A 144179-nucleotide genomic window follows, 5' to 3' on the forward strand; every position below is an offset into this window, starting at 1 on the left:
TAATGAAGTATTCTGGTTTCTTTATTCAAGAGTGTTTTCAAGGTGAGAAGTGGCCACTAGGTTATAAATTAATTGTGAAGAATGTCACATCTTACACTTGAAGCATGCTTTTGATCGGTGTTTGTTTGTTGAATTTGAATGTAAGAGCAGATTGTCTTTCACTTCCCAGGACCGTCTCACTTCTGAATTTTCTCCAGTAGACAGGTACTGTTTAATCAGCTACTTTTGCTCTGAGCTGCACTGTCTAGTTTAAACTTTGGTTCCTGTTATGTTTTATCCTCTAGCTTAAAGAGCCTATTAATACCTTCTTACCTTTTACCTTCTACCTTTTAGCCCTGTGATGGTACTTCCACAATATAATCACATCACCTCTTTTCTTGAAAAGCTGAATAAATTGGGCACCTGAAGATTCTCCCTGGAGAGGAACTACTTCAAATTATTTTTATGGTTCATTTTTTAACTTTCTCTTTTTAAAATGCAGATACCAAAACTGGACAGTTTTCAACATTTGTCTCACTGGTGTTTCAAGCAGAGCAAAAATCTACTATTTCCTACTTGTTTGCTCCTCTGAAACATCTAGGGATAGCTGTATTCTCTTTAGGCCCCTTTTCCCTAGGAATATAGGACAATTCTTCCCAACTCTGACACCCACACCCTTCCCTTATGTGCAGAGTAAAGGCTGGCACTTTGTCACCTGGAGATGTGTTTTTACATTAAGCTCCATTAAAGCACATTCTGTTTCAGCTAAGTTCATCTTATCTGGTCCCCAATAGGTTACAGTGTCATCAGAATGTCATGTATCATTGAATAGCACACTTGTCAAAAACCCGTTATGGATGTGGCTGTGTAACTTCACTAACCACACTGTTAACTTCCTCACAAAAACATGAATCATATTTGCTTGGCAGGCCACTTCCCATAAAAACTCTTTGTCCATACATTGGATTTTTTTTCTCTCTTGTTTTTCTTCAAGTTGGTTAATGTCAGCCTAATCAGTCTATAACTAACTGGTCACCGTAATTAGTTTTTCTGGACCTTATCAGGAAACTGAACACAAAATCTTTCAAGATTTTCCTGTTATGCCAATATTTACTTGAAGTGTTAGAAATATAGTTACTCTCTCAGTTCTGTCCATTCTTTTGGTATTTTATTGGTACATAGGTGCCATTTTTCCGGGTCTGCTGTTTTTCATATGTTCTTAGAAGATACTTCTTATTTTGTGACTCCATAATCTAGCAAACATGTCCTCTCATTCTTTCCAAATACAATCCTGAAGTATATATATTTTAAATATATATATATATTTTTAGCCTTCTCTTCTAATAATACTCCTTACATTTCTAAATATACAAATGCTTTGTAGCCCATAGCCCCTCCAGGCATGGATTTTCCCCTTAGGGCTTTTGCTTCCCTGATGAAATCTCAACACTTTGTAACTAATGTTGATTGCCATCTACTTTTGCATTTCAATGTTAGTTCTATGCAGTAATTTTTTCTTCTCATTTGCTGACTTTGCTTCTTCAAGAATGGGCTTTCAAGGAAAATTTTCCTCTTGCTAATGGTAGACTTCTTGGTAAATTACCATATTTCCCTGTAAACGTCTCTATTTCCCTATTCACATTTTCCTCCCAAATGCACTTTTTTCAGCTTTAGGAAATTAACTTTTTCAAAGTAGCATGTGTGTGTATAAAACATGGTTAAGGCTTGTTTGTTTGGATCATGGCCAGCTATGAACATAATCTGGAAAGAGGCAAATATTGACACGAGTGAGATACTCAGGCACTCATTGAATGAAAGTGAACGGTATTTCCAGCAGCAGGTTTTACTAACAGGGGCTACAATAGGTACTACCTATAAATCATGTAAGACATTCTTTTGTTACTGAATCCAGTGATAGAAAAGTGGAATTTTGGCACACATTTGCACTAGTATAGACAGACATAGAGTCCAGCTGTGTTTTGATCCTTTTGAAAGGTGTCAGTCATGGCCAAAATTCTTTTGGAGTGTTTCATACACTGAAAATCCCCAAGTCTGGGCTTTCACCGAACCAAAATTAAGCACATCGTTTAACTGCCTCTAGAGAGCAGCTCCATCATTCTTTGAGGCTTTCTGTGCTCCTGCCAGCCACATTTAATTTTAGTAAACTCTCCTGTCCTTCCCAAGCCGGAAACGTATTCGGTGCGTACTTAAAAACCTCTGTACAAGCCACCACCCATCTGAGCTGCGCGCCATCGTTACACTGTAACACTGACATACGCAAAGTTCTTAGCGTCTCCCGCAGCAGCCAGGAAAAGTGGAATAGCCAGAGCAAAACTGAAGTTGAAGCGGGCGCTCGGAGGTGCCGAGCTGCGCTCCCGGGAGATGCCCGGATCCCGGCACGGGCGGCCCCGGGATCGGCCCCCCCGCTCCCACGCCGCCGCCAGGTGGCACCGCCGCGCCGCTCCCGCCGCCGGCGCTTCCCCCTCCGGAGGGAGCCCCTCTGCCAGGAGCCCCCTCCGCTGGGAACCCCTTTGCCAGGAGCCCCTCCGCCAGCAGCCTCCTCCGCCGGGAACCCCTCTGGCTGGAACCCCTCTGGCAGAAGCCCATCCGCCGGGAACCCCTCTGGCAGAAGCCCCCTCCGCTAGAAGCCCCTTCGGCAGGAGACCCCTCCGCCGGGAACCCTTTTGCCAGGAGCCCCTCCAGCGGGAGCCCTCTCCGCCGGGAACCACTCCGCGGGGCCGTGCGGCGCTGCCCCTCTGCCTGGAGCCCCCACCGCCGGCAGCCCCTCCACCGGGAGCCCCTCCACAGGGCCGGGGAGCGCGGACCCTCCGCCAGCAGTCCCTCCTCCAGGAACCCCCTCCGCCGGCAGCGCGTCCGTGGGGCCGGGCCCGGCCGAGGCGGCACTGGGAACTGCGCCGCCGTGTGCGCGTCTGGAACTCCCCCCGCGCCGCGCCGCCCCCTTCGCGCTCTTCCCCGGCCGCGCTGCCAGCAGCGGGGGAAGCAGCTGTGCGAGCCGGGCGAGGGAGGGGAGGAAGGGGCAGGAGGGAGGAGGAAGAGGGGAAGGCAGAGACGGGGCCAGCCGGAGGAAATCAAACGGCCCCGACATGAATTAGGCAGCGGCTGCAAAGGGGAGGGCCCCCTCCCCCGCTCGCTGGTCCTGCTCGGCTCCGGCGGGAGCAGCGCCGCCCTGCTCGGAGCGGCGGCTCGGGGCGCGCACGCACACACGGACCGGCGGCGGCCGGGCGGGAGGGTGGGGGGGCCGGCAGATGAAGATGGCAATGTCTGTGATCCAAGCGTGCCGCAGCCTGGCGCTCTCAACATGGCTGCTGTCCTTTTGTTTCGTGCATCTGCTGTGCCTGGACTTCACCGTGGCCGAGAAGGAGGAGTGGTACACGGCCTTCGTCAACATCACCTACGCCGACCCGGCAGCCGGCAGCGCCGAGCTCCGCAGCGAGAAGAGCGAGTGCGGACGCTACGGCGAGCAGTCGCCCAAGCAGGACGCCCGCGGGCAGGTGGCACTCTCCGCCTCGCCCGCCGACCGCTACGCCTGCGACCCCGGCACCCGCTTCAACGCCCCGGCGCCGGGCAAGAGCTGGGTGGCCCTGATCCCGCGGGGAAACTGCACCTACAAGGACAAGATCCGCCACGCCGCCGCCCAGAACGCCTCCGCCGTCGTCATCTATAACGTGGGTTCCAGCAACGCCAACGAGACCATCACCATGCCCCACGCAGGTGAGCCACGCCACCCCCAGAGGTGTGCTGAGGGGGCAGGCGGATGGACCCCCTTTTCCCCGCTCTCCCTTCCCTCATCCTTGAGGTGGGAGCTACTGCGGGAAGGTGTCCTCGCACCTCCTGACAGGGAGCAGGATGGGCTGTGGGCATCGCTGGGTGGTGGGTGCCCATCGTGAGGTCCATGGAGCTCCTCTCCATGCTGCCATGGCAAAGGATGGGTGTGCTGCTAATATAGCCATAGCAATGCACGCCTGTGCTCCAGGAGGGATGAAAAGTTTGGGATATGCAAAGTTTGGGTCTAGTCAGAGGAATGGGACGCTGATCCCACTGTGGGGCACCATTGTTTCGTTGTGTCCTGAGAGTCCTCTGGCAGGTGTTGTGTGGGATCGAGTGTGATTGAGAGCTTCGGAAGAGGAAAAGTTGCAGTGTTGTGGTGCAGGCTTGTCAGGAGGTGCAATAAAGTAGAGAACACGGTGTCCACAGTCTTGGCTGCAATGATGTAAAAGCTGTGATATCAAGTAGGAATGTTGAGTATCTGATTTGGTGAGAACATGAGATATGTTGTCCAGGAGTGGGATGAGGGGAGTGTTTCACTCTCCCAGGTGAATGTTCTGGTGGAGTTTGTGCTTGCAGTGTCAGCACATGGGTAGTCGGGTCCCAACATATGCTTGTCAACTAGAACCCAGTCTAAATCCAGTCATTCAAAATAACCTAAACCCTGGCTTATGCTCACAAAACAAAAAACAAACAAAAAAAAAACCTCACTGTTTTTGTACCAGTGCTTGATCTGAAATGTCTTAGAAACAGTTCACCAGATTTATATTTAGGGACAATGTTTTCTGCCAAGGGTAACTTGTCTTTTATACCAGCTGCCTATGCCATGGAGATAAGATGCCACCTATTGCAAAATCTCAGTTTGGTTTCCATCCAGTAACTAATCATGCCCAGTTGTTTCATGCCAGTTGAATCTTAGTAGAGTTGGGGTAAATTGAAATGCTGGTAAATTTCTGTTATTTCAATGAATTGAAATAACAGAAATGCTGCAAAACAGGATGTTATTCTAATGACATGTTACATTTCCACAGTAAACTAGCTAGCTTGGATGTGCTGAAAAGCAATTTGTTGCCTAAGCATACTGCTAAAATACTGCTGATGCAAAAGCAGTGATTTTGGAGCCTCTTGTGTCCAGCCTGTTTCAGAGATTAAATACTAATTTGTATTGGGCAAATTAGTGTTTCTTTGGTAGGGTTGGTGGAAGATGGGGCTTTTTTTAGTGTTTTCCGTTGGTTTTGTGAGACAAGTAACTCCTAACCTCTTGAGCTTCCTAAAACTAACTATGTTTTATAACCTGCCCATGGTTTAGCAGCTGTTCAGATGATACTTCTTGCTACTTTAAGTATCACAGATTATATACTAAGAAGTTTAAAGTAGTAGGAGCTTGGCATACTTATGCACCCTCAAAGTAAAGCTCAAGCTGTTGTAAAACTTAACATGCAGCATAGTTTATTCTTCTCTAGTAAGTTTCTCTAAAACTGCCAACATGCTGGATTAATTAATGGTTTGCCTGTTTTTAAAGTATGCACTAAGCTGTTTTCCCACACAAATGGTGTTTTATTAAGACACGGTGGGAGTAAAAAATGTGTCTAACCTTTTAAAATGTTAGAGCTTTGCTTTGTTTTAAAGTCTAAGATGAAGTAGGGAAGGAAACTTTTTTACTGCAAGTGGCCTCAGATTTAAAGAACATGATCATAGTATCAATTGTCCTGGGAGCAGCTTCTTCTATGTCATATGATTCCACAGGACTTGTTCTGAGAATCCTTTCTAAGTACTGAATTGATACCCAGCAGTGGGTTTGTACAGCACCAGCGGCTGAAATGAAAAGAAATTTTCAGAAATTAATCTGGACTTGTGGAATAGGATCAGTGAGACTGAAGGACTTTGCTCTTAGATTTGATGAAGTTGTCTTCCTTCTAAGGATTTTCGTTCAGTGAAGTTGAATGATGGTTGTTGGGCTTACATTAGAGAAAACCTATCCTCTGTGCATGGTCAAAACTAAAAGGAGTTTTAGACCACAAGTCTGAAGGAACAGAAGAAAAAAATAATTATTCTTAGGAATTTAGCAATCTAGCAGGGATTCAGAACTTTACTCTCCCTCCGGTATGCTGTTACTCTGGGACAAAGTCAATGGTCAGGCTGTGTAAAATTGTGGCTGCAAGTTTCTAACTTGGAGCCTTTGACATTTGTTTGCTCCCAGTCTAAATGATAGCACAAGATTCAAGGGAAAAATGAATCAGTTTCTTGGTTTCTGAGTTCAGCAGCATCTGCAGTGCTCTGCCCACACGAAATCCTGGAGTGAGAAGAAAATTCCATCCTGGAAAATACTTGGAGGTTGAGAAGGAAGGGTGAAATATGACCTAAAAAGCAATTTTAAAGTCAAAAGAAATATGATGTTACTTCCTTATTATTTTCTATTTTTTTGAGGTTTCATAGAAGCTTACGATCCCTTCCTATTCAGAAAAGTGTATCCTGTTGCATAACAAAGTGGCTTCTGCCCTTACTAAATAACTTTTAAGAGTAATACTACACCTAAGAGTTTTTTCCCCCTATGTACATTCTTCTCTTCTGTATGCTTTGCCTTCTTTCTCTTATTGTCACTTTCCCTCTTTGTGCTTCTTTTTCTGCTCCTCTCACCCTCACTTCTTCATCTCTACCCCCGTGCTTCATTCCCTGCCTCAACCAGCTTACTTTGCCATTTCAGAGTGCTTTGCCCTTGCCACTTTCTTCCCAAGGCACTCTTTCTCTTGCCAAAGAACTTACCTCATGGCTCTATGTTTAATTATATTTCCTGTTTTCTGCTACAGTGCATGCCAATGTCCCATTGCTCATGTAGTGCCTCCTGATTTTGAAATCTATAGGCAACTGTAGCAAGATACTGTGTGTGAAGTTGAAGGAGGCTTCATAGACCTCCCTCCCACCACCCCCAGTCAAAACCAGGGTAGTATTATATCAAAGCTTGTTGTGGAAATCTTAAAATACGACTCTTCAGGATTTATTTATAGAGCATACAGCACAAAGTGTGCAATTTGAACCAGTTCCGTCACCCCATCGAAAGACTTTGCTTTCAGGGAGCTTGTACTGAGGTCACTGCTAGCACACCCAGAAGGATGAGGTGGAGTTATGACATCTAAATTCACAGGGAATGTGTGTCGGAACTCAGAATGTCCCACAGGCATTCTCGGATGTTCCAGACCCAGGTCAAAAGCATCTGAGACCCTGGCATGCAGCCAAAGACACACGTGGGGTTTTGATCTTAGCCCGTGGAGCAAATTACCAACTCTGCATGAAGAATTACAAGCCACACACAAAAGTTTAGATAGCATAGTAGAAGTAATCACGAAGTGAAAGGAAGGATTTCTGAGTGCTGTACAGGGGGGTTTTAAGCCTTGTACGCAGGGGTCCCAGTTTTGTACATGGGGGTCAGGGATTCTAAGATGGAGGGATTTGGGTGTGCCCTGTCCTCTTTCTTTCTCCTTCCTAGCCTCCATGTCTTTGGTGGTGTTGGCACTCACAGATTGGTTTAGAGTAGAAAGTCACTATTCCATATAGATAGTAGGCATTGGGGAAAAGGTATAAACATGTAGTATGTAATATATGATATAAAAGATGGCACCAGCCTCCTGGGAGGGCAGAGTGCCTTTGTCTGAGCTGCTGAACGGGCCACAGCAGTTCAGGAGAAGAATCTTTTAGATAACCAACAATAAACAACCTTGAGAACAGACAACAGAAGACTACTGAGTCTTTCTTCGAAGGCACGGGTTGGAGGAGGGACTTTTCCATCTTTTGGGGTCACCTCAATCCGGGGCTGGAAACCCCACATCTGGCGTCCCTGGGTGGGCAGGAGACCCGACAAATGTGGAGCTTTGGGATTCTCCTGCTAGGATGTCCTTATTTTGTATATCATCTGCTATAGGCTGTGCAAACTGGCATCCTTATTTTTATTGGCTTGAAGGATGGCATGTGAGTATGACTTTGTTTGCATTTTGACTAAGTAGGCTCCAACCAGAGAAGGAAAAAAAGCATCTAGAATTTCTATTTCAGGTGCTTTGCATTTCTTCTAGATCAACTTTCCTAGCAGAAAAGTACTCTAATAATATAGAGGATGTTCTTTTTTCTCCAGAAGAAATCCATGGTGTTGGCTGGGGTTTCTCACTGAAGTTTTTTCTTACTCAGACCAAATTAGCCATTATATAGGTTTGGAAAGGCCCCAGCCACTGTGTCTACATTTAATAATTTAGTACTAATTTGCAGTAGTCTTACTGCCTGTTGTAGCTTATATCCTAACATTTCCTCTGAGCTCTGAATAGAGACAGTAAGAGAGCCTTCCAGAAGGTAATTCAAGGTGAGAACTTTCTTCTCTACAGTTCATATTTGAGGGAACCTACATGGGCCATTTCTGACTTGGGAACCTGTCAGGTGCTTGAGGCAAGGAATGTTAACTGTGACTGTACACGATTCATATGTGGGTAAAAATCAAATCTATAATATTCTACACAGTTTCTAAGATTCAGTTGGAATTCTGAGGTGCATCAGATTATCTCACAGAATGGATATTGTTGACATGTGAAGTACATTGCATCCTACGTATTTTGCAGCAGGAACATATGTCAGGCAGTGTTGCATTCTCCATATTCTGCTTTTCCAGTGCATTCCATCACAAATTTTAAATCACATGCCTCTCCTATGACGTACCCTTTGCAGTAATGGGCAGATGCCTCATTTTTTTTGTAGTGGCTTGTACACACAAGGGTCTCATAAGTGGTCTAAGATGTTTCTGACTTCTCCCCTCCCTCTCTGGCCCTCAAGTGCAGTGAGTGTATGTGCCAGACTGCATGAGGAGGGTATGGCCATCCCATTGCAAATTCAAATGTGTCCCTTCACACATGCTGCGAAGGGGGCCAGACTCAACCTGGAATCATTCAGCTCAATAACAGTCTCTTCCTTTGTACTCAGCTTTTTGTTCCTTGATCAATGACTAGTCTTACCTTTTACATATTTTAAGATGTGTTGGTAATAGGCTGGGCTTTGGCCTGCCCTGTAGATTTGTACTGATGTGCAAATTAAAAACCAAAGTTGAAGATTTCTCTCTTTACAAACTTAATTCAGTACTGTAGCTGCACTTGTTTCATTATTAAAACAATTGTTTTCCTAAACTTTTTTGGAATTTGGAATTCTAGTGAGGAAAATGTGCTGAGAGCCTTCTCACTGAATTTACGTATGGAAAAGTGTGAATTAACAGAGTGCTGGAGATTTCAGCCTTCCAAAGTCTGCCATAATTTTTTTCTTTTCTGGGCACCCAAGACTGATTCTTAATAGAAGCTCAGTGGGAAAGGGGGATGGAAATTAGTGCATCTTTGAGCCCTGTCCATTGAGGCATTGCTGGGAAATACTGCTCTCCTTAAGAACTCAGAAGAGCTGCTGGATCCATCATGTAGGCCTGGCTTTCTGCAGTGTTTGAAAATCTAGTTATCTGTGTTTATCAAAATTCAGGATTTCTAGCTGACAGGCTGTCCCACTGCATTCCCTCGTGAGTCATGCTTCTGCTGCTAGTTCTGCTCTGAAGAGGTCTAGACTGCTTTACTGCCCATGTGTTCAGCTGTGCCAGGTGGAGGGGGCACTTGTGCTGTTAGGTAACTAGTTCAGGTTAAACTGAATTGAAAGGAATTGATTTGATCCCCAAGGACTAGAACAACAAAATAATACTAGTCCCTGGCACTGCTTGGGACAGCCACTTCAGCTGGGGCACTGAGTTTTGTCATTAATGAGACATTTTTTATCTTGTTGAGCCCTGCATCTCTCAGCCTCACAGCTGGGTCCTGTGTCTCCTTCAGAGCCCACTGCAGACAGTGGGAAGTCGGATACTGGAAGGAGAGAGTCCACTGAGCTTTGGATCAAGTAACAAGGTATAGCTTTCCCTACAAAGTGGTGAAACATTGATTCATTGAAGATTTCATTGATCCTTCAAGGTTATTGATTGCAAAAGCAGTTAGATTTCTGCTTTGGTTATCTGCAACATTTATATACAGTGACATTCATACAAGTGCTGTCTTCAGATCTCTGCAGTAGGAAGTGACACAGCAAGAAGAAAATCTTCCTCAGGAACAAAACTGTATCCACATCCACACTAACTGCTGACTGGTAATCTGGAGCAACTCCTTTTGGTATTTAGTCCTTAGGAGAAAGGCTTGCTTTTGAGAAAGCAGTGGTTTGTCTTAGTCCCATTCATATTTTGTCTTTAAAATGGTATATCTTAGCTTGGGTTATTAGAATATTGTGGCAGTCTATGGCTTAGTGTAGCTCACTAATTGATGAAGATACATTTCTGTGCTACCTCCCTTCACATGACAGAGAATGGGAACATTTTCAGCAAAAAGGGAGAGAAAACTAACTAGTTCAGTGTTGGCACTCTTAAGAGTCTTTTGCTGGTGAGAGAAGAGGACACTTTCTACTTTTCTCATGTAAGCAAGGGCCTAAAAGAACCCATTATTGTGCAGCACTTGTTTGATGGAGCTCATGGTGCTCTGTCATGTGAGATGGCTGAGTTTCAAGTGATGTCTGCCTCTGTACGCCACAAGCCAGGCTGATGAAGAGTTAAATCTTTATGAAGGGATAGCCCTACAGCTTGTCCACTTCCCAATAATTTCTGCATAGCTAACCTGCACAGAAACAGCAATAATTTCAAGACAAGTCCCACTTCTGCCCTTTCAGCTACATTTGAGTAACAGTCACTTGATGACTCCTTTGGTGCAGAAGGGAGTGAACAATACAATCATTGACTCACAGAAATCAGATATGGAAAAGACTGAGTAGTCCATGAAATCTGCCACCTTACTAATGCAGGGCTGCTTCCTACAGTGTTTCCATCCTCTACCATCACAGTGCTTTTTGCTTAGCATCTTGCAAAAGAGAGAATTTTGTGGTGCTTCAGAAACAAATGCAGTCTGTGTGAGGAGAATGGTTCTGAGGCAAGAGATATAAAATGTACGAAGATGTTAATTAGAATACTATACCTTGCAGTAATATTAAATTCACATAACTTCCACAGAGGCACAGCAACTGAAGGATAAGGTTAAAAGCCAACTGTATCCATTGTATGTCACAGGGGAGTTACATGGCAATTGTGGAAGAAAGAAGTGGCAAAATATTTCACAACTGGTTGTCTGCAAACAGGCTTTACTGTGCTATGTCTTTATTCTGCAGTGGGATGTGATCCTGGACTTTGTTTATGACCACTGCTCTCCTCATTTCACTCCTTACTGTTTTGGTTTCTCTGGAAAAGAAATCTGGATGGTTCAGCCTCAGGTCAGGCACTGCACGGTTTGACTGGATCCTGAATGTGGATGAGCAGGGGTCAAGGACCCCTCAGAGTATCCTACTTTTCATGAGTGCATTTGGATGTAACTCATAATGTAATTCTCTTGAGAACTACAATTTCTCTTACCTGGAAAAGAAAACCCAACCATCTAAGGTTGTCTTAGATGCAACCTTAACTTTAAAAAGACACTGTATTAAATCTACCAGCTGTATCTCTACTGTCTGATGCACTGGCCACATTAGTATAAGTAATTCTTCAGACCGATGAAAATTACTGAATTGGTTTCTTACCAACTGCTGGAAAAAAATGTTTTTTTAGTTCAAAAATGGATGGAAGAAACACCTCTTCATTCACCAGTTCTAATAGATAGGTTGTAAATATTGTTTGCTTATGAAACATCAATACTATGCATCTGTGTTTTACAGGAGAGGCTTATCAAGGGCATTCTTTACTTTCTGTCTTCTCTTCAATAAATTATTTGAAATACACCTAAGAAAACTGAACTGAGGAGAAGTGAAGGAAACTACGAAAAAATTAAACTGTTTTATTGCTATTCCACACTGAAATATGAAAAGCTAGCATACTCTATTCTGTGCTACTTGAAGATAATAGCTTTTAAAAATAATTGTTCATTTCTTTTCCCTATCAAGAGTGGCCAATAAATAGTGTCAATAAACTGAAGTGCCTGTTCATTTGCCTCTGACAGTATAATCATAGTGATATTCAATTATACTGCTAGACCTGAGAGTCTATCAGAGTTTTGGTCTTGAATTTGATGTGTTTAACTGTGTTTATGTACAGGATAGTCCTGCTGGAAATTGGAAAGGTATTTCCAGTTTGAGGCAAAATTAGAAGGAAAAAAAAAATTATCTTTTTAGTTCCCAAACCCCAGAAACAAAAATTGTTGCCATGTAACTCCACAGAGTCCTGGCTTGAGTATGTCTTGTATACTTCTTAAACATAGATGGAAACATTACATCTGCACAGGAATGCAGTTCCTCAAGGGACACATGGAATAAGGACTGGCAAGTGCTCCTTTGTGCTGCACACTTAATGAGTCATAGCTTTTTAAAAATAATTTGTATTCCGTGGTGTTGTAAGCCTTTATCATGAGAGAGGACCTCAGCAGTGGGGTGCTCCCTAACAAAGCAAGTTTTTTGGTATGGTTTTCTGCCAAGACAGCCCCTTACTACTGACATATTTGTCTATGAACCATCATCATTTGTCACTAAAATGGGTTTAATGATTCCTCATATTCTTCCTCATAATTTCTTCCAAATCTTAGCCTTCCTCCCTTCTTAAATGCTCATTGGTTTGCTTCTTACTGTTCTAGTCTATCCTTACAAGCCCTCTCTTTTTTGCTAGTCACTGTAAGAATATCTCACCACATGTGTGTATTATATTATTAAGGGAATTATACATCACATTAATCTCTGGCTTCCAGCTTTATAAATCTCACATCACTAAATTGTGCTTCTCTATTTGTTGTTTCATTTTGCAGTCCTTGTCCAAAATTTTTTTTTTTTTAGCATGATCACTGCTATTTTTCATTGAATGTGCCATTACACAGCCAGAGTGTTCAGAATAGATTCGAGACCCTAGTGGGTAGTTTAATCTTTAATTAACATATATGCCTAATCTTAAGATTGCTGTAAAATATGTCAGCATTAGTTGAATATGTGTTGTGGGTTGCCTGGGTTCAGACCCAGCACAATAAGCTCTACGTTTTTATTGTTTTGGTTAAATTGATTTGTGGAGCACTTGAAAAGCTTTTGCACCTAATTGTTATTCTCATAGTGGCAGAGCATTTCCAGATCCTCAGGATCAAATCTCTGGGTGTCTAACAAGTTTCACTATAAAAGATTTCTTGCATTTTCCAATCATGCAACGGTTCTCTATCAGTAAAAATCTCTTTGGTTTTACATCCTGTGATGCTAGCTAAAATGTTCCTATTCTTCCTTTTCCATTTCAGTAGCTTCTATTAGAAGACAGAAATTATTTCTGCTTTTCCTTTGCCCTTTCAAAAACCTCTGTGTCAGAGACTCTTAAATCTCAGCCATATTTCTAGTACATGTCTATGTTTGTACTCAAAAATACATCAGTCTTTAAAACAGGACAGTCTGATGCTGCAGACACGTACATGATTGCTTCTTATATTTGCACAGAGTGCTTTCCCCTCTTGTGCCTTTTTAAGCTTTTATTATATGCTTATTGTCTCCTATTTTTACCAAACATTATTATGTTCCTTGATAGAGGCAGCTCTTGCAAGACTCTGTAATCTTTATGCCTGGTCTCTTCTTGCTCTTTATGTGTCCATGTGTTTGAAGTACCATCTGCTTGTCCATCAAATCCATACCTTTACTAAACACTTTATCAAAATTTCTTATGCTGGAAAATGAGGAGCTGTCTGAGTAAAATGCATTATGTCTTTTTATAATGCTGTCTTTGATGTATTTGCCTTACCTATATTTCCTTCAATCCTATACCCTCTTTATTTTCTACCTAATTTTTTCTCTCCTTGGGTTTGTTGGGGTTTTTTTAAATTATTATCCCAGCTTCCAGTGAATCTTTTCCTTGGACTTCTCACCCTTTTTTTTTTTCTTGCCTTCTTCCCTTTCCCTTTATGCATTTTGCACCTGCTTTTCATCTCTACTATTTTGATTTTTTGTCCTTTCTGCCCGCTCCTTACCAGGTTGACAGAAGGAGCCAAAGGCTATTTGCTTTGTATAAGCATTGACTGTAAGAGGAAGTAGAGCAGGATTATGCTCTTTTGGTGGCTTTTCCTTTGCAACTGACTCTGGGTTTAATGGGCATCTGCTGTCTGCTGCTCAGGGTGGGCTTAGAGGAGTGGGACACCAGCAATTGGGAAGTCCTCAGAAGAGTGATAGGCATAGCACTTTTGCTGTGTATAAAGGGGTTTATGCTGAACACTCATTTTCATTAATTCTTAAAAGACTAAATTATGGTCTCCTCTCTTTCATGCTTTTATGGAAGAAGATGAAGTTTCCCTGCACACTGGATGCTAGAAAAACTGATGGGAAATATTTTTTATCAGAACTGTTTTTCTTAGGTAGTGAAATGGATTTTCAACAGAAAACTGTTTTGGAAAGTTTTTGCTCTCTGGAAAAGTCTTGCAGGTCTGTTTTGAATAAAAATTTTCTTTTAGTAAATATTTTATGTGGCTGAATTTCATTTTCAGAAGCAGTTTGGTTTTTCTTTTCCTTTTTTTGATGATATATGACATTTTAACCAGCTTCTACCAGCTTTAGATACCACCTCCCTTCCAGAGCACAGACCTGACTTTTTCCCGACTCACTTTCCTCTGGGAATCTATGCATACATCTCATCATCATCAGGATTATTTAAAGGTACTGACCTGAGGTTTGCAGTGACAGCAGCTTTCTGTCTTCCGACAGTGCAGTCCCTAAGCTGTGTAGGGTCTTTAGCCCTTACTGCTTGTCTTTACTAGCAGATTTCAGCACTGTGTCTTGATACACATGGGAATGATACTCAGTGTGAGGTAAAGATTGCTCTCACAGACAAGGGCGTAACAGGGATCAGTAGCTGTCAATGCAAGTGAAATAAATTCAGGCTTGTAGTGTGATGCAGTTTCCTAAATTATTGCCCATACCTTACTGTTATTTGCATGGGACTGGATAGCTCTCTAAATGCCAAATCCTGGTAAAAATACCCCATTCTCTGGGGAAATGATGGTGGTATTTTTACAAGGAAGGTTAGAGAAGGTGTTCATAGTAATTCTTATGGTTTTAGGATACTTCTCTGGAACTACCACCCAGCTCTTTTCCACACTTGGAGATGCAAAACTGCTCTCGCAGAAGCACTGTATGATGGGCAGAGATAAACCCTATGGAGTGAAGGATCAGCTTTTCACAACAGAATCTCTGCAAAGCCCTTAGCTGGGTAACAGTGATGAACCAATGTCAGCTTGGTATTTCTTTGTGGCTGTTGCTGATAGGGAGGAAACTGCAAGAAAAGAGACTTCCAATAAAAACAGTCTGAGCCACTTCTATTTTTTGTGTCTGAAGACAGCTAGCAAATGCAGAGAGGTGTCTATAAGCCTCCAGCAACCAACCATTTGCTGAAGTTTGTCTTGCAGCGTGAGAGATGTGAAAGCCTTTTTCTTCTAAAACTTTAATTTAACTGTTGAATGCCAGCACAAGGAGATATTGTGATGGAACGCAACCTAGAGCAGCAAAGCTATCTACAGGTGAGGATGAAATAGTTCAAAACATAGTTGAAAACATGATGGTACCGTCATTCACTTTGTCAGAGAAACAGCTGGAATAGCCATTAGATGAAAGTCACATGGATGAACCTGAATCCTGGAGAGGTCAATTCATGTTGATGAGAAAGTAAAAGCCATCATATTAGGTGGTGACCCCTGTGGTCTCCCCATCATGTGGGAAGTCTTCCTCTCAGAGACTGTGAAATGTCTTTGACTAGTCCATATATCTTAAACCTCATTTTGGTTCTGCACTGACTCCCATTTCTCACTGGCACCCAGTGTCATGATATTTGGCATTTTCTTGTTTGCTGCCTCACTGCTGTTTGTCCCAGTCCTTCCTTGCTGCCTTTACAGGTGATGAGATCATTCCTTGAGATGATGAGGTTCTTGGTCGGCTCCAGTTTGAGCTTGTATGTTTTTCTCTCTTTGCATTTAGCAGTTTTGCATGTTTGGGAATGGTGGGTTGCATTGCTCCCAGAGTGCTGCCCAGCTGGATCCACAGGTGAATTAGACAGGGAAAGTCACCAAACAGCTTAACTGCCGGTGAAAGCCATGAGCTCTGTCTAAGGCAGCTGGGATCCCCTAGGGCACAGTGCTTCTTCAGGAAGCTCATCTGTCATCTTGACTCTGCTGACTTACTGACCCCTGCTTAAGAAGATACACAGGAGAATTATTTTTTCAATGTTAGTGGGGGTTTGTGTATTTTTTTCCATCTAGAAACAGTCTCTTTTCTTTACTGTATACCCGTACAGCCTTTTTTTTTCTCACTTTTTTTTTCTATCCTGGTCTAATGACCAGAACTTATTGAGATGCAAGGTATAAGAGCTCACAGACAATTTTTAAAACAAAAATATGACTGCATAACTGTTTCTAAAATATGGCTTCTAATGGTTGGTAGTGCAAATAAATTTTTGGTGCCAGAGAATTGGTGTTATCTGGTTTCTAAATATGCATGACATCACTTCTTTCTGCAATAATTAAGAGCTTCATTCCCATTAACTAATTTATGTAACCATCATTCTGCTGTTAGACTTACAGAAAATAACAAAGCAAGCACTGAATTTTTTGTGGAAATTATTTCCTGTTGAGTACCTTGTACACTTGAAGTGTAGCATCTGTTCTTAGTTCTTAACCAATGCTGTGTTGAATTAGCACAATTATTACTGTTGTCTTTCCATATTCTGGCCACTAACCAGGAATATTTTTTGCCAATGCAAAGACAACTCTGCAAATTCTATCACAAAGCTGTTATCTTTGGCTCTCAGTACCAAATGGGTTGTGGATTAGCCCACAAAACAGGAGCTACTGTGCATATGTAAAGCAATAGTCTCCTTGGTAGTAATGATAGCAGGGGGGCAATTTTAATGGGATCTTATCTGGACTAATACAGCAACTCCTAAAATCTCTTCCTTGCAAATGAGACCAATACTTAAAAACCACTGTGTTCTCACATTAGTAAGCTAGTGATTTGGCTATCATAAAACTCAGTAGAGGGTATTTTTAAATTATTTCTAATTTGGAGAACACTTCACGGCCCGGTTGAGGAAAATGTTTGCACAAATAGTTATAGTTAAGCTCACATTTAGTTCTTGCTGAGAACGGACTAGAAGTTGAGCACCTTGACTAAATGTCACTGAAAGTGGTTCTGTGAGGAAATGCCATCTGTGAAAGATGTAGAAGTGTCTAGCATAGCCCAGAGGCTTATTACTAAGAATATTAGTGTGGTCTTCTCAGGTGAAGCTTATGCCCTCCTATAGCACTGTGAATACTCGATATCCGTACAGTAAGCACTTTTATTTGAAATTGTAAAAATAAGATACATATACTTTATATATGTCATTAAGATGGTGCTTATTGAATACCAATTAAAAGAGATTATTTAATTATTTTTCCTTTGTTCATGTAGTTTGGCTTCTGCTTTCCGGGTTATCAGCCATGTCTGCATCACAATACGAAGCAAAGGTGTCTCTCAGCTTCCACTGAACACTGTGCCCCTTCCATCCCTTCCATCCAACCCAGCTCCTGTCTGTTCTCCACTGTGTTTTATTTGGTATTTATCACCAGTGCAAGCAGAGGAGCAATCACAGCTGTGGGAAACATGTACAGCTGCTTAGTTATTTGCAGATGGCTTAAAGATGTGTATCAACCAGTCGTTTGTACTTGCTAGGTGACTAGAGGAGTTAATGTTACTCAGAATAGCCACACAGCATTTCTTTGCTAATCAGGGAGTTGCCTAAATTGGAAATACAAGTATATCTCAGGCAAATCACACAGCACCAGCTCCTTACTTTACACCCATTCCAGTTTGGGAAAAATTATTGTAATGTTTTGCAGTTTTGGTTCAATAGATAAAATTTTGCATCTCTTCCCTGTGGCCTTATCAGTCTGTCAACTTCATTTTGCTTTGAGAAATTCCTTAATGGTTTCCTTAATGTTCCCAGTGGTACATATCAGTTTTGGATAGAACTTTTAGCCATTTAGACAGTTGTTTGGGTTATGTTGAGATGATGGGAAACTGTAACCAAGGAGGAGGGAAGTGTAAAATTAACAGATGTTCCTCCTTTAGACATTCCTAAAAAGCTAACTGCCATATATAGTTAAAGGACTCTTCCTGGAAATAATCCAATTATTACTTCTAATAACCTTTAAATACATATGGGTGCCCCACAACAACTGTGTTAACTTCACAGAAAGACTTGCTAGAGGCAAATGTTAATGTAGGATACACAAGTGCTAATGAATACCTGAGGTGGCTCCTTAGTGTCTTGAGTGCTTTGCAAATCTGTATTTATCACCACAAGCCTCAAAGATGTTACATAATCCATAATGTGAATGGCCTGCCTTGCAAGTGGAGATGATGAGTATCTGTATTCACAGGCCTGGGCTGTACTTTGCCTTCTCCTGTATCTTCTTGTTTAATAAAACAGAATTGGAATTCATCCATCAGTGAATTATTGCAGGTTTGATTAATTTATAAATAAACCTGATGATTATGCTGTTATCCAGCAGTTATCTCCATTGGTTGGCAAGAGTTTCAGGATCTGAGAATGCATTAAGTCTTTATTCATAAAGTGCACAATATTAAGTCAGCATATTGGTTTCCATCTTTAATAAAGGCAATGTACCTATCACTGAAATGGATAATACTGACAGAATGTAAGCACCTCCAGGCTCTAGCAGTGAAGAGATTGTACCTTTTTTTTTTTTTGAGAAAGGGTACTGCCCTGTGCAGACTTGGTAGCATGAAGACTAAAAGAATGTATGAGGTTTTAATTAGGTGGGTGAATTTTAGGTCCACTTTTATAGCTACTTTGAAGAAGCACATGAATGACTGGAAAAGTCACAAGAAGTTCATAGGAAAAACATCTCCAGCAGCAGTATTCTAATCTCAGTTGCTCATACATGGAGCACTGGGATTAGACAGGGCTCTTGGCTGACTTTTCACAGGCCGTACTTGCCATATGCACTCTGCTGTCAGACCAGCTCAGGTGCTGATTTCTGAACTTTCAGGTCAGTCACTATTTAAGGGTCTCCAAAGTTCCCATTTAATTTAATTATGCTTTTGCATGTTATGAAAAGAATTCCAGTAACTGTCCTGTAAATTCCAACTCCCAAATCTTTCCTTTAGAAAAAGCATTCTGAAATTGCTGATTTCCAGAAATGCTCTTACCTATGCCACTGATTTGTAACCTTACTTCTGAAATCCTAACCATGCTGAAGTCAATGGCAAATCAACCTAAGGATTTCATTGCCAAATAGTTAAATCAGGAAAATGAATACCTGAACTCATTTGTATCTTCTGCTACCCTCGTAGTATTTAACACTTTGTCAAGTACAGAAGAGCCACCAAGAAACCTAATACCAGGCTTTCACCAGCATTGGCAATGAAGTATCAGCAGTCAGCATTTCATATGAATTGTACACATATGTTGGATTCAAGCAAAACATCAGACGACACCAGAACTTCATTAAGATAATTCTGTAATTGCATGAAATGATGGGTGAGTGCCTTGGGCCTGTAAATGTTAACTGGCATTGAGTTCTCCAGCACATTCAACAAAGGGTCCATCTGGCCTCAAGTGAATGTATAAAATGTGTAGTCATTGTTACATTTATGATATAGGGAGAAGTTAATTTTCTTGCCTTTTGAAGAGCTTGAGAATAATAGGTCCTATCTTACATGTATTTCTTACAGTGGGCTTCAAAACTTTTTTTTTTTTTTCTGAAATCTCCTGACAGCTAAAATTTGGTTCCTGCAAGGCTTACGGCTTTTGTGTGAAATGAAAGGAATTGGGTGTTGTGGTACTGTTAGAGCTGTGTTAGGAAGGGGCTGAGAAGCTTGGTGTGAAAGATGCACATCCCTGCTAGCTTGTCTCCAAGGCCAGGGAGTGAGGGTGCTGGCTGACAAAAGTCATAGTCGAGATAACATCTCCAGAATCTCCAGCAGGTACTGGCTGGATGCACTGCAAAAATACCTGCTCTAAATTTTGAGAGAGAGAGAGAGCAATATGGCTTTCACACCTTTCTTCACTAACTGGTATACTAAGAAGGAATGGCAGTGATGACAGCCTCATCACGAGGGAAGTGCTTCCGTGGTGGTTGTTAAGAGAATGCTCAAAATTAGCATTCGCTGTCTCCAGTGAAGGAGTGGAATCTGTGTGATATGCCATCCATCTACATACCAAATAAATGTGGACAGTTGTCATAGAAATAGTTACAGAGACAACATCTACCCACATTAAGCCTAGCAGAGGTCATTTCTAAACTGCTCCCTGTCTGACCAAGATGGCATTTAATGTGGGCTGAATTTGTTCCATACAGAGGTTTGTTAGTTATTAGATCTTGAAATACATGGCCGGTTGGTGATCTTTTTTTTTCTCTTTTTTTCCATAAGTTTTCTAGAAATACCATTGAGCTGAAGAGACTGCAGTGTAGGCAATATCACATGGTGATTTCAGTGCCTTCATCCTGACATGCATATTGTGTTTTGGGTGATGCCATTCTGTTTCGAGAGCTTGTGGGATTTTCAAAACCACTGCTACGTTAATCTCGTTTGGGCTCTCTAACATACTTCAGATCGCTCTCTCTTTTGCAGAGGCTGATTACAAGTTACTGAATGATGTTTTGTAGTGCAAACAGGCTGTTTTCAGATTTTCACTACACCATCATTTTGGAAATCTTTAACTGTTTAACCTCTCTGTAAGCCTTCAGCGTGCCATATTACAATGAAATTCTCTGCTAATCAAGGTTGTTGCTAATGAATCACTGTCTCTCACTCACTAGAGGCACTGCTGTATCCTGAAGACATCTTGCCTTTTGATCTCCTTGATCCAGATTAATTTTAAGAGGCTAAATTCAGACAGAAATATCAAATGCACAGCATGGCTTAACAGAAATGTTACAATTACATACAAGTATGAGAAATCAAAGGAGGGATTCAGATAGGTGATTGAGCATGGAAATAACAAGGGTAGCTGAAGTTCATGATTTCAGCTTGTAGTTTTGATCTGCTCATAAACAGACACTGAGTCATCAGGCAGAAAAGTAAACGAGGAGAGAGAACATAAGCTGTCATACAAGAACCAAGGTAAATAGAATTACCTGCCTTTCATGTCCTCTCTCTATGGGCTGAATTTGTCTCTGATGCTATCCAAATACAAAAATACATGAGCAACGCTAATATTACCAGCAGAAGAAAATTTTCAGTAGTTATGACTGGCATTCCTCCCTGGGAATGTGCGTTTTGTTTGTTGTTGGGTTTTGTTAGGTGTTTTGGTTTTGGTGGTTTTTTGTTGGTTTTTTTTGTTTGTTTGTTTGGTTGGTTTGGGTTTTTTTTGGTTTTTTGGGTTTTTTTTGGTTTGATTTGTCATTTTTGGGGGGGGGGGGGTTTGTTGGTTTGGTTTGGGGTTTTTTAAGGGGAGAGGAAACAGGCATGTGAAATAGCATGTAAGTATCTGAAACTGCATGATGCAAGATGTGAGTTCAATATTCAGGGAATAACTAGAAGCTACCATTGAAAATTGGCCTAAACCAAACCTTGCTTTGGAATCAACTGTGCCACTTAAGTACATCCCTTGACATCTTCAGCTCTTTCTTGTGTACTAAAACTTGCTACGTTTGGGGCAAGATTTAATTTCTGAAGATCTTAAATCTGAAATGTTTCATATAAAATTCTTTTTTCAAGAATTTCAAGTCATTTAAATAGTTATGAAATTCCCATTCAAACTCTGAATCTTCTGGCTGCAGTACATGTTCAGATAATGAGATTTCAGTAGGGAAATATAGCCTTTGCCTTATCTATTGCAGATAGATCCAGCATGGAAAACTCTTATAATCAGCAGGTACTGTAAAAAGATCTGCATGGGTATTCATTTGTGATTTAAAACGAAAGAATCTAATTAGCAGTGTATTGTGGTATCAGCATTATGTTGAGTGCTTTTGTTTTCATCATCCTCAAAGCATGCCTAAATCTCAGAGAGAAATGAGGAATACCATATAATCAACCATACAAAATCAGTCACAGCTGTACAAAATGTAGTATGGGCAAAAATGTTCCCTTCGGTGGAGCCTGAAAATATCGACAGGTAACTCTGACAAAAGCTTTGTTGTATATATTTGAACACGTGCAACACGCACTAAGCGTCAGCAGAGCATTATGAATTTGCCTGAGAAGCATGTGCTAAGAGGAATGTATTTCTGACTGAAGAGGAATTTAGTTCTGAATTTATTTCTGCATTGCCGTGTTCTTGTAAAAGTAGAGGAAGGACTCTGCCTGTTTAAAGCAGATTTGGACCCATTTATGCATATCACTCCCACGTAGGCGTAAATATCTTTATTTAGGGGTAGATAGCATGAATCCTTTGCCTGTGTGTCCTTATTCACATACATGTATCTAAAAAAATGGTAACCTACTCCAGGGAGAGCAGCTACAGCAGGTAACCCACACCTAGTATCAAACTCACAAAAGAGCCAAGGATGTAGAGATCCCATATCATTATTTGGCCAGGAATGATCTATGGTGACAAAAACAGCCCTATTTTTGATCTGTACATGCATGGTGGTAGTACTTTTGCTGGTTTGCTTTGTGATTCAATTGCAGTTCTGCCAGATGTGGGAAAAAAAAGAAAAAATAGAGCTTTTAAAAAAGTTTAGATAGTTCCAAGAAACCCCTCTTCTGTATGCTTCTCTGATTTGGGGGAGATTCAGGAGAGAGGTAGGGAAAACAAATTGTCTCAGCCAATACCAAGTCCTTTCAGGTATTATAATGCAAATAAAATTTGTTGTTCTGAAATGTAAATAAAATATGCTGTTTTGAAATGTATTATATGTTTGATACAGACAATTCATAATGCAATCCTGCAACTTGTACGTGCATAGGTGTAACAGAGTGGGGACAGGAATTTGCCTTCTATTTGTCAGCTTTTTATAATACTAAAAGCAAGAGATTCCATCTGGAGAAGAGTTTCTATGTTTCTAATAACAAAAACAAGATTAATGTTCCTATATTGTTCCAACTGTTTAATTAGAAATGAGTCAGAGAGTGATCTCTGTGTTCTTCTCCGTCTGGGTATGTGGACTCCCTGGTAAGCTCAGATATGAAATTAAAAATCCTGTTAGAAGTGGATTTTTAACACTTCGAACAAGAAGTGTTAAAAAGACAAGGTTCCTTGTAGGAAAAGGAGAGATTAGTTTTACGTGTAGGCCCTCATGCTGAAAATACTCAAGCAAGCATGTACCATGGATGCAATGAACTTGCTTGATCTATTTATAGCTTTACTCGGTGTGTGTTTTTACCCAGATGGTGCTCCTTAAATTTCACTGGACTGTGTGTATGAGCAGCAGTTCACACTAAAGATCACAGTGCAAAACAAGAGTCCAGGTAGCAAACAAATATACTTAATTAAGTAGACATTCACAATTAATTATTACAGTACTTATGACCTTTTTATGGTGTCTCTCTGCAAGAAGGGTTTGTAACTTTCAAAATTGCTAGTAATTACTATCTTGTTTTTGTTTTGAATTATTTTCTTTCCAAGGATAAATAAATAACATTCAATTTTAAGAATGGAGAAACACTCAAAAAGGGTGGAGTAGCCAAACCTTACAGTATGCTAGGAGTGGATTCCAACTTTCCAGGATCTTCTTCACTCTGTACTACTAGATCATTCCCATCCCTACAGCACCTTGCTTCTCCTAGCTTCCTATTTGATAGTTTTGGTTCCATATGTTTACTCTTATCATATGCTTGAGCTCCCACCAAGACTGGTTTGCTTTTCTTTTCTAGTAAGACTGAAATTTTCCTCCATTTTCACCTGAAATCTATTTGTAGTCATTCCTTTCATAAGTTATCCTTGTAATTTGATTTTTTAAATGTTTTCTTTTTCATACACATTCTCAAATTCTGCTTTAATCGACCAATTTGTAGTTTTGTAAATTAAAAAAAAAAAAAAAAAAGAAAGAAAATCATGCTTGTAAAGGGGGAAAATAATCCAGGCAATTACATTAAACATGCTTACATCAAACTATAGTTGGACCAAATGTCTTTCCCCATCTTCCTCCCCTCCTACTAAAATAATAGATTTAATCTTGAATACAGTACTTGAATAAAACACATTTTTGGTTTTTTTTTAACATCCCCAGCCACTGAAAGGTGTTTCATCTGCTGATACCCTGATACTTATACAATGTATCTGGTACATATGAACTTATCCGGGATGGCTAATTTTAAGGCTTTCTGGGACAGAGATCCTGTCTGGGTGTGGTGATGCCTGTAGCTCTCCTTGGGAAGGTTATAAATGAAAACTCAATGGGTCCAGGTTAAAAGTACAGGAGGTTTTTTGTTTGGTTTTGTTTTGTTTTTCTCTGCAGCATGTGTCAGGAAGCTTGCTTCCCTTGTTCTGTTTGTTACTTTAAAAGCATTTGAAAATACAAATGCAATGATTTAATTGAGCTCAATGATTGCCAAGTATTTTCTGTGACTTTTAACAGGTTCAATTACTAGATTGGGATCACATCAAAGGAACTGCAGGATTATTAGCATTACAAATCTGCTTCCTGATCAGAACTACTTAGCACATTGAGTTTAAGGAGGGGAGATTAATATATTTCTGTAAAATGAATGAAACCACCTCAGGTTCTAAAACAGCCTCTTGGGTACTCCATAAAACTTCCCTGTGTAAGGAGCCAGGTGCTGTGAGGTACTGATTGTCAATTTTAAGTTAGTGGTTCTAACTTCGGAGGTTCTACAGAAAAGCAATGAATAAGGGAATAGTGCCCCATTCTCTCTAGTTCTCTTCCTTCCTTGTCCTTCTTTGAGCTGTCTGGTTCCCACTCCCATATTGTTGTTTGCTTCCCTTTTAGCTCTTCCAAAATGAGTTTGGCTTCTAAGAGACTTTTTTAAGATTAAAGAAGAAACTAATACTGTTTTTTTTTTCTGGACCCTATCAGACCTGATTCACCCTGCAGTCCTTTAGTTCCATGCAGGCCTCACTGAAGGCTTGGTGAGTGGCAGTGCTGTGGCAGGAGTGGCAGCCCGTGGTGAAGAGGACCATAACTCTGTAAAATGGCCTTGTTCCCAAAAAAAGCGGAGAGTGGAACTGCATGGATTAAGTCATATGTTGAGCATCAAGCGCAGCTGGTTTTATTACACTTTCTGCAAAACAGAGCAAGTAATGTGCAGGCAAAGCTCAAAAGCCCCTTAGCAGCTTCCTAATCTGAGGTCAGTTGAGAAAGGATTCTCATTCCTGGATTCAACTTCGAGTTTAGGGGAAAGCCCTGTACCTAAATCCTTTGTGCACTGATATGTTGTTTGAAATTGTTTGGGCTACAGAAAACCATCTGATGCCTTTGTTAGATGACCAAGGGTCTGGAATTCATGTAAATAACTTACATGTGGGGATGGGACTGTCAGTGTGATGTGTGTGCCCAAGCTTTCCAGCCTCAGACTGTTGACACAGTCCTTTCCTGCCGTACATCCTTAGGCTGTTCATACTGGTTTTTGACAGCATTTCTGTCACATCAGCTGCAGCTTCCCACTCTCTAGGTCTTGGCATGCCCTGTGGGTTGGCTGGCTCCATGATATTCCCTGTTCCCACAGAGCCATCTCTTCCTGTAGAAAAGCTACCATATCCTTGATGACCTCCTATCTCGTTAGCAGTTCACCCTCACTTCGCCTCTTTCCTCTCTCTTTTGACTGTGATTTCAAATCATATCACAGCCACACTGTTCCAGGACATGCATTTTCTCTTTCTTAGCCATGTGCTTGCCTGATCATGTTTAATTAGTGGTTTTCCTGAGGGTGATGTCTGGTGTTCTTGCACAGTTTCAGTAACCGCATCTTCTTGAAACAGCTCTAATAATCTGACATGTAGTGCAACTGAATGTAGAATGTCCATCTTCCTGTCCAAAATGTTGTAAGGGGCAGGGGAAGATTCTCAAAGAAAGACAGCTGACGTCAGGGAAGAGCAATTACTTACGCTGGAAAATCTGTGAATGCATGTTGGGTAATGCCTGTGGCTTCTTTGTGGTGATGAGGATGTTCATAAGTCCCAAGAGCACATACAAAGTTCATGCCCCTTCTTCATGTGACTGCTGAATGACTGGTCATCTCATGTCAAATGTGAATGAGCTAGAAGTGCAACTCTTCTCAAGGAAGTTTTTCTCATCAAGGCTAAGAGCAGCATCTCCCTTCTCTATGCATCTCCCTTCTGTCCTTTATGACTTCAATGAAAAATTAGAAGCTGGCTTTTTCAACATTTCTTTTGTGTACATAATGACCTACTTGGCCACTGTAGCTTCAAAGAACTATTATGCTTTCCTGCTTTACCCTCCTATAGTCACAAGCCTCTCAGATCATCAGATGCTCTTCAAACCTAATAGCAGAAACTGAACAATGCAAATCATGTCAAGATTGTGAAGAGCCTGAAACTCAAAGGCCAGATTAGTTGTAACCTGGAGTTGTTGGCTTTCTCTTCTGCAAAGACCCAAACAGGTATAATCAAGGTAGATCTTGTTTTATAGAGTTGTATCTGATCACTCTAGTTCATGAGTACCCAGCTGCACATCTCTAAATGACAATGAATTAGTTAATTAATTTTTTATCTGTATTACACTGTCTAGGCTGTGGACAGCATCTTCTCCTTATTATTTTTCACATCTCTGTGTTTTCTTTTGACTTGACAGAACTGAAATTAAATCATTGCAAACAAATAAGATCTCAAACCTAAAGTAGTTATGCAACTTTTAATATGACTTCTTTGAATAAGACTTGGTGAATAAACCTGTCTGTGGTTAGGATTTTGGACTTTTTAAATCCTGTGCTGTCTCCTTATCACAGATATATTTTAATTCATTAATAGTTAATTACTTGTAGCAGACTTGGCAAAGGTAGAGATAGTAGCATTTGAGAGATAAAATTGAAGGTATTCATTGGTTGCAGTAAGAATGGGAAAGCATTTTTCTCAGCACATGAAAAGGTTTTTATTTTGTTTTGTAGATGGAGATTTTGGAGTTGGAATATGCTAAAAATGGAACTTAGTATACTTCCACATCTCATTTGAATAGTCATCAAGCAAAGCAGGCCTGTGTAGCTTCAGAGTATTTGGTCATAATACTGTGTAAACATGGATTTCTTTGGCTGTTTGGGTCTCCCAGAGTTCAGTACATACTTCACATTTAAAATATGTACTCACCTTTGCATTTAAGATACTCACCTTTGCATTTAAGAAGGGGCCTTTTATATTAGGAAGACTTACACAAAGATCTGTGATGGACAATGGAGAATAGCAGCCACCTTCAATAAATACTGTATTTAATACATTGCTTTTAATACATGTTACAGAGTGAGATCAGATGCTTCTTAGGTCAGTGAAGATGGATGAGGAGTAAAAGAACTGGTACTAGAGTCTAATATCAGTATAGGCTTATTGTGAGGCTCTCCATCACCAGCTGAAAAGCAATGTTAGTAAAAAAAACCTTATTATCACAGAATCTTGTTAGGAAGCACATAGTCTGCAATTATTTTATCTTAATGAAAGAAAAATGCATTCTTTATGTCTCTTGAAGAAAAACAATTAGTTACCACATTAATATCAAAGAGACAAGCATAATTAAATGGCTTTCTGTGTTCTTATTCTGCTTTCAGCATTAGTTTTCTGAGTGCCATATGTATCAAAGTTATCATTTAGAGCTCTGGTATCTGCTTGTCGGAGAGCAGTTTATGGCTCAGGGCAGTTGTTTATTTTGTTTGTTTAAACTTAATGAGGAGTGCAATTGACTGTCCAGTATACATCCCTTGGCTTGGGACATCTTTCTCTGGCACAGTATTGAAATGGTCCTGCCTCAAGTCAAAGACAACTTGTTTCTAAGGCTGGACATAAGACAAGTCAAGCTGGTCACTGATGCAAGTGCACTGCTCTATGAGGGCCTTTGACAAGAGGTCTTCTGAAGGAGTCTAATAACAAGTTTCCAGGTTTCTTCGTTGTGTAGCACATTGTCTCAGAATTACATGTCCTGTGCCATCGTTTCACACAGTTTCATTGACTTGTCAGAGGCTGGTTGCCAACATTGTGCTTCATCTGTTAATGCTGGGAGAGCAATCTCCTGGAAAGGCAGGCGTGCATGTTCTGGAGCTATTCAGAGCTCCAAACAGGATGAGTGCTGCAAAAGAGGAAATAGAAATGGCAAAAACCTACAGGTGTTTGGAGAGCCAGAAGACTAGTGCAGGAGCTGCCAAAGAAAGAGCACATACCAGGAAAAAGAAGTGGATGAGAAATACAGGAATGTGAGATGTGGTAGAAAACCTTATGAAGGGAAAAACTTGAAATGTTTGTCAAGGCAAGAATTGTCACCACACCAGGAGTAGAGTATGGTATTTCCTAAGGTCTTTTCTGTTTCACCATAGTTCGATGATTTGATTTTATAAGATAGGGGGATTTTACTTCTGTTCATTCTCATTTTGCTTGTGATCTAGCAGAAATATCATAGGTTTATGGCCTCATATAGGACTATCTCATTGTAATGTTTGATAATGCTCAGTAGAAACGGAAAGATGATGGTCGAGAGAAGCCATTTTCTAGTAGAAATAAAATTTGTGGTAGGTATTTGCTACAAGTATTTTAAGTGGTATTTTTATCAATATTTTGAAAAGAAGTACCTATTCATTCTCTAGACCTGTGGAATGAAGTTCTCTGTGTGTGCAGATGTTAACTTTGCTGTGATCAATACACAGTGACCAATCAGTGCCATGCTTCCTCCCACAAGCCAGCTTAAGGAATACTCACCCAGAAAACAGAGGTGCAACACAAGTAATGCAAGTCATGCCTCAGGAGAATCTTGCCTAGCTCCAACTGAATTCTTCACTGAGGATTACGGTGCAGTCAGGTCCTCACAAAGAAAGCTTTGGAAGGCAGACAAGGAATAAAATGCTGCAAGTTGCATTTCCATTAAGTGAAAGCAGAATCCTAAATAGCAGCTCCTCTGTGCTAAATATCAGAGTAGGGTAATATCAAAAGCCTTATTTTCTGCAATGCTTGTAAATATAACATCACACACTTATTAGTAAGAGGAAAATGAGATTGAATTTCCATGTGAAATATGAAAAGATGGCAATGACACAATAGTGCAGAGGTGGAGGGCTCTGAATGTGTTCTGACATTACAGCTGTCAGCCTGCCTGTACATGCAGATGTCATACTGTCAGAATTCAATAGGTGAAATAGGTTTTCATTTTAAATGAACAAGAACTCCAATTATAAGCTCTTACAATTCCAGTTTCTGTACTCTGTGACTGTATTTAGCATCAGTTCAGCCTGTGGCACAAAAGTCTTTTGCATGTTGCCTGGAATGACAGTGCTAGTTGCAACACTCTGCTGTCTGTCCAGTAGGGTGGAAAAGGAACTTCCCTTAATCCCCTTGTATTTGGGTTTTGTAACTTTTTTAAATGAGTCTCTCAAGCTTCAAGTTGTCACTCTTACTGTCAGTCAAGGACTTAATTTCTCATGATAATGTGTGAAAGTCCCATGTGGCCAATTGAGAGCTCTATGGCTGTTTAGGAACGATGGTTTCTGATTAGCTAAAGAAAACAGTCTTGTTCCATGTATTAACATTTCTGAAATATATGAGATCAGAGTACTGAGTATCATGGAGGAATTGTGGTAGCCCTAATTGTGGGAATAAAATTTTAGTTGGCATTTTTCTTGTCTTTCTGAAGGCAATTAGTTTGCTGAAAAAATTATGTAACTGGTGGCAAAGTCATTAAACTTTTCTACATTGTATATGTGAAAAAAATCTGTTTTGCAAATAGGTCCTCACAAGAGAATGTTCATGCATTGAAATTAAAAAAATATACTGCCAGGTCTTATGTATCTGTTTTAATATTGAGATAAAAATGCAGCTAAAATATTTTAAACAATATAGTTTCTAAAAAGAAAGTGTTTCCATTTTAATTCTGTGTTGTAATAGCTTGGAATCACAATTGAGTTCCATTATCTTTTTATATTTATGACCTCATGCAACTTCCTGTATTACTTATGCAAAAACATTGCTTTTTCAGCCAGATGGGATAATTTGTTACACTCAAATGAAGAAATTTTTAAGATCTAAAGTTTTTATCTTGAGAGCTCTGTATTTAAATACACTAAGTTTCTATCTCCATTTAATCATAGTCCTGAGTAGTAAGTTCACTTGTGGTTGCCTGTGTGCTTAAGCCCATGTCTATTATTGTGGCAGTGAACAGTTGTCCTTTGAAGCCTTGTGTGAAGATAACAGAATACTGAAGGTACACCAAGACTTAACAGCTAGAACAGAGCTCACCTCATCCATTTGCTTGTTTGATAAATGTGACATCACAGAATTTTGCTTACAGATTTAGAAAATTTGACGTGCAAGTTATTGAAAAGAACTAGTTAAAGCTTCATCTGTCTCTCTTGTCTGAAATTCCTTGCAGAATAAAAAAGTCAGTAAAAAAAAACTTTGTCACTGCAGCTGGAAATGTTAGTATTAGCGTTAGGATATATTTCAACTGTAATAGCCAGAAAAAGCAATTTGTTTTGAAATCTCATCTCCCTGCTATGGCATATACTTTTCTATAGCCTTGCGGCCTTGTTGTGTTCATGCAAGTATATGGTCTGCTGAGGATTTTGTAATTTAAAACATTTAAAAATATGTAGATTAAATCAATATAATAGATAGTTATAAAATATATTAAATCAAAATAATAGATGAAATCAACAGAATTTAGTCCATGTATCTCCATCTTTTGATTTATTATCTTTTTAAAAAATACATGAGATGTAAAAGCTACGAAATAATACATGGCTCTAACAGATTAAAGTATGTAAGAGTATTATTTATCAGACATTTTGTTAAATCCAGACCTGAAAAAATAATCCATATCTGGGCTCTGTGATAAAAATAACTGTCGGATATATTTTGATCATGAACTAAAATGAAATTCAGCTGTCTGACAGCACTGTTGATCTTTTCCTGTGTGCCATTTAATCTGGTAATGAAAGACGTTCTATCTCCCTCCCCCATATGTTTAACTGGAACGATTTTTTCAGGTGCTAAGCACCTGTGCCTCCAAACCAAACTAAGTGCTTTTTGTAGCACAAATCGAGAATTCTGTTTCAACACAAAATGCTCTTCAACAAGTCCTTCTTATTGCTGAGATGACTGTCTGCCCTTGTAAGCTCTTGACAGTGCTATTTTGGGATTGTTTCACTAGTTAGCTCTGGAATGACTGGAACACATCTTAGCAGCAGCAAAAAAACTGATGCAAAACAAGTGTACTTAACTCTAGCTCTGACATGCTGGTAGATGATTTAAAATCATATTGTATTTGCTTCAGAGGAAAAACCTTTAGAGAAAATAAAGTGAATGAGCAGTGGAAGTGGCATTTAAGGCATGCTCGCAGAGTTTAATTCCAGATTAAGCTTTGCTGTCTGAATGCCAGTGTACTCACTCCCTTGCCATAAAAAGATCCTGTCTATATCTTCACTTCAGTTGATTGCTAGAATGCAGAGAAAATGCTCCCTGATGGAGTGAAATACAAAAATAAGTGCTTCAGATTAGTACAGTCATAATTTGGAGTGCATGGTGACTTGTGTCTCTGAGAAATGTTCCTTTCAGGCATTTAAAACAGGGCTTGAGGCAGAGAAGCTGTTTTTTTCATTTTGTTTACTTAATGAAAAATAGTATCTTATTGATAAAGAAATCAATTTGAGAGCCAGATATGTTTTTCACAAAATGAGTGTTTGACATATCCCATAGTAATCGGTGCCTGGCTTGACTGCGTTATCTCACTGGCACCCAGTCTAAAATTACTGGGAAAAATGCAAGTGAAGTTGAGGGCAGAACCTGCTGCAGATTTACCATCCTTCTTCCACCCCCAACTGGGGCTCTCAAGAAATTAATATACTTGAAGAATTTGAACAAAAAATAATAAAGAAAGAGGCAGTCAAATGCAGAATGTGTCACAGAAAGTAACTGATGATGTCTTTTAGGAAAAGCTAAAATAACAGTGAGTTATGTCAGCACAGAGAGCTTCAGGAGACAAAAAACCCTCCCAAACCTGTATCATATACTTCATGACATAAATGTGTATTTTCTAGTTACACTGTAGATTCTTGTATGTGCTGTTCCTCACCAAAACCCATGGAAGCAATAATTTATTCTTGAATCTTCTGGAGAGAATGGGCATAGTTGGACGAGGCATGCTGTTCCCAATGGACACTGCAGCACTCCTTGGTGATCCCTTAGAAGGGGAAGTAAGATGCATGTAGTACATGCTATCACCACAGGTGATGAAATAGTACATTTTGGGGGCTGAACATGCTTGTGCTAATAATAAATGTTATTTTTGGTCCGTGCTGAACTGAATCATCAAAAACACTCTGTTTTGCTGAACTGCTCTGTGCTATGGAACTGGAATCAAGTAATGGGGTGTCAGAATTACTTTGGTTTTGCCGTGGCCAAGTTCAGCTAAAAGTTTGGTAGTTTTCTCTGGTTGTTCAATGCTGGTTTAAAAGAAAAACAAAAATGCCACACACAACATTTTAAGCACATGTCCTTTTGTATAGGTGGAAATCTTCATTTGCTTAGTTTAACCATGTTGTAAATTTGTTTTGTTGCATATCGCTGCTCCAGGTTGTGTCCCTTTTAGTGAGATTTACTTTATTATGTAAACTTTAATCCTATATGAAAAGTTGCAAATAGTTAATGGCTATGGCCTTCAAGGATTTAACTTTGGTCTTTTTTGAGGGATGCTAAGCACCTGCAACTCCTCTATTAGCGAAAGCAGTGACTGCTCAGGGCCTTTGAAAAGCACATCCCAAATCTACCTATTTGAGAATAGCCCTGATCCTCAGAAGGCCATTTCTTGTTATTTCAGAGCTATTGACTAAGGTGCTTATCTCTGGGCAAATTAATTGTATAATTAAAGGCATAGTTTTGGGTGTTTCAACAGTCAGAATTATTTTGACCCTGAAATATGCTATAGCATATCCCCAGGCTGCCTTCTTCTGGAAAGCATCACCTGAAGTTTATTAAAATCAAACCTTAAGCAACAAAAGCATTTTAAATTTGAAGTTTTTCTAGCAGGTCCTTTGCACAGTTTGGATTGAATGTCACCTTTTCCCCATCCCTGTGTGTGTTTTTCCTTAGCACTACTTGCCTATAGAGATGTGCTCACTGATTCAGGCCTATTAAGCAGGTTATTACAGCAATGGAATCATTTTCACTTGAACCTGCTGTCATGATTTGAAATAGACGTGCCTGCCAAGGAAGGCAGGAACGGAAGTTGAAATGGGAAATATTATCCCCTTCCTTTCAAATTATTAAAACTTTGAAATTACAGGGCTTTCAGGCAAAGACAAAATAAATAACAGTTATCTACTAGAATATATATATATATATATATATAAAGGCAAGCAAACAGGCACAGCAGCAGCCCAGCAGGGCAGAAGCAGAAACCCACCCGCAGCCTTCTCTCGGCCGTCGGGCGCTTTCCCCTTCGGTGCAGTTCCGGTCACGGCCAGCAGGGGCGCTGGGGGCTCCCGGCCGGGCAGGGCGGGTGCGATGATTGCCCCGCGCCTGCAGGGGGCGCTGTGGCGCGAGCTCGGCCGCCTCTCCACACGGTGGTGGCGGCTCAGGCGGCGGGAGGGAGAGAGGAGAGAAGGGGCTTTCCTTTGCAAACCCACAGGAAGGAGCCGCTCTCAGTGCCCCTCTGGGTCTGTAATAGACTGCGGCAGGAACCTCAGAGCAGCAGACTGGAGCAGCAGAGGCGAGCACGCCCAGGGTGGCAAACAAAGTGTAGTGAAAACTCCGAAGCCGTGCCAGGAGCCGTGGGGATGGAGCGGACAGGGGATGTCGGGTTAAAGTGTAGCAAAAAGCCCAAAGCAGCGGCAGCACACAGCCGGGCTGGGCAGTAGCTGCCAGCAGCTCCCACAAGCAGTCAGGAGACGCTCCCCCTGGTAAGGGTCGAGAGTCAGGGTCCCGGGTTGTCCCCGAGGCACCCAAGCAGATGGTGAGGGGCTTCCCAGTGAGACCGGGATCAAGTGTTGAAAAGGTCCCAGTTCAGTGGCCGCTCTTGCGAGCAAAGGCTCACCCACGGTAATGAGAAGCAGTGAAGGATCTGTCCTTCCATGGTAGCACTGAATTCTCCCCATAGCAGCAGCAGCCCAACCATGTCACCTCCGATCCTGAGAACAAGAAAAGAGATAAGCTGAGCCGAGTCCCTCACCCTGCAGCTGAAATCTCGAGGTATCTCAGCCTTTCCCAAGAGGAAGTCCCCCTGTTAAGGAACTGCAGCTCGCTGCACCACCACCCCTGATATTGGCCACATCCTGTGTCTCTCTTAAGCATCCATTATTCAGGTCTCTTAGGCAACAAATGGGTGAAAAATTCCCAAAGAGAGAGAAAATAAAAAAAGGAACAAATCCTAACCTCCAGCACCTACTAAGAAGTGAATGCAGATACCTATAAATACGCAAAACTTATTTCTTTCTCTGTTGTTGCAGAAATGTCTTAAAAAATATGAACAAGAGTTGATGATAGCAGATAAAAGATGGTTATATTTACTTTAGTATAAAAAAACAAGTGAGTGCAGTTAACAGTAGACCAGAATGAGGATAAAAATCTGGAAAAGAAACTTGACTATGTGCATGTCATTATTGGAAAAGTTTCTGTAATCACCAAGTCCTGGATTCATTGAGCCCTTGGGTTGTCCCTTTCTCTTTAATATTGACCAAATATGCTTCAGCAGGTCCATGGAATGTGCAGTACCTATTGTGTCTGTGAGAGCTGTTATTTAAGCTGCAGCAAGGCTTGTTTGTATGGAGGCCTGGGTACCAAGAACACTTGTCAGATCACAGCAGTTGTAATGAATTGACTTGCATTCCCTTCCCAGTGGGGTGTATACCAAGAGCTTCCCAATACTTACTGATCTCTTTTTGGAGAGTTTCCAGTGGAATAACTTCATTCCATTTTCAGAGTACTTTCTGTTGCACACTGAGGATTTGAGTAACATGTAAAGTGCCTGAGTGGTTGCAAGCTCCCAGAGGTATAAAATTAGGGCTAAGCTTCCTTGTGAGATATCCCATACTTTTTAATATTAAGGATGAATATGGAAAAGATTATCAACAAGACAGGACATGAGATGAAAACTTGGACAAGAGATGTACAATATACTGATGGTCAGGAGTAATTGGTTTTGGCGTATTAATAATCTGGTTTTGTAACACTCTTTAAACATTATTAAACTGGATATATAGAAGTAAGTGATTTACCCTGCTCCTCTGTAAACTTGGAAGACGTGCTGTCAGGTTTTACCTGGTGGGTAATTTGTGGATGCTCAATATGCTCAGTGTGTTAATTTTGCACTTCAGTAATTTTTCTGAAGAGTTATTGCAGTGCAGCAGCAACCTATAACAAGAAGCTCATAGAGCAACAAAAATCAAGGAGATGTGTTCTCAGGATAGCCAGTGTTCCCCACTTGGAGCGGTACTCCACACACTCCCCAGTTGCCAGTAGTGAGTGTACAGTTGCCAGTCATGATGACTGGGTGGAAAATCAGATATATACTTGTATTTATTAACACTCAAAAAAAAATATCTCCATTTATTGGGAAGTGTACTGCATATGGATCAATTGGGAGTCCTGAGTGCTGCGTAGCTCATGGGAACTAAGTACTTCAGGAGGCTGCACAGAGAGCGAGACAATTCAGTCTATAATTCTGGTGACTACACAGATTTTCAGTCCAAAAATCCAATTTAGACAATGTTGACTATCTTAAGTTGCAAATGCAAGATGTGGCCAGGGGTGTGTATCTTACTGCCATCTGTTGGAACCTGGTGGGGCAGTTATCTTCTGGTAATTGAGCCACATGTTAAAACCAGGGTGGGGCAATTTGCTTTTATCTCTTCCACAACCAAACTTCCCTCCGGGAAATATCTTCTGTTAATGGGCCATTGAGTGTCACTGCATGACTGATCAAATTACATCATCCATTGTGAGATGCTTCACTCAGGGGGAGGAGCCAAGCATTCCTACCTGGAGGTAATCTGAGATTTGGAACACCACAGGCAGCCTTTTCCCACTGGATTCCCAGAGGAGCAGCTTTATTTTCCACTGGGTTGCCAGAGGAAGACCAGGCCCATCTACACCACCACCAAACCTTCCTAGGAAAACTACAACCTTCTACAGGCTCACTGCTTCAACAGAACCACATCTGTCACTGCAGGAGGGCTGCAGCCACCATTTAATGGGACTGCTACCAACACCCTGACCCACAGGGTGTCAGGTTGTAATCTGACTCTGTCAGTGGTTTTCTTGTATTATTGCATTTATATTTGAATTTTCCTAGTAAGGAGCTGTTATTCCTATTCCCATATCTTTGCCTTTATTTCAAAATTATAATAATTCGGACGGAAGGAGTTTACATTTTCCATTTCAAGGAAGGCTCCTGCCTTCCTTAGCAGACACCTATCTTTTCAAAGCAAGACATTGATAAAGTGGTGTCTCTCATCCTGGACCTCTGTTTTCATGTCAGGGCTCACAGACTTCCACAAAGCTCCTGGTGCAATCAGAAGGCTTTCCTGACAAATTGTCATAAGCAACTGTGACAATAGACTCGGATGCTGGCTGTGGTTTGTCTCTGTGTTTACACTGTTGGGAAATGTTTGAATTTCATTGTCTATTCAGCAATTCAAAAGTAGAGTTATTCAAATGTTTCATTAGGTATCCTTTGGCATATTTTATTTTGTCTTCTGTTCTGAAAGTAGAAAAAGTATTTCTAACCAAGTCTGAATTCTAAATTCTCATGAAGATGATTTTGGTCTAAAAAGATGTTGCATATTCCTTGGAAAGGCATTCACGTGGGGTGAAGGTTTAATCTAAATTGATGGAATTAAAGAGAGATTAATTGGTACTGCTTAACACGCAAAGATTGATTGGTCAGGTATAACAATACTCTTTCTTTCTCTGAAAGCCTGTTTCAGATTGAATTCCTATTTCAGTGTCAAAGATAACTTGATCAGCTTGTAGCGAGCTGTAGTTGAATTGTACATAATGAGACAGATTTGTGTGATGAGAGCATCTGTATGTGTATGAGCAAGAGGGGGAAAAGGGAGGGATTTTGTCTTGTTTAGAAAATAAAATGCATCATTAATCTAAATATCACAGTAGCATAAGCAGTGAGGACTGTCTCCCAAACAGCATGCTATGAGTCTGCGTTTTCCACTGCTCTGCCAGCTGCACTCACGTTTTTGCTAACTGCTGGTTTGTTTTCCTGACGTTTGGATGAACTGACTGCTGCCTCTGCCAGAAAAAAGCATTCTGGGGAAAGACTGCCTGAAAAACAGCCTCTGAAAGAATGATCTGCTCAGATGCAGTGTAGTGGGAATGAAGGGGCAGAGAAGAGAGGTGCCAGTTCGTCACTGTTCCCTAAATCTGAACACCAGTGAGAGGTGTCATGTCGTCTGCCTGGAGTCTTCGAGATGCGTGCGTTTGGGAGGGATGTGTCAAAGCTAGTGGAAGAAAATTATTTGATGAGAAAAGTCTTGTCTACAAAAGCTGGGTTCGTTTCATTTTTATTTCTTGTTGGGAGTGATCTTTAGAATGATCACCTTTCTATTTTGCTTCCCTTCTTCAAAAGCTAAATACAAAGGGAGCTATAGGAAAGAATATGAATACCTAATAATTGCATGTGTTTGTCACCACACTGCTCTGCATATGTGGTAGTTTTCTCTCTTCCTTGAATAGATGTTTCTCCTTTAAACACTTTGCAAGTGTTTCTTTTTGTGAGGTTTATTGCTTCTTGTTTTTGTTTAAATAGCAGAAAGCTCACGGGCAAGTGAGTGCAACATAAAGTAAACAGCAATTATGAATAAGAAATGGATGGAAAAATAAGCATGTGTGTACTGAAAGTTTTTACATAAACTGAATATAAATACAGTGGAAGCAGAAGAGGCTGAACTGCTGCCAGCAGGATAATTATATAATTATATAATTGATGTGCTTGTCTATGAAACTGCTTTTTCTGTGCTTTGATATATAGCTCCACTAATTAGGTGGGTCTCAGTCCCAAAATTTGGTCTCTGTTCCTTGCGTAATATTCTTCACATATACAGCTGTATGAGGAATATGCCTGCAGCCCTTTGGAAATGAAACACAGTCCTTCTAGGTAATACTCCTTGCATCTGACTGGTTTCTGGGTCACATTTTTTGCCATTTCCCATCTACGGGAAGATGGTGCTGAGAGTTGGAACAAACAGAAAATTAGAATCATGTAGCACACACAGCAATTCACCTCTCCTTTCCCACAGCAGTCATGTTTATTTAGATGTATTTTCCTGATTGCTTTTGTGACTGAGTTCTCCTTGACACTTTCTTTGCTAATTAAAATCATACTCTTGTGCTTAAGCAGAAACTGATCTTGTGGCAGATTGATGTACTGATGAATTCCGTGAAGGTCAGGAAAAAGGATGAGGCTGATGGATGTGTGACTGGAAGAATCAGGTTGTCATGCTGTTGTTTCATACTAAAGTACTGGTGTTTTGAAAAATAACTGAGTCTAAGTTGAATATTGCATTACCTGGGACCAGGGAGATGATTCTGGGTGAAAATTTATTTTACTGTTTTGTTTCATTTGAAGATTATCAGACTTTCTTTTTTCCTTGCTCTCTTTTAGTTTTCTGTCTGAATTCTCATTTCTTTGAGCTGTCCTTGTAACTTTGCTCCCTCCTTATGCATGCACATGCATGTTGAGAAATAAGTTTCGGAGCTCCATTGTTTTCTTTCAGTAGGGCAAAAAGATGAGAGAACCTCAGGCTTTCTGTCTCCTCCTTTGCCTCTCTTTCCATCTTTCTGTTTCTTGTCCCCTAAAAATAATCCCACAGACCAGTATTTCTTTTCTTGGAGTTGCTACTTTTGCTGAAGACATTGGTATTGGAGGAGCCTGCTGATAAGTGACTGTCTCTGACCCCTATTCCATGTGTCTCCACCACAGTCCCAGGGCTTAATGCAGATGGGCATGTTTTGATGAGGTTTTTTCCATACTCCTTAAGAGAGTGATAATTAATAGCAAGACTCCAGCATACTCCTCTTTCCTAGCGTTCTGAAGAGACAGTCCCTGTATATTTGTGTGGTAATATGTTCTCGAGTGAAAATGAGGAGGCTTCAAATCTGGAAACACTGTATTTTAATAGGTAAGTTTCGAATAATTAAAAGTGTTTTGCTATTGGTATGCTCCAGATAAAAGCATGGAGACTAAAGATATGGTCCAGAAGTTCCAGATGTGTATCACAGAGTCACACATAATTGTGCAATATGTACCCAGAAAAAGATTCCAGTCAGATGGGACAGTATCTCTTCACTGAACCAAGAGGACCTGCTTTTCTGCTCTGCCCAGTTTGGCTTTGCTATTTATGCATCAAAGTTGGCATTTAAATGTTTACCTTTTGAAAGGTAAAGGTTTGAAAAGGCACAGATCTTGAAAGAACAGGTGACAAATCATTTAAAGGACATCATATTGCCAGAATACATGGGATTTATGCACACAGCCTCAAATGGGAAGCATGCCGCCAGGGTGTCATATGTGTCTGCCGTCCAGAGCAAAAAAACCTGGCTTTGGGAGTGGGATTTATTCACTTAAACAGAGATTTCCAGTACCCTGGGAGGCATTGTAACTGCCATCCCTGGGCAGCTTCCTCACATACCCTAAGGAGCAGAAAGTGGCACAGCACACCTCTTTTAAGGTCATGGAATTTGGTGGCAGGAGGAAGTGTCTGAGGGGACTACTGGAAATAATGCCAGGAACATTGGACAGCAGGGGAAGAGCAGCTAGAGCACATGATAAGGGAGATGTGAATGAGGCATATAAAAAGTGTAGGTTCTTTGTAGCAGGCAGATAATTAAAGAAACTTAAAATATAAGAGCCTGGTTTTTATACACTGGCATGTGTTTCTTGACAGAAAATCACATTAGTGACTTCCCCCTGCTGTAGCAGAAAAATAGTTCAGGCTGGATTTGTCTTTCCATACATCTTTTAATGTATAAAATACATCATGTTCTGGAGGTTGGAGAGGAATTTTGTCAAGTTTAAAGGGTTCACATTCTGCAAATTCACTTATTTGTCAATACTGTAGGTGACTTATATGAACCCAAATTGATGGTTCACAATTGTTTTGAAGTAGATTGGTCTTGGTGTGAGGAGATATTTTCAAGGAAATAGGAAGCCCAAAAATAGGAATAAAGAAAATATATGTAGCACAGCCATGACTGGAGAGTCATTAGCAATATATCACTAACTAGGCCAGACTTAAAATCTAAATGGGAAGACATGTGGATTATGCAGTGGGAAGCAGTATCTGAATAAGCCACAGAGGATTGCCAGATTTATGAATTCAAACAAAAAGTACATGCATTTAAAAATCTGGCTGTACACAGACTGATTTGGGAATGAGTCAGCCTGGTGGCCAGGAGCTGGCTGGATGTGCTGCTCAGGATGGAGCTGAGCCAAGCCACCACTACTCGGCAAACCTGCCCTCTGTGGCAGCCCAGCCTGGGCACGGGTCCTCCAAAGAAAGAAGGGAGGAGGGAGCAGGGGAAACCCAAGAGGTGGAAGCCTGGAGAGAATGGTTTGCAGTGCTGTAATGTGCATTTATATTTTGTAATACTTTGTAATCGCATGGTTTTATATTCCCTTATTGTTCCCAAATGGTTTACCCCAGAGTGTGCCCCTTCCCTTTTGCCTATGTAGGCGTTTCCTTTTGCTGAGATCATCCCCAAACCCCTCTCCCTGGTTTCCTTGTCAGTCACTTGGTATCCGTCCCCTATATCCAGAACTTTTGGACAAAGTTGTTGGGTGATTTGCCAAAGGCCAGGGGTCAGCCCCCCCCAAGTACTGTCCTACATGTTATCTCAAATGTCCATTCCCCATGGCCTCATGCCTGGGGGATCTTTATTGGTCAAGCAATGTGTATACCTTCCGTTCCCTCCCATCTTTAAATGTAGCCTCCGCATTCCTTTCCTGCGCTCTGAGCTCTGAGCTAGAGGCCCCCCCTGAGGCAACAGGGGTCCCCCTGGGGGCTCTGAATAAACCTTGGATTGGCCTCCTGTTGAGAGTCGGCCTTTCCTCTTCCACCACTGTCTCCAGCGTGTCTCTCTGCTGCAGAGGCAAATAGCCTAACAACCATGCACAAGAGAGTGTCGTCGTCGTCGTCCCCTCCGCTGTCGGTCTGCTTTGGGGGTTGCCCCCCTCCGCTGTGTGCCGGCCGGGGCTAGCCGGGGTTTGCTGAGAAGGCTCCCAGATAGAGACGGAGACATGGCAGGACTGTGCCTCTACAGTGACTCCGGAGCCACGTGCTCCGAGTCCTGGCACAGCACCGGCAGCTGGCCGGGCTCTGTCCTGTCCTGACCTAAAGCTGTCTCCGGCATCTGCCTGATCTTTCTAAGCCTGGAGCTGGCTCCAAGTTAGCCGGTGAAGTACTCACTGTTATTCTTAATGAGTTATCAAGAGCTCAGATCTTAGCCAGCAACATGTGGTCAGTACGTTTGGATTGTTATTTTTAACTCTGTGAAGAAAGAAAACAGTTGATTATATTGTTTAAGCTGTGTTTCTTCTAAACAGGAATTTCCTTTTTAGCACTGCCATATCCCTTAGCATCTCCTTTAGCTCTTTCATAGTTTTTAGATGTGGTATCAACTACAAAATAAAGTCTTCAAGTCAAAAATATCAGACATTTTAGCTGACAATGCAGTACATGCTTGTACAAGGTCCTGGGGTAGTTTTCTTTCTTTTCCTAGCTCTGAATGGCTAAGTAGATGGGACACAATTACATACTTGGAACAGGTGTGACAAAGGCTGGTATTGGCAAAGTACCATGGCTGAAGGATAATTAGGATTTTGCCATAAAAAAGATGGAATAAAACTTCTACAATTAATAAAATATATTGCTTAACGCATTAAATATGCATCCAGTCATGGTCCATAAATAGCTATATCACAAAACCTACCAAGATCACAGGAAAAAAAACAATATTTTTTTATTATTTATTATTAAATAATATATGCCTGGGCATATAAAAGTGCTATGACTGAATTTTTTATCTTCCTTTCAAGGATAACTTTAATATTGTTAAGCGTTGTTATTTCTTGACCAAAAGGTATATTAGATGGTGTCTAATATTTGTGCGTCAGTGGCATATGTGATATAAAAGCTAGATCTGCTTAAGGTAATAACTTTTGAAAAAGAAAACTATTTCCTTAAAGTTGTTATAATTTAAGGTTATTGTTATAATTTTATAATTATTATTATTATAATTTTAAGTTATTCTTTCATTTACCAACACATCCTATGTACTAAGAGTTTTTTCACATGAATCTTTTACCAACATTGTTCTGGTCTAGAAGGAAGAGGAAGCAATCCACCTGCCAGAAAAAAAGACATGCCTGGTTCATGTTGTAGTTAAATGTAGGAAAGAAAAAAACCCAAACCTAACAATGAAAACAAATGGTATGCAGATATGCAAGTGGGTTAATTACATGTTGAGCTCTGCACTTCCAGTGGCAGGGGCATACATTTTGGTTTTGTCTTTTTTTTTCCCCATAGTTAATGTGTTGGGGGTTTTGTTCAGTTTTCTAAAATATGCTCTTTTCTTATTGTTTTGAACTTTCCATTTCAGTGCTTTATAGTAGCCTTTTTTTCACCGTCAGCGCTGCTAAGGGAAGCTGGAAAATCAGGGGACTTTTTAAGAAACTACTATCAATGTTACAGAGGTCAGAATTGTCCTCTGAATTTTTCAGTGTTGAATAATCTCCCAAAAGGGAAGAAGTAGTGATGCTAATTAATCCTCCTTATATTGTATTGAGCTCTGATTCCTGTGTAGTTACATTTCTTTAAATAAAGAAAAAAATACAAGAGATATAATATTAATTAAATATCAGTAGGATTTTTATTCTTAATGACTCTTTTTATGTAGCATTATTTATGCCTAGAGAATGACTGCAAGTGTGTTAGAAAGTAAAAGGAGAAAAGTTGAAAATCATATTTTTTATGTTATTCTCCCTTCCTTACCCACCATGAATATTGCAGTCCCCAGCTATGAATTTTATTGTATTTCAAGGTAATTTTTACCTCCAATGATTTAGTTCATCATCACATATTTCATTGCAGGCCTCCAACCCTCATCGTTCAAATTTTCGTCAGTTAAGTTCCTCTTTCTAACCTGTTTTTCCAACCTGTCAGTTTTTCAAAATGAGACCATAAATTTCTGTAGATTTCTTCTTTGTCACTTTCTATGGGAGACTTGAAAGTGTAGTCATTGTTACTTTCCACTTTTTTTTTCATTAAGGCTTTTTTGTTTTCTTTTTATTCTGCAAAAATCTATGAGGTCCAGAAACAAACAAAAAAAAAAAAAAAGAAAAAAAAAAAAAGAAAAAAAAGGAGGCTCATGCAGAACTACTTATTTTTTCCTTTCTCCTCTCATTTCTTTGGTACTTCTGCTTGACATTCAGATCATTTTTATCTGAGGACTTCTTTCTGGAAAAAAGAGGGATATCTTCCCCTCAACCTCATCATTGTCTTTGGGCAAGCCCATCACCCCCACTCTTTTAGAGGTTGCTGGAGCTTTCCACACTGAGAACATCCTATAGTTGTTGAGTGCTTTATGGCTACTCAGAGCTTCAGCAAGGTATGAGGAAATGCAGCTTCTGCAGCAGGATCCTAAACAGGTGGGGGTTTATTTCAGGAAAGGCTTGGAGAGCTGTGTGTTCTCCAGTCTGCTTCGTAGTGACATTTGCAGGTAGGAGGGACAGGCACATAGCAAAGTCACTAGGGAGTAAGCACAGCCACCAACTTTCTAAGTGCTGCCATGAATTTTCCAGCTCCCATCACAGAGCTCCCATCACAGTCAAGTTTTTCAGTTATGTTAGAAGTTAATCGAGCCCAATACATTAATTTCTGGGTACATTTAAGACTTTCATTACATTTTCACACTATGATTTCAGGTTTTAAGATTAACTCTGCTTGTTACAGAATCCCCACAGAAATGTAAGATACGAACTGTACTGTTTCTTGTCTTTTCTGTCTGTGCTATTATGAATATGCATGTACTTGGAAAGAGGAGCTGGTTTTGTTCTGAAAACTTACTCTTCTACACTTTGTACATGATAGGAGACAGTTCTTATACCTTTTCCCTTCTATTTTTTTTTTTTGCTCGCCCGTTAATGAATTATTCATAAAAAGGTCTCAAAAGACAAAGCATGAAAAAGTAGAGTACCTGAATTCCCTGAGATTTTCATTTTGTGCTGTTTTTCAGTAAAAAAGTCCTGAAGTGATACCTACAGCCAAGTCTGTGAAAGGCACTGTGGAATATATAATATGTGATCCTGGGAACATCCAAATGTGTTTAAGTGCAGGAGCCTCTGACTTCAAAAACACTTTTACAGCTACTCATAATAAGCATTCCAGCTGAAGCCTCATTTTTTGAATGCAAAAGAGACAATTCTGTGAGAAGAAGCTGGGCTCTTCACCTTTGCCAACTTATAGTTTTCTTTTCCCTTGATTTATTCCCTTTTCTTTTTTTTTCATTATTCCTTGCTTTGTGATGGTTGCTTGTAGAAACCTGTAATATGTAATGAGGTAATGGATAGAGAGTAAAGACAACCGCTCTACATACTTAAATCTCTACGGTCCTGCTGGTACCAACATTTCTCATATAGCATCAATTTCAGAAGAGCTTGTTTGATGATGGAGAAGTCTTTTACAGACTTCATGCTTGGTTGTGTTACAGATTATACTAATGGTTCTAAGACCTTGTTTAAACAGGGAGATTAGGAAATCTGGAGAAAAAAATTAAAATAATTTACAGATTTTCTCCTCTTGTTTTAAAATGTCTGATGGTAGCATGACTTCTCCAAGTCTATAGAGCTATTGTGGCAGAAAAGTCCTAAATAAAAATAAAAGAAATCATAAAATTTTTGTCTTGATGCAAGATTCAAATGTGTTGTTTTGGCAATTGTCAGCACTTGAACTGCCTTGATTTATTTATTTTTTTTTTCTTTAATGTGCTTCAGAAATTAAAATAAAGGCATGGAGAAATTTATTTCTAACACACAGAACCTGTGAAATCCTCTCAGCTCATAAATGATACATTTGACCTCTTCAGTTTTGTGACGCTTAACTATTATTCAAGGTGATCATGAAGAAAATTTCTAGTATCTGAGGTGGAGTCCTGTTGCTTTTTAATCCCACTGCAAATGAGTATTCTCCGTCTTTCCTGAGTATTCTCTGTCTTTTCTGAGTATTCATCCATCATGAATTCTCCATCTTTTCTGAGTCTTTCAGTTAGTACGCTCAAGATTCAGGAGAGATCTTCTGTCATTAGAGCATAATGTGATGAAGCATTCAGATATTACTTTGTATGTTTAATAGTGTTTGTAATATATGCCCATTGCGCTTAGTGATCTTTGTCATTAGAATCATAGTACAGTTCCCATGGTGGTTTTCTTTGGATCCTCTCTTTCTTTGTGTGTCCTGCGCTCTGAAAAGCCCCATCTAAGCTGGTGTTAAAAGGCCATGTTGTGCTGCGTCTTGTATTGAAGGCTGAATGATTTAGAAGAGGTGAATCAATGTTCTTTTAATCTCGAACATAGAAAAAATTTGGATTTCTGACTTTTTACATTTAAAAAAAAAAGCAGTATACATTGAATTAGGATAGGAAGATGTATGGAAATGGCAAGACATTTCATAGAACTTTTTTCAGAAAGTTTAATTTTACATTCTCCACCAATGCTGTATTAATATTTTTAATAGAAATGAAATGTTGATTTTTGTTTTCATTTTATACTCACATGGATGACTCATTCTACAGGAAGTAATTTTTTAGTTGTCTGGTCTGTCATCAGGTCAATAAATCCTCACACCAGTCATTTCTGCTCCTATATTTTAACCACTTTTTAGTTAGAGAAGAAAGAAGAATACTCTTCTGAGCAAAAACACTACAATGATGATGATGGTAAAATTTCTAAGCAATGTTATGAGATGAGCTAACAGAGTTACTCATATCTAAATGCAGAATGAGAACAGACATCAAAGGGAAGTAAATATACTAATACTTGAAATCTGCTTAGGATAAAAAAAATATTTGTTTTACTAATATATACCTATATTTTACAGTACTACAGGATAGGATTCTAATATAAATTAAGCTGATCTAATGTAATTTGGTGTACTGTTTCATTGTACCTTGCCTGTAGTTTGTGTGTGGCAAAGAACCAAAATATCCAGAGGAAGCTGTATGTTTGTTTGTCTTTTTATTAATAAGCTGTTGCCTAAATAAATTTCCATTGTTAAGAGACTGAGCCAGTCAAATATTTATGATGCAGACACGGGGCAGTTTCTTTTAAAGGCTGTGTAAGAAACATCTGGCCAAATGACTGAATATCTTTGGAAAATTGAAATTTCTGAGATTGATGGTCAAGGATTTTCGTTGCAGGCACTAACTCTTAATGGGTGCCAAACATGTACCTGTTCTCTCCTCTCCAGAAATGTGTTGCATGGATGACGTTGTGATGGCTGTTTGTTTGTACTGTAACTCGAAAATCACTCTTCCTGCAGCTCCATTTTCTTTTATACATCAGGGCACATCATGCTCACAACAGGATGTCAGTGCTGGCTGTTACTCAGCTGTGATCCAGTGGCCCTACCCGTTTGCACTAAATTGGTCCCTTAGGCTGCACTTAAAAGTTCTTCTTGTACTTATTGCTCTGTATTAAACAACATAGTCAACTCTTTTGTCAGTATTTGTCAGTTCTTCAGAATTTCAGTTATTCTGAGATGCCTTCCATGCCCTCCAGCATATAACATTGCAGCCTCAACAAAGAAGGTAGCAGAGTTTACACTGACTGTGTAGTGTCTGGATTGCTAGGGTTTTTTATCTTTGGATGGATTTAATGCCTCTGCAGTGAAGTGAGCTCAAGGAGGAGGTGCTCTACAAATCGCAGTCCGTGTCCGGAAAATAAATTTGCAGAAGATAGGCCTCAGATACCCCTTCCCAGCCCAGGCATAGCAGATCTTGCTCCTATAATCTCCCACAGTGTAGTGATTTATGAGGTACCTGTGCTAAGCCATGCCTTTGCCCTCAAGATACTAAACAGGCTTACAGAGTGAAAATCCCTTGTCTACACAGTCCCTAAGGACCAGGTTAGTCCAAGGCTGTCCTGGATGTTTGGGAAAGTTCCAGCAAGTATTATGGCCGGGCTATGACTTTCAGAACCAGGTACCTCAGAACTATCTATGTGCACATCTCCTTTCCTCTTTGCAGTGAGCAATGTACTTATCTTACTGTAGTGTATAATACTTGCAAAATACTTAATGTCGCACAGAATAATGGCTGGATTTTGGAGCCTGGACAAAATAAATTCTTAGAACCTGTGTAAATGTGAAAAAATTAAGCAGAGAATACACAGGTCCTAATTTTGAAAAAATCCTCCAAGTGTTGCTCTGATTTTGTCAGCTTGTTGTTGTCCAGCTGCTCAAAAAAAGCAGCAGCTGCTGTATCTCACTGCCTGCTTCTTTCCTGGTAGGTGCTTTATGATTTAAATCACTTCTTTGGGTGGAGAAAAGCAGATCCCTCTAATTCAGCAACAACCATTTACATTGACTTGACAGCAAGAAATAAAACCATTTGAAAAAGGATCTCTGCAAGGATAGAGGAGAATAGGCCTGACTAATAAAAAGCTGCTGGAAGCAAAAGGAAAGGAAGACATGCTACTGGGGTTTAGCTCTCTACCTAGGAACATAAAAAAACATACATGCAATTTTATGCACGTAGAAATAAACTGTTGTTAGATGAGGTTTATTTGTCATTTTAAAGGCAGATTTTCATAATATGCATTGCTTATAATTCTAGAATAATATCTTAACTGAGCAGCTTTCATGTTCTATGCAGGCATTTTAAGCAAAGAGTAGGCTGTCTCCTCATTAAATCATTTTGCCATTTTTGACTGGAGAAGAAATGCTTCCAAACTGTGCAAAGACAAGAGAAAGACCAGACTGTGCTGCTTAATATTTGTGACTCATTATGCCCTGTGCTTTTAGCAGAGTGTGGTATGGCTAGTGGGGAGCTTCCCCCCTCAAATCAGATTATCTAACAGTTAATCTGTTTTGTTGATGTTCTGAACAACAGCAGCTCATTCAGGAGCAGACTCAAAGAAGGAGGGGGGAGCTCTTCTGAGAGTAAGCTGTTTCAACCAAACATGTTCCTTTTAGTGATTCATAGGATTAAATTTCAGGCTGTTGCCTATAGAGCCTGGCATTAACAGCCAACACATTCATCACATTGGCTTTTCTCTTCAACTTCCCTTATGGAAAAAAAATAGAGCCATAATTTCACCATCAGTCTCCCTTGATCACCCCCTAAGGCTGTGATTACATTTTTCATCACTTTTTAATACTGACCAGACCCTGTGTGGTTAAATTCACAATCCCATAATCTTTTTTTTCTTTTCAGCACGTACAGAATAGTCCTGAAATGAGCTGAAATCGATCTATGCTAATGTTAGCCTCCTTCCTTTATAGACAGACTATTAATATTTCTCAGCATATGTGTGGGAACTATCCAAATGTAGCAAGACTATTTCCTTTTCACCTAGAGGACAGATGGGGATTGGGATATGTTTATTGCACTGTCTTTTTCTTGTTTTGATTAAGTCCAGTAGATCTTGCTATGGCTGCTGAGTTCCAGTTTATATCGTGCTTGGTAGTTTGTGGGTCTGAGTGGCGAAGCCTCTTGTGTTCATCTTCCTCACTTTTCCTGATATACAGGGGGGCAGGGAGGACATAAGTCTAATTAGAGTGAATGAATCTGTGTCTTGTACGTGCTGCTCAGAGGCTTTGCTGTCTCTTATCCATATTACTGCTGCAGCCAAAGAGCGCACCTCAAGGGCACCCTGGTGCAGACCCCGAGTGCTTTATCTGTATAGATTACTGCAGTGTGCTCGTGCAGGGTGAATCTGGACTCTGCAGCTCCAGCTTTCACAAAGCTTCTTTACAGGGGAAAACAAATTATGCTGGCTAGCACGCAGCATTTGCTAGGAGGTGAAAGCTTAATTAAATAAAGAAAATGCGCAGTTCTAACAGGTTACAGTGAGTGCTATGGGGATGTTGAGAAACAGTCAAAGCCTGATAACAGGGACTAAAACTGCAGATCACCTTGCCTTTTCAGGACTGCATTTTGCTTTACTCCTTGAAAATGATGTAAGACCATGTTTTGACATCACAGAGATGAGACTTCAACCAGTACAGACAGAGCTGAACTAACAATAGCCATGGGGACAAGACAAAAACTACACGACACTGTGCCTTCAGCTTAAACAGGCTGAATGATGTAGGGAAACTCACTTTTTGATTCTGTGTCTTAATGCAATATGTGTTTTTTACCTGTTTCTGTAAGCTCAGGTGTGAGTATCTCTGGTGTATGTCTAGTTGTCATGCAATGAGGGTAGGAATAAGAGATTTTAAAAGTCTGTATTTTCCCTGGAGATATTTAGAGGATGTCTAGATATGGCACTTACAGCCATGTTTTAGTCTTGGACTTGGCAGTGCTGGGTAAATGGTTGGACTCAAAATCCTTTTCCAACCTAAACAATTCTATGGGTAACTATTATCAGTGTGGAGTCACAGGGTCATAGTCTGTGTCCATCCTTTGGAATGTTGTGTTTGCTTAGCTGGACTTGCTAAACTTGAACTAACAACTGCAGGGAAGCATCCTGTCTCATTATATACCCATGCTATTGCTACCTGGATATTTCTGTCCATGGAGAGTGTATAAATGTCATGGCAGGGCTTTGGGAAATCTGGAAGATGCCGTAGTCAGAAGAAAGTCTCCTTTGGCTACTGGATCAATACAGGTGGATTTTTAGCTTCTAGACAAGTAGCTAGAAGGGTTGTGGATAAACCTGAGGAGTGGTCCTCTCCATTCCATTTCCAAAGCTTGGAAAGCAGCCATGTCTGGGGCAGCCCAGGTTCTTGGATCATCTCTTTGTCTGTTTACTCTGAGTTTGCTCTTTTCCCATGTTATTTTTTGGGCCTGCCCTATGTACGACTTAAGACTCCTGTCCCTTAGTCGTTGTTGTAAGGGTAACCTTTTCACTCTTCTTTGATTATCATAGTCAATCAGTCTAAGTCTGCATTCCATTCCTCCCTCATCCCATTCTGGGGGATTTGATGGGAAGAGACACCTTGTCCAGTGCCAAAGGGTGTTCAGTTCCAGCCTTCCTATTCAGCAAGCAGCTCTGAAACACCACCAAAACAAAGCACTCCTTTGGCCCCATGTAGTCCAGGCACCATTTTTATTTAATTTTGTAGCCCAGGGTCAATCTGCCTTGTCCCAAGACACGATACAGAAGTCTTTCTTTACAGTTCCAGGTTTGGGTCTGTTTCTCCAGTAGCTTCTAAGTAGGGTTGTAAAACTCCAATAAAACCAACAAGATTTTACCATCAGAGCATTTGACTAATATTGTATGCCAAACAAAAACATTTTGAAGATTAACTCTATGCCTGTCATCAGTATGTACTATTTGCTTATGTAATAGGTTTGTTTATTTGGTGACTTTTGACAGCTACAGTTTAATTTTACCAACTCTTTCTTTCTAAAAATGGGGAAACAGTTGTATTTGATGATCTTAGAGGCTTTTTCCAACCTTAATAATTCTGTGATTCTCTGAAAATATAGAATAGCAAGAGCAAAAATGGATTTTGTGAAAATACAGGATAGCAAGAGCAGAAATTATACTTTTTAATGTAAACAACTTGGTTGTAGGGAGTTAATGAATGAAACAACTACTGAAAGACAAAAAGCATTGTATTATTGACTAGAAATGTGAAGTGTCATGTATAATTCAAAACTTAAGTCCCCCAGGAAGAGTTCACGTAATGCACATGAACTGCTGAGCAGTTTAATAACAAAGGGAACCAAAAAGGGCAGCGTTTGCTGTAATCCAGACACCTATGTAATGCATACAGGTATTTGCAGCCAAGTAAAAAACAACATGGGTTTTAACACTGAAGTGTTTCTTAGTGAGAAGAATTGATAATATCACTGTGGTTAAGCAGATTAGAGCAATACATCTGTCTTCTTCTCTTAAAACGCAAGAAAATTTTATCAAACCTTTGAAACTCTTGGGGATTTACTTTTCCAGTCAGGGGTAGTGATACAGGAATTTCTAAACTGAACATCTGTGCTTGCTACACTCTAGCAGTCTTATGGGTTGGTAACTAATGAAGTCATTACCAATATACAACCTGGCAGCATTTGCCTCATTTTCAACCAGCGTTGTAGATAACTCAGTGATATGAGAGCTTCAGTTCCTTCTATGGTTACCTTTTTCATGAGAACTTGATACTATGGTGATTTCTAAAAACTTGACATTGTAGTGAAAGCTTGGGTGAACCAGTCTTTTCTCAAAGTTGATAAGAGTGTTACCATTGATCCATGAAAGTCACTTTGCATCATTTAGCCCAGATGCTACTTTTGTTTTTTTACAGCTAAATCTGAAATGGGAATTGCCATCCCAGCAAAACCCACGGATGTCTGTCTTCAATGGGATAGCTGAACTGCTTTCTTTACTTGAAGGGTCCTACTGCCCTTTAGCATTTTGGGTAGCACTTTTGGTCAAACTAGCACCAGCTTGCATAGGCTGCACGTTCCAGTCAGCAGCAGGACTCCCTGCCTTGGAATGACTGCAGTTTCTCTGAGGCTAGAGGGAAGTCAGCTTTTGTTTGTCTTTGTGTGCTCTGTTTGATTCTGTCTAATCTGCCTGACATGTGATAACTGATTTGAAAGCTGCAAACAGTATTTCCTACTAAAATGAAATGTGAAGAAATCAGACTGAAGAGAACCTTTTATTTTTGCATGCTATTTTTTTTTTTCATGTGTTTCTGGATGGCTCATTCCCTCATGGGGAATGAGAATATCATGAAGTGACAGATTTCAAACTTCTAGGTCAGTGCAGCCCGCTGTACTAATTGCCTAGTGACCTGTCTTTTGGATCCTTGGCAAAGCCTGTCCTTTTAACACCATGTGCTTCTGCTATGACCTCTGATTATGGACATTAAAGAAGAATTCCTTGACTTTTCTCTCGCTTCTTGTAAAGAAATAGGTATTGGTTTGCTTATTGGCCATTATTGCCTGTGGGCTTACTCCAACCACTTTTCAACTGAGATTAAACTGAGATGAACAGATTTGTGGTTTGAGGCAGCCTTCAGAGTTTGGAATAGAGTTTTTTGGTCTCCGGCAGATGTTATCAAATGGCAGTTGGTGGATTGCCTTGGAAGGCATTCATCCTGGATTTTTTTTAACCAGAGTTATCCTAAAGTGGCAGCACTAGTCTGAATGAGGCAGGTAAGGTCCATTTATTGTTGTAAAGAGCAAGGCATCTGCAGAGGATGAATATCTCATCTTTTTTGACTGTAGAAAGAGCCTTAGGCATCCCATGTTCAAAGTGTTAGGTTTAATTTGTCTGGTTTTTTTTCTTCTCTTTCTTGTAACATTTAGATTGCCATATTTTGAGGTGAAGCTGATGAACAACTGATCCACCGCAATGTCTCAAACATTGTTTCAATGGGGCTTTTCTTGACCTCCTTTTTTTTCTTTTTTCTTGCATGTAATTTCTATCAAACATTTTTAGGAACCACCGTGATGTAGCATGTAAGTGCTGCAAACTAGAAACGGAGAGAATCATGTCAAAATAGCATTAGAAGGGACCTTTAAAAGTAATTTAGGCCAGCGTTCTACTCTTCACGGTAAAAACAACTGTTGCTACGGGGCACAAAGTTTTGGTTTGTATCTTTATTAACCTGAGTGCTCTTGCTCACTCCGCTCTTTCTGTACTGACTTAAATGTTTTCCACAATGCTCCAGGATTCTTTAAAAGGCCCACCTTTTATTAAGCTAGGTGCATTTTGTTTGTAGATGGGATAAATACTGTCTGAAATATATGTGCCATTTGCATGGCACTGAGTCTTGCATTGTTAATAACCAGACAGTACTTTGTAGACCAAAGTACTTGTCCTCTGCAAGAGGGAAAAAATATCTAAAAGAATGCACTAACAAACTTGAAATCATTCTCAATATATACTTTGTCTGCATCTTTGTAGAAAGAGCATTAAAAAATCACCACCAAAATCCTGGACAAGAGAAGAATTTCGTTCAGTTTTAGGTCCTTTCTTTTGTTCTTTCTGATTTGCCCCCTGGAAGTGACTGTCCAGGTTTAGGTGTCAGAAAGAATATTTTTGGTATAGAAGTCCTCTATGTGTTGACTTTTAATGTACCAATATTTGAGATTACTGCCAGGCTCACCTTCCGGGGAAATATTACATAATTGAAGTGTCACATAAAGTGTATTGCTTTTTGACTAAATTCCTTTAAAGTCTTTGGTCTTTTATTTCTGAAGTTCCTTAATTTCATATCATAAACACTGACCTTGCTGAACCCTTGCCTATGAATTACTTTGAGACTGGGTGACCACAAACACAAAAGGAAGTGAGAGATTTATTCAAACTTGGCATTAATGCAAGAAAGTGGTATTTAGAGCTTTGACCTTAATAATAGGAACCCCAAAACATCTACAAGAATCAGGAAATTGATGTTTAATGGCTTTAAAGCTAGAATCAGAAAAATTAGCAAGGAAGACCAAAGGTCATGGCAAAGAGATTTACACACCCAAGCACACAGACAGCAGCATTATCATTGTTAAATGTGTACATAATACAGTAACTTTGCCTTAAAAACAAAATCCATATTCTTAGTTCTGGTTGGAAAGATAGATGATTGCCAAGGAAGGTGTGAACCTCCCTTGAAATGGAAAATAGGACCCCATTCCCTCCAAATTATTGTAACTTGGAAATTAGGTGGTGTTCAGGCAAAGATATGGGGAAAGGAATAACAGTTATTTACTGGTATATATCTATATATCTATAGATAGATAGATAGATAGATAGATAGATAGATAGATGTGTGTGTATATATATATATAACAAGGCAAGCAAACAGTCGCAGCAGCAGCCCAGCAGGGCAGCAGCAGAAACCCACCCGCAGCCTTCTCTCGGCCGTCGGGCGCTTTCCCCTTCGGTGCAGTTCCGGTCACGGCCAGCAGGGGCGCTGGGGGCTCCCGGCCGGGCAGGGCGGGTGCGATGATTGCCCCGCGCCTGCAGGGGGCGCTGTGGCGCGAGCTCGGCCGCCTCTCCACACGGTCGTGGCGGCTCGGGCGGCGGGAGGGAGAGAGGAGAGAAGGGGCTTTCCTTTGCAAACCCACAGGAAGGAGCCGGTCTCAGTGCCCCTCTGGGTCTGCAACGGACTGCAGCAGGAACCTCAGAGCAGCAGACTGGAACAGCAGAGGCAAGCATACCTGGGGTGGCAAACAAACTGAAGTGAGTGAAAACCCGAAGCCGTAGCAGGAGCTGTGTGGATCAAGTGGATGTGGGATGTCAGGTTAAAGTGTAGCAAAAAGCCCAAAGCAGCGGCAGCAAACAGCCGGGCTGGGTAGCTGCAGATAGTCTCTGCAAGCAGCTTCTGCAGGCAGGTGGGAGATGCTCCCTCTGGGAAGGGGGAGGGAGCGAGGGTGGGGATCCCCTGCCCAGTGAGGTTTGGTGTTGGAAATGTCCCAGTTCAACAGTTGCTCTTACAATCAAAAGCTCACCCACAGTAGGAGAAGCAGTGGGAGGACAAAATCTCTGTAGTGGCAGCAAATTCTCTGGGCAGCAGCAGCCCGGCACCAAACCCCACCTGTCTCCACTCCAGTCCTGAGAGCAAGAGAGCGAAGAGGGCGGACCCTAGCCCCTCACCCCCAGCGAAACTCTTACAGTATCTATGCAGTTCCCAACAGAAAGCCCCCCAGCTAAGAGACTGCAGCCAGCTGCACTCTTTTCCCATCTGCGCCACTTCCTTTGTTCCTCTTATGTATCCCCATTACCGTCTCTTAGGCAACAAATGGAAGAAAATTCCCGGAGAAAAAAGAAAAAAAAGGAAAAGTCCTAACCTCCAACAATCCTTGTATTGTCAAATTTGTCATCTTTTGAGAATGTCAGGAAATCCATGAGTTTTGGCACTTTGCACAGGTACAGCTTTGATGGAAAGAGACCACATGCTCCAGGGTTGCTGCTGCCCTTGCCTTGAGCCACTGCTCAAGTACCTGCTCAGTCCAGCTTCTTGGCAGAACTGTGCTCCCATGCTTTCTGTGGGTGCAGAATTATGCCAGAAGAGCCACAGAACCATATTTTTGAGCCTTCTGCATTAACTGCCAGAATAATAGAAGGTTTTTTTGCAGTGCACTATTGCAAACTTTGTTTTATATTTCCAGGTGAAGAATAAATGAAACAGCTATATTCTTGGAGGATCTGGTATCTCTTCAAGTTCTGCAGGACTCTGTGTCGTAGTGACTGTTCCCATGAAACCAGGCTAATCTCTGGGTAATAGATAGGAGTGATGCAGTAATTGCTCATTGAGCAGAGAACCTCCCACAGGGCTGTCTTAGTTCTTGATTTAATTTCCAGCCTTTGCTTAGTAAATGTCTCAAGACCCTGTGAATAAAGGTAATTCCAGGAGAAATGGACTGGAAGTGTTTGCAAAGAAAAATGCCTGAAATAAAATTTTTAGCTGATACTTTTCACTGAAGGAGATCAGTCTGGTGTTCCAAAGAGTGGTTTTACGAAACATGTTTTTTGCCCAAAGTAGCATATATCAACAGAAACATGGAGTGGTGTGTATATCCTGCATATCCTGCATTTCCTAATGTGGTCGGAGATATCGCAGCTTGATTTGAATTGTGTTTTTTCTTAAGTCATTTCCCATGCGAACACTTTAAAGGCTAGGAAGCAGTAAATGGAAGAATAAAGAAGATTTGTCCCTGTATCATTCAAGTATGAAGTATATAGCTCTCTCAAATTTGATAATAGTGATGTAAAAATAATGGCATCTTTAAAGAAATACAGACATTACATCTGAAAGACACATCAGAGCTACAACCCTTTTCTTATCATGCCCACATGCTTTTGACAGTGGGAAAAGGGTTTGCTGAGCAGATGAAGAGGGATTTGTTGATCTGCAGGGGAATGTTCTTCAATAATTATAACTTGTTTTACTTAACTATTTGGAAACAGCATCTCTGAAATGAAATTGTGTAATTGTTTTAGCTAAAGCATACACCTGGCATTTATTCATTCAGATGCTGTGTAAAGGGGTGTTTCATGAAGTCTGCACTTCTCTTTTGCTGAAAATGACAAGCTGTACAATGCTGGGACATACTTCAGGATTTTAAGAATACATTTAGCTCTTGCACCTGCCAGGATATTTAGGGCCCTGTTTCCTTTCTCTAGGATGTCTGTAACTTCCATACAGAATCAGTAAGAATTGCTCATATCCTATACTGGGAAAGCAAGGCCTGTGAGTCAGTGTATTAAAACCTGTTGTCTAAAGACCGGTGTATAAATAAAAACAGACAGCTTTTTCAGTGGTGGTAGATGTTTCCCTTCCCTTCAGTAACCCTTCCACAGCTGACTTTACATCCAAAATGTCCAGTTCTGCATTGTTTTATCCAGTAGGGGGGTTTCACTTTCATTTCATTGTGGGGAGAATCAGCTTTAAGGAGAAAAGGTGTGTGACTTCTAACTGGAAGTACAGACCTTTCCTTCCTGATTAAGGTGAGAAAATAAGGTTTATGTGGCATTTGCTTTTCATATAATATAAATGCACCTTTGAGGTGTTTATACTGCTGTCATAACAAGATGTGCATTAAAAAGATTTTTAAGAGACACTATATATCCAAGCTTCACATGGATTGCAGAACTATAAGGTTCCAGAGCATAGTTGTGTATCTGTATTGCGTTAGAAAGCATTCCAGTGACTTTCTCCTTGTGAAGTCAGGAAAGATAAACAGTGTGCCTCTATAGAAATACAGATACTTTTCTACAAGGCATTTAGACTTTCACATGCTGTTGAAGATTGGGTTTTTTTCTTTTTTTATTTTTTTCCATCTGTAAGAAGGCCTGCATATTCAAAACATTTTCAGGCTCGATGTGTAGTTTTAGCTTAGGGTGGGTGTATCTTGCAGAGCTTGAGGTTTGGTGAGCGCTGCCAACTATTTCTGGGTTCACAGGGTTCAGTCATCTTGTTGAAGCCTGAAAAAAACACTTCTCTTGTGCTTCATTTGTGGAGTTTTTATTTTTCTTTTCTTTTTTAAGATTTTTTTCCAGTATGTCTTTGTTAGTTCTGTTTCTTGTTTTGAATTAGGCTTTCTGCTCATGAGCTCAAGTTGGAACATCACCTTATGAAAGATGGTATGTGTTTGGTAACATGCTCCTTGTGGTGCCTCTCCAGTCTCTCTCCTGGAGCCAAGGATGACCAGCTCAGTAATAAACATTAAGGAATTCATTAGAGAGAGTCATGTGTGAACAGCAGCCTCTGGTGATCTTGAACTTCCCATCAAATAATCTCATTTTATCACTCGTTTTCCTTTAAGCCCAAATGCTAGCAGTTACATTTGCCAAGAGAAGTAGTGGTAACTTAACTTAAATAAACACACACACAAACACACACACACTCTCATACATGTATGCATCCTTGCTGAACCCTTGTTTGCACTTCTGTCCATGTGGAAAGAGATACAGAAAAGTTAGTATTTTGTTAAATTTTCTTCTCAGCTGAATGTGCATGACATAAGACCAGGGAAGTTTACCATCTCTGTTTCAAAGCTTCTGAGGAGCCAGAGTGCACATCTAAATATCGCAGAGGGATTTTTGCGTTTTCCTAATCTGATCTGTTTACTAAGGATAAGTTTCAGTCAGCATGCTCCTCCCAAAAAATAATTTTTCCCTGTCTAATCACTCTCACAGTTTAAAACTACATAATTTATTTGTGATATAGTTCTGATTTGAAAAGACTATCTTAATACTTTAGCTATACATTTTCCAATGCAGACAAAGACCCTCTTGTTCAGATCAAATGTGCATATACATATATTAGATATAGATGTTTATCTATATACACATTATGTGTGTACACATATTATTAAGTCATCTCCTGGTTTTGTTTTCAGTGAAGCTCCTCAAATTCTTCAGGTCTCTCCAAAAAATCCTCTCCACAGCCATGAACATTTCCATTCTTCTGTTTCTCTCAGTTCTTCTTTGCTTCTGCTTATTGTTTCCTGTTTATAAATCCCAGGATTGTACTTTTCTTTGCCACTAGATTACCTCTGAGCTCTACCCTGATATGGCAGATCTTATTTTGGTTGGCTATTCTGCCAGACTTTCCAGTTTTCAGTCTCTTTTTTTTCCCCCTGTTTTTGTTTTGTTGGTGGGGGTTTTGTTTGTTTGTTTTGATTTGATTTTGGTTGTGGGGTTTTTTTTGCTTGCTTGGTTTGGTTTGGGGTTTTTTTGGGGTTGGTTTTTTGTTTTTTTTTTTTTTTTTTTGGTCTTGTCTTTTTAGCCCCTGATTTGTTTTCTTTCCATTTTGACTTCCTTGTTCTTAGAAATACCACTGTGCTTGAAGAAGTGCATTAAGAAATATGCAGGGCCACAGGTGATCCCTGGCATCCCTCCCCTGCCACTTTGCCACTTGTTCTGCTTTATTGAGCTGTTTTTGTAAGAAGCAGACTCTGTTGTGGGAAATGGCTGGGCTGGGTTTTCCTCAGGAACATTAATAGGTATGTGTTGGGAGTTAGAGAAAACACACGTAAGAGCTAAAGTATCAGAAAATATTCCTTATATTCCTCAACTCTGTTGAGTCCTCAGAGAGTTGGATTATTCTCTCCTGTGCTTTAATTGAGCCAAAAAGCGGGATTTGTAGACATGTAGGGTGAGTCGGGGAAACCAACCTGTATTCTCTGTGCTTTTTCTCTATGGCTTTGGACACTTTGTCTCACTCTCAGTTTATATTTACCCACCATTATTATTTACCACTCCAGAGAGATGATGATGGTGTTGCAGCAGCAGAGAATAGCATCCAGCCTTTTGGTGGGATTGACTGTGAAAATTTCCAGGGGTGGGGCATCCACAGCTTCCCTGGGCAGCCTGTGCTGGCTCAGCACAGTCCATGGTGCCAGGCAGGTTAGTGCACAGACAAAGTTAAATCTAATTACACTTACTTCAGGGCTGGTAGTTGAATCAGTCAGTCAGAGAAATATTATCTAACACCAAGATAGTTCATTTGGGTAAAAGAAACCCCAAACAAACAAAAAATCTAATTAAGAAAACTCTCTGCCACCCCAAACCAGTGTTTTTAGATGGCTTGTTCTCAATTTTGTCCAAGTTGTTCTTAATTATGTCTGTGTTGGTGTTATTCTCTATTGTTTTTATCACATAAACCAAATGGTTGCTAAATGTTGTGTGTAGATAACCCTGACACCATAGTTAAAAAGGAGTTCATTGCCCCCCAGACCTTTTCCCATGATGTACAGAGAGGGCTGTAATGTACTGTACAGCAAAATACTGTAATGTATTTTACTCTAAAAGCTATCATAGTTCTTAAAAATTTTTCTCATCTGTTTGCATTGGTGTATATAATAAACTATGTCAGTATGTTCATCATATAGGAAAGACCTAATATTTATCTTCTGCTTGGTTTTCTTTCCTTTTTATTAGACATTTTAAGTATTGCTTACTCTAAGGGTTTGTAGGGACAGCTGGAAAATTGTGAACTGAGACTTGAAGTGAAAATTGACTGAGACTAATAAAATAAAAATTGATTTCTTGACAAAGGAGATGAATTTTATTAACCACACAATATACTTTTGCCTGTTTTTCTGTCTGATTCATACTGATTTTACTTTTATATTTTAGTGTATGGAATAGGTCCCCAGTTTTAATCAGCTTTTTACCCTAATGCCTGAAAATGAAGGCCACAGATTGAGCAGCTCTGCCCCATCCTCAAAATGGAAGGTTTTCCTAACAAGGTTCTTGAGGAAACAAGATTTCTCCAAGAAAAACCAAGAGAGACTTTGTTATTCATGTTTACGTCTGAGGAAAAATGAACTAAGACAGGGCCGCTGTTGCTGGACCCACAGGAATATGTGTTTTTCCAGGAGCTTGGAAGATATAAAGCAAAGGGTTGCTTGAACTGAAAAATAATTTCAGTATTTCTTTGTACTTTTTGGAATGATTTTGTTATCACAGATTAGAGCAAATGAGGTCTAACTACTACATGAAAACTCAACTGCTGCTTTTGCAGAAGGTGCAAAAACTTGGGGCATCAGTCTCCCCTGTGACACCAACAGGAGGTGACAAAGAAGGTGGATCCAGCTTGTGGCAAGAACTTACACTGAGCATGAAAAACTGAATCCTTTTTTCTTCCTGGGGTAGTCTTTCAGGTGGCAGCAACTACAAAAAAAATGTTGGCAAACGAGCCACTATTAATCAAACCTATCCATCCCCTATGTGGAAAAGTATGTTCAAAGGTATGGAATGGCTTCCATATGAGGAATGGCTGCGTAAGACAGGGGTCACTCAACTTAGAAAAGAGAGAGCTAATGGCACATATTGTAGAGGCGTAGAAAACTCTCCTAAAAATCTAATAGCACTGAGGGATGATCAGCAGTGTTGGAGGGTTTGAGCGTGTGCTGGTGGTATGCTGCCTCAGCTTTGGCTTATTTCACTCTGCTGTGTTCCTCACCTTCTGCCTGAGATTTTACTTATTTATCCTTTTGTTTTGCTTTTTACCATTTATTTTCACTCTTTTCTCTCTTTTTGCTTCATTTTAATTCATTGTTCTTATCAGACTGATAAAAACAGTTTTTGCACCTCTGGGGACATTATATTATTTCCCTGAGTGAGGAAAGAGGAAATTCCCTTAAGTAATTGTATGAAATTTCCAGATTGTTGCTCTGAGTCTGTTTCTTGTCCAGCTAATTCAGGGTCTCTTGAACTGGAGTATGCCCAGCAATGTAGCCTAAAGCCACAGCAGATGTGCCATGCTCTTTTCTATCTCTTTACTCTTTCATTCTGTGCTTTTTGAACCAGAAACCACTCCAGCCTATGCAGTGCCATCAGAGCTGTGTGTGGCTTCAGCCAGAGTTGTCTGAATCTCTTAGTCTGGGGATTTTCATTCATCTTCTCTGGAACAGAAAGACGCATGTCCTGTAAGGCTGCTCTGACTGGCAGGTTTGATGGTGTAGGAGGAAGAAGTGCATAGTCCTGCCTCTCTGAACAGGAGACAGCATCCTTTATTCCCTTGTCTCCAGTCTGCGGCCCGTGGTGTCCCATTCCTGAGTCACTGTGGAAGTGGGGATCACAGGGAAGCCGGGGTAGACTTGAGCTGTCTAGCACAAGAATTGGAGTGCTGAGGTGGCTCTCCTAACTAGTAGGATGACCTGCTGTGCCTAGGAGGTGCTGGGAGAGCCCTCAGCAGCCTGCAGGTGCCACAGCACCTTTGAAACTGGTTGGGCTTGCACTGGGAACTGATGCAGTTCCAGTCTTTGGATCAGTGATGAGAACCAGTGATTGGAACCCAGGCATTTTTGTTGAAATTATATTTTTGCATACATGCCTTCTTCTCTTTTTTCCTGTTTTAATGGCTTGGAAATTTCCTGATCCTCTGCTCTCCAGGGGAAAATGTATGTCACTAATATTTTCTTCATGTTATGAGTAAGTGGGCAGGATTGGTCAGTACGTGAAAAAAACCCACTAATTCTGTGTCTGAAGTTTAGATTAGAAGCTTCATAATAATGCATATAGTAATAATGATTAATCTCCATAATAATGGCAGCATTTTTTTTCTGTGTCGAGAATATATATTTACACTCTTCTGAGAGCACCAGGCACGTTAACTGGTTTGTGTTTGCATTGTATTCTACCCTGACTACATAAGATGCTATTTAAGGTATATTTTCTTTTGGCACAATTCCACTGAAAATATCAAAGCAGCATCTGCTTTAGACAGTGGGTGTGTTTTGCCAGAACTCTGAAAAGGTTGTATTTTACTAATAAATTTTCCCTGTAGCATCTTTTGGTCTGAGTTGGAGCATAGCTGAGCTGTAAAGCCTGCATGAAGGAGTCTTTCTGGGCCCCCATATGTAAAAAAACCCGTAAGTATCCCAGTGCAAATTCCAATACAGAAAACAAGTGGCATATGCTATTAGCAGTATATATATGGTTTAGAAACCGAGGAGAAGTTCTGGGGAGGTCTTCAGTACAAAAGCTTAACAATTATAATGAAGTACTATCCTGGTTAAGATAACAGTGTCTCAACAATTTGTGCCTTAGGTTGGGCTGGGATCTGAGAAAACCTCTTGAAGAGCAGCCTGTTTTCTGTAAATTAAGTATGAATATGTATCACTACATTGGTTCATTAGCATTGGTTAGTTCAGCAGACTGATGAGCTGATACTATAGGAAAGAAGCCCAGGAAAAATGCAGCTATCATGCTGACTTTGATTTTGTGAGCTTTGTCACTGTTTACTTCTTTTTCCTTTGCTGCAGTTGCTGCATAAAATTTTGAGAAAGTCAATATATTCTGAGCTCTTACAGCCTTGGGAAGATCAGCATTGATTGCAAAAACATGAACAGAAATTTCTTTGTCCCTAAACAGCAATAAAGTGTCTGAAGCTGCTTATCAGAGGAAAGATCACAGTCAGAAGCATCTTGCCTCTCCTGGATTTAGCATCAAAAGAAGTTAACCAAGAAAGCTCTGCTGGAGGTTGTTGTTGTCCAATTCAGGACAGAATAGCAAACTTTTATATTCCTTACTTAAATACTGTAGTCAGCCATTTACATCAGAACATCTTTTTTCCCTACGTGTTATTTAATTATCCTAATAGATACTTGTGCTTCTGCAATTACAAATGTTTCATGGCAATAAGATTGTCTAAGGAAAAAAATAGTTTGTGTAAAAGAATTTCCTAATTACCTTCTTTTGCGAATGGGAAAAGTGCTGTAGGGAGAAGGTGTCACTGCTCTCTCCATGGTTGCTGCATTTGCCTTTTAAAGGAAACCTGATTTAAAGTTAAATGTTTTGGAAGATGGGTAAAGGACCAAGGCAAGTGCCAGCAGTGCCAAGGAGAAGTGGGAAACTAGTGAGAGGGTAAGCTGAAGGAAATATCTCTCTGCTTTATAACATACAAGGAAAGCAAGTTGAAAATGTTGGTTGGGAGGAGATGAAAGCTCCTAAATTATTGCAAAGCAAGGGCTTGAGAGTAAAAAAATAAAAATTATTGTATGGAGAAATCTTGTTTTCTGATAGCTTCAGTAGCTTGATATCCACAAAAACAGGCCCATGTGCTGCTAGGCTGTATTTGCTTCTGGCCTTCCCCTGCATTTTTTTCTTCTCAGGCTGGACACCCTGGAAGGGCTGCTCAGTGTGTCTCAGTTTTAGCAGTGGGAAGAAAGAACAGTGGCGTTCCTGCTTTGCTGTTCTGCTGTCATCTCTCCTCCTCCACCCAACAGGGTGGGAGGGCAGAAGGGCTGCTGCATGGGGGTACCTGGGGGATGGCAGTGCCTGTGGAGTGCAGAAGTGGGTGGGCAAAGACATCTGCATCCTGCTCTGCAGCTTTCCCACGCTGTAGGCTGAAATCCTGCCTAAAACCTCCCCAGTCCCTTGCCCTTGGTGACAGTAATGCCTTTCTGGGATGGCATTACTGAGAGAAGAGGTGGCCAGGTCCATCTGCAGGACCCAAGTGTGATGTTCAGCATGAGGGTTGATGGAGGATGCAGTCACCTCACATGTTGCTGCTGCTTTCCTCTGCTTTATTCTGTGTTCATACCCCTGTGGGGGAAGCTGGACATTTGGTGTTCACATATGTGGTACAGAGCTCAGCCCACCCTCCTGCCTCCACATCGGAAATGCACCCTTCTGCCTTGGATCAGTCCCTCACTGGGGCTGTGAAAAGCAAGAGGCACTGACTGCCTCAGCCCCTGTCCTTCCTTGTTCATCGCTGTTCTCAGAAACAGGTATGGTTTCCCTATTTTGGCTTAGACAGAGACTTCTTGGTGTAATCAGACCTCTGACTTTGGCCCTGTTGGTTTGGTGTCATTATTTGAATTAATCTTTCTTCTCTCCACAGGAGTTAGAACTTTCAGTTCCCAGTTAGTGTGAAAACAAAACTATGGTTTGAGACCAAATGTCCATCTGTCTCAGATGGTGTTTCTCATGATGGTGAACAGCAGCTGCGTTGGGAAGAGAATAAGCACGGGGTAAACGTTGAATGCTGCCTATCCAGAATGGCTCTCCCAGCCTTCAGCAGTTTGTGATTCCTAGATGTTTTTTGTACCTAGTTGCTCTTGGATGTTTTGAACACCTAGATCCTGTGTTTTAACCCCTTATGTTCTCATGTGAGGCCCTTCCTCATTTATTCAGAACCGCCTTTTTGGCTTAAGAGTCTTAGGTGAGGAATCTCACTGAATAACTTTAGCTGATCTGTAGCTGCTCATATCTGTTATGAAACCCCATTAGAAACTGGTGTCCTTTCCAGTCCCCTGGCACTGAGACAGTTTATGTGAGATTATATATGACAGTCTGTAGTCATTCACCTGTGACATATGTTGTGTTGGCTATGTATTACTGCCACTTACTGTATATTGCTCTTCTCCTGACAATGTTTTTCCTATAGTATTATTAATTAATTAATTAATTAATACTTCAATTTGAGGCCAATGCCTTGAATGCCCAGTAGGGAAAGTTTCCTGCAGGGAACAGTCCTTTTACCCACTTTGATTTCTTACCAGTAATGTAATGTTTCCCTGTTTGCCTGCGTAAGTGTCTAGGACATTGTTTAAACAAATATTATGCTTCTTCTTCCCCAAATTGGGTGAAGCTCAGAGATCATTTTTTTAAAAATATTGCTTTGATTTTTCAAATGTACTTTTTGAGTTCACAAAAAGCATAATGTAAGGCTAAGCTGTTGGGTTTTTCTAAGAAAAACAGGTAGCAGCTGTTATTCTGATCAATTTATAATTGCACTATGCAGAATAGAAGAACTGAACTTGAGCTCTCAGTGGATGGTCATAAAGACTTAGAACCTTTGTTGCAATTTTAAGAGAGTAGTTCAAGGGCACATTTTGCAACTGAGATAGTAGTTCAAGGCCAGCTTGGATGGGGCCCTGAACAACCTGATCTAATGAATGGCATCCCTACCCATGGCAGGGAGGTTGGAAGGGATCCTAAAGATCCCTTCCAACCTAAACTTTTCTATGATTCTGTGATATTAGGGCAATTCATACAGGCATTCTCATTAACCTATATACCATTTCTCATGTAACTTCATTGGAAAGGTACCAAACACAGATATAAAGCAATACTCTTTTCAAAGAGAGCAAGATCTGCAACAGAAGGTAGTATCTTCTGATGGCCAAACAGACTGTTCTTGGCTATAGCGTAGACAATTGCCACACCACCATCACCATGGAGTCCTCTTCATTCTCTTAAGTAGTAATTTTTTAGCTGAGTTGCTGTTCAGCTGAAGAAAAAAAGAGTATTTTTTTAACAAATGTCTGTTCTTTGCTGTGAATTTGCTTTAAAATATTACCCATCATCCAGACCACAGCATAAAATCCATTCACAGGGAAGTAGGCAGCGGCACGAGCTGTGGCAGGAGAGCTCAGTGGTTGGCAGCACAGAGAGCCCTTATGCAGAGGGAGCACTGCTGAGCTTCCAGAAACCACCACCGCCACTGAATTCCCTGACACTGCCTGGGGCTGGTACAGACTGCAGGCTGAGCCTGGGTGAGATATGGAATTAGATTTGTGTCTGTTTTACTTCCTTACAATAGCTGCTGGTTACTGAAATGGATTCCTAAAAACTAAATCATTTCTTCAAGAAACTCCTTCAAGGAGGAGTTGCTTAGGCTCTTGCACCTTCCTGTAAAGTTTCTGTTCCTGGGTTCGGAGCCAGATTGAACACTGGACAATTTCAGGGCAATGTCAGGGCAATTTCTGAATTCAAAATAGTGTTTGGATTTTCACTTAAAAAATCTTTACTGCTTGATTTTGATCTACAACATAAGACAAATCTTCATTTATATCTTGATAGGATATCTTGGAGCGAAGACTCTATATGCTTCCCCAATTGAAATTCTATTCAAATAGTTCAATTAACTTCTCTGACTGACTTCTAGCTGTTGCCAAGCATGAAGAATTAAACTGCCTATTCTAAAATGTGTCAGAAAGACCACATTTTAGAGTCTCCATCAAAAACTGACAAAGCATTGAAGGAGCAGCCCTGCCACTGCTGGGCCTGACTGCTAATGAGAAGAGAGGACTGTGTTCAGTGTCACCTCTGAAAGCTCCCAGAGCAAAATCAAGGAATATCACAGGTTTGTAAGCACAGCCTGCAGCTAAGGTGTAGCATTTATGTACATTTTCTGGGTGTAAAACTTGTTCATTTCTTCTACAAAAGCCACTGTTACTGCACTAAAATCTTTAATTTCCTCTGTCACTAGTGAATAGATAGTTACCCTTGAAGTTTGCAGGTTTTGCATGAAGACATACCTGCTGAAATGTATTTCCAAGTACAGCGTGTATAATGTATAGCCAAGAACTGCATGGAGAGGGTGGGTTTGGAGAGAGTCTTCTGGATCTCTGGATCTTTTTCCGAAGCATGCATTTTCTCCACCCAGAAATATTGATTAGGCAGGTAGGCTTCAGCAAGTTAAAATTACTTAAATCATCCCAAATGCCTGTAATTTCTGCCTTATTTGTTTCGTTAGGAGAGAACACTGCTATGTTAAATGTTTCCTAGCCAAAAAAAAAAAAAAAAAAAAGAATAAAATCCATTCACTTCAGCCTAAATGCCTTTGATTTATGGATCTCTGATTCATCGTGACAGCTGCTTAAAAATTCATGTCAAACTCTGCATTAATGTTGGCCAGAAAAAGAAAAGAAATGTGTTAAGGAACAAGAGTGCCACAAAATGCAGTTCCCACTGTGGGTGTGTTTAATGAAAGGCAGGGGTAGCATTTCACTTGCAAGGGAAGCATCAGTACATGTTACTAGATCCTTTTTCTTTTTTAGATATGTTGAGAAAATGTGTACTTGGGCATAAAAATGCACCTCTAACACTGATGTCTCATTATGTTTTTTCCTTTCTTAAATTTGCATACTTTTTATGTATGTTGCAGCTTATGTGAAACTGAGATAATGCAAATATTTTGTTTAAAAAGAAAGAAAAGAGAAATAAATTACTTTATTTTTCTTTTATTTTCTTCCTAATATGAACATATTTGAGATTAAAAACATAGCTTAATAACATGATTGATAAATAGCATTCTCTGTAATGTCTTGGAGAAATTATCATAAAATCTGTAAAACATTTTTAAAAATCTGATTGTTATTTGTCACTACTCTGGTTATTTTTGCCAACAATGCTTCATTACAAGTGGTAATATTTTCCCAGAAAATAACCAGGTAGCCTGAAATTTTAATATATTGAGGGTTTGAATAAATAAAAGCAGAAAAGCAGCTGCTTTCCTCTTGGAATAACAGTGTATTTGCATTTCAAAAAAGTTGTATTTAGTATATATCCATGGCAATTTGCTTAGTGTCCTGTGTCCAGAAATATATTAAAGCCATATTAAACATAATAAACTATAATATAATTGAACATAATTAAACACATTGTTAAAGTTTTTAAAGACATGCAAGATTCAAGATAATTAATTCATTAAGATACTACCTGTGTTTTCTACTGGAAATGGGTTTGTCTCTATCTCCATTTTCATAGGCTTTCAGGTGATATCCATGCAGTGTCCTAGGTTATACTGACCATGATGTTAAAGATCAGTACTGGACAAGTCATTTGGACAGAGTGCTGGCTTTTGAGGGCAGTTGATTAAATTCAGTAATTTTGGCTGTGGAATTTTTCACTGTGGGTTTTTTTTTGGCTATGCGTGAGATTGGTGCCTTGGTTTTCCTGTAGAATGAAATGAAATATATATTTTTTTGAAGACAGGGAAGAGAACAAAGGAAGCCATGAGGACAGCTAAGCCCTGCTCCAGACAATTTTTCTTTTTGACTGCAGGAAAATTATTGGCATGGCACTAGTGCCCTTCTCAGCCACTTTGAGACTTGGCAAATTCTCCCTAGGCCATTAGGGTAATTTTTGCATTAGCCTTTTGTAATAAATAGGTATCAGAAGAGTTGCAAGGCTAGATTTATCTTGACTGCTGATGGTAGACTCTTGATAGAAAAAAATTAAGGGGAATAGCTGAAAAGCAGTAATGTTTTATAGTATTAGCAGGAAGGTTAAGTTTCCAGTCATGAATATCTAAAACTCTTGACTTGGCCAAACATTTGATCCTCTCTATTAATTGACTGACCTGTTCATAATTAGGGAAATATTATGATGGAAGGCCTCAACAGAGGAAGAGGGGTGGTGTTTGCACTTCTGCTCTGAGACTTGAGAGAGGAGGGTTCCGTTCCCAGCTTCATAGCAGATTTCTCTGAGTAGCAGCAGTCTGCCACAGCTATTTCAGTACCTACAGCTAATGCAGGCATCCCGCAGAACTTTATAAATTTTCCACCACAATTAGTGTTTTCTGCTGAACACCACCCCCCTGTGTATATCCAAAGTCCTGCCAAACACCTCATGGCCTTCAGCATCCAAATCCATTTGAAAACCTGGTTTATACCTCACAGGGTTTCTTAGTGAAGAAATGTCTGAACTGGACTTTGAAGGCTGGGATACAGTGCTGAACTGGTGAAGCTCACATTGGATACCAGCTTGGAGGGAGAAGGATGCTGTTGAAAATGCAAGTCACCCTCCCACACCTCCATTTGTGGCTGAGTGATCCCTTCCCATCTCCATGAATGCCCGTATGAATGCTCTCTCCTCCTGCCACAGTCAAAATACAGACAGCTATGGGGTTAACAACATTCCTTGAATTTCATGTGGAATTCTGAGGCCCCACCCCAGCATAGCTCTTTGAGTTCAGACACCCCCAGTTTGTACCTTTCTAAATGCCAGTTTGTGATAATTTCATTTACTGTTGTTCCTAGCACATTTTTACATTACAATACACCCTGTCTGTCCTTAGCTATTTAGAACAATTGGCTATAGCAAAACATAGTTTAGGTGTAAAAATTGTCTACATGCTTGTTTCATGAAGTGAAAGAACAGAATATCCCTAGTATTAAACTGTAAAGCGGTGATCGTTTATTTGTGAAGCCATAAAGCGCATTTAACAGCCTGGTGATTCCCAGATAATTTCAGACCACATATATTTAATGTACACAGGGGACTTAAAGTTGAAAAGAAAACAGTTTCAGCAATGTGTGATGCAAGTAACATCAAAAAGTGCTGTACAGAGATGAAAACTGGTGTGGAGTTGAGGATAGCTAAATCAGTGGAGGGCCCAGTTCACAGGGTCATGACAGAAGGCTTGGCAGGACTGTAGGAAGTCCCTGCTTCATCCCATTAGTGAAATTTTGCTGCCATCAGCTGTGCTGATGTGCATCCTTGTGGGGCCATGCTGCACCCTGTGTCAGGGGGCTGATCAGGGCTGCAGAGGCAATTGTTTATGGAATTAAACAGTGATCTTGACTTTAAACTTGTATCAGTTGGAGAGTCAAGCTCCTGGCAGAGAGTTCCAAGTTGCTGGTAGGGCTTGGGCTGTGTGGAGCCACTGGGAACATGTTGAGCTGTTCTTTGGTTGCCAGCCTGGTGCAAGAGCAGTGACGCTTTGGCGTATTCCAATTGTGAAACCGTGTAGGAATCTCTGATTGAAACTGTTTCTGGTCTGAATGCAGAGTTTGGAGGGGCTTCTCTGACAGACTCATGACCCTGCAAAACAGACTGTCATAAATGTATATGGAGTGTTGGATGCAGTGTACCTCCCTGTTTGCAGTGTTTACAGAAATACCGTCCAGCTAAGCCTCAGTAGTGCTAGAAATCTGTGTTTATGTCAACCCATGGAACACATTTTACGTATCTCGTATGTAGAAACACATTGTCTAACTGGTTTCAGTTGAAACCTTCACCAGGTTCGTCTGACTTCCCTCTTGGTAAACAGGAGGGAAGAGCAGAAGAAAGCACAAATTTCTTGTTACTTTTTTGCGAAAGCTGGACGAATCAGAGGGCTGGGCAATCACCGACCATAGGAAGTTCAACAAGGGCAAGTGCCAGATTCTGCACCTGGAACGAGGCAACCCTGGATGTACAGAAAGACTGGGGAATGAGAGGCTGGAGAGCAGCGTTGTGCAAAGGGCCCTGTGGGTCCTGGTCGATGGAAAGTTCAATGTGAGCAGTGCCCTGGCAGCCAGGAGGGCAACTGCGTCCTGGGGGGCATCAGGCACAGCATCACCAACTGGGCAAGGGAGGGGATTGTCCTGCTCTGCTCTGCACTGGAGCAGCCTCACCCTGAGTGCTGGGGGCAGTTTGGGGTGCCACAATATAAAAAAGACATGAAGTCATTAGACAGTGTCCAGAGGAGGGCCACGAGGATGGTGAAAGCCTTGAGGGGAAGTTGTATGAGGAGTGGCTGAGGTCACTTGGTCTATTCAGCCTGGAGAAGAGGAGACTGAGGGGAGACCTCATTGCGGTTGTAACTTCATTAGGAGGGGAAGCGGCAGGGCAGGCACTGATCTCTTCTCTCCAATGAGCAGTTATGGGACCCGAATAAATGGTATGAAGCTGTGTCAGGGGAGATTTAGGTTGGATATTAAGATTTTTCACCCAAAGAGTGGTTGGGCACTGGAACAGCCTCCCCAGGGAAGTGGTCACAGAACCAAGCCTGACAGAGTTCAAGAAGCATGTGGACAAAGTTCTCAGGCACATAGTGGAATTCTTGGGATGTCCTGTGCAGGGTCAGGAATTGGACTTCAGTGATCTTTGTGAGTCCCTTCCAACTCAGTATAAGCTGTGATTCTATGATTGCCTTTTGGTGGTCACTTGTTTTACTTAAGGTTCTCTCTCTGTTTGATAGGCTTAGAAGATGTTGTAGCAATAATGATTCCTGAACCCAAAGGAAAAGAGATAGTGAGCCTCCTGGAGAGGAACATTACTGTGATGATGTACATAACCATCGGGACACGCAACCTGCAGAAATACGTCAGCCGAACCTCGGTGGTGTTCGTCTCCATCTCCTTCATTGTGCTGATGATCATCTCCTTGGCATGGCTGGTCTTCTACTACATCCAGAGATTCCGCTACGCAAATGCTAGAGACAGAAATCAGGTGAGCAGGGCTGGAGTAACTGTTTGTGTTTCCAAAAAATGGCCACGGGATTTATTGTAGAAGTAAAAGTTGAAGAAATTGTCAATGTGTAGTAAAAACAGAAAACCAAAAGAAAGCCCAAGAAAGTGAAAAGAATAAGAATAAAGAAATGACTGTGACTGGGAAAATCCAAGACTTATGTCAGTATAAATGGGATTCAAGAAAAAAAAGAAATTAATAGTGTATGTATATTATGGGTTTTTTTCCTTACGCAAAACACCAAAAAATAGACAGAAAGGTGATTTTTTTTTGTGAAAATATTGTTGTGGTACATATAGGTAAATGTCATAGCAATATATATAACTAAGGACCCTTGAGATCAAAATGCTGACTAAAACATTGTGAGGTATATGTGTGTGTAGCAGTGTTCATGATGAGTGAAGAAAGGGGGAAAAAAACCTATTCTCACTTTAATGTTTCCTTAGACGGGTCTTGGGCTAGAAAGACAAATATGTCTCTCTTCATTTGACAATGATCACTGATCCGGACTGCAGTGATAGCCACTAATGTTATTAAACCATTATTATTGGTTTTGGCACCTTATCCAAAGCCCTTGAAAGAGATAAAAAGCCTACAGAGCTGAAGCGAAGTCAGTAGCAGTGGTTTTATAAAGTACTCATCTTTATGGTAGTTTGGCAGTGAATAATAATAGCAACAATAATAATAAATTTAATATTTTCTTGGCTGGATGCAACTATCTGAGCAGAACTGGGAAGCTGAGGCTTGTACATTTCATTCTAATGGTACAGTAGAAAATGTTATCAACATATGAAATTTGAAGAGATAACCATTTTACTCCACTGTAAAAAATGCACTGTAATTCAGAGAGGTTTCTGAACTGTCAATAAATTACTATCAGGGCCAGGAGGATTACCTTGCTTATTCTGCAGAAAAGGTAAAACTCAGAGTATGAATAATCATCTTGTAGAGAAAAGCCCTGCTACACACTCTGTAACAAATACTTGACATGTAGGAATCCCTCACCCTCTGCCATTGAAATTCAGGCATCCTCTGAGATAGAGAGCAGCTGCTCTGTATTTACAGACAGAAAGAATGTATTTTCCATTTAAATATACAGTCTGGAATTTTGGATAGCAAGAACGAGACTATCCCAGCTGGAATTTGAACATCATTGGCAGCAGATTCACTGTGACTGCAATGGCTGTGATAATTTTTAGACTCTTTGTCTACAAAAGCACATGCGTGCCTAATTTGTGTGTGTAAGTGTGCTTTCAGTCAAGTAATTATACAGGCAGCTTAGCAGTGTAAATAGACATACATAAACATGAAACTCAGCAAAATGGGAAGCTCATTCAGGTAATATGTTATAGTTTGAAACTGATATGTTTATATGTTCAAACATATTTCCTTGTCAGTATTTTCTTTCCAAAGTTTGAATGTGACCACATGTGCACAAGCAGTTGTCCTATGGAGGGGTTTTAATAACTTGGTTATTATACTAGTTCTGTTCTTTAGAAGAATTAGAAAGGATGCCTCCTAAAGTAATTGCATATTATTAATTATTAATATTATTATTTTTGTGAGAAAAACTAGGCAATAATAAGGGGCAACCTAAAAAGTCTTCATGCAGTTTTCTTCATACAGTTTTGTCTGACATCTAATCTCTTTAGTAGCTCTTGTCGTATGAAAACAGTAGCAATATACAAACAAAACTCTATTATTTGTGTCAATGGGTTGCTGTGGCTTTTTAGTTTTGTTTCTTTTAGTCATGGCTATGGAATATAATGATGTAGGTAGTTCAGAAGAGCTCAGCTTGCTCTTGCCCTTCCCATGAGTGTTCCTCTTTGTTTTCCATCAAGTTATGAGGTGTTTTTTCTTTAACACGTTTTCTTGTAGCTCAAGGAGGGGATTGCAAATTTCTGATTAAAATCATACTGTCCTTTTGTCAAGCCTCATAAACACTTTTGTCTAGTCCTTCTCTATCTGGTGACTCTCCTTTCCAGGTCCACTTCCCTTCTTTCATTAGGTGTAAGTTTCTGAGCAAGCAGTAAATCTAAAACAAAGTGGTTTAGTTATCCACCAAGAAAGCAATGAGTCCAGCTATTGAGAGAGGCAGCTAGAAAGACTGAAAAATCTCCTGGAATCATTTCCTGTGACTCCACAGTGAGATGAAACCTGGACATAGTCCATCTACATCTTCAGCCACCACTCTTACTCATCATGTGTGCAAAATCTAAGTTCACATGCCAGAAGGAAGACACAGCTTACTCCAATTAGGTGCCTGATTTTGATGAGTGGAGAATCAGGATTTCAAAGGTTCTTGCTGAATGCCAGGGTCTATTCATACCACTTAGCTGAGAATCAATGCAGTAGAGCACAGAATTGTCTTCCACTATGGGCTTGTGCACCTACAGCCAGGGTGTCTGCTACAAACATGGTGAGGTATCAATTTTTATTTTAATACATGTAATTTTTAAGAGTACCTCTAGCACAGAAAACTGTACATATAGAAGTAGAAGATAGGTAGTAATATTCACATGATTGAACCTTTTTTCCCCACCTAATGAGATGTCCAGGAAGTTGGTGGTTGCCTTGATGATGAATCCTTTTGACATGAAGAGAATAAGTTTGTGTAAGAAAATCTGTTTCCTCAGCAGCTTGTTCCTAGAGGGTTCCTGAAGATGAGAGAGTTGAGAGATTTTGTAAAAGGCTGTAGAAATTGTTTAAATCAAAAATTATCACATTTTAGAGCTAATTAGAAGCAGAATTAGAATTACATGACAAGTTAAGTTCCAAAGATAATTGAGCAAAATATGACCTGATGTTACAGCCCCGTGACAGCCAGGGCACAGACTTAAAAACAGCTACAACTACAACAAAACGACCCTGTCAGTCTGTCAGAGTTTTTCATATTTCACCAGTAATACTAGAGTTCTCTTTTTATTGTTTGTGAGATGAGAAAATAAAGAGGGGATGATGTTTCGGTGCCAGACTTATTTACCACATTTTTCCATTTCTCTTTTTTCCATTGGCTTCTTGTTCAGAGGAGGTTTTCTACACAGTCATTTTGAAGCTGATTGGACTCCTTAAGTTTTGCAGGATAGTGGAAGACAAAGAAGGTAGTGATTGCACTGGACTTGAGGAGGATCTTGTATGTCCCGGGTTAATCTTTAGTATGTGACTGTCAGCATGTAGAGCATTTATCTGAGAAGGAAGACTGGTGGCTGTGGCTTGGAATGAGAGTTTTGGGCCACTGAATAGAGATGTCAATCTTTGAAGCAATTTGGGAAGATGGTTCCCATGATGGAGTCTGCAGCCTTTGTCTGTGATTAGATGTGTCCGATACTTCATGCATCTCATTCTGCACAAGGTACAAGGTGATCTCCTTGCAAAGATGATAGTTTAGTAAGGCCATTAAGGGAGAAGCACTTACTGTAGCTTCTCCTCGACAGCATCTATGGTCATTTACTTTCTCAGGAACACACAAGTGGTCCCTTCCATGCGACTGTCCTTCCTTTTTAATGACCATTGCCATCTCCTCAAGACCACTGCATCTGACATGCTTAACTCCTTCCAGTCCAGTACTGAATGTTGCAGCATTGATAATGAGATTATGAGATTTATGACTGTAAATCTCTAAGCCTCACTTTAAACCCTTAAACTTCTGTAATGCCTCTTATCTTTTAGGAAAAATAATTGGTTATTGATAGCATGCCTTACATTCAAATGGGAGAATCCTTTGAAATTATGGCTGGAGTCCAAGAAATTCGTGTTCTTTCAAAAACTAAATTACTCTCATTTATGTGTAAGTTATGAACTTATCTATTTACGATAGATAAGAGAAAGCAAATATGAAAGCAAGCAAATCAAAGATGTACAGGAGTTTTTAATCTTGTCCTTTCCCCTTCAAGAATGTGCAAAAATGAACTGAGACATTTCATTCATTAAAGTAATAATAATGGTAAAAGGGATCACCAGCACTTTCTGAAGCATGACATAATGGCTCTTGTCTGGCTGTGTGTTACCCATCTGTCTTTGATTTACATTAAGGAACCAAATAGCTGACAAGAAATGTTTCCAACTCTCATTGATTCTTTTATTTAAGGGAGACTCTAAGAAAAATGGACCACAGAATGAGATGTTGTCTAACTACAAGGTACTCCTTCACATGCAATAATTAAGTTCCTGGAAAGCGTATATGTAAATCTCCTGATGGCCAAGATTGTCTTCACCTCTTTAGCCAGATCTGAAATTGCACTCTGCTTCCAATATTGCATGTGTTTTGTCACCCTTTCCAATCCAACAAGCTTACTCTCTAAATTTAATCTAGTGATTTTAGTTGAATCTGAAGACCAAAGTGGAAATTTACTGGTCATGTCTGTGTGATGATTAGGTCTCAACTTATAAATTACCTCAAACTTTCTCCTGTTTTTGGCCTCATGCTCTCTTCCCCCTCCAGCTGGAAACTCTTCCTGCTGGCAGGCCCCCCTGAACTCTGGCGCAGGAGTTTCCCAGCTCAGAAAGTTGAATGTCTTCTGGATCACCAAAGGCCCTAAGTCTCTCTTCTCTCTAGCAACACATGGCTGGAAATGTGGCTGGGGAGAGGAGGTGAAGGGAAGAGTTCAAGTCATTTATTGGTGGCAAATTGGAACATGCTGTATCATGAACTGTTATAAAGAAAACATTGGAGTGGGCCTTGCTGCATGAAACCATATGAGAGAGGCATAGAAAAAATGGGGAGTGCCCAAAGCAGGGTCACCAGTATGGTCTGGGGGCAGAAGTACGTGGTGTCTGAGGAGGGGTGAAGGGAGCATACTAAGCTGGGTGGGGAGCCAAGGAGGAGGAAGGGCTCTACTTCCAGCTGCAAAAAGGGTGGTCAGAGAAGAGTCAGAATCAGCCTCTTCCTGGAAGTGCACAGGGTAATGGTCACAAATTACCAGAAAGGGAAATTCCATTAGTATGTTTAGAGAAGAAAAAAGGCTGAGATTGGTTAAGCACTGGAACAAATTATTCACAGAGGTTGTGAAATCTCCTTTCTTGGAGATAGTCAAAACTTGACTAACACAGCTCTGACTTTGAAGTTGACCCAGCCTTGAGCAGGGGATGGGAATACATGACCTCCCAAAGACTTTTCCAGCCTGTGAGTCTGTCTCCAGACTGCCTTGTTGCTGGATTAGCACAAGTGAGCAGCCAAGTCCTTGGAACACTGATACAGGAACAAGCTCTGTAGCACCGGGTGCTGACCAGTGACTGTGTGAACTGCCCTGCAATGTTCCCAGTCTCTTCCAAGGAGCAGACATGTCCATCTGCAGTGTCTGAGGATACGGTGTTTTGTGTCAGGCTGTTACTACATACTTTAATACTGGTGGCTGTGACCCTGCCAACACAGTAACAGTGTTTTGGAAATATGGGAGAACAGTCAGAATCATCACGTGGTAATCACTTTATGGTCCACTCGAGGGAATGATAGAAAGGCAAAGAATGAGCAAATGGTTATGTATGGACAGGATGTTACTGCAGGACTATATAGTGCTTTACCTGTAAGAAACTGCAGATGCTTCCACCTCATTTTTATAAAGTAAGCAACTCTGTATTGCAGGAAAAAGACAGGAGAGATTATTCAGAGTTTTTGTTGTTAAAAAATTAACAGCTCATTTTCAGAAGTTGTATTCTGCTGAAGGTCATGAACTAGTTATGGAACAATGTAAGGATAAAGTTCAGCATTCACTCTGCTAACTGCAGAGTGAATTTTTTTTTAGTATTTTTTTTAACAAGTGTCATTAAAAAAAAAAGACGGAAGAAGTAGGATGACCAAACAATGGACTTGTTACCTACATTGGTATGCACTGCTGCAGTGTAGCACACGTACTGTGACCTTTTTATGAATTATTATGTTTATATTTATACACTATGCTGTTCCATGTACTTAAAATTATTAAGAAGCTTAGGGAGAAAAAGTTTTGATTTCTGCATGAAGAGATGCTCTTTGCTTAAGAGCAAATTTTGTATTGCAGCGCCGGCTTGGAGATGCTGCGAAGAAAGCAATCAGCAAGCTGCAAGTCAGGACGATCAGGAAAGGTGACAAGGTAATTTTTCAAAATGCTTGTTACTAAATTAAACTCTGTGCTGAGGATTCCTTCAGACCTCTGGGACAATGAGGCAGAACAGAGATGCCAATTGCTTATTTAGCTACTGTGTCCTTCAGATGGGGGAGGAATGCTGGTAAGCAAGTTGTGGATTAAATGGGGTGCAGAGAGAGGGTGATTCTTTTAAAGATTAAAAAAATTCTGAAAATTAAAACATAACTAACTAAATCTGCATGCTTCCTAGTGCAAGTTTCCAGCTGGAAACATGTCAGAAAATCTGACTCGCTGATTTGAAATGCATTGCTGGATTTGCAATCTGCTTCAATGACTGTTTTACTTTGTCACATAGGCTCTTGTATGAAAAGATTAGCTAAAAAAATAAAAAATAAATATGATGAATATTCTTTTTCCTGTAGGAGACTGAGCCAGACTTTGATAACTGTGCTGTTTGTATCGAAGGCTACAAGCCCAATGATGTTGTCAGGATATTGCCTTGCAGGTAAATTGAATGTGCTTTTAGCTCTAATAATCTCTACTTCAAGACAGTCTCTGCTCTCAGTTTCACACTGATGAGATTACCTGAGCACTTGGGGAGGGAAGGGTGAGTTTATTATTTTGGCCTATTCCAAATCTGTTGGTAAAGATATCTGAAATGCCTCTTTATTCAACATGAAGTGAAACTAGTGATGGTGGTGAGACCCTGAGGGTTTAGTATGACAGTCAGAAATTTTGTCCAACCTGAGCCTATAACAAAGTCTTTAGTAGGATTTTTTAACTAAAGTTTTGATTTATCTGTTTTCCTCACTGTTTTTTTTTAATTAGAATGAATGCCTTAGGAGAATTTGCCTCTGACTTGAGGGTGAGCCCTAGCCACAGCAGCCAGCAATAGAGCAGGCCCCTGCTCCCCATTGAGCTACTTCTTATGCTGTCCTGGGCCTGAGAAAAAGATAACTTTTGTCAGAAAAAATCCCCAGCCATAGAAAGAGATGTAGCAAGTAAAACATGCCTCGTGTGAAGCATGCCCTGTGCAGCACATCCACCTGCAGTGATGTGACATAGGAGTGCTGCCTCTAGCCACCCCTAACAGCTGTATTTATCTTTGTCCTATTGTACTGTCATTTGTGAAGTGTTACCTAATGGAGGATTTCTCTAAGGAAATCAATTTCTTAGGAGATTTCTTAGGACCAGTTGCCCCTAGGAGAGCAACAGCAAGTGTTTGATTTCCATAGAAATACAGATATGAAGTGCTGCACATCTAGAGCAGAGATTTTATTTTTTTCAATAGAACTTCTTTCTTCTCCTGAGTCATGTTCACTGGCTTGAGAAACCAAAATACTTGTTTATTTTCCTGCTGTGTTGTACCCTAGTAGATACTTGAATGTTACAAGCTGTCCATTTCTGTTAGCTCATGTGATTCATTAAATCTGTTTACTGCCATCACGAAATGGCTAACACAAAGCAACGCATTAATCATAAATTTGACCTACTGCAAATCCCCCACAATGACCAATTGCATGTAAACTCTTTTTTTTTTGCTATAAGCAGATGCAAACACATCACTTCATGAAGCAGAAATATGGAAAAATGAGAAATTATCAGAAATTGTGGACCTTGGTTTGGCATCAAGCCTGTTTGTACAGAAGCAGAATAAAGCTTGGAAATTTTGCATGATAGAGACAGGCAGTGTTTTGAGGTAGATCTACAACAGCTTAAATATATGTCTAAGCTTTAGCTTTCGCTTGTGTCCCACCTCATAATTTAATGAGCCTTTGTCATCCACAGTGTTGCATCAAGCAGAGTGAATAGGAAACACAGAGTTAACAGGTGGTGTTTAGTTCTTGGCTGACTTAAAAGGTCACCCAGAAAATGACTCATGCTGGAAGGGTAGCAGTAGCAGAACTGTCTTGTAAAATACCCACAGTTTGAGCCTTAGCAGTCTGGAGTTATAAAACCTCAAAAATGTTTCTCAAGCAGCTATTTCACCAACTCTGGCTTTCCTGCTGCACAAACTGCAAGGGCAGTGTTTCACATACTTGCATGGGTTTGAACTTCTGAAACATGAAATGATACTCATGATTCTTTCTGCTGTTTTCAATCTCATCTCCTCATCCAAAAGAAAAGGAAAGTGGATTCATTTCTGTTTCTGTGAAGTGAGTAGGAGAGTGTTATATCTTACAGACTGTAGTTTTCCTGCTCCAGTATCCTCAGTTAAGCCGTGTGTGTTTTCTAACATGGGAACCTCATTAAACCTCCAGTATAGCAGTGGATGAGCTCTGAAGTCAAAAAAAAATACATGTTTACTAGGACTTGGGCTGTTTTCCCAAATGTCCTCTCTTTTCTGCTGGCACTGGGATAGCTGTTTTTATGTACCCCACTCTGGAAAGTTCAGAGGAGAATTCCAAGTGAACCTGTGCTTCTTACTCTCTCTTACTTCTTACTCTCTATCAGGCAGCTCCCACAACTGACTGAAGTAATAAACTTCACTCTACAGAGTGTATTAAATAAATAAGGAATAACACTTAATAAAAGTAAGAAGTGTTGACTTGCAGCTGGTTTTAAGTTTAATGGTAGCAAACATCTCTGAAGTTGTCTTTAAGGGCACTGACACGAGATCAAATGTAACCAAGTTCATTGTTCCTCGAGTGACATCTCTTGTCACAGCCTTACTTCATTCTGCTTGTCTTCCATCTCCAGTTTCAAAACACCATTGCCTTTTCTGCTCTAGCTTTGGAGAAGGTACTGGTCCTGCTGCTCCCAGTGTGTGCCCTTTACTAAACTTCTAGTAACTTTACTATACTTCTGTAGTGAGGCAAGACATTTCTTTCAGCCTTATCTCTGCTGAGTGCCTCATAAGTTTTTGGGGTTTTTTTTTTGCTGCTTCATTTCTTTCACCAATAAACACATTCTCTGACCTCATTCCAGCTCGTTCTTTTCCCCTGAACCTTATGAACAACTGTGATTTGAGAGAGTTTTCACTCCTGCTTTCTCTTATTATTAGCTTCCTGTAAAAATTATTTCATCACACACATTCTTCCCTTTGATTCCTTCTTCTCACTCTCATGATCTTCTTTTGTCCTCCTCAGAAGTAAATAATACCATACATGCACCCCCCAAAATCTCAAACCTTCTTGTTGGATATTACAGTGCTACTCAGTCTCTCACAAAAATTCTAAATCCTTTACTTCAGCCCTAGGTCTAATCCAGGCAACTGATGCCCTTACTTAGGGTTATCAGGGATGTACCTTCCTTTCTGCATAGGTGAGACTAGGCATGGAAGGTGGGAGGAGAGCAGTTTCCCTTAGTCTGGAAAAAAAAGCCTCTCAAAATTGTTGGCGAGCTTAACACTTTAAAATAGTTGTACTAAAATCATCATCATCATTGTTGTTGTTGCTGTTGTTAGTATTAGTATTAGTATTAGTATTAGTATTAATATTATTTTGGGCTGAGTGCAACATGATTTTTTTTCCTGTATGATTAAAATTGCATCTTTAAAAAAACATAAATACATTTCAAACAAAAGCAGTGTCTAGTTAAAAAATTTGAAGTGCTATTTAGATAATAGTTAATGGAATGCTCTGGCACTTTGAGGTTCTTTTACTTTGTGCTCTGTGAGCTTTGCACAGCCACGTGCAGCCACAGGAAAGTGCAGGAGGGATCCCAGGAAGCCAGCACCTCTGGAACAGCACAGGGGCACTGGCACGCATAGGTCGTTCTTGGCAGCTTTTTTCCAACACACTCTGCAGTCTCCCGGGAGGAAGACTGCAAACCCCCTGATAATTTATTGCAGTGCTTCGTTACCTTGACTGTGGTGAAGCCTTTCTTATTGTGTAACCTGGATCTTACTTGCTGCAGTTTAAACAACATCATTTTGCTTCTTATCCCTCAGAGAGGTGGAGAACAGTTGTTTCCCTTTCCCTCATAAAAATCCTTTTGGATGAGGTAGTGACAACATCTCACCTTTCTCTCTGTTGCATCAATTGCAGTTCTTTTGAGAAACTTTTCAAATCAACATCAACATCATTTTGCAATGAATGTGGTTGCACACAATAGGGAAAAAAACCTGTATTTTTTTTTCTAGCTTTGACGTTGATTGTCAAAGCCATGTCCTGAGCCTGAGCTTGAAACATTTCTTACTGTCTTCCTGTATGGGTCACTATTTCTGAAATCACCCATGATGGCTTTATCCTCTCCTCCCATTTAAAGCTTGCATCAGTCAGAACTGCAAAGGGAGGGATTTTTGTTGCAGTTAATCTTTTTACATGTTTGTCTTACCATGGGGCAGTGAAATACTGCAGTTGCTCTCATTGTACTTTATGCTGACCCTTCTTTTGCTTGAATTTAGAACATAAAACAATAGACAATTAGTTGAATGCCATAAGTGTGTACATAGTGCTATCTATACCTAATAAACTTTCAAATCCAAATCTGCAAAGCCTGCCACCTTGCTTTTCTGCAGAAATGTTTACATGTTCAAAACAGATAAGAGCTCTAATTGTATAATGCAGTACAAAAAATTTAAAAGGCAAATCTCCATCTGATTTTCAGTAGCATTCCATTATTCTGTGGATTTCTGTCAAATAATCAAGTTCCCTCTGTAGTATATATTAAATCTGAAATTAATGAAGTCATAATACACTGTGCTAAATTAGTATTGAGATGTGCAAAGTGGCAAGGTCTGTCATGTTTTTAAATTACTTGGCATTGTTAGGATTTATTTTAGAATATTGGTTTTGAAACCAACTTTAGGAACAGTGAACTTCAGATTTTAAAGTCTTTAAGGCATGAAAGTGTTCCAAGCTTTTGATGATGAACAAACATCATGAAATTCTCTAATATGAACCCCATTTTGACTGAGGCTTTCAAAGCTGGAAATTGAAAATGAAAGGGGATTTTCTGGTCTATGGTAAAATGTCTTCATGGAAACTATGTATTTTTTATTCAAAACAGATTTTGGAAATTTTCTGAGGGATTAATAAATATCTCCAATTTTGTAAATGGACTGATTATTTTGGCACAAACATGCTTCAGATGTTTGCCAATAAGCATATTTATGAATTTGATTATATAATTAAAGAAAACCAATCACTAACAACAATTTCATTATTATTTCAAGTAGCTGAAAGGTAAGACAGTGAATTAACATTGAACTAACAAAGTCAAGAAAATCTGTTGGGTAGACTTCTACATGTAAAATTACACATGCCTAAGAACTGTATCTTTATGCTTTCACCTAGTCAGAATGCTTGTCTGATGATATGCTGAACATGCCCCTCCTAAGACAGAAGGAAGGCAATGTTAAGCAGGACAGGGACCAAAATCTGGTTCATTTGTTGTTATCCATTAGGTCAGGTCATGTTTGGAAGTTCAGCTATGAACTTCAGTAGCGTTAGTAAAGTAATGGCTTAAATATCAAATATCACAATGGTTTGATACCCAAGCCAACTGATATAATTAGACCAGGTCGAACTTCCAAGAATATGTTTAACCTTTCCCATAGTTGTATAAAGTGACACAAAGCACAGGACTGCAATAATTTGCCATGCAGTGACACATCTGCTGACCCATTCAGCTGAATAAGTAGCAGTTAAATATTTAGAGTTACTTTGGTACATTAGGTGACTCTGGCTTTCTCAGAGATTGCATTTCCTTGTAGAGACTGGTATGTGCTGTACTCCAGGCTGAGCCTTAGGATCATACAGATATTTAGGTATTTCAAGTCTAACAATAGACCCAGCACTGCCAAGCCCACCACTAAAGCATGTCCTCAAGTGCCACATCCACACGTCATAAAATACCTCCAGATACCACTTCCTTGGGCAGCCTGTTCCAATCCCTGATGACCCTTTGGGTGAAGAAATGTTATCTTGTATTGCTAGTAACAGAATATGCTCTCAAGAGAGAATACAGTCTGCCAGTCAGGTACACACACTAAAGATCTCTACAGTCATTATCAGTTTGTTAAAGGCAAAGCTAAACAAGAAACTTTCAGGTGCTCCACCTGATTAATCTATAGAAAAAGTGGTGCCCAGCAGCTACAGGGCTCAGGAAGCTGCTTCAGACTCAGAACAGGATTAACAACAATTCCTTCAGGTGATTGTGTACGAGCTCTCTCTGATAGGCAGCTTCTAAAGAGCAGGGAAGTCAGAGAGAATATTTATAAAAGCATTGTACTGGTTTTTCTGTTTAAATGGAAAGTTGTTTTGGGTTTGTTTTTTTTTTAATTCAGTTTATTTCTTTATGCCTCTATCCTGAAAAATACTAGACCCTCAATGGCTTCACACTTAAATGATGTGTAATCAGGTTTGTCTGTGGAACTATTAAGAAAAACTAACATAATTTTTACCTTTTCCAGCAAGCAGCATTTGTTTGCTGGCAGCCTTTAACATTTAAAGAATATCGGGTTTGCTAATGCATTTTATGTATTTTCCCTAAGTCTCTAAGTATGTACATCTTCTATTCACAACACATTGAAATACGTACATGTGCTTGAGTTGCTGCAGGAATCATTTTAGCCTTATGTGCATAGGACCTAGTTCTGCAGTCCTTTAAGAGGTCACAAACTGCACCAGTTGAAATACTCTCACTTAAATGCGTTCAGAATCATCTGGTACTAAGTGGTAAATTGTGCTGTGGTGCATTTGAATTAAGATATCCTGGTTTTCATTGCAGGCATCTTTTCCACAAGTCCTGTGTAGACCCCTGGCTGCTAGACCATCGTACCTGCCCGATGTGTAAAATGAATATTCTAAAAGCTCTAGGGATTCCGGTAAGCACTTTGCAGACCAGCCCATCAGGGCAGAAGGGAAGCACCAGCCACCTGAGTATATCCCTAGCCTTTGCCTATCTGTTCCCATCTTACTTTTTTTACCATACTATTGAATAATTAATTGATTTATTAAGAGAAGTACAATTGGAAATGTCTGACTCTACCTCTGTCCTGCACCCCACTAGTATTAGCAAGGAAGAGTGTGTGTATGGGCATTGGTTGGGTGTTGGGATTTGTGTGTCTGTGCCTGCCTGCTTGGTGAAGCAGAAGATTGTTCACTGGTGCTTTGGTGGTTTTATAGAATCTTTCACATAGCTTTCAGGACTGGATTTATTTTTTTAGTCGTGCCCTTGGTTCAAATCTGAAAACAGAAAGTCTGCAAATAAAATTTTCTCTGCTATACTCGTCAAGGACAACTAATTGCTTATTCTGGGGAAGCAAGTCTGTTTTCTGTCAGATTTCTCTTAAAGTCTATCTGAAGCAAGGTCAATGAACACAGGGTTCTGACACCTCTTCTCCCTACCCAGTGTATTGTTCCATGGCTTCCCTGTGCATCTGACAGCACCATACCATTTCTGCTCTCACACTGGCCTGTTCACATTTTTTGTCCAAGCACTTCATTAATGTGCTCTTTGTCCAGCTTCATAATCAGGGCATATAGGCAAACCAGATCAATGCTTTCTGGAGTCCTGCAGTGAGGTGTTAAAGGCTTCCCAGAATGTTTAGTGCTGTTAGAATTTACATCCAGAACACGGCTCTCACTGGCTTCACTGGCTGCTGCTGAAGGCTAAGCATGTCCACAGGCTGTTTGAGGCTGGGCACAGCTAATGGAACAAAAAACATGCCCAGAGGCCATGTGTAGAAGATTTGGTTTAAATGGCTGGATTTCACTGCCTATGAATAGCTCTGTAGTGGCAGGTGTAGAAGTACCTAACTGCCAAGAATAATTGAAACACCATTACATTTTCTCAGCCACTGTTTCCCTTCTCATAGCTCCCTTTCCTCTGCTGTACAGTACAGCAGAACAGGAATCTATCCTGCCCTCCTCACTGAGAGCTTTCTGCATGGAGCTTCTTTGGAAATAATTGTACTGAGCATGTAATTAAAGATGCTGCTGTAACCTACATGAACAACTGGTTCAAATTAAGATTTCTAAATCGGCTTTAGTGTCAGTCTGTCTTAACACTAAAAATAAAGCACTTGGATGTTAATGTTCCGCTAGCAAAGTTTTTTTAGGGGATTTTGTTGTATGAATTTCTGTAAAAATTTCCTGTAGGTGTTCTAAGACAACAAGCTGAAAACAACCCTCTTCATCTCTTGGAGGAAGCATATTGGCATACATGGATCATTGGATATGTTCATGAAGGGAAAGTCTTATCCCTCAAAGTGACTTACAGTAGGAGCTGCTGTCCATGGGAAATTGGAGTACATGGTAGCCTTTGTGTCAGGTTTCCTCTGGTTTACAGCAAAGGAAGAGGAGGTATAAGAGCATCTGGTAACTTGAGGGTTAAAAATTCCAATACTGCTATCAGTTGCTCCTCTTCCTCTCTTTTTTCTTCCTTCTCTTTCTGAAATACACCTCAACTCCTATTCGTTCCTATGCTCTCTCCTGCTTCTCCTCTGCAGAACCCCTCCTGCCCAACCTGTGTCCTTTTGAGCTCCTGCTCAGCTCCCAGGACCTGTTTTCCACCTGCACAGAAATCATGTTGTCCTCACCCTTCTCACTGCCCAGCACCAGCTGAGGAGAGCCCGGGGTGCCTAAAGTGTGCTTTCTGGTGCTCCCATGAGCCAAAAAAACCACCAGCACACACGAACTAGTGTTTTTTGAGACTCATCACTTAGCCAGATGTCCACAGGCTGCTGTGGGAAAAGATGTTGCCCTCAAAGAACCTGTAAAGTTCTAGGGCTTCTCAGTGAGAGGTGACAAACATTTCTGTAGAGTGGGTAAAGCAAAATGTCATTCCCTAACCACATTCTTGAGTCTTGCTGAGCCCTCTTAGCTGAAATTTCCACACACAAAAGAAGAAAAGAGCCTTAGGCAGGCATCAGCCTGTGATGGGAGACTTGGGTGCAAATTTGCCAAAGCCCTTTTGCAGACTTTTACAATGGGAGGAATGAGGAAATCTTACTGTAGACAGGCTATGGGGCTTTTTTCCTGCCAACGGTATGTTTGTCCTATGGTTGGTATTAAAGACCTGGCTTGCTTGTCTGTGGATATATTGTGCTTCATTTAGCAGGAAGACTTTGGATTTTCCAGGAAAGGATTGGTTAAACTCCAAATATCTAAATGTTTCAATACAATTCACAACTAAACTCTGCATTTACTTCGTAATAGAGACTTCAAATATGATCTACCCCAAGCTCAGATTCCCCAGGCAGCAATGGGGCATGAAAACTCCTGCACTCATTTTCAAAGTCGCTGAGCACCCCAACACCTCCACTTTTTTCCACGGGTCCGTGCAGCTCCAGAAGATTATTAACTATCTACCAGCAAATGGTTGGCCTGACCTTTTCCACTCTTTGCTGGCAAATCCAGCTCAGACTACACCTGCAATATTTGAAAAGGATTTACAGTGAAAGTGTCTTTCACTTTCAAAGAGCTACCTTGCTATTGGGACAATCACATCACATAAAATTGTTTCCCTCTGCTTCTCCCTCTTTTCTGCAAACATCTGCTGGATATGCAGTCAGCTGCATTTTTGGCAGCAGATTGTATGACTTGAAGCTATTCACTAAGAGCCTTAGCCAAACCCTCTGAAGTCAATACAAAGCTTTCCCTTGACTTCAGTGGAATTGTGCTCTCAAAGCACTTACATGCAGGGCACAAGTGAAACCAATGTCATTAAACCTAGCAACTGTATCTGGGTCACTCTGGCAGCCAAAGCCATAATGGTTTGGGGTTTTTTTCTGATGAGTATTTAATAGAAATAGTTTTATAGCATGCTGCTTAGTTTTGGGCATTTTTTTTCAATTAAAATGATTCAGGAATAAAGAGAATAATTATCTCAAGCAATATTATTTTTGCATCTTTATTGTTTGGTTTGACTTTGAATTATAATCCCCTCTTTAAAAGGTTTAAAAGTTTGTGATAAAACCCCATTCTAGGAATAACTGGAATCAGAGCAAAGGACTGACAACTGGTCCCCTGAAAAATTGAAATAATTTTTCCTACAGGAGAAAGGAAAATAGGCCTTTTGTTTTTAATGTACACTGCCATCAATAGAAAATTAAATTAAAAATAAAATTCTGAAAACATTGTTTTATAGTAGCTAAGAGAGAGGGAAAGCGTAATAGATCTAAGGGATAATTTTGGGTCCCTGTCCTACAGATAAGTGATTGTACTTCACTTGGAAAAGTACAGATTCTGTGAATTTCATTAACACCTGGTATAGCTGAATATGCCTTTTTTATCCCAAATCTGAGGCATTCTTGCTGTTTGTGGATAAGACTGGAGCCAGACAACAACAGTGGTTGTTTTCATTCCAAACTTCAGTTTATGGGTACAAGACTGGTTAAATTGCCTGTCTTTTTCATTAGGAACACTTGCAAGAAAATATTCAAGAGGTGACAACAATCAAACTGGGAATGTGTGGAAAAAGAGAAAACATGCTAAGTTCCTGATTCTGGAAAAAAAAAAAGTAAACATATGGTAACCTGCTGTACTTGAATTCAAGGGGATTTCTCTTGTGCTTAAATTTAAATCTCTCTTTAAGCCTTTGCTATATCAGATTTTGCTTAGTTTCTTGGAGCCTGCTGTTGAGGATACTCAGATAGTGAGATTTTCCAAAGTGCCTTGGCATGTGAGACAACTAAGTGCAGGAAAAAATCAGATCCCCCAAACAGAGTACACCTCCTCTGACACTGGCCATTCCAATGTTGGTTTTCCAGTCTAGCAGCTTAAGCCCTGTCTCTGCTTAGTGCTGAGCAGAGGGAAGGCAGAGGGAGCAATTCATACCTAGGGTTAGGGGATGAATCACACAGCAAAAATGTCTCAAACCCCTGAAGTTAGAGGAAGCCTAAGTGACTGATCCAGACTAGCTGTCTGGTTCCTGGAGAATAAAGATAAATGGGAACAACTTAAATTAACATTTCCTAACTTAACAAGGCATCCACATATTGCAGCTCAGTCTTGCTATGTCACTCTGTCTCTGGTCTTGCTTCACATAGCAAGAAAGACTGTGAATCAAAAAATGCTCTTCAGTTTCCCATTCTTGTCTGCTTGTTTCTTTTCTCATAATTGTGTTTTGTAGGAAATACAGTATTAGCAAAGATGATGTTTTGATGTTTAGAAGCTTTCTTATAAACAGTTTTGGCTTCTAGTTTTGCACCACACACATAGATGCATTCACAGGCAGTTCTTATTGAATTCTTATTCCTGTAAGCTCAGATACTGGCTCTGTAAATCTATATTTTTAAAAAAATAATGATTTCTAGAAAAGATAATCGTTCCCCTTCAGCTCCTGTCTCTGTTTACATTTGTGATCTGATTCAGCAATCTGCCTATGTTGAGCAGATGATACCAATAAGTGAGTTACTTTTTAAATGTACACATGCCCAAACCCTTTTAAAAGTATAAATAAGAATGTTTGGCAATTGTAGTTGACACAGTTTAATACTCAGTATTTCCACGGCATACTTTGGGTCTCTCTTCCAACAGATTGTATTAAGTACATGAGGACAAACTCTGTGTGTTTATTCATTGTATTTTGGCATTTTCAATACTGAAATAAAGCCAAAAATCTGGAGAAGAGGTAACAAGTAAATTGAATCTTTTTATCAGGTAGGAGCTGGATTTTCTCCTTTTTCTTCCCATTAGCCAAATGCAGATTGCATGGATGATATACCTCCAGACTTGGAAGCATCCATAGGAGGACCACCAACCAACCAGATCACAGGAGCCAGCGACATTACCGTGAACGAGAGCTCCGTGGCCCTGGATCCCCCAGCCCGGACCGTGGGAGTGCTACAAGTCATCCAAGATGTAGACTCCTTTCCCCAGGCTGGCGAGGGTAACTTCACAACAAGCAGTAAGTTCCAATTTCTGGCAGGATTTGCACTGATATAAATGTCTAGAAACCCCAACCACACACCCATCTCTAGTGAGCAGCCTTTGAGAGCTTTTCATTGGAGCAATGGCCTTATTTTAAGTCCAGCAGGACTCTACAGGGTAAGTAAATTTAATTAACATGTGTTCTGCTGTACTAGACTGATAGTCAGACTTCCTGTACTTGAAAGCCTGAGTGCAGTTAAACAACACTGATGATTTGTACAAAAACAAAAGGAGAATTTTAGGTGTTTTCAGTGTCTTTAGTTTTCACTTGTGTAAGGTGTGTAAGAGGTACCATTTGAAAAGTAATTCTCAAAATGTCTGCATGTCTCTCTGTTCCTAGAAATTATGTTCTCTGTTGAAAATCTGCTTCTGATAGTTTAAAAGAAATGTTGTCAGCTGTTTTGAGTGAGGACTGTGCTAGTCTAAAATTCTCATTTTTAGGCAAAATAGCAGATCAGTAGAAAATACCTATCTATTTGATACCAGTTGGTTTATTGACAAGACTATTATAGAAAATCATCAGATATACTTGAAGGGAGGTAGAAGAATATGAAAAAATACAGTTTTATACTCTATATAGTGTATAGAGTTTGTGTCGATTCTGGAAAAAATATTTCAGTGGTTTCTAGTTACTGCTATGGGCCTGGGCATGAAAAAGAAGGTAAGTAATAATATTATGTGTAAAAGGTAGGAGAGACGTGATGGCACTGGGCTGAAATGATTTTACATTACTCTTCTTACTCTGTGGAGAGACTTGACAATCCCATTTTCTCTCATGTTGTCATGCCAGTGTCATGGAAGTGAAAACAACTTCTAGAAAGACTGGACTTGTGATCTTAGATACTGGTGACCCAGATTTTTTACATTCTGTTTTGTGGATATCAGGTTTCAGGTTTGGTCTTTTTATGGTCTAAGTTCCGGATCCTGCTGCTGGGGGTGAGCAGCAAGGTTATAATCCCAGCCATCTTCCATGGCCAGCTGCCAGCTGGGGGCATTCAGTTTTCTCAAGTCTCCTTGAGTGCTGGCAAGAGCTGTTCAGACCAAGATGGGATTTTGTTCCTCCCAATAATTGTTTTGAAATGCATTTAAGGCTGATTTTAAAAACAAAGGAAAGATGCCATCACATTGTAATGAAGACTGGACTAAATGCTGGTCTCTGCTCTGCCCTTTAGCACTCCAGAAGCAAGTAGATCCTCTCATGGATAATGGTCCTTGCCCCACAGTTCTCTGCAAGATCCACACTGTTAAGGCTGGCAAGTAGGGCTGTGGGTGCCCCCACGCACAGCTGCATGACACATGCTGGGAAAAGCCAGCAGCCTGGTCCCAAGCCCAGCATGAGAGCAGTCTGTGCTTTTCATCCCAGGATCTTGTCAGGCTGAGAAGCAGCTCTTCTGGCTTCTCAGCGGGCCTAACAATGGTGTTGAGGCTGCCAGGGAGCACAAGAGCTCGGTAACTCTCCAGGCACTCTCTTCCCTCCAGATTTGTTTCAAGAGATTGCAGAAGGACCAAACACATTTTTCATTCATTTTCCAAGTTGCCAGCTAAGTTAAGTAACTGGGTGAAAAGCTTTCTCAGAGCCAGCAGAATACTGCAAGGCTACAAAAATGCTTGATTTTTGCCTTGGTGCCTTTTGTTTTCCACCTTACCCTCCATTTTTCTTCTAACCTTTGATATTATTGGACAATAGACCTGAAGACCGGACAATCCTTAGGGCTGGCAGCAGAGCCCACGGACAAGGAACTTGCACCAAGACCAGGCACACAAACAGCAAACTGCGGAGCATCAGGAGATCATCATCACCTGAAGAGACTGGCCAGGCCCAGGGAAGGACTGTGGAAAAAGTTTTTTCCTGGTTATATGAGAGAGAGCAAGAGAAGAGAGCAGGGAGAGAAAACTGGCAGGTGGCCCAAGCTCTGTGAAGGTTGTAAACCTCACACTGGTTTGTGTGGGTGGGGAAGCAGGTCATTCCAGTGGCTTTGAGAGTAAGGAAGGCCTGAGGAAAGCTCAAAGCACCTTGGGACCTTCCAAAAGCAAATGTGTCCCTGCCTACGCTATGGTTGTCACACAGTCACTCAGGGAAATCTGGTTTAATGATTATTTAGCTGCTGTCATTCATTCATCTTTGATGTGTAGACATGAATCTTCATCTGGATTTCTCATCTAAAGGGCACTGCAGTACTTGAATATTTGTCAGTGATGGATGTGCAAGTTTCCCTGCTGTCATCACCACATCCAGCATGGTGCATTTTGCAGTAGTTCCCAGAAAAGTCACTTGGTCCCTTTTTGCAGCAGAGCTGCAGCAAAGAAGAGGTCTTTGGTTAGGGTTAGGGGGGCTGAATTCCAGCAGTTATGGGAATTCGACTCTCTAGTTGCCTCATGTGAATTTGGAGGGTTCAGTCAGTCTAAAAGGTAGAACTTGGCATTGTAGGCAGTGAAACTCTTAAGGTAGTGAAAGGGGAACATCCAGGACCTTATATAAAGTTGTTGTATGAATCCAAATGCTAACTAAATCAGAGGGCAACTGTAGGCTAAATAACTGGGTCACAGCTGTCAGAGTAGATAGAACTTTATAGGCGTTATGTCTGTTTATTGTATTTCTTATATCCAGAATGCTCAGCTACACAACCACAGAGCTTGCTGAAGGTGCCCTTTCTGTGAACTAGCCCGCCTGGGAATTTGTAAGTGATGACACTGATTGCTCCTAGGATTCTTTGCTGAAGTTGCTAGGTTCTGGCCTCTTTATATAGCATTACTGATGTGGGCCTACTCCAAGGCTGAATTTGCACTACATATTTTTTTTCCCCCTTGTTGTTGAATCTGTGCAGACTCCAAGAGTACAGTGCAGCCTTGATGTGGCCTCCTGCACCCAACACCACAAGTCCTTGCATCATCCCTTGTTCCTCACAAAAGTTCAGTGGTCCAGGAGGTAAAGGACTTGCCATCTTCTTTCCACCCACTTCTGCAACACTTTTCACTTCATTGTTGTTACATTCTTTTTTGTCTGTTGATTAATCATTCTGGTATTGTTGTCTTGGTTTGGGTTTAATTTCCCTTCCTGTGTTTCCAGTGATTATTCAGAGCCAGAAGACCTCCCACAGTTTGTCTGGAGGGAGAGTATTCCCAGAATACTGTTCACATTGGGTAAAATTCTGTCTCCATGGTGGCAAAGCTCCTGCCTGCTTCAGTGGGGCCATATTTTAATTTCTGGAACTCAGCCAGTGCTTTTGTTCTTATTTCTCTATGTATGCTCAACAAACATCATGCCTTCCCTCTCTCCCTTTTGTTCCCCATGCTCCTCATACCTGTGGGACCTTCAGAAATGTAGTGTACTATGAACATCTGGACTTGACTAAGCCCTAGGGTCCCTTGCTAAACCAAGAATCTCCTGTTTAGTAGCACTGAGCACTTAAAAATGGACCAGCAGTTTCTCTCAGCTGCCTTTTAGCAAGATCCAAGCCTTCATCAAGTCGTTTGGGCATATCCACAGCCCAGAGTTTCTTCAGTATTTAGTCTTAGTGACTGTTTGCCCTCTGTGGTGGGATATTATATAGGATCCTGGGGTAGCATGTTGTAATTTCTGTAACAGGTTGCTGAAAAGGTATTGATGGAACAAATGAAAAACTGAAGTTTTGAAAAAAGAAAAGGGGGAGAGTAGATGGGGGGGAATAGTGTGAAATACGTCAGAGTTCATCTCAGCTGAGTGTACTGCTCTGACTTTTTCAGCTCTCCAGAGCGTATGACAGATGACAACCTAAGGATCTTTTTCTGCAATAATGCATCATAGCAATCTGTGGTGCCTAACTTTTAGTTGTGAGTTATGCAAAAAATGTTAACATTTTTGGGAATCTCAGTGCAGGTGGAATTTCCTGCTCTACATATTATGATATGAGTGTGAGCTGGACTTGTCTAAGATCTGAACTTCAAGGAGCTCTGAGCTACCCCAACTTCAGAGGGTGGATCTAAGATTTGAGGAGACCATTGCAATATTCTTTGGGTCAGGCTTAGCTGGAATTGAATGATATGGTTAAAAAAGGTAGTTTTCTGGGAAATTCTAGATATTCTAAAGGTATGGTGATGCTGGCAGGTGAAAAGTAGTTATTAGATTGTATTCTTTTTATAGCATCCATTGTCTTGTTGTTGTCATATAGCATCCATGGTCCCTCATCCATCTCCCTCAAGCACTTACTAATTTCTGCAGTAAATAATGTGCACTGTCTTTGCCAGTAAAGTTTATCTCCTCATAAATACTTCCTGTTTTTCAATTTAGACAAGCTTTTATATTCCATTCAGCAGGATATCTCATCCCACTGCATAGGGCCTCAGAAATCCTACTAGTACTATCTCTGTAGTTGGAGGGAGATCCATAAATAATTCTACTGCACACATGAGCAGGATTTTTAGTGTGGAAAACCACAAACTTTGCCCCAAGATGTCATATCACCTGCAAAGTCCTCAGAGTTTGGCACACTGTGCAACAGTGTGGGCAGTCTAGACAATATCAGTAGTTCCTTTTCTGCCTCTCATTTTGTTCTTTCCATAAAACCCTGCCAGCTCATCGTGACTGTTAGGACCCTTTCAAATCCCTCTGATAGCTCTTCATTAAATCTATTAATATAACTTTGCAGGTAATTATTTTGATCTGTGTATGTCTAAAATATCCTTGTGAAGAATAGTCAGCCTTTGGAAGAGGATGAAAGTGCATGATAAGAATCTGATCCACTGTTGTCTTGTAACCACTTGACTGTTCCTCCTTGCACTGAATAGTGGGGTTTTATAGGTGGAATGTAAAGGGGGAGGAAAAGGTGGAAAAACTCCCTGGATACTAGTTAATGCAGCAAGTTATTAACACTTGCATTGGCAAGTTGTAATACTGCCTGAGAGAGAGAATACTGATGGGACCTAGTTAAAGACTGAGCAGATTGGGTCCCATGTACCTGGCATGTGACATAACTCCTGGTGGCTCTACTAAAATCTTGTGGGGATATTGCACTAAGTAATTGTCATGGACCAACATTTCCAGTGAGCTGAGTTCCTAGATTGTTTTGGGACCAACACTGATGCCAACGTAGCACTAATGGTTTGAAAGAGTCACCAAGTGAAGCATAGGTGGCACTAAAAATGTGCTCTGGATTATCGCATACACCTACAGGACTCCTACCAGACTCTGAAGGGACAGGGAAGTTTTTCTGTTATAAAACTGCTCCTTCTTTCCATATGTTGAGAAGTGAAATACAAAGTGTTTCTGCACAGAAAATTGCAAAAAGGGATGTACAAAAGTGCTGTGAATAAGGAGGAAATTTAAAATCTAATTTATTTGTTTGTTTTCTGTTTCACATCTTCTGTGTCCATTGACACTGTGTACAGAGCAAGAATGAAGACATCAGATCAGTAAGGTCCCTTGTCCCCACTGAGCTGTGATATGGCTCAGTCAGAGGGCATGGTAAGCACACACAGCAGTCTGGACTAACCTAGGGTCCCAAAAAGGTTGCAGATGCCATGAAGATTGCTTAATATTTGAGTCTAGGAAGAGATATGGAAGAAAATGTTCACTTTCAGTAGTGGAAGCTCTATTTTTTTAAGTCAGCCTGTACATTTGAAGTCTGTGATAGTTCCTGGCTTGCCTCTGTCTGTTCCAAATTACATTCCTGCCTCCATATTGCTTTTATGTTATGTAGCTGCCTGGGTAGAAGCTCGGTCCAGAAGCCAACCAATTTCTCCCTGGTGGTTTTGTTTCATTTGGATCAGTTTTCTGATCCAGAAGTTGTTGTGCCAGTACAATAGGAAGAAAGAAGTGTGGAGCACAAGAGAAGAGAGGGACACAGAAACCAGCTTTCACAACACTATTCCCAAAAGCAAGGACACTATCTCCATCACAACTGGACCCTACACAGTTGTCTATTTTGCTCAAAAATCATAATGAACAACTAGGCAAAGAAAGGATGAAGCTTCAAATCTCATTTGAACACTCATATCTGAGTATATAAGCATTTTATTAGTGTTCAGTGAATGCGAGAGACATAAGGGATTTATTGTCTATGACAATGAAACTAAGGAAGGAAAAGTGCTCCTATAAAGACTGTAGGTACTTGGTTTGCTTGAGAAGGTTTTGGTAGCAGGGTGGCTACATGGGTGGCTTCTGTCAGAAGCTGCTAGAGACTTCCTAGCTGTCCAGTGGAGCCAGTGCCAGCTAGCTCCAGAATGCTGGAGCAGACTGTATTTTCAGGACTGCACCCCATGTAAGGGACCCATGCTGGTGCAGTTAGTGAAGAGCTGTGCCTGTGGAAAGGACTTACATTAGAGAAGTTTGGAGGCCTGTCTCCTTTGGGAGGGTCCCCATTTTGGAGCAGGGGAAGAGTATGAGGAGTCCTCCCCTGACAAGGAAGGAGCAGCAGAGGAAATGTGATAAACTGACCACAACCCCCACTCCTCTATGCTGCTAAGGGGAAAACAGGCAGAGAATTTGGGAGTGAAGTTAAGCCCAGAAACAAGGGAGGAGTTGAGGGAAGGTGTTTTATTTCTCCTTACCCTACTCTGATTTGATTGGTAATAAATTAGATTAATTATTTTTCCCCCAAGTCAAGTCCCTTTTGTGGCTGACAGTAATTGGTGAGTGATCTCTCCTTGTCCTCAGCTCGACTCACTTGCCTTTTGTTGTATTTTCTCTGCCCTGCCCAGATGAGGAGGAGAGAGATAGAGTGACTTTGGTGGGTTCCTGGTGTGCACTCGGGGTCCAGGCACCATGCTGTGTTGGTGCAGAAGTTTGTTTTTAGGTGTATCATTCCCAATTGCTCTGAATGTGCATTGCATGTGTGCAGGGGAAAAGGGGACCTGAGGACAGGCACCAGTGATAACACAGCTTGTATCTTTCTCTGTATTCCACTGTCTTTAGCAGGTATCTGGATAAAACACTGAACAAGAAAGCTTTTAAAGAAAAATTGACAATGTAGAGTAAAATACAAATCTGAACTGCAGAGAGACCAGATGACTTCATACTAGCTAATCTCTGTGATTTATATTTGACAATAAAAGCCTTGCCTTGCAAGAGATGTTCAGTATCTTGCATACAATTTACTTGATTATTTACACTTGTGATGTCTGTGGAGTTTTTATCCTCATCAGTTTTTACGCAAATGCCTCCACTGAAATCATCAGGAAGTGCTGTTTAAGATACAGTGTGCTACTCTGATTCCGAATCTTTTTCTTACCAATTCAGAAACAAAACCAAGTGGGAGACACAAGGATCCAGCTTGGAACTGCACCTAAAAATAAGAAGTATGGCAGAGCAGTGGTTCTACAGTAAGGCAGGCAGAGGAAGGGGAGGAAGGGGTGCCTCTGGTTGCTGCTGTCATTTCAGATAGGCAAGGCAAAAGTAGTGCTCACCTATACTGTGCAGACCTCAAAGATCCCTGCTGTGGTCAGGCTGTGCTGAATCAGTCAGTGCATACACAGATATGGGCCCACTTCCAGAAACCTTACAGGTAAGAGTAGATCACAGCAATCAAACAGGTCTTGTAAATTTAGTGGGAAAAGAAGGACAATGAAAAGCTGTTCCTCTTGGAGGGTAAAAACAAGAGGCTGAGGTGCAGAAGGTACTCAGAAAGTCATTTCTGCAGCAGTCATTCTTGGTTCTGCTTGCTTGTATTTTGTTCTGGCTGCATTGCTTCATGAGTGTCCGTTCGCCTTAGTGCTCCATGGCGAAGGTAACTCAAATGAAAGAAGTCAGGCAAGAGCTCTGCTGATAAAATGTTTCCAGACATTGGTACATAATGTTTTTCACCTTATTCGTCCAGGCTGTGAGCCTGTGAACATGCAAGAGAATCATTTGCTGAAGGAAGCGGACTGGTTTCTCCTAAGAATTTAAGGTATCATATGCATGCTTACACCTGTAGTTCTTGTGCTGTAACCAGCAATTCTGATTTCTCAAAAAACATGAGCGAGTTGCATTTAGAAGAGATCAAGTGAAAGGGAGGGGGGAGTCTGCATATAACTATGTGATAGTTTTTTGTATGGCAGAAAAACAGTCTTGCAGGAGATGTTTGGCCTGCAAGAAGCATCTGGAACTGCTGTGGTCTAAATTTTCTCCAGTCTCCTGTAGGGGCAACAGCTCAAACTTTCACATACAGTCTCTAACACACCACAATTTCAGCCTCCAAAAAAAAAATTTTAAAAAATCAATGCATTTGCTCATAAAACACTCGTGAAGTCCTACTTATTTCATCACTTTCCTCTAAGCCCTGCAGAAATTAGGGTGCTTCAGGGATCTTCCAGGGTTGCAACAGTAACCAGGCCACTTCACCTAGAAGTGAGAGTTCTCATTAAATTCTTAGTACCTGGACATTCTGTTTTTCTGGATGTGGGCAATTCTAAGTGAAGATAGTGCCTGAAACTGATGCTTTGAGACTGATAGGCCAGATGGAGAAAACTGGCTTATGAGTGTTTGTAGAAGATGGGAATGATTGGAAGAGAAGAAGGTAACAGGTCAAGCCCAATATCCAAGAGGAAATATCCAATTTCTGGCATACATGTTAGAGGATTTTCTCCTGCCTGAGAGCCTGGGAATGGGAGGGGTGCATAAGCCCTCCCATTTAGGGCTGCTAAAAATAGGACCCATGTGGATATATTCTGCCCAGCTAAATGCCATCTTTCGCACTCCAGTGGCAAGGCAGGAGAAAATATATCCTGGGGATAAATAAATATATCCTGGGGAATATACTCAGGCTGTACTCAGCACATTGCACACTAGCATCAGAGTTGCATTAATGAATATCCACCCAAACTGGCTTTTTATTGTGTCTGTCTTTTGCATGTGCCAATACGTTTGACTGTTCTTTTCATTGTAGCTCATGTTAACATATCTGAGGCACTCAGGGAGTAGGCAAGAACATAGGCTCTGTTGGGTGGCAATAATCAAGCCATGAATTAATATACACAATGTGCAAAACAACTTACCTGGAGATCTCTGTGAATTTTTTGCTCTATTTTCCGCTCTCGAGGTAGCATAGTGCTATAAGACAATGAAAAAAATGCTCCTACAGGACAAGTACACAGAAAATGTATAGAGTAAGGGTGCCACTGGCAAAGTCAGAATATGGAAAGCACTTAGCTGAAATAGCTCTACTAAATTTATTAAATTGTAGCACCTCAGTGGTGGGGAAAAAAATCACACAAAGGGAGTTTAAAATCTGCCAGTTCCTTGCACAGGTAATTAAATAACACAGTGTTATTATAAAAGTGTTTTCAGCTGCTAAGGTTTCTTTGGGAGACAGCCACCAAATGTGGTGTGTCACATATACATGAGAAACCTGACTTCAGATTTTGCCCCGAGTGCTCAGGATATTGAATTCAATTAAAGTGTTGCTAGACTTCATTACTTCCCTGTAATTGCCTTTTGAAAAGGCACCAGCAAATTATCTTTCTGCACATGAATACCTGTCAATCTGTAAGACCAAAATAGCATTAAAGAAGGAAATTTTGGAAAAATTACCCTCTACCAACCTATTCTGGGAGATGGAACATGCTTGCAGCTATGGAGAAGCCTGCAGCCTAAGAGTAAACTTCCAAGGAAACAGTTTTGGAGGAAAGCTTTGGGAGAAAGGTTGTGGTTTTAGTTGTTCACCCTCAAAAGTTAAACTACTATAAATGTATATTCCACAGGGCAGAAACAATTACATGTGTTTGCAGTAATTCCTTCTGTCTCATTTTTATTCCTAAATTCATCCTTCACTTTTTGCTTGTTTGTGACTGAAAGATAAAGGACCCCTTCCCTTGTAAAAACTTAAAATTTACTATAAAGTGATACTCAGCTTCTAAAAGCCCCTTTTCCAGACTAGATATAAAATATACCAATATTTTAATCTTGTGTTTTCCAAAGGCTCCTGGGGTCTAACTTGTTCTGGAACTGCCTGGGAACCTCGTGGACATGACCACTTTTCAATGAGAGGAGTGGAAAGTGAAGAAACTTGAATAAAAAAGGAATGGCAAAAGGGGTTAAAACTGAACTTAATGCCAAAGAGAGAGTTTTGACTCTAACTTTACAACAGTGTGACAAAGGGGAATAATAATGAACAGTGCAAAGGCATTTACGTTTTTTGAAGTTACATGGTTGGTTTTCAGGTGGTTAGAGTAGTTTTGTTACTTTTTTTTTTTTTTTCCCTAGGGAGGTCTCATTATGTAGGGTAACAACTCTTACTTCTGCCTCTCCCAGGAGTGTTAATGCTCAGAACACAAAAGGAGGAGGAACAGGACTATACAGTAACTTTAAAAATTGAAACAGAGACAAAGGTTTTTCATGCAGAGCAATGGTGGTTTTAAGTTATTCTGTTTCAATTTGAGTTTCACTTGTAGAGTGTTAGGGAGGACTTGATGCTAGTGGTGGTAGCCAAGTGACCTAATGGACATATTTTCTAGTAAAATACCAGCTGCAGTTTGTTGAAACTTAAATTGACCTTTCCCATCCACTGCTCTAAGAAGAAATTCAGAAAATGGATGTCTTGGGTTTGGCCTTTGTTGTGTTCCCATGAGCATTTCAGCAAGCATCCCTGATGCTGGGCTTTGGAGGGGATTTTCTGAAGCCAGAAATTGTTCAGTTGACAATTACACTTGGACTGGAGGCTTACTTGAAAGGAAATGCTAAATGCCCCTAGATTTATATACCCTAAAACCAGTTTCTATTGGTGTCCCTGCAGGATTTCCTACCAGGCAGACCCAAGGCTCCAAGGGCACTTTGCAAATGAGAAATTATCCTCATGCCCTTTAGCCAGCTTTAGTTACCTCTAAGTGAGAGTGAGTTCCCTCTTCAATGTTGGTTTCGCTCCTTATTGGCCTGGTTTCCCCTCTCTGGGTTTTGTCACACCCAGCATTTTGCAATTCAGTAAATGGAACTCACTTTTTTGTCATGTAACTTGTGTGATCTATGAGCAAGGAAGCAAAAGGAGTAGGTAAATGAGGAGGGAGCATGTGTGCACTTTTGCTTTAGGCTGGAGAGACAAAACTCCTGGTTTCAGACCTCAGGTCAAGAAAAACTGTGCTATGTTCTTTTTAATATGGGCTCATTTGGGAACCGAAAGGAAGGCAGGCAGGAAGGAGACACAGGATCCGGAGGAGACTCACATTAAATTAATTTAAACTCTTTAAATTGAAATTGTCAATTTGGTTTCAGTTGTTGTAAAGGCTGATTTATTTTTTTTTCTTCTTTACACGAGGCTATTTTCATAAATTTTTTTCAGACAATATTTTAGTGTAGCAGGCGAGGCCTGGCACTTTAGATTTATTTTTAATGGAAAAAAAAAAAGTTGAGCTATTGCTTGATTGTCAGAGGAATGTTCCACTTAAAAGGAGATTGGCATCAACTGATTTAAATTTTCCAAAATAAACATACAAATAAACAGCTGACCTCTTCCTTTATGAGAGCTTTTCTTGATTGTTGTTCTGTTCTCGTGTTCTCTGTGAGTGCATTGAATGTGCATTAATGTACTCAGACAAGCTTCTTAGAATTTTATTTGGTGCACTAGCCCTACCACAAGACACAAGTAACATTTTGCACGTCTATGTTCCAAACAAACAGTGGTTCTGTACACCTTCTAGTCATATTTTAAACCTCATCTCATGTGCTTGCGATGGGGTTTATATGCGCTTCTTTTTCTTTCCTGTGGAATGCTTTTGATTACATAAAAAATATTGCTTAATCCTCTAAGTAAACCATGAAAACAACTTAAAGAGGATGCAAAGGACATTAAAAAGGTTTACTTTACCAAAAGGAAAGTTTTTTCTATAATCTCTTCGTTTGTGGTTTTTTTATTATTTCTAAACTAATGAAAAGAGATGTGTTTCTCATAAAAACAACTATACATGGACCAACTAATTTGGGCAGTTTTGCTTAACTTTTCAGGAAGTCCTTGTAGAGGTGTTCCTGATGGAAACTATGGACTGCAAAAAATCTACTTTTTGCAGTTTCAGACTGCAAAAATCTACTTTACTTTTCCTGCTAGTACTCTGTCCCATTTATATGAGGTTTATAGATCCTGTCAGCTGACAATGTCATCTCCTACCTGCCAATCCAGAAATGCTAGCAGTAGTCTGAGTCATTTGCACCCTCTGCAAAAGGCTGACCCACAGACCTAGTGGCACACAAAGGCCTTCCCAGTACACTGACTATCCAAATAGTGAGAAGTTACAAACTTTTAGGTGTAAACATTCACACTTTGCTGTTGGAGGTCTCGATCAGATTTGCTTCTCAGTCAGAGAACTGGCCACAGCTGTAGAAACACTACTAATAGTGAAACTATTGAGTAGACTGCAGGGAAGATCAGATCTGGGATAAAGCTGTTCAAAAGCTGCAGGATTACACTGGAATATAAAATGTGTTGCAAGGTTTGATAGGCTTGTGATAGGCTTTTAAGGAAAGGAGAGCTAGCAGCTGAACTCATCTGTCACTGTAGGACATTGAAAAGAAACTAAATCTCTGTGATTTGGTGTTGCATGAAGAGCTCTTTTGAAAATTGGGTATTATGGCTTTTAGCTGCCACCCATCTGCAGTTCCGCACTGGCACAAAGAGGAATGAAGTGGCTGGGGAGCTGGTGCAGTGAATGATGCTAATTGCTAGCAAATCTGAAAGGGATTGTGTCGTGCAGCCATTAGAATTGTGGAGAGTAGACTCAGCTACCCAGGACATCCCTTCCAGGGCAGGTCTCTTACAGCTTCCACTTTAAGCACTCTCCCTGTGTTTAAGGTACTGTTACACTGAAGTGGTTCCTACATTTGTCTGCCCTTTTTTCTGCTGTTGTTTTAAAACATCCTCATGGAAGGCTCCAGAGGAAAAGAAATGTGAGAATAGTGAAGTATGTGAGGTTAATTAGTTTAAACGAGACATTTTTGAAAGCTCCAGAAGTCACTAGTACCTCATCATAAGTGCTGTCAGTGGTCAGTAAAGGTCAGAGCTGTCCTTTCTCTGTGTGTATGAGGGGGGACCAGATACAAGAACCTACCAAGAGTGTATCTGAAAAGGGGGCCCTAGAAATTAAGCGTGCACTGTTTTCAATTAGGATTAAAACTTTCTTCTGAAAGGATGCTGTGAAAGTGGATGTTAAAGAAAGCTTCCTTGCAGAATTTTTAATTAGGAACTTCAAAAGAGGAAGTGTATGGATACTGTAAGAAGCCCATAGGAGGAGATTTAAACTGGTAGAATGCTTTGAAAGCACCTGCAATTTATTTTTAAAAACTACTGCAATTCTCATAAAATTAAGAGGTGACACTTCAGCTTGTCACATTATTTTCCTTCATTGCTAACAGACATATAAACTGCCGAAACTGTTTCTTCTGTATGGAAAAATGGGTGTTCTTAAGTAATTGCTCATTCTTTAATCTGTTTGCCTATGTGCCCATCCTGGAAAAAAAAGAAATAGTGAAGCTATAGGGTATATCTGTGGGGATCTGTTCAGGTTCTTTGTTTCAATATATGCATCAGCCCTGTCCACAGAATATTGTGCTATTGCTGGTGCCACACCATCAAGAAAGACCACATCTACAACCCAGTGGGAGTTTGAGAGTCTGAAAAGCATGTTCTTTGCTTTTAAACTGGGATTTTTTTTTTTACAGTCATTGAGAAATTGGGGCTCCGTGATTTTGGGATTTTTTTCTGTTGTTACAAATTTGTCTACAGCTGAACTGCACTAAACTCCATCTTTATCTCTTGAGCTACAGTAAGTAGATAAGCTATGTCCTGTGACAAAATATATGACTAAGATGTCCAACTCAAACCAGGTTAGACAGTCTTGTAAAGTTAAAAAATATATTTTCTCTGAGTTGTGCTGTCAAGTACAACTGTCAAGTATTTTCTGTTTTTATGAACTTGTAAGAATTATTCTTTAGCCTAAGCAGTGTATTTTGGTCCAATGTCTCCCAGGTTTTTGGAGATATGTACCTGACAGTCCTGTGAGCATGTGGCAGGAGACTGGAAATGGTTAATTTCTGCAAGTCCACATGTGTGAGCTGGTGGGAGGGACACTGTTTTCACTGTGAGGTGTCAGAGGGTAAAAAGAAAAAGGTGTGACATACAATATTAGGGTCTCTGCACATGTCTGTTGTTTGTGGGCAACCCTTGGGTAGCGTGGAGGATGAGGAAGGGTGTGTGGATGGATGACCATGGAATGCTGTCCTAATCTGCTCTGACTTGTCAGGCACAGTGGTCCTACAGCTGTGCCCTGCTTCAGGCACTGGAGCTGCTGCAGAGTCAAGCCCATTCTCAGGCATGTTGTTTCCTTATACTGAACAAAAAGGAAGACTGTTCTTCCCTTAAAGTAAAAGTTAAACTTCAAAGCTGGTAACTGTTAAAAGTTGTATTTTAACAGTCGAGCAGTAAAAATTACTTATCTCATATGCAGGTTCCTCCACCACCTCTGTAGTGTTTTTCTCGTCTGACTTCATCACTGTGTATATTTTTTTAAATATCTAATGAGAAAGACATCCCTGGATGAAACTTTTATTATGGGCATTTCTAATGGAATTGAATTTAAGCCAAGGTTCGCTGTCCCCAACATGCATGATGAGGAGGGAGTTCCTACCAATGTGCACATAATTAAAGCCCACAAAATTCTGGGCTAGCAACTTGCCCCTTTATCCTGGAAATGGTCTTGGCATCTCAGGTGGAGCACAGTGTTAGCAGCATTGGATAGGAAGGCACGATCATGTGTGGGAGAGGGAGAGAAGATACACACATTCTTCATTCATTAATTCTACCACTGTTGAGCTCTTCAGGCCTCTCCTTGTGCATTTGACCATTAAATCCTCTTAATAGATGCACAGGTATTTTTGTGACATCTTTGCTCAAGGATGTTTGATGTAACTGCTCTTGAGAGTTCAGTATCTGATTCCTCAGTACTGTGCTTTGCTGGTGACCTGAGCTTTCTGAGAGCTTATGCAGTAGAAAGTATTTGAAGAGACAGATTGGAAAATCATGCACATGCTGCCATGACAGACAAACTCAGGCAGACTTCTGTGAGCTTTTCCAACCCCCTCATTCAAAAATAAACAGGAGATGTCTTTGAGGCAAGGTTCTCTGTTATAGGTGTGTGCGTACTTGTAATTGTGGAAGCAGTTCATAGTGATTAGGCAGAAATATGGGGGGTTTTGTTTGTCACAGCAGTCTCACGTTTTACATCAAGTTCTCAGCATTAATTTCTCCTGTGTGGATTTTCACTGACTAGTAGCCACCCTGCACATGACCTGAAGAAGGAGTGGAAGTTTCTAACATTCTCTAAAAAGCTGCTTGTCCACTTCTATGTTCTAGTCTCATTCTGTGCCCATGATATGTTGCTCTTCCAAGCACCAAATGTTTTCTTGCATTTCCCTGCAGTTCTGAGGAGAAGCAATCTTAGCTGGCTTTTTGTAGCTGCTTTCTGCCATGGAGTTCCCCAAGGAGAGGTCACAGCTCTACAGCATGATCAGACCAGAGAAAAAGGTTTTGGAAACCACTGTCTTACATTCAGTCTTCTGGTTTAATATTCTATCCAGCTGGGGATACCACTGCAGCATGATTGCACTGAGGGATTTGTGTGGTGTTGGCCGGTTCATCTCTAATCACCCCTTCAAATAATGTTCTTCCTGATGTTCCTTAGGAACAGAAGAACTGAAATTTCTCTCACCATAACATTCCTGCTCATTCAATCCAGTATTTGAGTGAGGCTGTTATTTCCTTCTTTCAGGCTTGCTGGAAGCAGAGCACACTGCTGACACAGGTTTTTAAAATATAGATAAGGAAGTTCAGTCACAGTAGCAATCCCCAGGATAGCCCATGGAAGCTAAGATGCACAGGATTAAACTGTGGGATTATACTGATTGGATGTAAAAGTCTCTTTATTCTGCCAGCCTGCCAATAAGCTATGTGTTGTACAATACAGCATTTAGGGTCTGCTCTTGTCTCACACCTGCTGCCCCTTCAGAGTTTTGAATGGCTGGCAGTGTGAGTAAAGGTGTTTGCTCACTGCTCAAAGGGTGTTTGTCTCTCCACATGTTTCACCTTGGCTACTGGGATAATCCTTGCAAGACCACTTACACACCATTAACATGACAAAGCATGTTTTTTCTGTAACTTTATCCCTTCATGCTCATTGTTTTGCCGTAACACCAAGCAGTGCTGGTCATTCAGCAGCTAAGAAAACCAAGTAAATAGTCCCCATACTACACCTGATGTTTTAGATATATAACAGCAGGGTTACTGCAGGGACAGCTTGCAGGTGTCGAAGCAGTAATATATTACCAAAGGCACCTAAGGTACTTGAAAATCACAACTGTCATGTACTTGCAGCCCTGTGCTTCAGTGGTTTTTTAATCTTTTTCCCTTCTTATGAGAGATGTCATTTTCTGATTTTCAATCAAGGACATGAATAATTTTGCAAGTTCTAAATAATAATAATTTGTACCAGTTGGTACTTTGAGTGAAATACCTCCCCATTTACTTATGGAACTTCCCATGGTATCAGAAGAACATGGTGTCCTGATCCGAGGTGCACCTGATGCAGTGTTTGGGCACTGAGGATGGCCAGTGGTGAACAGTAAAGGAGGGTGTGCAGAAGTATCCCACTGTCCCTCTCTCCTTTTAGACAGTGGGAAGGCCTGGAAGGAGAAAGGAAAAGCAGCTTTGCAAAGGTTTAAGAGGCTGGATGCCCTGTTGTGAAGGAAGTAGAGTGGTTCTTGTCTGTCAGTGAAACAAGATGACAGGGTGGGACTGAGGTATGGGGTCAAAGATGGAATAAAACAACATTTTGTAGTGAATAAAATCTAATAGGTGGCATCCCTGTCTATGGCATGGGGTTGGAACTAGATGATCTTTAAGGTTCCTTTCCACCCAAGTCTCTCTGTGATTCTGTGAAGACCAAATGTGCAGATAAACTCTGAAAGACCTTGAATGTGGGGATGAGCTCATCCAAGAGCATAAAGCGCAAGAGACAGTGTGATGACTCCATTGACTGTTCTGGTAGTCTTTGTGATGAAATTTTGACTGAGTTTTCAGTGGGAAAAAGGAAAGTCTAGTCATGTAAAAAGAAAATGATGTTGCAGTATGTAGGCCACAGAAGGAGTTTCCCTGCTGGTCCCAGGAACATGGTGAGCATGACCCGTTAAGAGTAAGAACGAAGAGGGAATTAAACTGAAAGCAAAAATATTCTATTTTCTTGTGTCATACCTGGCAGAGGCATGTTTGCTGTATCACAGAGAGGATTGGCAGCTGATCAAAAGTTCCCAAAATGTCAACCAGTCTCTCACAGAAAAGAGACTGATTTCCAAAGTGTTGACTACTAAAATAATGTTAATATGTGCTGTGAATGTCAAAGGCTGAGTGTTCTGATTCCTGGGTAAAATCCCAAGGATTTAGGATATGCTCATTAAAGATATACACACATATATATATAATGGGAAAAAAGAAGTTTTACTTTTCTAGCCACTTGGGCCCACGTACTTCCATACAATAACATCTGGTATATGTTCTGCCCCTTTTTTTTGCTCAGTTTTTTGCAAATGTGTTTACTGTCTTTTCCTGGTGTTATTTACCCTTATTTGGACACATTTTTTTCTTTCTTTTGGAGAAAGCATTTGGGTGCTGATATTTTCTGCACTCTCTCTGAAAATCAGTTTATTGGTCTTGCCAAAACCCAAAATGTCTTCTCAGGTAACTGGTGTTAAAGTTTATTGCTTAAGTACGACGTTCCAAATTTAGGTTTCAGAAAATTAGTTATATCACTAATAAATTTTCAATTTTGATGTTTGGCTTGAGATACTGGGGTGTGATTTCCAGATGATGATGATGATGGTAGCCCTTCATACTGCAGGATGTTTAAAGACAAGGAACCATGTGTTTGGCTGTTTTTCATTAAGAGATGCTGTAGTTTCTCCCAAACCACATACCCTGGAAAAAGATTAAGGGAAGACATTTTGTTGCCCTTTTATTCAGTAGTAAGGAAAAAGAAAAACGTTTACTTTGGGATAGCCTCCAGTGTTTTACGTCATATCCAGACCTATCTATCACATCTCTAGGTGTTCGGTGGAGGTAAACATATTTTTGAAGTGTCCTCTTGAATTAATCTTGCCAGGTCATGGCATGTGTTTCTTTCCCTGTGTGCTGATGTCTGGATATTCTTTGCAAAATGTTTCAGACATCATCTGCTTACCTCCTGGAAGAAGCTCTGTTGCCATTAGTACATTCACAGAGCTCTGGCTTAAGTTATTTACAAAAATGACTCTAACCTTTTCTTCTAAAAGCAGTTACCACACAAGTACTTGTTCCCCTTGCTGCTGAGATAGATCTTCCTCTGATTCTAGGGAACAGCAATAAAATATTTCCCCAGTGCTCTCTTCTCAGTCGTAGCCAGCCAAACTTCTTCATCTGTTTTATTAGCCACTGTGTACAGGACTGCATTAGTAGCAAGGGGTTTTATAACCCTTTCTCCTCAAACATATCCCCACTGTTTCTTTTGCATTAGAGATTTTATAGGCCTTTTTTTTAACATGTATTTCATTTTATGTTATGTTAGTGCAGTTATGGCCCATTCTAAAGTGTTACAATTCTCAAGATGATACGGAAGGAATTTGAGACTTATAAAATGATCCAAGGAGAACTGTGAGATGATTAACTTGAGAATAATTTTAACAATCAGTAGTAATTTTAAAAGAAGCGGTCTTAGTGATAAATTTAATTTATATTGTGAAATGAGTTGCCATTTGAGATAATAATTTCATAAGATGCTCGTCCTCTTAGACTAGAAATAGCCAAGTGATGCAATGGCAAGGCCATAGTAGGAGGTAACAATAAACTCTGTAATGGTAAAGTGCTTTCTTAGACAGACAAAGGAAAATAGAGGGCTCTAGATACGTCTCTCTCATAAATCAAATGTGATGAATTGTATCCTGGTTGTTCTTACACTGGAAACAAAATCTGAATAGCATTGCTTACAATGGCATTCTTCTGTGGCTTCAAGCTGAGCAGAATGTGTTTTGATAAAGATCCCATATCAAAGCCTCTAGTGACTCTGGATATATTTTCTGATCAGGTCCTCAGAGCTCTAGGAGATGGCCACATTTCTGGTTTCTTATGAAGCAAAATCCTTCTAGACACATCTGAATGTTTTCTTAGAAGAAGTGAGCCCTAGACTGGAATAAGGTTCATGGTAATCCATGCATTTTAGATACTTGTGTAGATCTGGGAGCATAACACACACCAGGGATTTCATGGTTTTGTTTAAATCTGTCTCCACAAACTGAAGAGTTCTGAAATAAGATATATTTCGCTACAGTGAGGATGTGAAATGAGCAGTAGTACTTCTCTGCTTAATCTCAAATGGGTGTAATAGCAGAGAGCTACCCAAAGGTCTGGAGAAGGAAAAAAGTGCCATCTTAGACAAACCTTACATATATTTAATGCCAAGAAGCTTTTGTTGTTAACATTTTAGTGTGGTCTCATTTTTCTGCTAATTTCCTGGATGCAAATTGCTTATTGACATTTGAGCCCAGTTATGGGCTTCTACAGCTCCATGAGCTTGGGGGAAAACTCAGCTTCTGGGGCAAGCTGGAACAATTTCAGGAGAGCCCCATGGCACTGTCTGTGTCCTAGGGACATCAAAGGAGAGTGTGGGATGTGGGCTCCTCGGGAGGGGCACAGTGGTGAGCAGGAGTGAGGCCTCCACGAATGCAAAGTCCACCAGAGTTTCATCAGCTTGTTTCTCACCCTTGAGTGGGTCATTGCAGCTATATCTCAGCTGGGGCCCATGCCTGTATGCTTGCCAGAGGAATGGGTTTGTAAATACACTTTTCACTCACTGTTCAATGCTTAGCTCCCTTCCAAGCCTCTCGCAAGCAGTATCAAATTCTTAGAAACCCATTGTCTGACCTCTTTCTTTTGGAATATTTATTAGTGTACAACAGCTACAGACTTACACCAATGGTTATGAATAGCAGCAGCAGTAGATAACTATTACTAGTGTGCAATCTTACTGTTTTCAACACACCAGAGTAATTAGCTATTTTCATCCTTGTTTGATTGCACTAATATTCAAATGTAAGCTTCACTTGATGCACTATTCAAGAAGCAAGAGCTGTACCACCTTTGTGTAGGCCACTTCCAAATCTACCTGGTGCTATTCTTCCCATGCTAGTGTAATTGATTTTAAGTAATGTTGGCTAAAGAAGGAGTTTGGTTGATTTCACCTCTCAGACGAATGCGTGTCAGGAAATACAAGTGAGTGGAGAAAGTCTGTCTGGACAGGCAGCATGGTGTGGGGTATCATGTTTCCCTGACATGAGCGGAATGTGGCAGGGAGGTCTACAGTTCCCTGCTGTAGGCGCTAACACTCTGGCTGGAAAGCAGCTCGAGATGTGCCTTTTGCTTCATTAAGCAAAAGGCTTTCTGCCCGTGGCAAGAAGTGCTGTAAAGCACAGTGGAAGTATTACAGTGTGTGTGGTTAGTCAGGGTTGCCAATTTCAAGTATCTAAAATCACAAGTCAGATATTCCAGCATAAAATCTTTCTAGAAAATAGAGGTTTAATTTTTAAAACACTTAGTTTCCTTTTTGTCTCTTAAGCTTCATTTATTTTTAAGTGAAAGCTGAGATCTTCACTGAAAGTTGAGATCCTCATCTGACTTCAGGGCTTTAAGAAAACAGCAAATTAAAAACTTGCAAAAAGGTTGTTAACAGTGAGCCAGGCATCTCCTGTAGAAGCTGTGTGATTGTATGAGCTTTGTCATCATAAACAGGATCTGCAAGGCAGGGATGCAAAACGCAGGCTAAGTTCCTGGCACTTGGATCGTAGTTGAGGTTTGCTTACCTTTGACAAATAACAGTAACTGTGCTGGCTTGTGTTATTGAGCAGCCAGCCAAAAAAAACCCAACAAAACAAACCAGCCCAGTCTGGCAAGCCTGTGTTGTGTGGGGGAGCCACAGTGAGGCAGTTTGTAGACCTTGCAGCCAGTTACCTACAGCTGATCTGTGTCTGGTGTAACTTCTGCAGCCTCCCAGAGTTTCATCCTCTGTGTGTTGGGGTCGGTAGCAGGACTCCTGTTTACAGGACCCAGCAGGTAATGCTGAGGGATGTATTAATTTCCTTATGTTGCCTACAGCTTCCAAAGAAATGGCAGTGCTTTCCTGAAAGGGAAGGTGTAAGAATGGTGATATCCAAGTTGTTTTCCCCACTCTGCCAAAGCTGTAGCTTTAGGATTTTTAACTGCCACACTGGTAGCAAGCAAGGAAGATGGAGTGCTTCTGTTTCTAGGTACTATCACAGTGCTGGAAAATCAATGCCAGAGCATAGGCATAGGCATTTTTAGGATCATTCCTTGTTCCTGACAACCTGCGCTTCAGTTCCAAAGAAGACTACAAAAGCCCACAGTTTGCAAAGACTAAGGTCCAAGAATTTGAATAATTGCATAGGATTTGTAAAGTAAAACTTGAGTTGGCTGGTTTGGAGAGTGTGTGCTGCTGTACCTCCATCAGATATTAGGTATATGAGCTGCAGATCTGGTCCTGTTCTATCTGCCTGTCTTGAACTTGGTATTTTTTTCTGCTGTGCAACCCTGCAAGAAACAACAATTCTTGAAATAACATTTCAGCATTATTAAACACTGTTCATTGGATGCTCTGACATTTGGTGTTGGCAGCTCTGCCTGCCTCTTCAGCATGCATCTGGCTGTCACTATTCAGCCAGTCCTTTTCTTCTGCACAGCTACTTCAGATGGAAAACACCTTGTCTCTCAAGAGTGCTCCAAGTGGCTGTTCAGCATGGCTAAACCTCAGGAGCTCTGTCTTGCAAATATAAACTTGCTCTTAAGCATAATTTTCATTGTTTTTGAGAATCCTATTAATTATAGAGGAATGATAAATAGTCCAGTGGTCTGAAACCACATTATTCTGACTCAGGGAGCTGTTACCACTAAAGATTATGCTTTCAGTGTTGGAGGTGTATGAGATGCTCTGACGAACTCTAGGACCTAGCAGCTCACCTGAAGGCTTAATGTCATTTAAGACCACTGAAGTCTGCAGGATGTATCATTCAGCTTGTAAATACGTTTTCCACCTTTGGTGGAAGCATTTATAGTCAGAAGCAATACCTTGAAATGTTAACTAATGTCATATTGAAAGAGCAAAAAGAGATAGAGATGTAAAAATGTTGTGTGCATTAATTATTTATCTTGCAATCAAGGAAGTATAAAAGCAATCCAGGGTGAAAACTGGGAAGATTTGCGAAGGAAAACACTGACTCTTTCAGTTTGAATAATGCAGACCCCATTCAAGCTTTCTCTGCAGAACATGAGGTCTAATCCCAGCACAAGTAAACACATGCAGGGGTTTTAAAATTTAATTTTTTTTAAAAAAATCATGCTGCTCTTGAAAGGTGATTAACTGTGCTCACTTAGCTTCAAGTGAATAATTAAACTGTGAGGAGTTATTATTTTCCTGGCTCCTGTGTCGTGTTTCTTGCTTATTAATTCTTAGATATTCAACTTCTAGACTTTTTAACATCAATCAGGCTCTACTTCTATTGTCTGAAAAATAAAATACGTAAAGGAAGAACTGCCACAGATTTAAGTACATTGTATTGTTACAGTATAAACACCATCTTTGTAATTAAACCACTTGAAAATATGAACCATCAAATTTTTCTCACAGGGCCTCAGCCACCTATGAGGGTTTTGTGCCTTTGAAAATCTCCCTAGTGTGCTTTGCTTCTCCTGATTTTTCTTGGAAGAAAATTAGCTTTTAGTCATTTAAAATCTGTTGGCTTTATTTGCTGCTAAATATACACATGGTAAGTGCTGTGGGATCAAAACAAAAACAAGCTGCTCTTCCAACGATGTGATTTGCAGTTTGGCAGAAGTCAACAATACAACTCTTAGTGTATTTGGGGTCATGGTGCATTAAGGTAGATCCCTTTGGCCTGGATCAAGAATCTGCAAGGTATCTTCAAATCAGAGGAAAGAGTGAATTTAAAGAGACTAGAAAAGGATGAGAGAAGCCACTTGAGAAAGCAGGTAGGCTGGTTCAAAGTCCTGGATTTGTTTTGTCCTTGTCCAGTGCCAGTGTCCCTACATTAGAGTAGTACCCTCTTAAAAATGTCCTCTGAGATTCTGTCACTTAATGAGAGTTTAGACAGATTTTTTTCCTGTTGGGAATGTTTTCCTGATGAACTGAGTAGCAACTGAGTTGCTCTACCAGGTGCCTGTGGCTTTGTCATTAGCTTGCTATCTGTGTGGGGAGAGTAGGGTTGATGCCACGTTGAGAAAGTGAAAGGGGACCGGGAGGGAAATTCTCGCATGGTGGGAGGAAGTTCATGAAGGACCTGGATGAAAAGCCCTGGGAGGATTAAGAGAAGAAAATGTTACCCATCCAGGCTCCTTTTCATCATGTTTTTTACTATGAATGTCTTGAATTTTGGGATATTTTTGAAGTGTTTTAGACAAATATTGAATAAGAGCAAAGTTTGTAATTGAATCACAATCTCAGTGGCAGAAAGACCTCCGGATTCCACCTGCAGAACTAAAAATTATTAATACGTTAACAGAAAGACATGACCTTTTCCTGTCTTTTCTACCCTCACAGATGAACAGGAGCCAGCAGTCAGCAGTGATTCAGATATTTCATTGATTATGGCAATGGAGGTTGGACTGTCTGATGTGGAGCTTTCCACTGATCAAGACTGCGAAGAGGTGAAATCTTGAAAAACAGAGATCCAACACTAAACTACAGGGGAGGGTCACAGGTAGGGACCGAGTCAGCTTTCTGGGATTTGGACCAGTCATGCATATGCCTCCAGAGCACTGTCACTCCTGCACACTCCATGCTGAGATGGTCATGAAAAGCAATAGCAACTGTTGTGTCTGCCTGGACGCGGTTTCATCATCTACCCAACTTCGTTTGGTTCACATGGGAGATGGACACTTCCAGTTTACCCACGTGCTTAAGAGCACTCATGGAACTCTCCAGGGGCTCATAAACATGCAACTGAAATGACAGCTTGAGTGTTTTTTACACTTGTTCAATCAAATTTTTGTTGTGTTTTTTGAAAAGGCATATGTTTATTTTGTTTGTTTGTTTGTTTATAGTTTGTTATGGATGGACACTCTGTTTTTATTGACTGACCCCAGCTTTTTCAAGAGTTCAGTCCAGAAACCTGAGTTCCCGTTCATTGATCACTTCATGATCTGACCAGGATTTATCATTGCCTTGTTGTTTCTGCATGAATTACATGTGGCTGGCTTCAGAAGGATCATGCACCAGCACCCTGTATTAATGTAACACCTGCCTTCATTAAGTGGCAGGCTTGGAAATGGTATATTCTGAAGGCTTTTATTTGTAAGAGAGCTCTGAATTAGCAGAAATCTGGGTTAAAACAGCATTAGTTTGTCACTTACCTAAAGTTCTGTTCTAGACAAGTATTGTACAGTGTGAAGGAGAGGAAGAAGAGCTTAAAGCATCGCTCCATCCATGCAGTCCTGTCCTGTATTTTATGCTATTTACAGGTGTCAGTACATTTGCGTCCTTCCTCCAAATGACAATTCAGCAGCTGGAAAAAAAGATCTAGCATAACATCACTTATTAATTTTACAGACCAAAACCAGATCAGTGGGCTAAAAGAGCATCTGAGAGGTTTCCAGAGGCTGCTTATTAACAGCTCTGCATTAAGCAGGTGACAGTATACTTACAAAGGATCCGGAGATGCTGCTGTCAGTGTCAGAAATTGCTAAGGGAGCAAGAGGCAGCTGTTTGAAATGTTTAATTCCCGGTTTGCTTTGGGTCTTTTCCCTTAGCGTGTTTCATTTCTTACATTTTGACAGCAGTTTTTGTCTGCTTGTTATCTAGCAAGAGTTCATGTGGTTTGTTGCCCTCCAGAGTCCCTGTCAATATTTTCAGAAGCATAACAGAATATTTGCAATTTGTATACAGATACATATACCAAAATATATTGGGGAGGGAATTTGAAAATAAAAGAACTAATATAAATCAAAACACCTAAATAATAATGACCCGACATAATGATTTATTTCGTCCTGAGCTCTGCTTTCCAGGTAAGAGGTCATTGTTAATTGTTCAGTGTGTGATTTGGTTTTTCAGTCAAAATACTCAACTGTGAAGAAGCTTACTGTTACACAAGAATACATAGTTTCTGTTGAGAGTCAGATGATTTGAATCACATTACTGCCTCCTGAGTCAGTCCACAGAATCAACAATTCATCTTAGTTTGAAATTTCATGCAGAGGTCAAACATTTTGACTTGGCAGTGTCATGGCGGCATCTCAAAATACAGCTGTTGGGGCTCACTGCATTTAATCTCCTCGTGAATTTACTTCTGAAATGTGAAAAACAGCTTCCAGCCAAAATTTATGTTTTTCAGATTTTATTCAGGAACAAATGTGTTTATTCCTAAAATTTTGTCTGACTTGCTTCTTCAGTACAGAAATAAGGAAAAAAAAATCTCCATGCTCCTCTGTCCATTTAGAACTAATTAAACATTAATTTAATTTTGTTTTTTGTTCTTAGTCCCTAAATTGCAGAGTAATCTTGAGGTAAAGGTTTTAAACTGAAAGGCAGATATAGATTAGATATTAGAAAAAAAATGTTACTGTGAGGGTGGTGAGGCACTGGAAAGGGTTGCCCAGAGAAGCTGTGGATGCCCCATCCCTGAAAGTGTTAAAGGCCAGGTTGGATGGAGCTCTGAGCAACTTGGTCTAGGGGAAGATGTCCCTGGCCATGGCAGAGGGTTTGGAACTAGATGATCTTTAAGATCCTTTCCAACCCAAGCCATTCTGTGATTATATGAAAATGACCCGTAAATGTGCTCTTACATCTTTAGAAGCCGTTGGAATGAAAATATTTTTTGAATTGAATAGCTAGAGGCAGCTGGAAATCTTGGTTAAAAAAGAAAGTTACTGACTGTTCCAGAGGGTACACTAAGTTAGTCTTGACAACATTTGTGGTTCTGTAATCTTGTTTTCCTTATTCTTTTATGTCTTCTCTATTCCTTGCTGCTATGGGAAAGACCATATGTTGAAATGGATCCCTACACAAGAGAGTTTGCACAAGGTACTGCATCAGCTCGACTTAAACTCTGTGAATAATGCTGAAATCAGATTTAAGTGGTGCTTACATCAAATTTTGATCCAGGAATGAAATTCATTTCAAACAACTGCAGGGGAAGGAGTGAGGCTGGTTATATACAGTCAGGGCTCCTAATAGAAAGTCCACACACACTGGTACAATTTTTTCTGCAGCACTGGAGCCTGAGTGCTACACGTCCCAGGAACATCACAAACACGATGTCCAAGTTGTCAGTGAACCTTTCACGTGTGCACACTGTAGCTCAGCACACAGGCAGAGAACTCCTGGCCAAACTGCTTGGGTTTCAGAGGAACTGTCACAAAGTCTTCATTTTATTTCATGAATTAAGTTGATCTCAATGGACAGATTGACCAATTAGCTGTTGCCATAGCAGAACCACCCACGGCACAGCAGAACCAGCAAAGTCTGTGGAAAAGCAAGGCAGGAGGCGAAACTCCCAGCTGATACTGAGCTGGGTCCTTTGCCCAGGAAAATCATTAAAGGGAGCTGTGCTCAAAAAGGCATCACGGATTTGGTAATTCAGACCCTGCATGTATTTCTGAGAGTTAATGAGGAGCTTTGTAGAGGTCTTGCGCTGTGCACACACTTTTCCTAAATATCCCATGTTCGATCTGGTCCCTCAGGGCCCACAGGTGGCCACTAGCAAGAGGCAGGGTGCCAAGCTGGGTGACTGGTTTTGACATATCACCAATTAGTGACATGCCTTTTAGAAGAGGCATCCTAGCAAATCTGGGTCAGGAGTGTTTCTGGTTTTGTTTTCCCAGTTCTACCTGCAGCTTCACTCAGGGAAGATGTTGTTCCATCCCTGCCCTCAGGTGTTCTGCAGCTCTGAGCACTGTTAAGTGATGATAAGGGCAAAGCTGGGTTACACATCACTGAAGCCTGAACTTAGGAAAGCACTTAAGCAAATGTTTTATTCCATCCTTCTTAAAAAAACACAATTAATTTTGGACTTGCACCAAAATTGCATTATTCTCAACAGGTCTTCTATGAGCATAATTAAGCCCCTGTGTCAAAAAGAAATGTTTTCCTGAAGCTTGACCTAACTGACAATATCCTTTGCATATAATAACCTATGAACTGCCTTGGGAATTTGAGGTGCTTTGTAAATGTTAAGACCCCCTGATGTGTGTTTGTAACAGGTATGAAAGCCTTAATTCTGTATATCTGTGTGCCCCTGCACACCTTGGTACTGCTGCCCACTAAGCCTGGCCATTAAGTAGGTGGGGCTCAGCTGCTGGGGATGCAGCACTGGCTGTTCAGAAGGGAGAGCAGCCTTTAGCATGCAGCCAGGAAAGAACAAAATCCTCTAGAGCCCTCTGACAAGCAAGTGTTCACGGATACAATTCTGCAGGCTGGAGCCATGACTGAGTGGGGAGCATCTCCTGCACATGGGTAGTGGCCAGGGGATTGTGTGGCTCCCAGGAAAAGACACTAGTGTCATTAAGTTGGTCCTGTTCTTCTCCCAGCAATTCCTGTCTTGTCATCTGAAGCACTTTTCCATGAGCAAGTGGTAGGTGGAAGAAACATTTGCCTTAGTGAGGCTCATTATCCCTCAGGCTGGGTTGCAGGACAAAACCTGGTGAGACAGAAAACTGCACTCAGAGTATGCTTGGATTTTCTTGGGTTTCACTAAGCTGCCTTCCCAAAGGTCTGTTCAATAGGTAGGATGCATAGGCACAGGCAGAATTTTGCACTCACAAACGACCTGATGTGTGCATGCCCATATGCAAGGCATCAGTTCTACATCCCCTCCCCACAGCTCACCTATTCTGGTGGGGATACAGATCTGACATTTACTGAGGGTTTGGGCTTTTTCATTTTCTGACTGCTTTAGAGCCCCAAAACTAGAATCAGGACTATCATAGCACTGCAGTTCATTCTTTAAGCACTCTATAGAATTAAATTGATGTGTATGCTTTAAAAGTGCATTGATGTGAGTATGGAAACTGTACTGTTGTGAAATCAGAAGCAGTTGCCATTTTTAGGCCTTTTATTTGAGGGAGATTGTGGCACAAAGAAAAAGGCTTTATAGAGGCAATTTGGAAAAAGAAATTATTGAAATCACCTATGTTAAGTGGTCCCTTGGATTTCACTAATGACCTCTGGATCAAATCCCAAGGAAGTCATTACAAGAAGGGCATTGATGTTGGGGTGCATCCATTTCACAAGACTAAAATGGCAGAGAAATCCAGCCTGTTCCTTCCCAGCCCATCTCACAAGTGTTTTTCCAAGGGTGAGCCTTTGTTGCAGGGGGAGGAGATCACAGGATCGAACTTGCACAGTGCTGCTTCCTCTCCTGTGTTTTGTGCTGCCAGTATCTCTTGGAGCAGGTTGGAGAGGGGAAGGGAGCTTGCCCAAGTTCAGCTCCAGGGTTTGGTGAAAAGCAGGCCACGGGCTTCCAGCAGTTTGGGACAGCCAAGCTTCTTTGTGGCTAGTGCTGACCCTGGGACTGGAACTTTGTTGATGAACACTGAGCCCATGTGGACTCATTTGTTTTGTAGATGCAAAAACGTGTGAGTGTATTTGGGGCAGGCAGCATGACGGCAGTGAATCGACTTGGTTAGCATGAGCAGGAAACAATGGGGAGTAGTTTGGGGCTGAGGGAAAAGGAGGCGGGAGGTGTTGCTTTCACAGGCTTCTTAAATAGGGGAAATTGATCCAAAACAAGCACTGCTTTCATTTTACCAAGCTGTTACCTGAACTAATTCATAGTTTCAGAGAATGAGGAATGCCAGATGGACTGTTCAGGGAGGATTTGTTTGTGAAGCAGATGGCAGCTGCGGGTGGGGACAGAGAGTGAGGGCAAGGGTGAGGGCTGCTGTGCCACTTACCCCGCTGGACTGGACACCCACTTACCCTCTTTATCTGCCCATTTATTTTTCAAGGAAACACCCTTCTAAGCAGGAGCTGTATTTTAAAGGGAGAAATAAAGAAATGAAAGATGTGGATTTTGAATGAAAAGCCAACGGATTATTTATTATTCCATCTGAAATTAATCTTGTTTCTCTCCAACATTTTAATTGTGAACTGGTGGAAGGTACTTCTTTCTGTAGTGAATGGAAAAAGAAATGAGAGGAAAAAAAAAGAGTAATAGTGTTTTCCCTTTCTTGTGTTTTTCTTCATTCTTGGTCCTGAGTATCATTGAACACAATAGCCAGATCAAGATGCTTGTTTGCTCTGAATGTATACATTTATTTCAGATGTCAAATATCTAAATGTTTTGTATATGTATGTAATGCCATCCACAATACTTGTTTCATGTTAGGAACCTGAAATGACTGTACCGTTTTATAATTAGATATGTAAAGAGGGGACAGTGGGTGGGAGGGTCTGTTATTTTTATACCAAGATGTTCCTTGTATTTAGTGAACATTTAAAACAGTTTTGTACTTGTCAAAATATACATTCCATCCATTTCCAGAAGAGAATTATTTCTATTTAGAGTAGTTTATAAGGAAACCAAAAAAAAAAAAAAGGTTGCATCCCACTTATATGCAGTTCCTGAACAAAGCAGCAGTATCCTGGTTTTCAGTGATGGCTACAAAGCTTTTTCCAGCCATGTCTCTTCTCACATGCAGCAGAGCCATACCAGCAAATGCCAGTGTTATAAAGGGAATTAAATTCTCAAATGAAATAAATACCACATGGATCAGCTCACAGCTTAACAAAAGAACTTCCTTAAGTTCAGAGACAATGGTCTGACCCAGTGAAATTCTCCAAAGTAATCAGTCCTGCTCTGCACAGCAGGAGCAGATTTACCGGGAGGCTTCAGCTCTCTGTCCCTGCCTGGCAGAGCCACCAGCCTCAGCAAGCTGGGGAGATGCAGGGTTGTTATACTCCTGCACTGTGGCTCTGGCTATGCTGCAGCTTTGGTTTGGGAAACACCTACCAAAAGGTCATGGCAAAGTCATACTGTGGCATTTGCATGGGCCATCCTTTTTTTTGTAGTTGGCTTTTTCATTCCCTCCCTTTCCCCGCTACCTGTGACGTGATGCCAAAGCTGTGCAGTAGCAGTTTGTGAAGATTTTTTTTTGCCTTTTTTCCCTTCTGTACAGTCTTGCAAATAAACTTTTAACTCTTTGCTGACATTTTATAACATATACATCTTCCTCTCCAATGCACTTTATCTCTCTTGAAAAATGTGGGAGTCGGAGAACTACCATCTTAAAGGGATTTGCCTGAAATCATGAGACACATACTTTTTATTATTTTGTGTCATTTTTGCTTTGTTAAATACTGTAAATGCTAAAGAGCATAGACAGTGACTCAGCTGGGGGAAATACTGAAATGTTGAGGCTAATACTTGGAAGCATTAATCAGTAGTCCAACATGGCTATTTTTGTTATATAGAGGATTATAATGTAAATATGTGAGACTGTGTTACTACGTACTAGTAAAATATTGCAACTCTCAAAGCTGAGATGGTGAATTCCAAGGAATTTTATTGCAGTTTTTTTAATAAAACAAATCTGATTATTGTGTTGTATGTACTTTCTAACAGCCCGTGTAAACCTAGAATTTCCTGATGTGTGAAACTTGTGGGTTGTTTCTTCCTGAACTCAGCCACTGCACACTTCGGCATTCATAGGAGGTAGAAGGTACCAGTGGGAAGTGACCCAAGTGACAGCCTGGTCTTCGTGACACATCTCCAGCTCATTACTGCTCTGGTCCCCTCTGCCCTTCAGCTGCTTCTCGATAGAAAGCAGCAGCTGTGTGAGAGGTAAATGCTTCTGCTACCTCAAGGGAGAGCTGCAGCCTCAGCCCAGACACGGCACGATGTGTTAAAACAGCTTTAAAAGATGACTGCTTTAAAGGGTGCCATGCCTCAGTGGGAGTTGCCCCACTGTTGCGAGGGGTCATCCAGCTGCTCTTCCCTTGCCTTATCAGACATCATTATGCGTCCCTGGAAGCAGAAGGAGGAGAGCCCAGGGATTGTTTGTGTCATCCAGCATAGGTATGCTGCTTCCTAGTGGTTTGAGGCACAGTAAAAATCCTGCCTAAATGTAATTTAAGAGACTTACAGGAAAGTTTTCCAGTAGATACAAAAGAAGGCAGAGAGAAATCCGTGAAGGAGCCAACTCCTGGCTCAAGCTACAGCCCCGCCACGGGTCCCAGCCTGCCCCCATCCTAGCGCACCTTTTTTGCTTTCTGGCTGGTGCCGCCAGCACACAGAGCTCTCTTTTCCAGCCGCAGCGCCGCTTTCCAGGTGACAACATGCCAGATCGGCTGGAGCCCTGGAAGGCAGCAGCTGTGAGCCAGTTCACTCTCAGCTCCCCGGAGCCCGCTGCCTCCGTGCTCCTGTGCACCCACCCCCACCCTGTTCATCTTTGCTCTGTCCACGACAGAGGGGCGGCAGCTGGCTCGGAGCAGGAAAACCGCGTGCGATTTAACCTGGCTTTATCAGCAACGCCGGGAATTACTTTTCTCCTCTCAACTGCTGGCAGCAGCACAGCCTGAAGCTCCCATCCCACCAGCCCTGCTCCAAGGGCAGAAGCCCTCCACACCAAATCAAAACCCTGGGTTGCCTTCGGAAAGAGGATTTATGTCTTGCTAGCCAAGAAATCCTGTTTCGCTCTTCCCCGCGCATCTCCCTCCCTGCCAGCTGCTTTGTTCCCTGTCTGCATTTCCCGGCCGGGCCGTGGGGAGCGGGGCCTCGTTCCCTCGGCAGGCAGCTGTGCGCAGATGCTGCGTGAGCTGCACGCACCGCACAGCTGGCGGCAGCAGGGGCAGCGCGGGAGGGGCGCGCAGAGGCTTGGAGCTGGTGTTACATCACTCTCTGCTCTATATGGAATGAATTTCTGGTCAAAATATGGAAATAAAGCTGTGCTGCTCTATGCGCTGTTTCTTTGTGGGGGTTTTTTGTTTGTTTGTGGTTTTCTGGGGGTTTTTTTGTTTGTTTGTTTGAGTTTTTTGGGGTTTGGTTTGGTTTGGTTTGGTTTGGTTTGGTTTGGTTTGGTTTGGTTTGGTTTGGTTTTTTTGGTTGTTTTTTTTTTTTTCCAGAAGGAATAAGGTAAATTGCATTTGCTTCTCTGATTCAAGGAGGTGACACTCAGGTGCATCACAGTCAATGAAGAGGCTGTGAGAGTCTCTTAATACAAACCAAAGGGAATTTGTCCAGGTTTGCACTGCTCAGCAATATGTACAATGCAGGGTCCCATGATATCCAAATGATGCTAAGGAAGAAAATGCACTTTTAGAGTGCCCATAAAGGAGATGCATTCACCTGTGCTGGGTCTCAGGAAGCCACTCTGGAAAAAAACACTGAGAAGGCAATTCTCTAACACAGGGAGATCAGGTTTGGGGGGCATCCCTGAGGGAATAGGACTTCATGGCCCAAAATAAATCTAATGAGCCAGTGCATTTATCAGAATTCAGCTATAAGAAATCAGTGTGTAATAGGTGAGATCATAATTTTGCTAAATGCTCATTCCTCAGCTTCGATATCTGTGCAAACAAGTTGCTGGCAAGTCCTGGCAGCAGTGGAAGTGGGCAAAGTGTCACCACCCTCACATGCCTGGGCCACTCCCTGCTGCAGGCTGCTGCATGGCTCCTCTGGACATCCTCCTGGACGTCTGCATCCACAGCTTGACTTTACAGTCCATCCTCTCACCTAAGAGCAAAGGCAACCTTGCACAGGGAGGCCAGCAACTCCTGGTGACTGAAACCCAGGCAGATGTCCCTCCTCCTCCTCCAGCGAGGAAGCATGTCTGTCCTGGCAGAGGGACGTAGCAGCCATCTGGGAGTGGTAATGCCTTTAATGTGTTGGCAGAGCCCCAGCTTTCATCTGTTGGAACCCAGAGCTCAGATGAAGTTGTTCCTCTGTCCCTGCTTGAGGCAGCCATGCTGGCTCTAACCAGCAGCCCACTTTCACTCAACCAGGGCTGGGAGCAGACACCTAAGAAAAAGTAACACCAAGATAAGTCATCTCCCTTGATGCTGCACCTGGTTTTAAAAAGGCCTACTATATTATGAAATCAGAGAATTCTTCAGGTCCCAAAATTCCTCAAAGATCATCAAATTCAACTGCTAAAACAGGCATAAGTGCTGCCTGCAGGGGCTGAGCTCAGAGTCTTACTTTGTGGGATGCTGTTCCATGCCTTAGCATGTGTTCAGTTTTGGGCTCCTCACTACAGGAAAGACATAGAGGTGCTGGAGTGTGACTAGAGAAGGGCAACAAAGCTGGGGAAGGGTCTGGAACACAAGTCCTATGAGAAGCAGCTGGGGGGTTTTATCCTGGATAAAAGGAGGCCCAAGGAAGACCTTATCACACACTACAGCTCCCTGAAAGGAGGGTGTAGCCTGGTGGAATTTGATGTTTTCTCCCAGGTAATGAGTGACAGGACCTCAAGTTCCTTGAGGAAACCACCTCAAGTTGCAGCAGGGATTTAGACTGGATGTTAGGAGAAATTTCTTTGCTGAAGGGGTGGTCAGGCATTGGAATAGGCTGTCCAGGGAAGTGGTGGAATTATCATCCCTGGAAGGGTTCAAAAGGATGTAGATGTGGCACTCAAGGACACCTTTTAGCAGTGGGCTTTGCAGTGCTGATTAATGGTTAGACTTAATGATCTTAGAGATATTTTCCAGCCTTAACAATTCCCTAGCCCCATGATTCCATGTCCTTGCTGCCTTTCTCCAGAGCTCATTGCCCTTTCCTTAACTGCATGCCATGGAGTCCCAGACAGAGCACAATGTCAGGAAAGGAGGATGGAGACAAACGCAGTGGCAGTAACACAGCCAAGGTATTCCCCAGCATCACACTAGAAACATTCCCTACTCCCATGGGTTTGGGATGTTACTTGCATGCCCCAGCCCTGAGCATCAGCAGTGCCCCCCAACCTGGATATCCCGGGGCTCCTCCAGAGGTGCCCAGGGGTGCCAAGCCTCAGCTCCTGGCGGCAAACGAATGGAGGCCGCCGAAGGGAGGCGGGGTCGCAGCCTCAAGGATTAAGGAAGCAGTTCCAAAAATGAGCGGTAAGCGGTGCTTGTCGCTTCGTGGGGGCAGAGGAACGGGCAGAGGCAGTTGTCTGCATGCCACATCCCACATCCCGCACCCTGCATCCCGCGCCGCGTCTCTCCAGCAGGAGGCTCTCCCGCCTCGCGAATCCGTCGCCCAGCCTCGGGCGCCCTACCCGCGCCTGGCTTTATTTATTGAGCCAAATCAGTCACCATTTACCATGTTAAACAAGTGAAAAGTCCCACTGTGGAGGGTTTCCCTGCTCTCCCTGGAACGTTCCCCCCTTGCGCGCAGCCCAGGGAACTCCCTCCGTGTCTAGCGTACTGGAGGGGAAGCGCAGGAAGCCACCAAACCATCCCCTCCAGGTTCGGGCGTGAGTAGCTGCGTGTTCTGGAGCACAGCACCTACGATATGGGCTGCAGGTCACTTAATTAAAAAGATGCAATTAGCCCTTGTCAGCCCCTCGGTGAGATTCCCCGGGTCACCCAGGTTGTATCTGAAGGGAAGCCCAGGAAATCTGTGTCTCACCCAGCATCCCGCAGATTTGTTGGAGGAGAGCAGAAACTGCTACCCCGGGTCATAGCCAGGGAAAACGAAGCAAAACCCAGCCAAGATACCTGGTAACAGTGGCTTCAGCAGGAAAGGGACAAAAGTAGGACCGGAGACCAGCACTGCAGCCCCCACCACAGCCTGATCCCATGGGGGAAGGAAATGGCACGTTTCATCTACTGTTGACTAAAAGACCTTGTTAAAGGTCTGCTTGTGCATGCACTTAAACCATTTAAAAGCAGGCTATTTTTGCATGGTTTGGGCTATGGATCAGACTGTGCAGGAACAAGTCCAGACATTAATTGGCAAAGTCACCCTGCATTGGGAATTGCACTCAGATGGGAGTGGAATTTTGAGGCAGGTAAAATCCCAAATTAGAGCATGATGCCCATTGTAGCATACTGGATCCCACGTCCTATGTCAGCCCAACCATGAGAGGCCTCTGTCTGTACACAGACACATTTACTGGACACAATTCCACCAGATCTAATCCAGTGCCATTCATCAGCTCAGCCATCACCCCTCATCTCCAGGCTGGTTCATGTCCCCGAGGTGCAAGAGAGGCTGGCGGAACAACTTCTGGGTGTGAAATACTTCATCCCCCCCGCTCTGGGGTGCGTTTATTCACCGGCAGAGAGATGCTTGGCACCAGCTCCCCCCTCCTGCCAGCAGCGCTCCCTGGAGCAGGGGAGGTTATTCACACCCAGGCAGGCAGGAGACAAGTTTCGGTTTCAGCCTGGCTTGAGTGTGAGAGTCAGAAAACACCAAAGAGCAGGTGAGGAGAATTGCACAGAGGTGTATTGGCTACAGTGCTGCTTTGATGAGGGTGGTGGCTTAAAATGAATAGTCCTAAAGGGCAATAGAGCAGGGGATTTTCCTACGGAAAACTGACCTCGACTGACTTTCAGCTGCTTTTAAAAGGATTATTAGTGTTAAGGGAAAAAAAAAAAAAAGAAAAAACCAGCAACAACAACACTTCTCTCTTTGCTTTAGCAAAGTCTTCAATACAAGCAGCAGCCCAAATTGCCCAGATGCATGTCGGCAATGACCAGCTGGGACCGCTCCTGCTTGTGGGTGTGTGGGAGGGAGATGCCCTGCAGGCTGGAAGGTCCTGCCATTTGCAGTACCTCTGGGGGCTGGTTGTGAGATACAAAGCTGTGTTTCGTGTCAGGTACATACAGGCAGCGTGTGTGCTTGTGATTGTGATATGTGTGGAAACTGACCATGGGACAGTTAAAAGACAAATTCTAATAAATAACTGAGGGAGTAAAGCATGGAAGAAAGCCTTTGAACCTATCTTTTGTTTGCAATTAACCATTATAGCATCTGAGTTAAAGCTTTAAGGATGTTGCTATTTGACAGGAACTTTCTGCACGTAGCTAAGCATTGAACAGCTTTGCAATAATAACCTTTTGAAGTATAATTTTAGAATATTGCTTGTAGTAAGGAGCTTTGAAACGATAGCTTTAGAATATATGTAAACATGCTTATCTCAACACCTTAGCAAAACAATAAAAAGCAGCTTGAGAAAGGAAGATGAACATCAACTCAAGAATTCGACCAAGGGAAGCTGGACATCACTGTTATGACATTTATAGTCTTTGCAATTAAAAGGTGGGCTCACATCTGGAGTCTGGACCACACCAGCTGGGAGACTTCTTTCTTCTTTCAGAAGTCGGACCCCACCATCTGGGGATACTCCTTTCTGGGGTACATCCTGAGAAAAACTAACTCACAGTAGTGTATAGAATTGTGATGTGAATATTTGGAATAGAAACTGCTGAAAAAAGCTTATGTGCACCCCTATAAATACCTGTAAGCCACAACCATCATTGTGCAGCTGGAGGGAAAACTTCCCCCACTGTACCCAGCGCTGTTTTGCTCATACTTTACCATATTAATTAATAAATTGATTGCTGCTTGAATATTGGCCTAGTCAAGCTTCTTATTTATAACATGGTGATATGGACCATCTGAGCCTCTGAAAGGGGTGTACTGCTTGCTTGTTTACCTTTTGCTTGCTGTGCTTCAGCTTTGTTCACCTTATTTTTGATAGAAGAAAAAGACTCAGAGCAAAGCTGGGGCCCTGTTCTTCAGGATGTTAAGGACTTGCCTGTGCTTTGACTGGTAGGAAAAATGTATTTCTTCCCTGGAGCTGGTTGTCCCTTACTGGAGTAGTCTGCCCAGCTGGGATAGAGTCAATTTTATTCCAAGTACCTGGTAAATGCTGTGTTCTGGGTTTAATATGAGAATAACATTGGTAACATACTGATGTGATGGCTGCTCAGTTGTGCTTACCCTAAATAAAAGACTTTGCAGTATCCCATGCTCTGCCCATGAGGAGGTACACAGAAAGTTTGGAGGGAGTATGGCCAAGGGAGTTTGGAGGATAGTGGAGCCAAACTAGTCAAAAGGATTTTCCTTACTAAAGAAAATCATCCCAGTATATAAACTATGAGGAGTTAACCAAGAATGAGCCAACAACTCTTTGGGGATCGGATGAGTGTTGGTCAGTGGCTTGTGAGCAATTGTATCATGCGTCAGCTGTTTTTCTTAATTTTTAATGTATTTTCATTACTATTTTAATTAGTTTCAGTCATTAAACTGTTCTTATCTCAACCCACAAAGGTTTGGGGGAAGGGGGTCTTTTTTTTTTTTACTTTTTTTTTTCCTGATTCTGTTCCCCCACCCACTGGGAATGACAGAGAGTGAGCAAAGAGTTGTGTGATACTTAGTTGACAGGCGGGGCCAAATCCTGCCACCAGCTCATGGTCTAAAATGCTCCCTGAGTGCACCTGTGCATTGCTACACAGGACCCTTCACTTTCCTGGGGTTTGTTTTGCATTCCTTATTATTTAATAAAAGGCCATCTTTTTTTTTACACAAAATAACTTGGGATGGGGGATTCTCTTGAGTTTGGCTCCTTGTCAAGGTGAGGGTGGAGCACTACTCTGAGCTGGGGTCCTGCTTAGTATGGGCTTAGTTTGGGCAAATCGCTGATGGTGTCCAATGTACCAACCAAGGACATGGAAACAGGAATGGCTGGGGGCTGATGGTTATTTTCTGAGTGCTGTACATTTGTTTTGTTGGCCACCAAGCTCCATCAGTGGCAAAGCAGCTTCATTCTGACCATAAGAACTTAGCTCTCTCTCTCTATTGTAAATCAAGGGCGACTCCTCCAGCGAGGGGAGAGAAAATGACGCATCTGACTCCGTCATCAGAAGGCTAATGAAATACTTTATTACACTATATTATTCTAGACATCTAAAACTGAATCTGCCATGCACTCACTCCTGCTCACAACTGCACAGAACTGCACTTATCCTCTGATCCTTCCATGACTGCCCCGTGACTGTCAGCAGACAGTCCCAACACAGACACACTCTTGGCCCTGATAGGCCAAGGGAACAAAACATCCTCACTTTGGGTAAACAATCTCCACATTCCATTCTACTTTGGCACAACACAGGCACAGCAAGTGATAAGAATTGTGTTTTCTTTCTCTGATGTTCAGAGAATGTGAATCCCAGAAATATTCTTGGGAAAAATTGTGCCTTGCTTTTCTCCATGAGGACAAATGTGGCAACATCTCTCCTCTGCTAAAAATGATAATTGTGTGCAGCGGTGAGATCATGTCCCTTGAGATGAAACCTCACCAGCAAAGGAACAAGGCAAATCAATGGCACTGAGTCTCACTCCTCAGGCACTGGAGATATTGATCAGAGCAATTCCGAAATGCATTTGATCCTTTCAGGGATGTGAAGTCTGACTCCACACAAGTGACACATTAAATACAAACTACATGCAAAGCATAAATATGATTTTAACTTTCTAGCAGAAGAATTGTCAGCTCATTTTGGTTTGCCCTTGGTTTAATGCCAGAAACTTTCACAAATATGGCTATACTTGCTGGTGTTAGGAAACATCATCAGTCTTGTTTTTCTTCAAACTTGGATGGAAACAGAGATTGCTTCTGCCTTTTTGTTTGCAGTGCTTGCTGATAGCCAGAGAGCCAAAAGCTTTTCCTTTCTTTCTTTTTTTAATCGTTACTTTTAATACTTTGCTGTAAATGTTGTCACCCCTGGTGCTCCTTTCTCATTACATTTGTTACTCCTTTTTAGAGGACTAGGACCCTCTGACACTGAACAGGGGGTACAGAAGCTGCAGTGAGCTGCAGGACCTGATTGAGAGCTTGTATTAGTGTTTAAAGCTCAAATAGAGTCCATGCTTCCATTTTTACTTTTCAGAATGAGGTGACACTGCTGACCTCCTTAAAAAAAAGAAAAAAAAAAAAGAAAAAAGAAAGAAAAAAGAAAGAAAAAAAAAGAAAAAAATCTTTTGAAAGCAACATGTTAAAATACTTTTTTTTTTTTTTTTAATGAAGATTTCAGGGGTAAGCTGGCTGAAGGGAGGATTCAGTGTTGAGCATGGTGGGTGGGTGTGTTAAGGAAGAGATGTTTGAATGGGTTTTTTTGGGGCTTTTTAATGAAAACCATTGGAACTGTGAATTGATTGTCCTGGACTACAGCTATAAGCTGTGAGAGCACAAGCTGAGCAGGGCTGTGTGGGAGGTGCTGTTTGGGACTTTCTTGCTGGAGGGATGCTGGTGGCCAAAGAAGACCAGCAGCTCAGGCTGGGGCAGCATCTCAGCAGGACAGACCCCCCAGGACAGGTTATTTCAAGATCAGTGAAGGATGAGGAGCAGGAGCCAGATCTGTGAGCTGCCTGCAGGCCTGCTGGGTACCTTTGTTTCCCACATATGTATGATAGATGATGTCCTCTAAATTTCCATCCTTTCTCTGAGTTTTCAGCCTCCAGCCTCTTGGTCAGTCCCAGTTTGCTGTTCCAACCCCACAGGAATTATTCCTGACTCCCATTCAGAGAGGTCTCAATCTATTCCTTTATATTTCCTTTGTTGCTCTCTTCTGCAGAAGCCTTGATGCTCAGGAGTACTTTCCCTGCTTCCCTGCCTTTTCTCCATTACTGCTGTGTTTCCTTGTGTTTACCTGACTTTGGCTTTTCATGTGACAAATCATCACATGAGAACAGCTGCAAACAAGATGTGCTTTAAAGAATTGCCCCTTAAAAATAGCTGCAGTGATGCAGGATATTTAGAAAAACCTGATATCTGTATGATACCTGATACCTGACACGATGTAGTTCAGCTTGCAAAGCAGAAGCAAGGAGGAGGAAAGAAGAGGCAGGATGTGCATGTGGCAGTGAGATGAGGTTGTTGCAGGAGAACTGACTGGGGAGGGAGAAGAGGCTGCTGAGTTATATGTCAGGAGCAGTGGCTTGGAGAGTGGAAAGTGCAGGAAGGCCGGGCAATGATGGCTCAGCCTGCAGCAGCACATCTCATGTGCTCATCTCAACAAGTGTTTGGCTTTGTGTATGCAAGGAACTCCAGGGTGATTCTGGGTACATGTGTTCATGGAACAGGCATGAAAAGAAAACTGGGAAAGGAGCTTAGAAAATGTACAATAAATGGCTGTAGCTTTGTTGTGCCAGCGCTAGCAGTCCCAGGAAGTTGCCCAGCTTGTTCCTTGTGCTGCAGAGGAGTGGTGCCACTGGGCCCAGAGTTGGTGCTGCTGATGCAACCACTGAAGCTGGAAGAGAAGTGCCAACTCCTCCATGTAGATCCTGAGGCTATGTGGAAAAGTTCATCTTCCTTCTGCTGTCCTGGCACAAGAGAAAATTCCCCCCTGCCGCCACCATTCAGACCTACTGCTGCTGATGCACACATCTGAGAAACCAGATAAATATAAGCATCATCTAAACCAAGATAACAGGGAATGACAGGTACTGTATGGACCTCCCAGTGCCTTTTCCAATCGCTTTTTCTTTTGCAGGGAGCAGTCTCTTGAAAGCATTTTAATTAGTCCATGAAGGATAAGGGCAGGAGTCCTCTCTGCAGTGTCCCTGTGAGGTACCCTGGCCACGAGCTGGCAGCACATTTCTGGTCAAAGGCAGCCTTGCTGCTTTGCTGTATTTTGCAGAGCATTTTTTCTTCTCTCCTTTTAATGCAAGTTCTCAGCTGTTCAAATTCTGATCACACAGGAGGAGCTATTTTCTGCAGCAACAACCTTCTGTGCTGGCTGTGCTCAGGCAACTCTGGCCTGGTATTTGATTATCACCAAAATAAAAGGGTGAAGAAAAAGATGGTTTTCTAGGATGTATATGAATGAATTTGAAGTATGGTGGGGCTTTTTGATTGCAGATTTTTTTGCAATTCATCTTGGGGAGCTGCCTTGGGCAGAGGAGCCATGGCTGCCTTCAGAGCAGGCTCCTGGGATGGAGATGAAAATCACACTGGGCTTCATGTTAGCTGGTGTTCTGTGTCTGCTTTGAGCACTTCTAGTCAATATCCAATATCTCCTATAAGAAGCACCTAGAGAGTCATAAATACTGTAGGATACTAAGCACTTTCTACCCCCATTAAAGATGGATATGAAAATGGGTGTTTGTTTTGTAGAGAAAGCTTAAAGGATGTGTAAAATGCCATTGCAGAAAACAGTCATGTAGTTATTTACTTCTGCCTGAGATAAAGGCATGGAAGATGTGAGACTTAAAAGCAATGAAAGGAAATAACATAATGCAATATCCTATTGATCTGTGGGATTTTCTACTGCTTAAGATGATAGCGCCACAAGTAATGTTTGTAGTCATGCTAACTAGAATTAAAATAATAATAGGATGGAAACAAACCACGACAAAAACTCCTTAGGGCTTAAAGCTTTCTGCTTCTCACTTGTTGGCTGATGGGGTCCAGGGGTTTCTGCCATTCCTGTATATTACTGCAATGCCCAGTTATATGTGCTATGAGTATCTTCTGTCTCACTCTGGAGCCACTGGTAACTTTTCCCTGGACAGGCCGAGTGCCAGGTCCTTGGCTGACAGAAATCAATGTAGTGCTGCTGACTCTGGAAACCATCTGCCCCTGCCACGGGCTCAGCCAGCTCCCTCCCACCCCAGTGCCAGTAGAGAGCTCACATATGAAATAAAATCAGAACATATCTAGCTAAGAGGGAAAGAAATGAAGGAAAAGCCTGCTTCTGCTAGGGGGATAAACAGCCTGGCATCCCAAAGCAAGCCAGGGACTGAGGTGCCGAGACTTGGATAGCACAAGGTAGCAGAGAAGGGGTGGTGGAATCAGTGGCACCATGACAATAAGTACATTATTCTTTTTAATTATGGTGTATTACAGAGCTGTAGTGGAAAGCATTTTTTATAATTCCAAGCCCTAGTTAATACATGGCTATAATCAGTAGCCTAGCAAATCCAGGTCACACAGAATCCGTGTGAGATCTGAGGGATAGGACACAGCTCGACCTTTCCCTAAGCACCATTGCTGTGTGCACTAGAACAGCCTACTTTGAAGATTCTGCTAAAACAGCTTTTATTTCTTCCTTTTTCAGGGTAAAGAGAGGGTCAGGTTCTTCAAAAGTTGGGGAGTGGGCTCCTGGCCTCAACACCCTCACAGAGCTCCCAAGGTACCCGCATCCAGGCTGAGCATTGAGATGCCTTGCTGCTTGTTTGAACTAACATGTAACAATTTAGGTCATTCCTTTTCAGGATGCAGCAAAGTGTCCATTACACTTCAGACCAAACATATTTTCTGCTATTAGAAAGAAAAAAAAAATTTAAATAAAATACAGTGATTGGCAGAACCAGGGAATTTTTTCATGGGAAGGTTTGAATACTTTAACTTGCATTAAAGCTGATTGATGAGGACTCAGGTTGCATCATCCTTCATAAGAGCAACCTGGCTCACAGGAATAGCTTCTTCTCCAGTGATATGCTGCTTCAACAGGCAGGTCTTGCAGGTCACACAGGCATTTAAAAACAAGCCCCCAAAGTTACTCCATCAGCCCTCTGTGAAGTGACGCATAACAAACGCCTCACATAAGTGAGGCACACCACAAAAGACTAATGCCTTTCTTCCTGCATCCCCATTTTCTTCCCCCAACCCCAATATCCATCTGTACCCTTGGATCTTACCAAACAGTCATTAATCAGATCTGTGGGTCTTCTCTTCACAGCAACAAATGGTCAGGAGGCCAGGTGGGAGCTGAGACTTGTGCTACAGACTTTCACACAGGCAGGGAAACAGGCTTCAGTTAAATACTCATAGGACTGTCTGTGGAAAAAAAGCCTTAAAATATGTCTTCTGGGTTTTCAGCTGCACATCTAGGAGCAGGCATTCATAAGGCTCTGTGTTTTTATTTACCAGCCCAAAAATGCATTGGAAATATTCCTATCAGCGCCAGGTAAGACAATTTCCCTTTCAGTTCCTAATATCCCCTTATGTTGCCATAATATCTTGTTTTCCATGTTTACTTGCTTTTCTAAAGAAAGCCCAAAGGCAGGTGAACAAAATTCTTTGCCCATTTGAGTCCGTTTCCCTCTCAAGTGATGCTTCAGCACAGCTTTGAATGAGGCTCTGGTATCAGCCCACAGGGATTTCTGCCGGCTCCGGCTCCGTAGCGCAGCATCTGAGTCATACTCTAAAAATAGCCAGGAAAATGTCAGCCCAGCCAAAGTAATTGGCTGATTAACGAGGAAGTTTCACAATTCTAGGTATGTCCAGATATGCTCCTGATCTTAACTATGGAGCTGGGCTTTTTATAAATAAATAAATATATTATAAATTTTATAGGTAGCAAGTTAAAAAAAAAAACAAAACCAAAATGTTAGAGGTGATGCAGAAACAGATTTCTTTATCCTCCCCAGGAAAGTAAATAATTAGCAAAGGGCTAGAGGGACTCTCTGGCTGGAAATGCAGTGTGTCCCTTCTAGAAGAAGAATGAGAAATTATTCTGGACAGAAATTAAACCTGGACAGTTGTATCTAGAGAAATCTTTTGTTCTTGAGGGTAATGTGGTGTTGTGACTCTGATCTGTGTGGAAGTAGGAATGGTCTGGGGACAACCATAAGTCAGGGACATGGTGGAGGATCAGCCACGGTGCCTGTGCCCAGCTGTGGGAGCTTGTCAGGCAGAGGAGTGTGGAAAGTCGCTTGCCAGGAGGAGTTTCACTTGCCCAGAGGGACAGATCTGCTTTACCAGGACTGATGCAGTTAAAATCTCCCTCCAGTACCAGTTGTGCAGTGTCTTCCAACGCAAAGGACGAGCAGCTGATCTCTGAGCTGTGGTTAGGCAGGGGAGATGGGACAGAGGTGCTGATGAAGGCAGGGGAGAACACCCCAGTGCTAGAAACATCTGTCTGCTGCAGGTGCTGAGGCTGTACCTGAAAGAGCATCTGGCAACAGCACCATCAAGAACCTTGGAAAATAAATAAAATTAACCTTATATCTCTAAAAGCCGATGTGGTGCGAGAGCAGGTTGAACCACTGCAGCAGCAGCTTGTGGTGGCCACATGTCCCTTGGGACAGGCACACCAAATGGTTTGTGGTCCAAGGGTAGTAGAGGCAGATCTGAAATAGCTCATGTGGAGAAACAAGGGAATGGATTGACAGGCAGCAGATTGTGCACTAGTGCCTGACAGCTACTGCCAGATAATGCTTTGCTGGCAGAGTTACCTGTTCCCATTAATTAATTCTGGAAAAGTCTTTGCTCCTTGTTTCTGATTTCTTACATGGGACTCAGCCAAAGGCTGCTACCCATATGGGCAAGGGGAGAAGAAAAGGCATGCTCAGAAAAGGCAGTGTCCAAGCTGTTAAAAACATCAAGGACAAGGGTAGGCATGCCAACACCCTGTCCAGTAAATTGGTCTGCTTTGTGTGCCAGGCAAGGAGCATTGCTTTGCTGCAGCTTTGGCAGTCCCTTCACATCCCCTTGTGAGCTCCTCACCAATGCCCAGAATAGTGGGAGTCAGGACCAAAAGAACAGAATTATGGATGAGCATACTGCCCATGCACATAGTCCTTAAGTCATCCATTCAAGGAAATGAGCTTTTCTATACGTGTTCTCAGGTAGTGTGTATATTAAGCTGCATGAAAAGATGTCTTGCTAGGGCTAGTAGGTAATCAAAGTTGTCATTAATGACAACAAAGAGAGGGGGAAAGCTTTTAGCCTAATATTTCTGAGGTGCTCTCCTTGAAAAGAGGAAGGAAATGCGACTCTTTGACAGACCTCATCATGCTTGATGCAGCACAGCAGGATGCTCTCTGCAGGTACATCCTCCAAATAGCTTTTCCACCTCAAAAGTAATCACTTTCTCCCTGCACATCACAGCTCTGGTGGGCACATGAAGGTGAAATCACATGAAAAAACCAGCGCTGGGGTCCCCCTGTCAGAGGTCCTGATGCCTCCATGGCATGAATGTGCCTCTGCATCAAGTTGAGCAGATGGTCATGGAGATGCTGTGACATCCCTGGCATCATTCCCTGTGATCATCCGTTAAAGACTGGCCCGTGGTATTGCCTGAGTCAGTGAGGGAGAGGGCTGGGGGGCACCCATCAGAAAAGGGGTCACATTGACACAGAGTGGCGCTGCAGGGGGTGTCCTGACTGATGGCTGATGTCTCTGTAGAAACAGGTTCTCTGCCCCCACACAGGTTCTTGTTTTCCTCCTGAGCTCACTGCCTCACTTGTTTGAAATTTAAGGTCACTGACGCATGGAGGAGCTACCTTCTCTTCAGCTTGCTGAGCCTCACAGATGAGTAAGCACTCCCTCCAAGGCTGATACTCAGCTGCTGGGCATGTGTCTTGGTTTGAAAAGACAGGTGTCTGCTAAGGAAGGCAGGAGCCTTCCTTGAAATGGAAAATGTAAACCCCCTCCCTCCAAATTATTCTAATTTTGATATTTAGGGGCTCTCAGGCAAAGATGTGGGAATATGAATAACAGTTCTTTATTAGGAAAAATAAAAATAATAATGCAGTAATACAAAATAACACTGACAGAGTCAGAATACAACCTGACACGCTGTTCGTCAGGGTGTTGGTGGCAGTCCAATGGAATGGTGGCTGCAGCCCTCCTGGAGTGACAGATGTGGTTCTGTTGAAACAAATGATCCTGTAGAAGGGTGCAGTTTTCCTCTGAAGGTCCAGTGGTGGTATAGATGGGCCTGGTCTTCCTCTGGGAATCCAGTGGGAAAAGGCTGCCTGTGGTGTTCCAAATATCAGAGTATCTCCAGGTAGGAATGCTTGGCTCCTCCCCCTGGGTGGAGCATTTCACAATGGATGATGTAATTTGATCAGCCATGCAGTGACACCCATTAACAGAAGATATCTCCCTAGAGGGAGGATTGGTTGTGGAAGAGAAAAAGCAAACTGCCCCACCTGGTTTTAACAGGTGGTCATAGAATATACACCCCCATACCTTGCATTTGCAACCTAAGACAGCATGTAGAACAGTCAGGATGTGCAACATGCTCTCCTGGATCCCTCTTTTACCAGGCAAAGGTTTCCATTTCTTGCAGAGGAAGGATAACTGCTCTCCAAACGCATCTCCTTCACTTTGCAGTGAAAAAAGCTTTATGTGTCTCAGTGACAGAAGAGGGCACAGCTTGGTTGGCCCTGTCTTTGGGTATCCCTGGTTCACAGTGCCATAGAAAGCTGTATTTTCATGCAAAGTGGAGTGGCTCCCCTTTTCCACCTTCTACCCAGGCCTGGATGCTACTGGAGATTGAAGAGAGGTGAGAGAACAGCAATGTGCCTCACAAAGAGGATGCACAGGTGAGGATGGGTAGATTGCTTAAAGCACTCTGAAATTCAGATTCAAAGGAGCAAGGGCAAGGCTGTGCATCAAGCAGCACAGCAAAGCCCATGGAAGTGACCTGGCTGTTGTTTAAACTAATGTAATTGTTAAAAAGAGGTTTAAACAGGTTTAAACATTCAAAGGGATGAAGTGTTGCAATTTTTCTCTGATGCTGCTTACCACTGAAATATATGTTATGAGAAAGAAAATATTTCTGCCAGGTGACTTGTAAATAAATATTTTTTCACAACCTCTGAGCTTAAGTACAAGCATTTTTATAAACTGGTTAAATGCAAATTAACAATAATGTTTCCCTGATTTGTCAGTCCTTTCTCTTGCAATGAGGACAATGGAGGTGCAGCAGATAATGGGGAGTGCAGCAGTTTATCTGTGCTAGGAGAGGCCTCTTCCTTCTCAATAATCAAAGATTAATTTTTCATGCCATGTTGGTGTTGTAATATGCTCTCACCATCCATCAGTGTTCTCCTGCACAGTAGCCCCATCTGTCATCCCTCATAAATAAGTTTGAAAGATGTAATTTGTTGAGCAGGCAATGCAGCTTTATTGAATAAATATTTCAGGCCACAGACAATGGAGCAGAGTGAGGCATGAATGAAAATCTCCCTCATGAAAATATCCTACAGATATTTTATACTATTCTGGCCATTACCAGACCACCACCTTCATGTGAACATGTGGGTTAACACGTGGAAACAAAAATGTGGGCACCCCTGATTACAAAGGCCATTAGTAGAAAGGGAGACTGTCCATATTGGCATATGTGGACACAAAATACAACATTTCAAATACAGATTATGGTAGTCCAGAGACACATCTGAAATACTCCAGCCTAAATTTTATTTGCACCAGGTAGAAGCCAGTGCCTTCTTCCCCGTGGTGTCACTGTTTTCACTCCGGTCTGAGGTTTACTGATTGGTAATCAAAGGAAAATCCCCAAACCTTGAAATTATTCCTGCCCCCATGTTCATGGACTAAGATGCAGCTGATAAAGTATCATTTGAAAGTAGTTTTAATAACAATAATTTTTAATTTTGTCCTTCTTCAAAACACCGGTCTACACATGAAAATCAACTTAGGTCATGGGAGGTGTGGGTTTATACTACTGTATTTATATCTGAAGGATATAAATAATAATATACATAATATATAATCTTATTCTGAGAGGAAAAAAAGTAGTCACTTAATCCAGATCAATATAATTCACTGTCAGACCTAAGCTTGAAGAAGTTGAATTTGTTCTTAAATGTGTCTGAGGAGTTATTTTGGGATGATTACACAGGTTATCCATTACACTGGAGTTTCATTCTTTGAACAGATTACCAGATTCCACTGATTTTTTTTTTCCTGCCTGCCTTTTTTCTCCTCCTTCTCTAATTACTTTGATACTCTGCTGCTAAAAAGCAGGCAGGAAATGCTGAGAGATTGACCTACAGCTGGCAGCCAGCCTATGAAAACCTCACCAGCTCAGAAAAATGTTTCCTTAGCATTGTTTTTTTCTGCTTTCTGGAACTAGTACTGGCACTTTATTATCAAGATGATCAGAAGGTAAATGCCTCTTGTTATGAGTAGAAAAGTTGTCCATATTTTTGCTGCTGCTAAGTTGGAGTTTTAACTATTTGCTGTTAATAATTTCATGTTGTAATAACCTCTTGTTAATAGTTTTTCTTTAATTACCTGTTGTTGATGGTTAGAAATCTCTCTCCCATCAAGTATCCCCTCCTCCCCCCGCTGTTTCCTGGGAGATGGCACCTGGGACTGAAAAGGTGAAATAGGAACTGACATGCAAATGTGAGGAACCAGCATGCAAAGGTGTAAACACCATACCAAATCCAGCAAAAAAATCCTAAAACAACAAGCCAACATGGAATTAAGGGATCTAAGGGATGTCTAAAGGTGAGCAACTGAATCCAGTGTCTGTTAAGATCCTTTTTACCCCTCACCCTCATCTCAAAGGTATATGCATGACCCATCAGTTCTCCCCACCTGAGCTGGTTTCTATTCAATGAAGGCATAAAAAAAGGAGAAAATTCTCCTACCCTATTTATTTCACCTCTCTACAAATTGTCTACATTGGGGTTGTATTTAGTCAGTTTTTAACAGGAAATGTGGTGGAAGCAGGTGTGTAGCTCCTTTGCGCATTAACACCTGTGACTGGGCCTCCTGTTTTTTGTACATGTTAAATGTCATGGACTGAAAATGCCACCATCTCAATATCCTGATGATGCAGAGAAATGCTCTCTAGAGGTCCTTCTGCATTAGAAAGGCATTATTTCTTCATTTTGATCTAAGCAAGACACACTCTAAGTTTAAATGGAATTTACTTTGTTGATGGTCCTCTATTACAGATGATTACCGAGGGTGGCTCTGATTCAGAGATCCCTTCAGTGTTGTTCTCACCCCAGGTTATGTTTGATATCTGAAGGTGTCAGAAGGTTCCTTTATATTTCTGGGGACACTGAGGACTCTCACAGATTTGAACAGAAGGTATTTGCAGGCATAATCAGAGGGTGGGGTCTAAAGCTTAGAGCCAACTGTTGAAACTTGAAGATTTGACTCCAAGAGGCATTTTCAACTGCACGATCTTTTTTTATAGAAACAATCAAAGAATCACAGAATTGTTAGGTGTACTAGTTTCAAAGCAGATCAGTGGGAGAACTGCAATTTAATGGGAAAATTAAAATAAATGCAATAGTACATAAACACTGGCCTTAACTGATAGCGTCAGAATACGACCTGACACCCTGTTGGTCAGGGTGGTGGTAGCAATCCAATTAAATGGAGGCTACAGTCCTGTTGGAGTGATGGATGTGATTCTGTCAAAACAGTGATCCTGTGGAAAAGTCTGGTCTTTCTCAGGAGGTCCAATGGTAGGTACTGAGCTCTTGTCCTCTCCAGTGGGAATCCAGTCGGTAGTGCTGCCTGTGTTCCAAGTCTCAGATTATAGCCCGGAAGGAATGTTTGGTTTCTCCCCTTGGGTGGAGATTTCACACTGGGATGATGTAATTCTGAGTTGTGCCGGGAGACCTTGATGGTCCTGTAGCTAAGATAGCAACCAGAGGGAGTTACCATGGCTGACACATGGAGAAGATAAAGAACACTGTCCCTCTATCTCAGCAGTTTATGTAGATGGTGATAGAATACATACTTTTGGTTACATCTTACACTGTAACCTAGGACATTAGGGTTGGTAGGGACCTCTGGCCAACATGTAGTCCAATCCCTCTGCCAAGGCAGGGTCACCCACAGCAGGTTACACAGGAATGTGTCCAGTGGGCTTGGAAGGTCTCCAGAGAGGGAGATTCCACGACCTCCCTGGGCAGCCTGTTCCAACGTTCTGCCACCCCCATGTTGAGATGGAACTTGCTGTGTTTTTGTTTGTGGCCATTGCTTCTGGTCCCTTCACTGGACACCACTGAAGAGTCTGGCACCAACCACTTGGCACCTGCCTTTGAGATATTTATATACACCAGAAATCAATTAGAATGAGAAAAAAAAACACTATAAAAATGTAGATAGGCATGAAGGCCTGTGACTGCTCTGCTGAAACATGCAAGCAACAGGTGGGTCTTCTCTTACCCAAAATAATAGAATTGTGGAATGGTTTGTGTTGTAACAGACCTTAAGGATCACGTAGTTCTTATATTTGGGTTTGTGTTAGTGTGAGATTGCCTTCATCTCTACAGCAATTTCTTTCTGTATCAAGAGCTTCCTTCCTTCCCCCTCCTTGCTTTTTTTAGGAAAGAAAAAAAAATCAGTCTGATCCAGACACCCATGACTTTCCAATCTCTGAAAATCTCTGTGTCTCTTCTTGCCTTGAGAGTAATTCATCTTTTCAGAGCAAGCCACAAATTAAATAAGTCAGGAAGCTGTGCAGAGCATGAAAAGTATTTCTGGCTGCTTTTCTCCCAGATGTCAACAAATTGATTTCTGAGATTTTTCCATTGTGTGTGTGTGTGTGTGTGTGTGTGTGTGTGTGTGTGTGTATATATATACACACATGCATTTTGAAATATATTAGGGCTAGTGATTATTTTATGTTAAATTGAACCAATCTTTTCTGAAGTTGTTGTGCCAGATTACATTCAAAACTTTCCCACCTCAACTTTCTTGATTAACTGCCTTGCATTTCCACAACTTTTTTTCAAGGCTACAGAAATATCACTTCCATGCATAGATAGGCTGCCAGGAAAGCTGAATTCTGAGATAAAATAGCTATTTCTCCTAAATTACTTGTAAAATGTTTGAGATTGAATGCTTAAGCCTCCATTCCATACCACAAAATATGCAACGACGGACATTTGGTCTTTATGTGAAAGCCATCTGTTCTTCTACAGGAAAAAAATCCCAAAGTACAATATTTTATGGTCATTATTTTCAAGCTTAATTCTGTCTGCAATTGCTGAGTTGTAAAGAGCTATGAGCTGTGGACTTTTGAGATAGTTGCTGCCCATGAGTGCTTCTGAATGGGGAAGAAAAAACCCACAGGTCATCAGGTTTTTCTTTGGCATTTGACAGCTTCTAGAAGGGGACAAACAAAAGCCATTAGTATGGGTTTACAAAACTGTTGCTAATACATGTACATACAATATAACAATACATCATAAATTAATTCTACAGAGAAACTAAGTTTATCCCTGCAGAACCTCTAGAACAGTACTGAGAATTATTTCAGAGCTTCCAACTGGTAAAAATATTCACTGGTTAAAAGACTGGCTGTTGTTAATAGAAAATTTCAGTGTTTTGTACCTAAATTTGTTTCAACCCTCAAATCAGTTTAAGATACCCTAAGAGTTACTTAGAAAGGAGTTTGGGGGGTTTGTGTATGTTGCTATGTTTACAGACTGCTCTGCATAATTGTTGTATTTTCAAAGGTATGTTTAACTACCCAGCACAGCTAAAGACTAAGTAATGCCTCTGGTGCCATACCTGTTGTGAAACAATTTCATAGTTATTCATACCTAGAAAAACTAATGAAAGTGGTGAAAGTGGTTTCCTGTTGTGGTTACATGCTGCTAACAACTCTGCTTTTGGATGCTGCACAGGAAAAAAAACCCACAAAGCAGCTTTTTTGTATTTTAGTGTAGCATATAATACTACTTGAAATGTGTATTTCCTGACAAATTATTTTGAAAGACTCACTCAATACATCCTACTCTTTTCTTTTTAGGAAAAAACAGAGATTTCAAGAATAATTCATTACAGTAAGGCAGTCATGGCATGCAACACTGATATACTTACTAGCTGTGAGATAATGACTTTTCTCCATGAATCTATTAAGTAAATTCTTCCACTTTCAATCGTAGGTACAGGCATATTTTTTTCCCTTTCTGATTTATCATTGCTGACCTCTTCATTCTGTCATCTTTGGTTTGTTAACTGTTTTTTCTTTCCAAAGGCAGTTTTGACCCTTCTGATATGAAACTATTTCTGGAATGGTTCCTTTAATTCTTTGTTGTTCTAGTGTCTCATCACCATGTTCAGTCATACTTAAACCCTCAGCCAAGCTATTTTCCTTTCTATCTTGGGGTGATTTTATGGTGATTAGTTTATTCCTTGATCATCTGCCTTACATCAAAAAGTGGTTGTTGTAGCTTTTAGGTGGGTCGTGGGGAGGGGGGAGCCTTGGGGTTCTTCAGTGGGCTTTTCCAAAGTTTCACTTATCCAGGCATCCAGTGTGGTGTGCAGTCTGGATTTTTTTTTTTCTCAGCTAACTTGTTTTTTTCTTAGCTTAGGCAAAAAGTTTTGGGGTTTTTTCCTCTTCCCCAGCCTTGGAGAGGCTGCAGTAGCAATACTTTGGCGGGTTTTCAAAGTGAAAAGGACAGTTTTGTTTTGGTGTGAGGCGAGGGGGCGCTCCATTTCAGCCCCACGTCTCAGAAAACGCCGAGCTGGTGAGAGAAAGCCCGCCTGCTTCATCTGCTGTGAAGAGGGGACTGATGCCAGTCAGATTCACCAGGTTCACATCCATTTTTCCAAACTGCTGCTGGAATCTACTGAGGGGTTCAACTGTTAGGTTTTTTTTTTCCCCCGAAAATCTGTAATAAATGGGTAATGTGATGATTGGTTTCGCAATTAAGAGATTTATTCTGTGTATGTTAAGAGCAGTTTTGTTGATGTCTGGTTATATTTTTGTAGTTTGTTGTTTGGCCATCCTCTGTTCTCCTCATAGGTGCATTTCCCCTCTCTGTATTGTTGCCACCAGGCAGCCTGGGTTGTCCGGGACATGTAGAGACAAGGCGCTGTGACCCTTACAAGACCTGTGACCCTTACAAAGCTTGTTCCTGGGGAGGCGTGGCATGGCAACACCTGACCTCCAGTGTGACAAACGCTGGGGAGCCTCTCTGGGCCACATTTGGGAGTCAGGCTGTCACTGCCTAGCTCTCACCATTTCTTTGCCACTGCTCCAGGTTTTTGCTACACTGTAATTCACACCCCCTGCCCTGCCTGGATGCCCCTGGTTCCAGCTGCAGCTGTGGACTTCCTGATATGTCCCATCAACCACTCTGGGATTTTTCTTTTCCTGGCTGTCCCAGCTTGCTGCTTTCAAGGTTCCTGCCACAGCTCCCTTTGCTGTCCAGAGGGGGCACCAGGATCGGCTGTGCCTGTGGGTTTGTGAAGGAAGCCCCTGTCCCATCCCTTTCTCCGCCGCCCGAGCCGCCACCACCGTGTGGAGAGGCGGCCGAGCTCGCGCCACAGCGCCCCCTGCAGGCGCAGGGCAATCATCGCACCCGCCCTGCCCGGCCGGGAGCCACCAGCGCCCCTGCTGGCCGTGACCGGAACTGCACCGAAGGGGAAAGCGCCCGACGGCCGAGAGAAGGCTGCGGGTGGGTTTCTGCTTCTGCCCTGCTGGGCTGCTGCTGCGCCTGTTTGCTTGCCTTGTTATACATACTCGTAAAGAACTGTTCTTCCTTTTCCCATATCTTTGCCTGAAAGCCCCATAATTTCAAAGTTATAATAATTTGGAGGGAAGGAGGTAATATTTTCTATTCAAAGGGAGCTTTCCCACCTTCCTTGGCAGACACCTGTCTTTCAAATCAAGACACGGCGCCATTTTCTCCCTAACACATGGTAAACTGTTGTTTTCTTTTCTTCCCCTGGCATTTTGGGGTTTTGTTCTGGTATGTGTGTGCTTGGGGAGGTGGGGGAAGATCTGACATTTCAATATCTAGCATTTATTTACCTTTTGCTGTGCCATGTGCATACTTTGTTGATCAAAAATTGTTGGGTTTTTTTTTTTCACTTTCATCTACTACTATTCATTTCTTATTGGAGGAAAGGCATTGTTGGAACCCTTTTTTGGTTTTAGAAGAAACACTAATTCCAGAGAGGTTTTTCTCCTAAACTCATCTCTAAACCAACACATTTTCCCACTATTATTGAATGACTCCTTCAATTTCTACGTTATTTATGCTCTCCAGGTCGCATTGGTTTTGGTGGGTTGCTTTGCTTTTCCCTCAGTGAATAGCATGTCTCTTATCCTTTTCTCTGTAATGGGCAGATGATTATGCCACTCAAATTGGGCTGATGCTAAGCAGCAGGATTGATAGAAAGAAGTCTTTCTGTGTGAAGTGATCTCTCTTCTGAAGCTATCTGTGGTTTTTTGGTGGTTTGTATTTTTGAATTTTTTTCTTACATTGAAATTGTGCAACTGAAGACAACTTCATTCTGCTGTGGTGGAGCAAGCCTGACCCTCCTCACATCCCATCGTGATGCAGACGAAGGAAAATAATGCAGTTGTAGAGAGGACAGTCGCACTCCTTTGATGCTGTGGGCCTATGTAATCCTAGCCAAAGTACTGAGATTTGCCTCCAATGGAAGTTGAAGGAGACAGCCAGAAAAAAACCACCCCTAACAAAACAAAGTTGCTCAGAGGAGCCAAAAAAGGCGACAGATGTGTCCTCGTGCTAGTGCCTTGCTTTCTGCTCATCACCTGCACTTGCCAGGATCTGCAGAGTTGATTGCATACACCTTGGTATGAATTGCCAGACTGTTTTGGTGATTGAATTCTCATGTGATGCAAAAAAGCAGATAGCAAGGCACTGAAAGAATCTGCCAACATTAAAACACTGTGATAATTTGATGGGCTGCTTCAGTCCCTTAATTCCTTCCCTTTTGTTCTTCTCCATCCCTTCTGCCATATGTTTATATTAGTTGTCTCTTTTTCTATTTCTATATTTACATATACTTTTATCTTCTTTCCCTTCAACCTTAACAATTTCTTTCTGTGTTCTTCTTTCATTTCTCTCATCCTTTTCTTTCACTTTCATTTCACAGTAGCCAAGAATGGGTTGAAGAAATGATTCATCTTCCTCTCTTAGTCCTGGCACGGGTTTTTCTCTGACTTCTAATGCTAACAAGTGATGACTTTCCACCAGCAAATACTTTGCATATTTGTATCTAGACAGGATATGAGCCTCCATCAGGAACATTTTTTTGGAATGGTTTTGCTATTTCTGCTCAAGTGTATGAGTAGGTACCCTGGAGCTTTGCACTATATGTAAAACTAATATGTTTTGGTCCAGTGCCATAAATAAAGGAAAGCCTAGTTTTGCCTTAGAGCAGAACTGTGGGAAGACACTAGGACCTTTTTGGATGTCTGGAGAGCAGGCAGCTACTGAATTGACCTAGAGCTGTGCAGCTTACAGGCATTTAGGCTATGCTAGGTCTAGCTCCAGCTCCAAAAAGCCCTTCTATCAGAGGCTGGCTGTGTGATGGTAAGGAGACTGGTCGAGAAGCTGTCTGAGCATCCAGACTGCCACTGTTACCAGTAAAAGTAGGCATTTTGTGGGGTGACAGAAAGACTGATCCCAGATTCTCAGCAGCTGCTTAATGGGCAGCCAGGAGGAGTGGGATGGAGAGAGAGCAGCAGCTCACAGCCTGCCAAACAGATGGTTTTGTTTGCTTGTTAAAATTGTGTGATTTACTGTGGCTTAATTAACAATGAAACCCAAATGAAGACAAGTTCCCTGTATCTATGGCCATGTAACCACTGGGTTGCATCAGCAGGACTTTGTCATTATTAGAAACAGT

At 41.3% G+C, this 144179-nt stretch overlaps 1 protein-coding gene across 1 annotated transcript; it reads left to right on the forward strand.

Moving 5' to 3' along the window:
* Positions 1–3209: 3209 nt before the first annotated feature.
* On the forward strand, positions 3210–114542 carry RNF150 (ring finger protein 150). Its single transcript, XM_038134553.1, has 7 exons — positions 3210–3711; positions 70723–70973; positions 76988–77059; positions 77476–77558; positions 83729–83825; positions 88642–88852; positions 112453–114542. The coding sequence occupies exons 1-7, from the start codon at positions 3246–3248 to the stop codon at positions 112569–112571; spliced, it is 1299 nt and encodes a 432-aa protein (XP_037990481.1). The 5' UTR covers positions 3210–3245; the 3' UTR covers positions 112572–114542.
* Positions 114543–144179: the final 29637 nt, after the last annotated feature.

The sequence above is a fragment of the Motacilla alba genome, chromosome 4 (genome assembly GCF_015832195.1).
Source record: "Motacilla alba alba isolate MOTALB_02 chromosome 4, Motacilla_alba_V1.0_pri, whole genome shotgun sequence".
Classification (NCBI taxonomy): domain Eukaryota; kingdom Metazoa; phylum Chordata; class Aves; order Passeriformes; family Motacillidae; genus Motacilla; species Motacilla alba.

Coding starts and splice junctions, on each gene's coding strand:
- RNF150 (XM_038134553.1), top strand. CDS start 3,246: ATGAAGATGGCAATGTCTGTGATCCAAGCGTGCCGCAGCCTGGCGCTC. Junction 77,060..77,475: donor CGATCAGGAAAGGTGACAAG/GTAATTTTTCAA, acceptor TTTTTCCTGTAG/GAGACTGAGCCAGACTTTGA. Junction 88,853..112,452: donor GGGTAACTTCACAACAAGCA/GTAAGTTCCAAT, acceptor CTACCCTCACAG/ATGAACAGGAGCCAGCAGTC.